Source organism: Bos taurus, unplaced genomic scaffold (assembly GCF_002263795.3).
Source record: "Bos taurus isolate L1 Dominette 01449 registration number 42190680 breed Hereford unplaced genomic scaffold, ARS-UCD2.0 Super-Scaffold_1723_ScbfJmS_2085, whole genome shotgun sequence".
Classification (NCBI taxonomy): domain Eukaryota; kingdom Metazoa; phylum Chordata; class Mammalia; order Artiodactyla; family Bovidae; genus Bos; species Bos taurus.
In genome coordinates, this window is record NW_020192292.1 from 6,566,418 (window position 1) to 6,710,596 (window position 144,179).

Genomic DNA, 144,179 nt, shown 5'->3' on the forward strand with positions numbered 1-144,179 from the left:
TGCACTACTCTCTCAAATCCCTCTTGTGTTATTTAATCACTGGCAGGTAAAGAGCTGTCTGCCCAATGCAGGAGACATAGGAGACTCAGGTTCGATCCCCGAGTGGGAGATCTCCTGGAGGAGGAGATGGCAACACACTCCACTATTTTTTGCCTAAAAAATCCCATGGACAGAGGAGCCTGGTGGGCTAGAGTCCGTGGGGTCACAAAAGAATTGGCCATGACTCAGCAACTGAGCATGCACACATGCCTGGTATACTACTTGTACTTGAATACTACTTGTATATGAATCTTATATCCTAAGTCTGAAAATGTATGAATCCTGAAATACATCTGTTTCCAAGATTCTTGGAGAGGAATTGTAAACTTGATTAGATTTATATACAGTTGTCTTTTTTTATTCTGCCTTATATCTAGACAACCATTCTATTCTGAGAGAACCTGCCATCATGTGAGTCAGTGGGAATTAGGGCTCCATCTCCATCATGAATTTTGAAGTCACCTGGTACTTCAACTCATCTCCCCTGGTATTTGGTCACAGATGTATAACCTAAGCTTCACCATTTGAACGTTCCCTCCTGGGACTTGGAATTCTGAGAGCGATGCAAAGGAACAGAGAGATTTAGAGATTATTCCTTGAGGCGGTAGTTAAGTGACCTGTGGCAGTGATGCCATCACCAGCTGTTCCTGTAAAGTGACTTTGGGCTGTATTTCTTGTTGCCTAGTTACCTTTGGTTATTGATTATTTTTTTTCCCTAGTTTTCTTTTTTTTTAATTTATTTATTTAATTGAAGGACTTATTACTTTACAATATGGTAGTGGTTTTTGCCATACATTGACATGAATCAGCCATGGGTGTACATGTGTTCCCCATCCTGAACTTCCCCTCCCAGCTCCCTGCCCATACCATCCCTCAGGGTCTATCCCAGTGCACCAGCCCTGAGCACCCTGTCTCATGCATCGAACCTGGACTGGCGATCTATTTCACATATGACAATATTCATGTTTCAATGCTATTCTCTCAATCATCCCACCCTTGCCTTTTCCCACAGAGTCCAAAAGTCTGTTGTTTATATCTGTGTCTCTTTTGCTGTCTCACATATAGGATCATTGTTACCATCTTTCTAAATTCCATATATATGCATTAATATACCATATTGGTGTTTTTCTTCTGACTTACTTCACTCTGTATAATAGGCTCCAGTTTCATCCACCTCATTAGAACTGATTCAAATGCATTTTTTAATAACTGATTAACATTCCATTGTGTATATGTGCCACAAATTTCTTATCTATTCGTCTGCCAATGGACATCTAGGTTGCTTCCATGTCCTGGCTATCGTAAACAGTGCTGTGATGAACATTGGGGTACATGTGTCTCTTTCAGTTCTGGTTTCCCTCAATGTGTATGCCCAGCAGTGGGATTGCTGGGTTGTATGCACCCCCACTCCTGTAGTCTTGCCTGGAAAATCCCATGGACAGAGGAGCTGGTAGGCTGCAGTCCATGGGGTCTCTAAGAGTCGGACACGACTGAGCGACTTCACTTTCACTTTTCACTTTCCTGCATTGGAGAAGGAAATGGTAACCCACTCCAGTGTTCTTGCCTGGAGAATCCCAGGGATGGGGGAGCCTGGTGGACTGCCATCTATGGGGTCGCACAGAGTCGGACACGACTGAAGTGACTCAGCAGCAGCAGCAGCATGGGGGTTCTATTTCCAGTTTTTCAAGGAATCTCCACACTGTTCTCCAAAATGGCTGTACTAGTTTGCATTCCCACCAACAGTGTAAGAGGGTTCCCTTTTATCCCCACCCTCTCCAGAATTTATTGTTTGTAGACTTTTTGATAGCAGACATCTGACTGGTGTGAAATGGTACCTCATTGTGGTTTTGATTTGCATTTCTCTGATAATGAGTGATGTTGAGCATTTTTCATGTGTTTGTTAGCATCTATATGTTTCTTTAGAGAATGTCTGTTTAGTTCTTTGGCCCATTTTTTGATTGGGTCATTTATTTTTCTGGAATTGAGCTGCAGGAGTTGCTTGTATATTTTTGAGATTAATTCTTTATCAGTTGCTGTGTTTTGCTATTATTTTCTCCCATTCTGAGGCTGTCTTTTCACCTTGCTTATAGTTCCTTCATTGTGGCAAAAGCTTTTAAGTTTAATTAGGTCCCATTTTTTTATTTTTCCTTTTACTTCCATTACTCAGGGAGGTGGGTCATAGAGGATCCTGCTGTGATTTATGTCAGAGAGAGTGTTTTTGGCCTATGTTTTCCTCTAGGAGTCTTAGAGTTTCTGGTCTTACATTTAGATCGTTAATCCATTTTTGAGTTAATTGTTGTGTATGGTGTTAGAAAGTGTTTCTAGTTTCACTCTTTTACAGGTGGTTGAACCAGTTTTCCCAGCACCACTTGTTAAAGAGATTGTCTTTCTCCATTGTATATTCTTGCCTCCTTTGTCAAAGATAAGGTGTCCATAGGTGCATGTATTTATCTCTGGGCTTCCTATTTTGTTCCACTGATCCTATATATTGGTCTTTGTGCCAGTACCATACTGTCTTACTGACTATAGCCTTGTAGTATAGTCTGAGTCAGCAGGTTGATTCCTCCAGTTCCTGTTCTTCTTTCTCAAGATTGATTTGGCTATTTGAAGTTTTTTGTTAATTCCATACAAATTGTGAAATTATTTTTCTAGTTCTCTGAAAAATACCATTGGTAGCTTGATAGGGATTGCGTTGAATCTATAGATTGCTTGGGGTAGTATACTCATTTTCACTATGTTTGATTCTTCCAATCCATGAACGTGGTATATTTCTCCATCTTTTGTGTCATCTTTTGATTTATTTAATCAGTGTTTTATAGTTTTTTATATATAGGTCTTTTGTGTCTTTAGGTAGATTTATTCCTAAGCTATTTTATTCTTTTTGTTACAATGGGGAATGGAATTGTTTCCTTAATTTCTCTTTCTATTTTCTCATTGTTAGTGTATAGGAATGCAAGGGATTTCTGTGTGTTAATTTTATATCCTGCAACTTTATATTGATTAGCTCTAGTAATTTTCTGGTGGTGTATTTATGGTTTTCTATATAGAAGATCATGTCAGCTGCAAACAGTGAGAGTTTTACTTCTTCTTTTCCAATTTGGATTTCTTTTACTTCTGTTTTTTTTTTCTGATTGCTGTGGCTAAAACTTCCAAAACTGTAGTGGTGAGAGTGGGCACCCTTGTCTTGCTCCTGACTTTAGGGGAAATGCTTTCAGTGTTTCACCATTGAGGATAATGTTTGCTGTGGGTTTATTATATATGGCATTTGTTATGTTGAGGTATGTTCCTTCTATGCCTGCTTTCTGGAGGGTTTTTATCATAAATGAACGTTGAATTTTGTCAAAGACTTTCTCTGTATCTATTAAGATAATTATATGGTTTTTATCTTTCAATTTGTTTATGTGGTGTATAACACTGATTGATTTGCAAATATTAAAGAATTCTTGCATCTCTGGGATAAAGCCCACTTGGTCATAATATATGATCTTTTTATTATGTTGTTGGATTCTGTTTATTATAATTTCGTTAAGGATTTCTGCATCTGTGTTCATCAGTGATATTGGCCTGTAGTTTTCTTTTTTTGTGTGGCATCTTTGTCTGGTTTTGGTATTAGGGTGATGGTGGCCTCATAGAATGAGTTTGGAAGTTTACCTTCCTCTGCAATTTTCTGGAAGAGTTTGAGTAGGATAGGTGTTAGCTCTTCTCTAAATTTTTGGTAGAATTTAGCTGTGAAGCCGTCTGGTCCTGGGCTTTTGTTTGTTGGAAGATTTTTTATTACAGTTTCGATTTCCATGCTTGTGATGGGTCTGTTAAGATTTTCTATTTCTTTGGGTTCAGTTTTGGAAAATTATACTTTTCTAAGAATTCATCCATTTCTTCCAGGTTGTCCATTTTATTGGCATATAGTTGCTGATAGTAGTCTCTTATGATCCTTTGTGTTTCTGTGTTGTCTGTTGTGATTTCTCCATTTTCATTTCTAATTTTGTTGATTTGATTCTTCTCCCTTTTTTTCTTGATGAGTCTGGCTAATGGTTTGTCTATTTTATTTATATTCTCAAAAAAGCAGCTTTTAGTTTTGTTGGATTTTGCTATAGTCTCCTTTGTTTCTTTTTCATTTATTTCTGCCTTGCTGCTGCTGCTGCTAAGTTGCTTCAGTCGTGTCCGACTCTGTGCGACCCTGTAGAAGCCAGCCTATGAGGCTCCTCTGTCCTTGGGATTCTCCAGGCAAGAACACTGGAATGGGTTGCCATTTCCTTCTCCAATGCAGGAAAGTGAAAAGTGAAAGTGAAGTCACTCAGTCGTGTCCGACTCTTAGTGACCCCATGGACTGCAGCCTACCAGGCTCCTCCATCCATGGGAGTTTCCAGGCAAGAGTACTGGGGTGGGGTGCCATCACCTTCTCCATTTCTGCCTTAATTTTTATGATTTTTTTCCTTCTATTAACACTGCGGTTCTTCACTTCTTCTTTTTCTAGTTGCTTTAGGTGTAGAGTTAGGTAATTTATTTTATTTTTCTCTTGTTTCTGGAGGTAAGCTTGTATTGCTATGAACCTTACCCTTAGCACTGCTTTTACTGAATCCCATAGGTTTTGGGTTGTTGTGTTTTCATTTTCATTTGTTTCTATGCATATTTTGATTTCTTTTTTGATTTCTTCTGTGATTTGTTGGTTATTCAGAATCATGTTGTTTAGCCTCCATATATTTGTATTTTTTAAGCCTAATTTGCCAGATATCCTGTTGATTCTGTGAACTATCCAATATCCTTTCAATAAACTTCTCCCCTTAAGTTAGCCAGTTAGTTTTTGTTATTTGTCTCTAAAAATCCTAACTGATTTTAGACTGTCTTTTCTTTCAACCTTTATCTTAGTTATTTCAGGCTCCTATAAACAAAGTACCATAGACTGGGTAGTTTACAAACACAACAGAAGTTTATTTCTCACATTTCTGGAGACTGGCTTTCCTGGTGGCTCATATAGTGTAGAATCTGCAGGCAATGCAGGAGATCCAGCTTCTATCCCTGAGTTGAGATCCCCTGGAGGAGGAAATGGCAACTCAATCCAGTATTCTAGCTTGGAGAATTCCATGGGCAGAGGAGCCTGGTGGGCTATAGTCCATGAGGTCACAGAGTTGGACATGACTGAGCAACTAACACTGTCACTTCACTTTTCTGGATACTGAAAGTTCCATGTCATGGTGTCAGTATGGTCAGGTTCTGAGGAGGACTCTCTTCCAGGCTATAGATTGCTGACTTCTCCTTTTATCTTCACAGTGTTGGAAAGGAAGTTAGCTATATCTCTGGCCTCTTCCTATATGGGCACTAATCCCCTTCATGAGAGCTCCACCCTCATGATTGCATCTAAACCTAGTGCAACCCCAATTACTTTCCAAAGACTCCATCTAATAAACATCACATTGGGATTGGTGTTTCAGCATATGAACTTGGGGGGCACAAGCATTGAATTCATAACACCACTCTCATCTAGATTTTTATCTTTGTGTACTCAAAACACCTAGTAACAACAGATAATTGATAACTTTTACATATGGCACTGGTCATACTGGTAGTTTAGAAAGATCACTCTTTTTGATGATGTATAGAAAATGGGGTAGAAGAGGAAAGATTGGAGTATTCCAGTTGGGAGGTAATACTGTCGTGATTAATGTAGTAGATATGGAGATGGTGGGAAATTTTATGGATTTGAGCAATGTTTTAGGAAATAGGTCAGGATTTGATGATTGATTGATTGTGGTGGGAAGTGAATAGGGAGGAGGACAATGACTACCAAATATCTGTTTTGCATCATCAGTTGGATAATGGTGCCATTCAAAGAGTCAAGGAACATAGGAACAATAGCAGTTTGGGGGTGATAAGGGAGAGAATTGGGTCAGCTGGCAATGTATTGAGTTTCAGGACCAATGGACAGGTCCTGTAGAGAATGACTGGTGGGTCTAAAGGTCAATCAGAGTCAGAGATTAGGCATCACCACAATATTGATGGTACTTAAATCCATGGGAGTAAATGAAACCTCACAAAAGGCTAGTATAGATTGGGAAGCTACCTAGGACAGAGCACTGAGGAATATGAAAGTGATCAACTAAAGCCGAGGGAGCCATCAAAGGGGGAACAAGAGAGGAAGGACCACTCCACTGTAAATTGTGTCTGTAACAACCAATAACACATGATCTTTGTCTTCAAAGGTTGCAGGAAAGGGAAGAACAAACACATCAGTGTTTGCAACACAATGTGACAGGTATTAAATCAGAGGTATATTCGTGCAGAAGAGGTGAGTATAAGGAGAAGCCTAGTAATGAATGGGACACATCCATTATTCTGAAGTGTAGTTGACCAATTATCTGTATGGCATAATGTATTCATGGGTATATTCACGTCGGTCACATGACCGACAGACTACATATTTAATATTAAGCTTCCTTTGATTGAATTTCCTTTCAGCACCTCTTTTGCCTGCTAAGCAAGATTTCTCTAGTATTTCTTTCAATCTGCTTTGTGGTGGTAACTACTTACAGGTCAACAGAGATTCTTTTTTGCCAGTGGAAAAAGTCCGTGGGTCTAGTTAAAAATAGTCAAATATCTGACAATTTCTTTTAAAACTTTCTAGATAATTTTATTTAGTATGATTACAATTGGAAGAGAGATATTTTCATTGAATCTGGATGTGGCTGAAAGTGACTGAGTATGAAGTGAGTCAACCATCTTTATCTTCTTGGCTTGTACTTAGCCATTGATTTTTTTTCTTTCCAGCAGGAAATATTTTAAAGCACAAAGAACTCAGTAGTGAAAAGAGGCCCCCTGGTTTCTAATTCTACCTCTGCCACTAGTTAAATGTGTAACCTAGAAAAGTCACTTTTGCACTCTGGGCCTTGGTTGCTACTTCTTGACAAAGGAGTTGCTATCTGTCCCAGGCACCTCACAGAATTGTTGTGGGAATCAAGTGATAAATCGATGCAAAACTCCTTGGATAACATAATGGTGCTTGTGGAAGACACCAGTCCTTTCCCAGCTTTCCATGTGATCCCATAAACAACCTAGTATCCTTTTAGTTATGTTGGAACAATGTGAAACCTCTGCTAATGAACTGAGTGGGTGTGACATGTAACTGCTAAGTCAAAGCATTAAGAGTTCATAGGCTATCTCCAAGCTCTCTATTCCCCTTCTTTAGTAGCCATGGAGATTATACGTTCTGAGGACAGAAGGAGCCTCAGTCTCCGAGTCACTAAATTGTGGAAAACCCCACTTCCCAAATGCTCCCCAATTGACTTTGCATTAGTGAGATATGTTTGGTTCTTTAGTCTCTGTGATTTGGGGGCTATGTGTGGTTGAAACATATCTAAGCCTCTTCTGGTGAACAGTGTCACAACCTAAGGCATGATGATGTTAGATTTTCTGTGGAAGTCTGTGGGAAACTAGAGATGTGCAACTTTAAACAGCTTTTGATGGTAGTTCCTGCAAGAGAAATGATAGGCTTTATTGTTTCTTTAGCAAAAACCCTTCATTTCCCATTGTCTTTCCAAACCATCTCAAAATTCAGTATTGCAACCAAGATACCAGTGCTGCCATTGGTCCTATTTTGACCCTAAGGCTGAGAGCTCACTCCTGCCACTGTTTCCTCCCTTTTAGATTATTCAGACCAACCAAAAGAATGACAACTAGGTAAAGACAATAGAAGCCTGGTAACTGCTCTACCAGGGTGAGTCCAACAGAGGTAGAGTGGGATAGGATAGGGAGATCTCGCTTTGTAAGGGTATTTTTGTACAGGAAAACCCCCTTTCATTTCCTCTGATTATTTTCTCCTTGTCTGCTTCCTATTATTCTGCCTTCTATTTATTTTTTACTCATGAGCTTCTCTTATTTTAAGAGAGAGGGAGTGGCCACTCTGTGCTCAGGGCTGTAAGACATACAGAGCAGTTTAAGATACACTTGCCTTTAAGGGATTTATAATACATTGGGGAAATGAGCTTTCCACACAGCAATCAAAACCAGTGCAAAATTATGGAATTCAGTGCTAAACTGAGAGACACAAATTGGAAACGCTGTAGCAGATAGCAGAGAGGGAGAACAATGGAGGTCATTTGGGGCGAGAGAGAACTCGGAAAGTGAGGGCTGGGATAGGAGGCTGTTGCCATAATCCAAGAGTGAGCAGATAAATCTTTGGAAATTGGCATAGAGAAGGGGAAGGGGCTTCCCAGGTGGCACTAGTGGTAAAGAGCATGCCTAGCAATGCAGGAGACTTAAGAGACACAGGTTCGATCCCTGGGTCAAGAAGATCCCCTGGAGGAGAGCATGGCAACAGACTCCAGTATTCTTGCCAGGGGAATCCCATGGACAGAGAAGCCTGGTGGGCTATGGTCCATAAGATCGCAAAGAATCGGACACAACTGAAGCAGCTTAGCATGTACGCATGCATAGAGAAGGACATGTTTGGATGAAATGCATGCATTTGGTTTTTTTTGTTGTTTTTTTTTTTAATTTTATTTTATTTTTAAACTTTACAATATTGTATTAGTTTTGCAAATATCGAAATGAATCCGCCACAGGTATACCCGCGTTCCCCATCCTGAACCCTCCACCCTCCTCCCTCCCCTCCCCTCCCTCTGGGTCGTCCCAGTGCACCAGCCCCAAGCCTCCAGTACTGTGCATCGAACCTGGACTGGCGACTCGTTTCATACATGATATTATACATGTTTCAATGCTATTTTCCCAAATCTCCCCACCCTCTCCTTCTCCCACAGAGTCCATAAGACTGATCTATACATCGGTGTCTCTTTTGCTGTCTCGTACACAGGGTTACAGATGGCTAACAAACACATGAAAAGTTGCTCAACATCACTCATTATCAGAGAAATGCAAATCAAAACCACTATGAGGTACCATTTCATGCCAGTCAGAATGGCTGCGATCCAAAAGTCTACAAGCAATAAATGCTGGAGAGGGTGTGGAGAAAAGGGAACTCTCTTACACTGTTGGTGGGAATGCAAACTAGTACAGCCACTATGGAGAACAGTGTGGAGGTTCCTTAAGAAACTGGAAATAGAACTGCCTTATGATCCAGCAATCCCACTGCTGGGCATACACACTGAGGAAACCAGAAGGGAAAGAGACACGTGTACCCCAATGTTCATCGCAGCACTGTTTATAATAGCCAGGACATGGAAGCAACCTAGATGCCCATCAGCAGATGAATGGATAAGAAAGCTGTGGTACATATACACAATGGAGTATTACTCAGCCATTAAAAAGAATACATTTGAATCAGTTCTAATGAGATGGATGAAACTGGAACCTATTATACAGAGTGAAGTAAGCCAGAAAGAAAAACACCAATACAGTATACTAACGCATATATATGGAATTTAGAAAGATGGTAACAATAACCCTGTGTACGAGACAGCAAAAGAGACACTGATATATAGATCATTCTTATGGACTCTGTGGGAGAGGGAGAGGGTCGGGAGATTTGGGATTTCATATCATGTATGAAAAGAGTTGCCAGTCCAGGTTCGATGCACGATACTGGATGCTTGGGGCTGGTGCACTGGGACGACCCAGAGGGAGGGTATGGGGAGGGAGGAGGGAGGAGGGTTCAGGATGGGGAACACAGGTATACCTGTGGCGGATTCATTTTGATATTTGGCAAAACTAATACAATATTGTAAAGTTTAAAAATAAAATACAATAAAAAAAATTTAATGTAATTGAAGGACAAAGGCTCTTCTGTCAACAAAAGCCTTGTTATCCATAAAATGAGGAAGTTGGACTACTTGATCACAAGAGCAATTCTTGTTCTGACTTTCTATAAATATGGATCCAAATCTACAATCATAGAATATTTTGAAGTTACAAAGCATTGCTGCTAGTTTGTATGGATTCCCACATAGCTTTTGGTAATAGCCACTTTTAAAAGACCATTAATATTTGAATTACCACAATCACTAATTGGAGGTAGTTTTTCGCTAAAATTCTGAGGTCATTTTAGAAATCAAAATGATTCTATCGGAGAGATAAGGCTTACTTCCAGCAGAATGGTAACAAGAGTGTGGAGGCCATCAACAGAAATAAAGAGAAAAGCTGGTCATTAATAAGCCACAATAGCCCTAAAGATTATGGGAGGAGAACCCTGGCCTAGCAAATTACCATGTTTAGCTCTAGGTTGAGATATAGTATTTTGTAAAATTTTTCATATGGCCGAATTTGTTTATAGTTATCCTCATAGTCCAACTGCAACATTTCTTAGATCGCAAGTCCTTTTGTAATTCTTTTTCAAAACTCCAGGCAGTATATGTGGAATGAATTTCCTAGGAAATGCCCTTGGAGTTGTTTCTCTAACGGTGGACGTGGAAATACCCTGATTGCTTCACTTCTGCCTGATGCCTGCCTCACAATGCAATGACCTAGGATTAAGTGGCTATTGAATCAGACCAGAAGACTTGGTTTGCTTACTCAGTTTCTAATCAACAAGTTAGCTGGGCATAGGTCAAATAAGGATTGGCTGTCTGAAATATGAAATCTCTTCTAGGAAACCTGCTAGGTGCCAGATGTTTTCTATATATTTATTTAATGACCACTTTATAGACAGGAATGCAGGCAAGACATCTGCCAGATTGAATTCACTGTAGTAGTGAATATGTGATGAGACCAGTAAGATACTTTTGCTATTTACCATTGACTAAAGCTTAGTTCCTTTAGTTAATACTGCTTTATTGATTTTGCGATTATTTTTTGAAACAGTATGTGTTTAATATCAGTATTTAATTTATTTCCACAAAATGCAAAGTTCACCCTGAGAAGAAACTGAATGTTAAAACTAACACAGTTAAAACTAACACAGATCAAGTATCTCCGTACTAAGAAAATACCTCCTGGACGAAGGGGAAGCTTTGCGATTCAGCCAGTAAATCCTGCTTCCTAAGCTATAGTGTGCATAAGGCTTTCCCACACATCTCCTGTTGCTACGGAAACCTCTTTCAGTGTCTGAGCTCTAAACAGCTGACTCATTTCAAAGTCTGGCTCTCAAACCTCTCAGCTCACAGCTTAGAGAGACAAATGGAAACAAAGAAAAACAAAGAAACAATGAAATATCAATATATACTATTTCATTTTAAAAGTAAGTAAATTATGTGTCTTAACATATAGGCAAAAGGCAAAGTAATGCAAATCCCCAGTTGCTACAGACTGCAGAAAAGATATTTCAGAAGCATCCACAATCCATGGCCTGTAAAAGGGGCTTTCTATCCTTTGGACTTAGTGACAAAGAGTAAAACTGAAGCTGAAAGAGAGATCCTCAGTGACTCCCTTATACCAAAACAGTCCAACCAGATACACATGAAAACACAAGCAAACAGAATGATCAGCAAAGCAGTTAGCATGGAGGGGGAGGGCAGAGAGAGAAGGGGGAGGGCAGAGGTAACTTCAGTGCAGTTCAGTTCAGTCGCTCAGTTGTGTCCGACTCTTTGAGACTGAACTGAACTGAACTGAACTGAAGTTACCTCTGCCCTCCCCCTTCTCTTAGAAAACCTCAAAGTAGTCTTAGGAAGTGTCAAAACAAAGCTTAAGAATGTCCTAAAGGAAACTTCCTACTTTGGTCTCCATCTTTGGTTCTATTAAGTCAACTTATTCAAGGAATACACAGATGTACATTTATTAAATGGGCAGATGCCACAAATCTAGGAGTTGGATTTCAGTCCAGAGAACTTCATAACATTCCTTTGGAATTTCAGACTGAGGAAATAAATGTCTGAACACGCTCATTGGTGCCAACTGGCCCAGAGTGTATGCTGGAATTTTGTATACTTTTTACATTTACAGCTAGTAATTGTCACAGATAATAATGGAACTTTCTAAGCAGTCTGAATGCCTTTAAAAGTGATTTAGTTTTTGTGTTTTGTTTTCTAGTTTTTGGCCCCACCTTACAGCATGTGGGATCTTAGCTCCCTGACCAGGGATCGAACCCACATCCCCTGCAGTGGAAGAGCGGAGTCTTAACCACTGGACCTCCAGAGAAGTCCCAAAAGTGGTTTAGTCCCCAAGTGATTTTGTAAAGTGAAAATCAACTTTAGTTTGGTAGTGAGAAACCAACCTTTGAAGACCCAGTATGGTATGGATTAGGGGAAAATGTTACTATCTGAGCATGCCTTCACATTTTAGTGTGGGGAGAATTGCTTAGTTTCTATGATATTATTGATATTGTCTCTATTATCCTGTGTCCCTGAAAGAACTGATCAGAATATAGCTCAAGTGAATATTTAAGCATCTCTTTGTTTTATTTGCCACTACAAATTATTACTGTGATTTTACTGTGGGGAAAAAGCAAATCAATAATACATATTATTAAAATAATATCTTGGTGGAAAGATGTGGAAAGAACCATTACTCAATGCATATTGAGTCTGCAAAATATCTCAAGCATTGCTCCCAAACAGGCAGAGTGTGGAAAGCAGTAAAGCAAGGCTTGTGTTTAATAAAAGTTATGACTCTTGAGGAGTCATTTTGTGTGTGTCCAAGCACATGCAGGATAATTGGCATGTCCAGTTTATTGTGGTACTTTCTACTCAATTCATTCGATGCATTGCAGTTAAATTAATGGATTCAGTTGATGAGCCTTGAAAGCCTAACTAGGCTGGTAAATCAAGGGAATGCTGTTGAACCAATATGTCTGAAATTCAAGGGGGAAAAAAAACTGGTAGGTGGAATCAAATATGTTCACATTCTAAACTCTAGAATCTGGGAAGATGTTAATTTACGTAGCAAAAGGGACTTCTCAGGTGTGATTAAATTAAAGAAATGCAATGGAGAGATTAAGGTGAAATATCCAGATGGGCTCAAGGCAGTCTTTCTTATAAAAGGAAGGTAGTACAATTAGGGTCAGGGAAAGGGAAGCTGTGATGGTGGAGGTATAGGTTGGAATAATGCTCTGAAGGTTGAAGAAGGGACTTTGAGGCAAGGGATGCCAGTCTTCTCTGAAACCTGGAGAAGGCAAGGAGTTTTAGTCTCCCCTGGAATCTCTAAAAAGAACACAGCCCTGCCAATACCTTTTCAGCTGAGTCATGCCCACTTCAGACTTCTGCTTTTCAGAATTTTAAGATAATAAATTCTTGTTGCTTTAAGCCTCTAAGTTCATAGCAATTTGTTACAGCAGCCATAGTAACTAATACTTATACTCATTAAATTAGGCAAAGAGTTTAACTATAACTTTAGAAACAAGAGGGAAAAACATGGACTAGATGATAAGATAGGTAAGAGGCATCATACTTGGTGAAAATGTACACAAATATGAATGGAGCAATGTTTATGTGGCTAGAGAATGCCTTCACATGGTTTGTGCTTGGCCTTGGGTCTTTCATCAGTTTCTCTGAAGCAATAGTTAGAACCGGACATGTAACAATGGACTGGTTCCAAATTGGGAAAGGAGTACGTCAAGGCTGTGTATTGTCACCCTGCTTATTTAACTTATATGCAGAGTACATCATGAGAAACACTGGGCTGGAGGAAGCACAAGCTGGAATCAAGATTGCTCTGAGAAATATCAATAACCTCAAATATGCAGATGACACCACCCTTACAGCAGAAAGTGAAGAGGAACTAAAGACCCTTTTGATGAAAGTGAAAGAGGAGAGTGAAAAAGCTGGCTTAAAATTCCACATTCAAAAAACTAAGATCATGGCATCCGGTCCCATCACTTCATGGCAAATGGATGGGGAAACAATGGAAACAGTGGCAGACTTTATTTTCTTGGGCTCCAAAATCCCTGCAGATGGTGACTGCAGCCATGAAAGTAAAGGACGCTTGCTCCTTGGAGGAAAAGCTATGGCAAACATAGACAGCATATTAAAAAGCAGAGACATTACTTTGCCAACAAAGGTCCATCTAGTCAAAGTTATGGTTTTTCCAGTAGTCATTTATGGATGTAAGAATTGGACCATAAAGAAAGCTGAGCACTCAAGAAGTGATGCTTTTGAACTGTGGTGTTGGAGAAGACTCTTGAGAGTCCCTTGGACAGCAAGGAGATCAAACCAGTCAATCCCAAAGAAAATGAGTCCTGAATATTCATTGGAAGGACAGATGCTGAAGCTGAAACTCCAATACTGTGGCCACCTGATATGAAGAACTGACTCATTGGAAAAGACCCTGATGCTGGGCAAGATCATATCAAGATTGAAACCAGTACAGATAATCATAATGTGTCCCTCTGCTCGATCCCCACTATTAACAGTAAAGCATTCTTCCTAATATATTAGTGATAAACAAACAAACTTCATAAAGGAAATATTTTTTCACTCATATGGTACCCTTTCAAGACATAAGGTCTAAAAAAATAATGTTTAAAATACTTTTAGTTCTGTAAAACAAGAGTGAAGCCAAAAGTGGGAAGAAGTTCTATAAGAAGTACTCTGGAGGAGTTAGAAGAAAAAAATATTTAAAAAAATAATCTGAATAGACACAGATAGCTAATAGGTACATGAAAAACTGCTCAGCACCACTAATTATTAGAGAAATGCAAATCAAAATTACAATGAGGTATCACCTCACACTGGTTAGAATGGATATTATTTTAAAAAAGAAAACAAAAACAAGAAATAACAAGCGTTAGTAAGGATGTGGAGAAAAGAAAATCATGCACTGTTGGTGGGAATGTAAATTAGTGCAACTACTGTGGAAAACAGTATGGCGGGTCCTCAAAAAGCTAAAAGTAGAACTACCATCTGATCCAGCAATCGCACAATACCTAGAAAGTATTAAATCTGAAGAAAATGAAAATACTCATTTGAAAACATATATGCCACCCTATGTTCATTGCAGGTTATTTACAAATGCCAAGATATGTAAATAACCTAAGTGTCTAGCAATGGATGAATGGATAATGAAGTTGTGGTATACATACAATGAAATATTATTAAGCCATAAAAAGAATGAAATCTTGCCATCATTTGTGACAACAAGGATAGACCTATAATCTTTAGAGGACAGATTTAGGACCTACCACAGCTCCCCAATATTAGAATTGGTGACCTTTCCTCATTTCTGCAGTGTAGCGGTTGTCACGTTTGCCTCACATGCAAAAGGTTCCCGGTTTGAAACCAGGTGGAAACAGACTTACTCTTTGGGCTTCCCTGGTGGTTCAGATAGTAAAGAATCTGCCTGCATTATGGGAGACCTGGGTTTGATCCCTGGGTTGGGAAGATCCCCTGGAGAAGAGAATGGCAACCTACCCCAGTATTCTTGCCTGGAAAATCCCATGGACAGAGGAGACTGGTGAAGAGTCGGACATGACTGAGCAACTAACACACTTTTTTTCACTCCTAGTCACTGCAAATATTTGAATGAAAATGAAAAAAACATATGTTAAGAATCTCAAAGAGGGATTCCTACACAGAAAAGAATGTAGGACTTGATAAACTTTAAAACAGTATTCAACACAGATTCTATGGCTTAAATCTAGGAAGGTAAATTGACATAAGGCAAAGCAATATGTTGATTATTTAATTTCATAACTGCTCAGAGAGGGAGGAATTCATGTTACAGTGTTCCCTTTAAAGAAGATTTTAGGATGTGAACTGTGAACCAGGCAGTGAAATTAGAAATGGTTACTTTGACAATGATAAAAAGTAACTATATATTTTCATAAATAAATGTGTTTTAATGTACATATACACAGATATATGTTTGTGTGCATGTGTATGTATGTATGTACATATGTATGTATCTGAATTATATATATTATTGTTGTTGTTTAGTTGTTAAGTTGTGTCTGACTCTTTGTGATCCCATGGACTATAAACTCGCCAGGCTCCTCTGTCCATGGGATTTCCCAGGCAAGAATACTGGAGTGGGTTGCCATTCCCTCCTCCAGGGGATTTTCCCAACCTAGTGACTGAACTTGTCTCCTGTGTCTTGTCCTTGGCAGGTGGATTCATAGATATATATATAAATTCTTAAATATAGACTTTGAAAATTGTCTCTCTGGAAAATGTTAAGCACCTTCTCTGAGTTTCAGTTTCCTCAATGATAAAATGAGAATGACCATATATCTAGTTTATAGGATTTCTGTGAATAGTATATGAAATAACATTTAAATTGTTTAATTCTGTGTCTGATACATTAGGGTCTCAATAATCCACCTATATGCTTATTATTTGTATATATATCTTAGAGCCTTGTTAGGCAACGAAAGACTCTGTTTTATTTAGCATATAAATGTTCTTTCCAAGTTAAAGTGTTCTTCATATGAACTTAATTTTTCACCCTCTCCTTATTCTATACATTGCCATTTAAATGAACAAGCTCCTTTGCTACCTAAAGCTACAACCAATGTTGTTACAGAGTAGAAGTTTTAAACTGGATGAAAGGCCAGAAATTCCCTTTTATAAATGCTGACATTGGCTCAGATAAGTCATCTTGCTGTTCATGTTTGGTTATATCCTGTGATGGGAATGATATATGCATTCCACAAAAATATTGACTGTTATCTTTTCTATAAGTTGGCCTATTTCTAGCTCATGTTACATTGAGGTATATAAATATGAGATAATTCCACAAACAAGATAACAGGAATCCACCACATGGTCTGCAGTAGGTATTAATACAGTGTCCTGCCATGATTGTATATTCATTGTACTGAATCTTTTTATGGCACATGGATGAGCCAGGTTTAGAAAGAACTACATACAGTGGCAATTGTCCTTCAAAGAAGATTTTAAATTCTACCAACTGCAAGAATGAATGCTCTTAAATTGGTTCTCTGTTTTGTTTTTATAGTTTTAGCTCTGTGCTAACAATTCCCAAGTCTACGTTGCCAAATAGAACCACTCCTCTGATACCTGCTGTCCTCATTTCCATTTGGTTGGAATTTAGCCAACCAGCTAAATAGAAAAAGAAAGAAAGAAAGTGAAATCGCTCAGTCGTGTCTGACTCTTTGCGACTCCATGGACTGTAGCCTACCAGGTCTTCTGTCCATGGGATTTTCCAGGCAAGAGTACTTCAGTGGGTTGCCATTTCCTTCTCCAGGATATCTCCTGACCCAGAGATTGAACCTGGGTCTCCCGCATTATAGGGCAGATGCTTTACCATCTGAGCCACCAGAGAAGTCTCCAACCAACTAAATAAACATGCCCAAAATATAACCTGTCATCTTCCTTAAAAGTTCTGCCCTTTCTCCTACATTTTCCATGTCATACATCATGTCACTAAGACAGGATCTGTGAAGATCAGTCCTAGACTCCCCCTCTCTTTCCTCACCCGCTTTGGTCAACTACCCAAACTTCTGGACTTTACTCCCAGAAGTTACTTCCAGCACCTAATCTCCATCTCCCCCAACCAGTACAGCTAGTTTAAGCTCATAATCTCTATGGGATCAACCTTACATTAGTCTATTTAATAATTTCCCTGTCGCTACCCCTTATTTGCTTCAATGGATGCTCCATATGTTGCCAGAAAGAACCCATCTAAAAGAGGAGCTTGGCTGGTAATGATTCTGCTAAAAACTAAAAACTTTTCAATAGCTAAAAACTTTTCAATAGCTCACTACTGTTGTCAAAACTAAGTACAAGTTGTCTGACTTGGCGAACCTGGTTGTTGATGACTGACATCTATCTTTCCAGCCCTATCTTTCACCAACCTCTGACTTCCACTTGACCTTCACCAGTGACACAGAAATGCATTCAATTCATATAGAGTTGCCAAATTTAGAAATAAAAATATAGGACACTTAATTAAATTTGAGTTTCAGATAAACACAATGAGTGCTTTTTTAGTATGAGTGTATCCCAATGTAATGTGCTGTTTCTTACCTTTTCCTTAGTCCATGCTATCACATCTCCCTTTAATGCACTTGCCAATTTTAAGGGTTCAACCTCAATTACTACCTTTTGGAGTCCATCTGTCCTCCACACTCCCTCCCACCAACCCTGAATGAATCAAATATCTCTCTTATCAGCACATACTATAATTGTAATTTTTTGAGTCTTCCTCTATCAGTGAGAATCCTTGAGGACAGGGAGAATATCTCATGTGTCTCTGTATTGTCACTGCCCCAGTTTGATGACAGATACATAGTAGATACTTAGTAAATATTTGGTGAATAAATGATTCTCCTGATACTAATGGTTGGATTTTTCTCTTTACAACCCAATGGAAAGAATATTTTTACCACTGCACAAAAGAAAATAAGAAGAAAACCCAGGGTGGGATGGGATGGGAGGTGGGAGGTTGGAGGGAGGTTAAAGAGGGAGGGGACATATATATACCTATGGCTGATTGATGTTGATATAGGCAGGAAATCAAAAACAGTAATATAAAGCAATTATCCTACAATTAAAAATAAATACATTTAAATTAAAAAAGAAAACCCTTTCTAAATTAGAGCCCCAAATTCAAAGTTGATAGAACAATATATTTTCCCTTAGAGATTGAAAAGTTAAATATAATTAGAAGCAAATTTTCCTTTAAAAAAAAATTTGAAACCTATTATATTTCATGAATTCTTCAGCAGCTTCTTTGACCTCAAAAACTATACGATGTAGTGGCTCATATCATTTGATTTTTTACTTATGTTCCCATATATCTTTTAACATGTATTTTTCCGTATTGCCAAGATCTACGGCCACTGGAAGCTGACGGATATAATCCCAGCTAACAACCTAAGAGGGACTCACACTAACACTTTAATAAGGTATTCAGGACAAGTTCATTTTGCCTGTTGCCTGCATTTTACTTCACTAAGGCATAAGCTTTTACTTAGCACTTGAAAATGAATGTGTTTGAGTATCCATCAAAAAGTGAGTCAGCCTGCAAATTTGATATTCAACTCTATGCTTGTGGAGAAGACAGGTAAACACATTAATCAATGAGTAAGCAAAGGTTAGTCATAGGCGAGAATCTGAACTCTAGGATGAAATTTCTGCTCCCAGTCTACCTTGTTTTCAAAGCAATACTCTTTTGTAGTTCATTAAATTCTTGCAACGATTCTTCAGTGGTATAATATTCTCTAGGTTTAGTCATAGAAATTGCATTCAAAATTTGCTTTGTACTGTACTCAAGACATCTTGCTGCTAGGTCTGGGCTGCTGAACTAATACCTGAAAATGGAAGGATCTTGGGTTTCACAGGTTACTTAAAGACATACGGATGAGACTTTAGGGTGGGAGGGTTGTGTGCTGGGGATGGTGAAACAAAGTACCACAAACTGGGTAAAATGGGTGTTTGAAAACATAGATATTGGTTGTCTCTCAGTTCTGGAGGCTAGAAATCTGAAATCATGGCATCGGCAGGGTTGGTTCCTTAGAAGGGTTCTCAGGGAGTTTCTGTTCCGTGCTCCTTTCCTAGCTTCTGGGTGGCAGCCAGCAATCCTTTGCACACCCTGGCTTGTAGATACCTCATTGCAATGTCTGCCTCCACCTCTATGGGTGTTTGTCCTGTGTCTGTGTCTGCACATCATGTCCTTTTTCTGTAAGGATGCCAGGCATACTGGATTCGAGCCACAATAATAACTTGATTACATCTGCAAAGAACTTATTTCAAAATAAAGTCAGTTTCACATATACTTGAGAATTAGAACTTCGTAACACATTGTGCATGCGTGTGCATGCATGCTCAGTTGTACCCAACTTTTCACTATCCCATGGACTATTGCCCACCAGGCTCCTCTGTTCATGGGATTTCCCCAGGCAAGAATATTCGAGTGGCTTAGCCACTCCCTTTTCTAGGGGATCTTCCTGACCCAGGGATCAAACTCACGTCTCCTACATCTCCTGCATTGGCAGGCAAATTCTTTACCTCTAACGCAACCCTTGGAAGTCCTCAACATGTGGTTTGTTTTTTTTTTTTTTTTTTTGAAGGGGCACACAATTCAACCCACAACAATCTTTCTTTTGCACACCCCCCAGTTCACGTACTTCTCAATGTACAAAATAATTAACACCCCATCCCAACATCCCCTAAAGTCTTAACCCCGTTCCAGCACCAACTTTAAGTCCAAAATAATCATCTAAGTATTATCAACGGAAGTCCTAAATCTTATCCTATACATCATATTAAATAAGTTATAGGTGAGATTCAGAATATGGTCCATCTTGGGGCAAAATTATTCTTCATCTATATACCTGTGAAACCTGGAAAAGAAATTTGCTTCAAATGTATAATTATAGAACAGCCTTAAGATAGACATGCTAGGGACTTCTTGGTGGTCCAGTGGTTGGGACACTACACTTCCATCACAGGGGGTATGAGTTTCTATTCCTGGTTGGGGAACTAGGATCATGCATGCTATAGGGCATGGCCAAATAAATAAATAAAAGTTAGACGTCCTATTCTAAAAGGGAGAAATTTGGAGGGAAAAAAAGGTGTCAGTCTAAAGTAAGTTCACAATAGGGTAGATTCACTAGGTTCCAGGGCCTACGGAATAAATCTCTGTGACTTGATGCTCTTCCCTCTCTTAGCCCTGGGAAGGCAGCCCTTACCTTCTGGAAACAAAGAGGCAAGTCTTCCCCCTCTGCCTGTAGTCTTTCTGGCCTTTGCATCCATGGCTTCTGCCCTTAGAGTCATGCTTCCTTGCAGTTTCTCCCACCTCTGTCCTTCCAATCTAGGCTAACAATGCATGTTGGTATACTTCTCAAAAACCTGCCTTCCATGAATGTCAAGGGAATTCACATCATTTGACATGGGGTTTGCCCCAGAGCCTTCTGAGATCACCATATTCCTGTTGCTGGACTTTTGCTGAGATGGTTGATTGGATCCACAAGGCACACACCTAAGCGATGTAGCCAATAGTTGTTCAGCCACACCTTTGACCTTATTTCCAGTCTATCTACATAGACTGAGAATTTTCCTAATCATTAAGTGTTGGTTGCTTTTTTGCTTAATAATTTATTCCTTAATTTATATCTTTACTCTCATCTTTTAATAAAAGCAGTACAAAGAAAACAAGTTGTATCTTCCACACTTTGAAAAACTTCTCAGTGAATATCTAAGTTTATGGTTTTTAAGTTTTACATTTCACCCAACAGCAAAACACAATCCAAACAAATTTTCTGCCACTCTATATAGTGGATTGCTTTTCCTTCAATGCTCAATAACGCATTTATTTCTTTCTAAGGCCTCACCAGAAGTGCTTTTATTTTTTTAACATATTTTTATTTATATATTCCTGGCTGTGCTAGGTCTTCATTGCTGCACATGGGCTTTCTCTAGTTGTAGTTGATCGGGGACCTGCTCTCTGGTGGTGGTGCAGCAGGCTTCTCTCTGTGATGGCTTCTCCTGTTGCGGAGTACAGGCTCCTAGGCACATGGGCTCAGCAGTTGTCGTACTTGGGTCCAGCTGCTCCACAGCAAGTGGGATCTTCTTTGGACCGGGTCCAACTAGTGTCTCCTTGCATTGCAAGGTGCATTCCTAACTACCGGACCACCAAGGAGCCCCCAATAACATTAAATGCCTGTAATATTCATATTTTTACCATCCTCTCTTAACGGTAATCCAAGCTTTTTTTGATCAACACTTAAGAATTCTAGCCTCTTCCCATTATCCAATTCCAAATCTGCTTCTATACTTTAGATATTTGTTATAGTAGCAACCAAAATCTGTATTAGTTTTCTAGGACTGCAGAAACAAAGCACTACAAACTGCTGCTGCTGCTGCTAGTTGCTTCAGTCGTGTCCGACTCTGTGTGACCCCATAGACAGCAGCCCACAGGCTCCTCTGTCCCTGGGATTCTCCAGGCAAGAATACTGGAGTGGGTTGCCATTTCCTCCTCCAATGCATGCTAAATCGCTTCAGTCATGTTAGACTCTGTGCGACCCCATGGACAGCAACCCACCAGGCTCCTCTGTCCATGGAATTCTCCAGGCAAGAGTACCGGAGTGGGTTGCCAAACTGGATAGCTAAAAGCAACAGAAGTGTATTGTCTCATAATTCTGGAGCTCAGAAGTCTGAAATCAAGATGTCAGCACTGTTGGGTTGCTTCTGAATGTTCTAGGGAGAATCTGTTTCATGCTCTGCTCTAGCTTCCAGGTGATACTTGCAAACTTCAGTGTTCTACGGGTCATAGGCACATCACTTGAATTCTCTTTTGTCTTCACATGGCATTCCTCTTCGTGTGTCTATGTCTTCACATTGTTTTTTCCTCTCTTATGAGGACACCAAGCATATTGGTTTAGGGTCCACCCTAATAGACTTGGTTACATCTGGAAAGACACTTAATCCAAATAAGGTCATTAGTTTCTGGGGGTTAGGACGTCAACTATATCTTTGTGGTACACAACCCCACACAGGGAGGAATCTCTCAACGTCTTGAATTATAGAAAAAAATTATGATTTTGTGCTATAATTTTGGACAAAATTATAGACAAAAATTTATGGCACTTAGGAGGGAATTTTCTTGACAAAATTTCTCATTTCCCTTACTTTCATTCAGATTCTGAAAAGGATCCATACCCCAAAACATTAAGAGCCACAGTGACAATGAAAACAATGTTGAAGGGAAGGACACAAAGGGTCTTGGTCACAAAAGTTCTGTAGTGTTTTTTGAAAGTGACTATGTGACTTCAGGAGAAGGCAATGGCACCCCACTCCAGTACTCTTGCCTGGAAAATCCCATGGATGGAGGAGCCTGGTTGGCTGCAGTCCATGGGGTCGCTAAGAGTCGGACACGACTGAGCGGCTTCACTTTCACTTTTCACTTTCCTGCATTGGAGAAGAAAATGGAAACCCACTCCAGTGTTCTTGCCTAGAGAATCCCAGGGATGGGGGAGCCTGGTGGGCTGCCGTCTATGGGGTCGCACAGAGTCAGACACGACTGAAGCGACTTAGCAGCAGCAGTAGCATGTGACTTCAGGATGAATATTGTGTTTCTGATTCATGACTTAACAGTCTCTCTACCACTGACTCTCTGTGAACAGCCAAGTAGGGCAAAGTGAAAGGCCAACCAGACTCTTTTAACTTCAAGGCATGACTTCAAGTGCTTTGTCCTTCTCCTATTCATGGCAAGCAATTATTCCTATTTCCTTATATATCTTCAAGAAATTATTCCAACTTCCTGACTTCATAATACAGATGTTGTAACATTTAACTATTGAAAAAATAAAAATCTTTAAAATTGCAGCATCTTCACTGAATAGAATTAAATCCTTTCTTTTCCCATGTGTCCAGGGCATGAGCCAAGCATGGGCACAAGCAAAAAGCCAAGTTGGGATAAACAAGGAGTTGTTTTGTTCCTGGTTAATATGAGACAGGCACCACCAACCAGGTGCCACTCTCCCCAGGTCAGGGATACACATGCTGTTTTATGAGCTCAGCCCAACTTCATCTTGTTTACCTTGTAAGTCACACATGCTGGGTGACAATTGTTCCACTTTCACAGAATTGGTAAGTTCCAAGAGATTTGTTAAACTAAATGCTTTGGTTTAAAAGATCATGAGACCTTATAAAAATATATAGCAACCAGACATCTAGATATATGATTCAGATAATTAGGCAGAGATTTATAAGATTCTGATTTAATACTAATTATGTCTCATGATAATTACGTTTTAGGTTCCAAGTAGCAATTACTTATAGTTTGAAATGCATATATTAAATGCAAATATCTACTCCACTAACAACAATTTTAGCCCAAAATGAGCAATTTAACTGACTTGGCCATGGTAATGGTTAAATCAGTCATTCATGTAGATAGTTAAAGTATGTGCTAATTAGATGACTAACTAGTGAATTTGTTAGTACATTTAAATTGGCATTTAAATTCAAAGTGACTTGAATACTTAGAGAAATGATCTTTCAGGAGCAGAGAGAAATTCAATACATGTAACAGCATGATATGGCATAGTTGGTGAGAATGAGTAGCTGACCCTTAGCTACCTCCCTACTTCCTGCCTCCAATCCATTCTATCCTTCAAGATTGTCTTTCCTCAAGCATAGCTCTGATCATATCAGCACACCTTTCAAAAATCATTAATGGTTTCCCATTGGTCAGCACATTATGTAGAAACTCCTCACTGTAGCATTTAAGGCCTCGACATTTATTTTATTTTATATCATCAAGATCCCCAGATATTTGGAAATTAAACAATACAATTAGTAAACCATGGATCAAAAGAAATTATTGAAGGAAACTGGAAAATATTTTGAACTGAATGAAAATGTAAATACACCATATCACAATTTTGGGGACTTAGCTAAAGAAGTACTAAGTGGGAAATTTATGTCATTAAATGCTTATATTAGAAAGGAAGAAAAGACTCAATTTGATAATATCTGCTCCTAATGTAAGAAATTATAAAAGTAAATTAAAACCAAAGCAAGAAGAATGATAATATCACTAATAATATAGATACAAGCAGAAATCAATGAAATTGAAATTAGAAAAATAATAAATAGCATCAATGGAACAAAACAAGGGAGCTGAAATATCTAAGAACTTTTTTTAAAAAGACTGTTATAAAACAATGGCTTTGAACACTGTCTTCATCAGCTTAGGCTCCTATAAGAAGATACCATAAATGGAGTGACTTATCAACAACAGAACTTTATGTCTATTAGTCCTGAAGGCTAGAAGGATGAGATTATGGTGTCAGCATGGTTGGGTTCTGATGAAAGCCCTCTTCCAGGTTGCAGACTGTTAACTTCTCAGTATCCTTATTTGAACTGTGGTGTTAGAGAAGACTCTTGAGAGTCCCTTGGGCTGCAAGGAGATCCAACCAGTCCATCCTAGAGGAAATCAGTTCTGAATATTCATTGGAAGGACGGATGCTGAAGCTGAAACTCCAATACTTTGGTAGCCTGATGCAAAGAACTGACTCACTGGAAAAGACCCTGATGCTGGGAAAGATTGAAAGCAGAAGGAGAAGGGGACAACAGAGGATGAGATGGTTGGATGGCATCACCGATGTGATGGACATGAGTTTGAGTAGGCTCTGGGAATTGGTGATGAACAGGGAGGCCTGGCATGCTGCAGTCCATGGAGTCACAAAGAGTCAGACACGACTGAGTGACTGAACTGAACTGACTGAGCCTTACATGGAAGAAAGAGAACTAGCTAACTCTCTGGCCTCTTCTATAGGCACCCATTTATTAGGGCTCCACCTTCATGACCTAATTACCTCCCAAAGACTTCACCTCCAAACATATAAGCATTTGGAGAAGACATAAATATTCAGTCCATTGCAGACATAGTTTAAATTATATGAAACTGTGCATAGAACACAGGAGTTTGCAGAAAGGGCAAAAATGACAGGTTACTTAAAATCAGATACAGGTTATATAAAATCATACTCTTCTTACTACTGTAAGAAGAATGTCTTACAGTAGTACTTTGTTATGTTTAAAAGTGTACAATAGTGATTAAATGATTTAGATATAGAGCAAATGCATATAAAGGAAACAAGGTGATGACGTGGGAAAATTAGGAACAGTTTTAATTTTCCAAGAGGAAAATGCTAGCTAACTTATTAAATGACATTGGTAAAAAAAAAATGGTATTGGAAAAGTCACTGGTGCTTATTAATTCACTTGCACCTTTATTATTCTTTAAATTGAAGTATATTTTCACATGTATCCTATTTTTGGAGAATGTGAAACCTACATTTTAAAAATAAAAAAATGAAAGTATTAGAAAATATCCAGTTGCAAAGAAATAAATCATATGTATATATTTTACAGCTAAAAACCCATAGAAACACATTTGGATCAAAATGATTTGGTAAAATTCAGGGGCTGATTCATTTCAGAAAGTAGGCTATGGTCCAATACAAAGAAAATGTTCACATAAGGAAAGAGGCTATGTAGTTGTACTTTACAAAAAAAAAGAACAAAAGGAAGGAACAAAGGGAAGAGAGAAAGAAAAGTAAAGAACAAGCAATAAGCAACACAGTGGTTAGAATATCCTAAGGCACACAAATGGGCTTCCCTGGTAGCTCAAATGGTAAAGAATCTGCCTGCAATGCAGGAGATCCCGATTTGATTCCTGGGTCAGGAAGATCCCCGGGAGAAAGATAGGCTACCCACTCCAGTATTCTTGGGCTTCCCAGGTGGTTCAGAAGGTAAAGAACCCACCCACAATGTGGGAGACCCAGGTTCGATCCTTGGATTGGGAAGATGCCCTGGAGGACAGCATGGCAACCCACTCCAATATTCTTAGCTGGAGAATCCCCATGGATGGAGGAACCTGGTGGGCTAGAGTCCATGGGGTTGCAAAGAGTTGGACATGACTGAGCGACTAAGCACAGCACAGCACAAGGCACACAAATAATTTTGAATCATATCAATAATCATTAATGGCTTTGTTAGGTCAGTGTGTGAATGAAACCATGAAAATAGTGAAATAGTTGAGTGCAGAAAATGAGTATGTGAAATATAGCCAACAACAGAACATAAAACCTTCAGTAGAGAAAATTATCAAAATTATCAATTACAACACTTTTTACATGATATTTACTTGGTGAAAGATAATCATGACTGTGTGTTGATAATAGTCTATGAAAGAAAATGATAAGTGTTCTAATGAAAATGTTGCATCAGTCATAAGAAAATAAAAAGTGCATTTTCAGGCACAAGTTGGAATTAATGCAGTAATGACTGAAGAATATCATTTAAAAATAGCATGATTTATTTATTATGAGCTCTGACAAGAGACACATAAACAACATTCATAGTAATGAATGTGATAATTATAATTCCTTCTCCTCAAATTGCCCATATACTCTCCTTTGTATAAATATTGGATCCAATCATATCATGGAGAATATGATTTAGATGTAAATGTAATTTTACTTTTTGAAATACAAGTTAATACTTTTTCTGGAGAGAAGGCTTTAAAAAGGAGATGGATTCTTATCTATGCAGCACTGTCTTTGAAAATGTGAGGGAAGTTGGATGGCTACACATAGCTTACTAATTGGATTGCATTTCTTTTTCTTTCTAGTCAAACAAGCAGTAGGCAAGCCAGAGGCTGGGTAGAATTCAGCAAGAGGTTGATCAATTTTTTTGCAAACAAACCATCTAAAGGATATGTATTTATTTTTGGCAGTCAAAATCAGATTTAAAATATTTATAGTTATAAAGGTAATTCATATATATTTCCAAAATGTTGGAAAATTTTAAAACCATGAATAAGAAAATATAGAAATCATTTATATTTCCACTAGTAGAGAAACTAAAGAGCCTCTTGCTGAGGGTTAAAGAGGAGAGTGAAAAAGCCGGTTTAAAACTCAACATTCAAAACACTAGGATAATGGCATTCGGTCCCATCACTTCATGGCAAATAGAAGGGGAAAAAGTGGAAGCAGTGACAGATTTTATTTTCTTGGGCTCCAAAATCACTGCAGACAGTGACTGAAGCCATGAAATTAAAAGACGCTTGCTCCTGGAAGGAAAGCTATGACAAAACTAGACAGGGTATTAAAAAGCTGAGACATCAACTTTGCTGACAAATGTCCACATAGTCAAAGCTATGGTCTTTCCAGTAGTCATGTGCTGATGTGAGAGTTGGACCACAAAGAAGGCTGAGCACCGAAGAACTGATGCTTTTGAATTGTGGAGTTGGAGAAGACTCGAGAGTCCCTTGGACTGCAAGGAGATCAAACCAGTCAATCCTAAAGGAAATCAACCCTGAATATTCATTGGAAGGACTGATGCTAATACTGAAGCTCCAATACTTTGGCCATTTGATGCAAACAGCCAGCTCATTAGAAAAGTCTCTGATGCTGGGAAAGATTGAGGGCAGGAGGAGAAGGGGATGAAGGAAGTTAAGATGGTTGGATGGCATCACTGACTCAATGGACATGAGTCTGAGGAAACTCCGGGAGATACTGAAGGACAGGGAAGCCTGCCGTGCTGCAGTCCATGGGGTTGCAAAGAGTTGGACACGACTGAGCAACTGAACAACAGTAGAGAAATACATTGCTGACATTTTGCTGTATATTCTCCTAGTCGAATGTATGTCTGTATTAACATAAATGTGCCCCATAGCCTTTCAATACTAGTTATAATGTGAATAAGACTGAAATTCGAGGACATTTGTCATGCCTTGATAATTTAGACTTTAAATTTGGATTATAGAACTTCTGCTTCTGGCCACAGTGGAATGAGAGGAATGGAACTCATACCTGATATACCTAAAAATCCAAATAAGAAAAAACTTTCAATTTATTGGACATCAGGTCATGAAGGACACTGATCTCAAAGAAATGGAAAGCAAGTGAATTAAGTCCTACAGTGCCCCAGTTTACACCTGGGTAGATAATGCAGGCCAATCCTCTGTCCTGGACAACCTGGTGGCAATGAAGACCAGCAGTCATAGCTGCAGGACACCCACCTTCTAGTGTCCCAATAGCTCAGAAAACAAGGGAGGCAGCCTGAGGCAGGGACAACATCTGGATCATTTTTCAATGCGTGCCCATGCCTAGCCCTTTAGCCAAAGAGTCTCTGAGGTGATTAGTCCCAAGGATTGCCTCTCCAGTTGCCCTCTCCTTGTGACTGTGCATCGCCTTCCACTCTTCACAGGTGCCCCTGGCCTGTCTCAACTGGTAGATGTCGGTCCCCACCCCCACTCACTCACATAGCCCTAGCTTCTATGGAGGGCTCCACTCTACACAAGGGCAACACCCCAGCCTCCAGCAGGCATCAAGACAGCTTCCAGCCCAGGGACACTGGCAAGGGTGCCCTGCACCCCTAGAGGTGTCAAGAAACGTAGCTCATCCAAATGATGGAGGGTAGCAGCTGTGCTCTTTCCAACAGGACACAATGGGTGGTGGGGAAGTGAACGGGTGGTGTCTGGTACATGGCTGGTCCACTCCTCCAATTGACTTACCCACTCAGACCACACTGAGACTTCCAGCTGGTCACAAATGCCAATTCCCCAGCCTATTCTTTTTTTTTTTAATTAATTAATTAATTTTAATTGGAGGCTAATTACTTTACAATATTGTAGTGGTTTTTGCCATACATTGACATGAATCAGCCATGAGTGTACATGTGTTCCCCACCCAGAACCCTCCTCCCACCTCCTTCCTGATTCCATTCCTCTGGGTCATCCCAGTGCACCAACCCTGAGCACCCTGTCTCATGCATTGAACCTGGACTGGCGATCTATTTCACATATGATAATATGCATGTTTCAATGCTATTCTCTCAAATCATCCCAGCCTTGCCTTCTCCCACAGAGTCCAAAAGTCTGTTCTTTACATCTGTGTCTCTTTTGCTATCCCGCATATAGGGTCATCGTTACCATCTTTCTAAGTTCCATATATATGCGTTAGTATACTGTATTGGTGTTTTTCTTTCTGACTTACTTCACTCTGTATAATAGGCTCTGGTTTCATCCACCTCATGAGAACTGATTCAAATTCAGTCTTTTTAATAGCTGATTAATATTCCATTGTGTATACGTAGCACAGCTTTCTTATCCATTCATCTGCCGATGGACATCTAGGTTGCTTCCATGCCCTGGCTATTGTAAACAGTGTCCAGCCTATTCTTACAAGGCATTCAGTACCACCCACCCAGGTTCCCCACCATCTCTTCTTCTGGCCCCTGAACTCTGGACTCAGAGAGCCCTACCAGCCTGCCTGGGCCTCTTCTGACTTGGTTTTGTAGGTGGTCTATTTTCTGGACTCTGGCAATTGCTCTTGCCAGGATGCTCTCAACGATGCTCACTGACTGATTGTGTCCTGTCTAATCTTTATCCCTGGCTCCTGGTCATTCTAGCTCATTGCTTGCTTCTTGAAACAAAGGGGAAAGGTCCTGCTGACATTAAATCCTGCCCTGAGGAATCCCTTTACTCAGGACTTCACTGCCTAAATCCGTCTTTATATGGGTGAGAAATTAAATTGATTTTCTGCTTAACCTAATGAGAAAAGGGGAGACACAAATTAAAATAATGTTGATATATTGGGGGCTGTTCCACTGGGAGCAGGGCACAGTCTTCAGAGAAGAGGACGTGATAAGCTGATTAGCAGGCTACATTCCAGAGTTGGACAGAAGTGCACATGAAGGAAGACCACTGGAAGGGTGTGTAATGCAAGAAAGTGCCAGACCCCAGGACAAAGTGTCAGCACCTAGGCACAGTCAGCTTTCAAGGAGCCCTGGGGCTCAGGCACAAGGACCAGAGGTAAATTAAGGCAACACACAATCCAGAAATCCAGTTTAAGTCTCATCATCACCTTTCTTCTTTAGTCCTGCTTTTAGTACCTTGGCCACAGGGCCCTTCTTTCTGTTGCCATGATGCAGTACTGGGAAGAGAAATGAACTAAGAGACAAAAGGTCTGCCTCAGGCTAGGAGGAGTGGAGAGAGCCTGGATCTCAGTGAATTCAGACCAGGAATCCAGTCCCAGCTTTTTCACTTACTGGATATGTGATACTGGGTCCATAGACAAGTGGCCAATATGAGCCTTAGGTTCTTCATTTGTGAAGTGGGTTTAACAAGCCCTGACTTGTGGGACTGTCAAGCACATGGCCTGGCATTTAATGGACCTTTAATAATAACAGTAATTCTAATATGATTTTGACCCTAAACTCTATCATTCTCCTGGGATTGTGTGTGTGTGTGTGTGTGTGTGTGTGTGTGCGCGCGCGCGCGCGCTCACGCGCATGAGTGCGCTCCATGGCATCTCAGAGAATATACAACACTCTAAGACATAAAACAAGTGAGCCTCAAATGTTGCTTTGTAAACAAAACTCAGTAAATTTTCCTTGATAGTAGGTATAATCTTTAATTTGGATATTAGGAGGTCTTCCCCAGCTGAATGCAACTCAAAACCCCCAGAATTTGAGTCAAGGACTAACCCTTTCCTTCCTCCCAACGGCTCTTCCATCCAAAGGACTATTTTCATCCATTTCACCCCTAGCAAAGATCTAGCCCTTGCTTAGGATTGGCCAAATTACACTAATGATAACTTATTAATAATTAAATGTCTTTTCAGTGCCATGGGCTCTGTTTCTCCCAGTATGGAAAAAGTGCCAGCCTATGGGCACTGCTTCAAAGAAATACCAGCCTTTTCTCAGGAAATCCTTTTAGGTGATGTGTACAGAACACCAAGTTTGTACACTGTATTTAGTGGTGTGGCGACAGAGGGCAGGACATCTTCCACACCTTCTCCAGGTGGAGAGTGGGCTCTGTTTCTCCGTGATCCCAGAGGAACTGCCAGGGGCAATTTTCCATTCTAGGCTTTTCTTTCACCTCTAAGACCCACCTATAAGCATAAATAAGCCAGTGAGCCAGGACTCTTATTTATTAGAATTTAACTTCTCATACATTGTTTAATTAGCCAAGCAAATCTAAGTGTATATCTTTAACTTTACAAAACAGCAGACAAAAAGAGATATAGGATTCTTAGGATAACTGCCTTTTACATGTTTTTCTTGTTTCTTGATCCCATCTATTTTACTGTTGGTCTCTTGCAGGTTTCTAAGGAAATTCCTATTCCAATGCCAGGTTTAACAGAATAGAAAAATACTTGTTCTAAAATTGGACAGAGGACAGTAAGTATGTGACCAATGTCATTTATGAACCTAGACGCTGGCCATGGCAGAAGTAGCATCCCCAGCGGCAGCTCTCTCTTTCTCATCTCTCAAAGCTTCCTCATACCAGTATGGGAAGGAAGTGGGGTCAACCCCATTGACCTTGGAAAAAAACTTCAGGATTTTCATCTTGCTGGTTTCAGCATGGGCCCTTGGACCCCACTGGAATTCATAGCATGGAGGATCACTGTTGGGCACCTGATGGTACTCCAGATACTTTTCCTCCACCAAATCTTTGGTGATGAGCTTCTTGGGCTCCCCGTAGATGAAATCCTTCTGCCCAGCACACACCCCAATCATATTTAGCACTTTCCAGATTCTCTCCTCAGTAGCACGGTTGCCCTCCATGAAGATCACACCAAGGATATATATCAGGAGGCCGGTCTTGGGCATGCTCTGGCCGTCATTCAGCATCCCATCATAGGTGAGACCTAGTGTCTTCTGGAGCACATAGGAGTGGCTGGTTGGGTCCACTTCCTTTGCTTCAATGCCGAAGACAATCTCCATGCATTCACAGGCTTTGCTGAAGATCACAGGGAAGTGATCCTCATGCTCTTTCATGACATTCTCCAGTATTTCTGCCTTTGTGACGGGCTCCTTTGTTACATATTTGACCCTCATCAACTGTACCAATTGAGCCAACTTCTTGTTTAGCACATCACTGAGCAAGAACATGGGAGCCTGGAAGCTGCTTGGACTCTCTTCTTGGCTGCTGCCCTCATTTGATTTGCTCAGTGGAATGGCTTCGATGGTAGTGGAGGAGGAGCAGGCCCCCTGAGAACTCTGGGGAACACTCTGTGCCCCAGCAGTAGGCACAACCTCTGGGGTGCCTTGGATCAAAGAAGAGAGCAAGGAGGCAGTGGCCTTCTCCTCAGCTACAGGAACCTGTGAACCCACCAGGCCCTGAGCCTCTTTTTCAGCCTGAAGGCCTACTTGAAGCTTGTGGCTCTGACTCTTCTGACTGTGAGGCATGGTGATGCTGTTGAGGGTGGCAGGCAGAGGCGTAGGCAGGAGGTGGTGATTAGAGCTAATTGATCTGAGGAAGAGAGGAAGAGTGTGAGAAACTCAACCCTGTCAGCTCTGACCAAGGCTATCTTAACAGATCTTCCCTTAGATAGTGCTCGGGGTAGGGGTGTGGTCTCCTGTCTTCCTGACTGATCTGTGCCCTAAGAATCCCAAGAAAGCTCCTCAGGGTGCAACCAGCCGGCTTAGCCTGCAGATTCCAGGCAAGACAGCAGAGTGTGCAAGGTTGGGCACTGTGGTGTCCCCTCTGTTCTGGTGTGGCAGACATTCAGGGACATCACCTTGACTGACTCCTGGCCCTGTCTGGGCTTCTTCTGCTCAGCTTACCTGAGGACACACATTTCAGACCATGGTCCTCACCCCCAGGATGATGTGAATCCCTATAAGAGGAGCTAAGGGACACCTCAGGCTGCAGCTGCAATTACAGTCCTGCCCCCAACTCAGAGTGCTGACAGGACGGGGAAGGCCAGACTTTGTGATGTCCTCACTGTTCCAAGGTGGATGGTCCCATAAATGCCAACTGAGAGGCCTCATCTTTCTCCTGTCCAGGCAGGCCTGCACCCACCCCTCTGCTGCTCTGAGACAAAACTCTCAGAACAAGAGTTCACATTCCTCAGACCAAGAGGAGGAAGTGAGGGAGGTGCCACATTTGGCCACACCTGCCCAGAGCCTCCCTGGGGTGACATAAGAGCTGGATTAACTCTGGGGAGCCAACTCTCCTGTAACAGGGGGTTCATGGGAGTCCTTATGTTGAGACTTGTAACTCCTCCCTCTGCTGACATGAGGTAACCCTCCTGAAACTAAGGTCTCACTTCCCTGAGATAGCAGAGGAGAAAGTGAAGGGGCACCACACTCAATCACACACCCTGGGTCCCTGATGGCTGAGAGCAGGGGCAGGGAGGCGTGGGCCCCATCTGTTCTTCAGTAGCGGGTCCACTCCTCCAGTAAACCCCTGGCAGAGCCTGAGACTCATCCCTCTGCTGCACTGAGCTTTGCAAAACCAGCAGATGGGGGGTGCATTCTTCCCCTTCTCACCTGCAGCTGCACCCTTGAGGCCCAAGCTCTGCCTCCCAGAGACCAGACAAGGGAGCGGAGCCGGGGTAGCGGGGTGGGCAGCACAGGGCACTGAAGCAACCCTATTTGGGAGTCTACTGTGGCTGATGGCAGGAGTGGGACGAGGCCGGAGATCCATCTCTCCACAGTGGAAGGGCTTCCCTCTCCTACCTTTGGAGTCCTTGTCTCCACTCCTGCTAAGGCTGGGGCTCCTCCTTCTGCTGACCGGAGGGTGAACCTCTCAGACCACGGCAGCCACCTCACAGGGACTACGGAAAAGGCCAGAGGCCAAGAATCTCCCAGACAGGCCTGTGGGGTCTCTGGGGCCGGCAGCAGGGACAGGGCAGTGTCTGCACAACTCTCTCTGCGTCGGGGTTCCTGTCGGGTAGAAACACTCCTTTCCTCGGACTAGAGAGGGTTTCTGTGGGGCGAAGGCCACCATGTCTGAGCCGCCGGGGAGTGGGGAGGTGTCCGGAGGATGGAGGTGCCTCCCTGGGCCTCTGACGGTAGAGAAGAGCAGGTCTCTCTGGGTCTCCTCGACCTCTCAGCCCACCTGGAGCCCACCGTTCCTTCATCCTGCAACCACCATTGCCCTGAGGTGCCAGAGACAGAAGTCAGAAGACAAAGAGGGGTGCAGCACTCCCTAGCCCTGGGAGCTAGGGCATCATGGGCCCCTGGGTCCCCATGGAGTTCCTCTCAGCCTCACAGGGCAGGATCCTCTGCATCCTTACCTCCACGTCTCCCACCCTGAGTCCCCCACCGACAATGCCACTGTGCCTCAGTTCCCTGGGGTGGAAGTTGAGACACATCCAGAACCCTTGCCTGAGGTCTCCCAGGGACGAAGGCAGGGGCAGAGCATGCCAGAGCCAGGGGCTGAGCGGGCCTGCTCTCCTCGCTCTGAATACTCACTTTGAATCCAACCAACCTCTGGTGGGGCCTGGACTTCTTCGTCTGCTGCCCCTCAGAGGCACCTTGCCGGGAAAACCCCACAGGTTTCACCTTGACCACGGCACTCTGTGAGCGCCCTGCCTGGGTCCACCTGATGCCTCACCCTTCAGATAAGGAGCCTTCCCTCCCCAAGAAGGGAGGAAAGGGGAGCCTCCACCTGACAGACTTGTGTGGGGGTTCATCAGAGCTGATTGCAGGGTCAGGGGGCTCTGTATGGCTCCCTGTGTGTTCTGGGTTGGGGTCACCCTCATCTTCTCCTAGGCCTGCATCCCCTGCCTTCAGAAGGCCCTTCTTGCCCAAGATGCCTATTGCAGAAATTAAATGGGTAGGGTGGTGGCACCTTTTCCTGACATTCCTGCTTGGGGTCTTGGGTATGTTTCTGTGGGAACCCTCTGTTTGGGATGGGCAGATAATTCAGCCCTCCATAAGGGTACTGGCAGGGTCTGGGAGTCCTTCCTTGGTTGACCTGAGTGCTCCCTCAGATCAAAGCCCTCACCTCCATGTAAATTTATCTCTTTTGCTGGTGGAAGTCAAGAGTCTGCCACATCTGACTATCTCCCAAGGTCTCCCAAGGCTAACAGCTGGGGTAGGATGGGCCTGGGGACCAGTTTTTTTCTGTGGTGGGAGTTTTTAGTCCTCTCTTAGGATCATCACCTTGACTCCTATCACTAAGTTAGCCTTCTCCCTCTGTGGGCCAGAGTCTGTCCATATCAAATCAACTGTGGAAGACAGCCACCCAAGCCTGTCATCCTGGAACAACTTTACTGAATTCGTTCATTATTTCTAACAGTTTTGTTGTTGTTGCTGAGGTTTTACAGTTTTCTGTGTATATGATTATATCATTTCAACTTGAAGAACTGCCTTTACTATTTCTTGTAAGGCAGGTCTAGTGGTGATGAGCTCCCTCACCTTTTTTTGGTCTGAGAAAGTCTATATTGCTTCTTCATTTCTGAAGGAGAGCTTTGCCAGGTGTAGAATGCATGTGAATGTATTTCATTATTTCCCTTTTAATGTCCATGGAATCAGAAGTGATGCTTCCTACTTCATTTCTGATATTTGTAATTCTGTCTTCTTTTCTCTTGGCTAGCCCAACTAGAAGTTTATTAATTTTATTGATCTTTCCAAAAAACCAATTTTGTGTTTCCTTGATGTTCTCTATTGTTTTCCTGTCTTCAATTTCATTGATTTTTTTTTACTCTATTTTTCTCTCTGCTTTCTTTACAGTTTTGTTAAGTTATACTTCCATTTTTATTTAGCTTAAAATATATATTTTAAATCTCTTTGGGCTTTTTTCTTTAACTTACAAATTATTTAGAAGTATGTTATTTCATTTCTAAATATTTCAGAGATACTCTAACTACCTTCTTGTTACTGATTTTCAGTTTAATTCCATTGCGGTTTGTGAACAACTTAGTATAATTTCTATCTTTTAGGTATGTTTAATGGTTCTGAATTTGTTCTATCTTGATAAATGTTTTATGTCACTTGAGAGTAATATGTATTCTGTTGTTGTTGGATGGAGTATTTCATAAATGTCAAGTAGATCGAGTTGATTGATAGTGTGCTTCAAGTCACCTGTTTTTTCTACTGATTTTCTGGCCTTTTTTGATCTATCAATTACTTCCAGAGTGGTAGTGAAGTCTCCAAATAAAAAAGTAGATTTGCCTATTTCTCCTTTAATCTCTATCAAGATTTTGCTTCATATATTCTGATACTTTGTTTTTAGTTGCATATGCATTTAACATTTCTATATTTTCTTAGAGAATTGACTTATTTTTCACTGTTATGCCTCTCTGTATCCCTAATGACTTCCTTGTCCTAGAGTCAAAAACAAAAACCAAACAAAAAAAAATTTTTCCATATCTTTACTTTTAGCCTACCTGAATTTTATCTTTAAAATGAATTTCTTGTAGACAAAATGTGATTGAATATTGTTTTTATATCACTTTGTCTATCTGTGTCTTTTAACTTGTATATATAGATCATTCACATTTAAAGTGATTGTTGATATAGTTGGATTAATGTTTACTATTAATATATTTGTAACTGTTTTCTATTTGTTTCATTTACTCTACATTTCCTCCACTTTTTCTGCCTTCTCTGCTTTTATTTGAGAATTTAATATGATTCCACTTCATCCCCTCTTTTAATTGATCTATATCTTACTTCTGCTTCATTGACTACAGTAAAGCCTTTGACTGTATGGATCACAACAAACTGGAAAATTCTTCAAGAGTTGGGAATATCAGACCACCTTACTTGCCTCCTGTGAAACCTGTATGCAGGTCAAGAAGAAACAGACAGAACTGGGCATGGGGCAACGGACTGGTTTCAAATTGGGAAAGGAATACATCAAGGCTGTATATTGTCACCCTGCTTATTTAGTTTATATGCAGAGTACATCATGTGAAAAGCCAGGCTGGATGAAGCACAAGCTGGAATCAAGACTGCTGGGAGAAATATCAATAACCTCAGATATGCAGATGACACCATCCTTATGGCAGAAAGCGAAGAAGAACTAAAGAGCCTCTTAATGAAGGTGAAATAGGAGAGTGAAAAAGCTGGCTTAAAATTCAACATTCAGGACAGTCCTAAGATGGCTGAGGAATAGGACCAGGAGACCATTTTCTCCCCCACAAATTCATCGAAAAATCATTTGAACACTGAGCAAATTCCACAAAACAACTTCTGAACTGGCAGAGGACACCAGGCACCTAGAAAGGCAGCCCATTCTCATTGAAAGGAGGTAGGATAAAATATAAAAGATAAAAAGAGAGACAAAAGAGTTAGGGATGGAGACCCATTCCGGGAAGGAAGTCATGAAGGAGAAGTTTCCAAGCACCAGGAAACCCTCTCACCGGCGAGTCTGTGGGGGAGTTTTGGAATCCCAGAGGGCAACGTGACTGGGAGGAAAAAAAAAAAATACCCCACAGATTAGGCACCTAACCGCACCTCCCAGAGAAGAAGTAGCCCAGATGCTCGCATCCACCAGCAGCGAGCAGGGGCTGAACAAGGAGGCGTGGCTGCATGCTTAGGGTAAGGATGGGGCCTGATTGCCCTGAGGACAATCTGAGGGAGCTAACATGAGATAGCAACCCAAACTGTGGGATTGCCAGAGAGAGAGATAGAAAGAGAGAGAGAACTTTCCTGCAAAAAGCTCTAAGGCACAGCCTGGCCCGTTCACAGAACAAAGGATTGAGTGAACACCAGAGGAGAGCTAGCCAACTGCAGACCAGTCCCTCCCCCGCTGGAGGCAGGGAGGCAGGTGGGCAACAGCCAGACCCAGAAAGTGAGGGGCAGTCTCGGCCCCAGAGATGGCATCCTCCACTAAACTGTGAGCAGGCTCCCAGTTACTAACCAAGTTTTCCTGGGATCCTGGATGGTTGACATCTGCCAGGAGGTTCACACTCAGAGATCAGTTCCCCATGGCACACCTGAGACAGCGCTCTCACTGTGCACCCAGGAAACCAAGGGGTTGGGACCGCGGAGGTGATAAGACGCACAGCCCACCTGGGAGAGTGTGCTCACCAAGCACCTGGACGCCTGAGCTGCTCAGACCTGGGAAGGGCACAAAACGCAGGCCTAACCAAGTCTGTGCCTTTGTGGAGTACCTGAAAACGTGAACCTGAGCGGCTTAGACCTGGGAAGTGCATGCAACCCAGGGCCCGCTTTAGATGGTTCCCCTGCAGAACAACCTGGAGCCTGAGCAGTGTAGACCGGGAAAGCACACATGCCATGAGCTGGGGCAAACCGAGTGTGGTCCATACACTACGAGCTCTCTCCACACACAGTGTTCCTCCCTCCCCACAGCACACCTGAACAAGTGAGACTAAATAAGTGACCACCTTCACCCCCTTGTGTCAGGGTGGAAATTAGACACTGAAGAGACTTGCAAACAGAGGAAGCTAAAATAAACAAAGAACAGGGAACTGCTTTGGAAGTGACAGGTGCAACAGATTAAAACCCTGTAGTTGACATTGACTACATTGGAAAGGGCCTTGAGAAGTATAAGCTGGAACAAGGAACTATCTGAAACTAAAGTGACCCCACACTGTCCTCAACAGCTCCAGAGAAATTCCTAGATATATTTTACTATTATCATTTCTTAATTTTTAATTTTTTAAATTTTAAAGTTCTTTATTATTCCTTTAATTTTTGTTTTTATAACTATTACCTTGCAAAAAAGACCCCATTTTTAAAGCAAATTTGATACATTTTTTAAAATAATTTTTATGATTTTTTTTAATATTGTATTTTTGAGAGTCTAACCTCTACTCTAGATTTTTAATCTTTGCTTTTTGGTATTTGTTATCAATTCTGTACCTTTAAGAATCCAATCTTTGGTACCCATTTTTACTTAGGAGTGTGATTACTGGCTTGATTGTTCTCTCTTCTCTTGACTCTCTTTTTTCTCCCCCAGGTCACTTCTATCTCCTCCCTCCCCCTTCTCTTCTCTACCAAACTCTATGAATCTCTTTGGGTGTTCCAGGCTGTGAAGAACACTTAGGGAACTGATTACTGGCTGGATCTGTCTCTCTCCTTTTGACTCCCCCTCTTCTGTTCCTGGTCACCTCTATCTCCCTCCTCCCTCTTCTCTTCTCCACATAACTCTGTGAACCTCTCTCTGGGTGTCCCTCACTGTGGAGAATCTTTTCACCATTAATCTAGATGTTTTATCATCAGTGCTGTATAGATGGAGAAGTCTAGAGGCTACTGTAAGAATAAGACTGAAAGCCAGAGGCAGGAGGCTTAAATCCAAAACTTGAGAACACCAGAAAACTCCTGACTCCAGGGAACATTAGTCGACAAGAGCTTATCCAAAAGCCTCCATACCAACACAAAAACCAAGCTCCACCCAAGAGCCAACAAGTTTCAGAGCAAGATATACCAAGCTAATTCTCCAACAACACAGGAACATAACCTTGGGCATTAAAATACATGCGGCCATAAGTCACACCAAACCCATAGATACCTCAAAACTCACTACTAGACACTTCATTGAACTCCAGAAAGAAGAGATCCAGCTCCTCACACCAGAACACAGGCACAAGCTTCCCTAACCAGGAAACCTTGACAAGCCACTCATTCAACCCCACCCACAGGGAGGAATCTCCATAATAAAGAGGAACCACAAACTTCCAGCATAAAGAAAGGCCACCAAAAACACAGCAACCTAAACAAGATGAAAAGGAAGAGAAATATTCAGCAGGTAAGTTCAAGTTCAAGTTTGAGTTCAGTCGCTCAGTCGTGTCTGACTTTTTGTGACCCCATGAATCACAGCACGCCAGGCCTCCCTGTCCATCACCAACTCCTGGAGTTCACTCAAACTCATGTCCATCGAGTCGGTGAACTGAACTGAACTGAACTGAACTGAACCTAGTTATCATACTGTATATTATATTACCAGAACTTGTTCCTCTTATAATTGAAAGTTTGTATTCTTTGACCACCTTCACCCATTTCCACATCCCCCTTCCCCACCCTACCCCAGCAACCATCAATCTGTACTCTGTTTGAGTTCATTTTTTTTTCAGATTCTACATGTAAGTGAGATCACATATTATTTCTTTTTCTCCATGAAACATATCAAATATGTTTTTTTAATTAACAGTTTCCATAGTTTATAATATTAAATATTTTTCATTCATTTACATTTACCTTCAAATAACACAAAGCTGCTTCACATATAATATATGTATTTTATTAAAGAGCATTCCCGATTCCTTCCACCCATTCCTTCTGACATTGCTATTATATTCATATTTTATGTATATGTTATAATCACCCAGTACATTGTTAGTAGGCAGTTATCAGAGCATTTAAGAATAGGAAAAATAAATCATTTTATTTCTTTTCCCTTTTCTCATGCTCTTCCTTTCTTTATGTAGATCTAAGGTTTTGATCTGTATTATTTTCCCTTCTGTTCAAGGAACTTTTAACATTATTTTTTTTGCAAAATGCATGTATGGGCAATGAATTCCCTCAGTTTCTTGTTTGTGTGAGAAAGTTTATCTTCTCTTCACTGTTGAAGAACAATTTTGCTGGATATAGAATTCTAGCTTCGTGAATTTATTTTTTTTCAATACATTAAATATTTCATTTCACATTCTTTTCTGCATAGGTTCTGATGAGATGTCCACTGTAATTCTTGTATCTGTGTATTAGTTTCCTAGAGTTGCCAAATTACCACAAACTGAGTGCCTTAGAACAAATTTATTTTTTCACTGTCCTGGAGGCCAGAAGTCTGAAACCAAGGTATTGGCAGGACTGCTCTGGGGCAGAATGCTTCCTTGCTTTTGTTTGTCGTCTGGTGGCTCTAACCTTTGAATTGGGTCAGGACTCCAATCTCTGCCTCTGTTTTCTCCTGACCTTTTCTTTTAGTTATCTCCTTTGTGTATTCTGTATCTTTTCTTATTTTTACAAAGACATTTGTCATTTGGTTTAGGGCCCATCCAGATAACCCAGGATGATCTCATCTTGAGATTCTTCACTTAATCATATTTGCAAAGAACGTTTTATCCAAATAAAGTCACACTGACAGCTACTGGGGGTTAGGAGTGACACATCTTTTGTGGGACCACAGTTCAATCTACTAAAACCTCTTTCTCTGTAGATAAGTTGTTTTACCCCTCATTATCAGTTATTTAGATCTTCATTAGTTTATACCCACAGTGATATTTAGTTTTTGGTATATAGTTTTTATATACCTTTTGTCAGATTTATCCCTATGTATTTCATATTTCCTGATAACTACTTTAAAATCACTATTTTTCATTTAAGTTGGTAATTATTCATTGCCAGTATGTAAAAATAAAATTTATTTTTGTATATAGACTTTGTATACTGCAACATACTAAATTCAAATACTGGATTTTGAAGCCTTTAAAAAAAAGATTGATAAAGTGTTCTATATACACTATCTTGGAGTCTGAATAATTTTTACATCTCTCTTTCTGATCTGGAGGCCTTTTCCCCCTCCTGTTGCACTGGATTGAATCTTCAGTATGAAGGCGAACAGTGCTTCCCTGCTCTGGGTGAGCACATCAGTTTTAGATAGTAGCTCCTGAATGCAAACACCCAAGAAAAATTTTCAGCATGTGAATATTTGCCACCTCACCACCTGCAGTGAAAAAACCTAAGCCTAGGTAACACTTTTTGAGTTGAACATAACCCCCTAGATTTAAAACAAGAATAGGATACTTAGGCAAATTTAATTCACAAAAGCCTTGAGAGAATGAAGGTAGTGATTTCAGGCTAGAAACAGAGAACTGAGAAAAACTACGTGACATTGTGAAAATGAGGAAGAATGGAAAAGTTGCATATAAGGGAAATTTGTAGGGAGAAAGTGAGACAATTCACATATCTGCTGAGACATATATTAAATATAGTCACATTACATTGGAGGGATTTTAGATAAGACATCCAAAATAATAGGTCATGCATGGTGAAGGGTGGGAGAGAAAGAACAGAATGAGCCACTGAGTAGAGTGGCTGTGATGAAAGGCTCGGAGAAGACACTTTTTCAGGCATGTTGACTGTCAGAACTGATTGTGGGAATGAGGAAAAGTGAAAGTTCATTTTGGGAAGGCTGTTTATAAGTGCTAAAAATAAATGTTCCCATTCTACAATTAGAGTGTTTTGTCTTACAGGGTCCCCTTACAACCCCACACTGAGGTATCAAGAGTGGTGCTTTTTAATGTTGAAACCACCCCAGAGTTACTACTGCTGGGGAAATTCCTTGCTGACTAAAGAAAGCCTAAGAGTATGGTTCTTCATTGTCTTGGGAGGGATATATAGGGAAATAACAAAAAGTGTTCAAGCATTCAGAGAACTGAAACCTTTGCCATTTGGCTCTGGTGAAGTATATAATCAGTTTTAGCGTGCACCTGAAAAGGCAGAACTGAAACATTCACGAATCACCATTCCAAAGTTTTCGTAAGTTTAAAATCTAAGCATTCTATCTTACTGAATTGGGAAAGTCTTTAGTACTTCTTCAAATAAGATAGCCTAACATAGTTATATCAAGCTGAGAAACATGCTTAACAGTGGGAACCACGTTAATTAAATAAAGCTTAGAAGAATGTACTATAAAAATGATGCTCTCACCCTGTAATGTTTTTATGAAATTCAGACATGCTTCAAATAGAAAATAAAACTCTAAACATAAATAAACATACATAACCTGTATGTAAACCTACATAACTTTTCTATTCACACCCTCCAAGTTTACCACTGTGAACAATTTCTGTATATTCGTCCAGAGAATTTAGCTTGAACATTTTTCCATGTTTTAATTTGCACCATCACTTTATTTTCATTGACTGAATAATATGGATCTTTAGGACTTTTTCAGGTTTTTATATTACAGATAATATGACAATAAACACCCTTCCATCTTAGTGTACTTTACATAATGGTTTTCGTAGGATACATTGCCATAAATGAAATTGCTCAATCACAAACTTATGCACCGACTTCCCTTGTGGCCCAGTGGTTAAGAATCCGCCTGCCAGTGCAGGGGACATGGGTTTGAGCCCTGGTCCCAGAAGATTCCACCTGCCGCAGGACAACTAAGCCCCTGTGCCACAGCTACTGAGCCTGCTCGCTGTGGAGCCTGTGCTCTGCAACAAGAGAAGCCACTGCAATAAGAAGCCTGTGCACCACGATGAAGAGTAGCCCCCATTCTCTGCAACTAGAGAAAGCCTGCTTGCAGCCACAAAGACTAACTTTATAAATTAATTAAGTAAAAAACCAAAAAATTATGCACACAATAAACTTTAAAATGTATATACACTTTACAATTTGTTAGTTACTGTCATATTTTCCTATAAAATGGTGTCAATTTATATTCTCACAGTGTTCAAAAACACTTGTTTCCCTTACATTCTTGCCAACACATTTTAATTTTTGCCAATATGACTGGAGAAATTAACTTAGAGTTTTAATTGCCTTTTACAATTATTAGTAAAGATTGTTTTAAATGTACATTGGACAGTTTTATTTCTTATTCCTTGAAGTGTTTGTTTCTTGTCTTTGTGGACCTGTAGTTCTTAATATAACATCAACAATGATAGGTAACATCTTTAGAGCATCTGACAATGTGCCAGGAATACTTCAAGTGCTTTATATATTTATTATTTAATTCTTCAAGAAAACCCAAAAGGGAAGGCCATACATTATCTCTATTCATTTGACAACATAACTGAAGTACAGAATGGTGAAGTAACCTGCCCAAGGTCATATAGTAAGTGGCTGCACTGGAATTTGAGCCCTGGGAGTTTGACCCACAACTTACTCTCATAACTGGAATTACATTGAATTTGTAGGTTAATTTGGCAAGAATTGGTACCCTTACTCTGTTTATGTATTTGTGGCTTTCCTGGGTCCCTGTTGCTGTGCATGGCCTTTCTCTAGCTGTGGTGAGCGGGGACTGCTCTCTAGTTGTGGTGCTCCTCATTGCAGCAGCTTCTCTTGTGCAACACAGGCTCTAGGGTGCACTGGCTTCAGTAGTTGAGGTGCAGCGTCTCAGTTACCCCATGGTATGTGGAATCTTCCCAGACCGGGGATCAAACCTGTGTCCCCTGCATTGGCAGCTGGGTTCTTATCCACTGCACCACCAGGGAACTCCAATATCCTTACTCTTTTCAGTCTTCCCATGACCACTTATTCATGTTCTCCATTTATTTAGATTTTTCAGGTAACTTTCAATTAAAATTTTTATAATTTTATATGTAATGGTCTTGCACAACTCTTATTGGACTATTTCTAGGTATCTAAGATTTTTGTTGCCAGTATAAATGATACTTAAACACTTTGACTGCATTTATAATTGTTGCTAGTGTGTAGAAATATCAATAAATTTTTTTTTACATCAACATCACTTTCAGCAGTGTATCTGAACCCCCTTATTAGTACCAAAATTTTTTGACTCTGTTCTCTTGGTTTTCTATGTAGGTAAACTTGTCTTAATGAATACTAGTCCTATTTTCTTCCTTTCCAAATCTAATAACTTGTTTCTTTGTTGTTGTTGTTGTTTTACAGTGCTAGGAACTCTAGTGCAGTGTTGAATAGGTAGGATGCCAGTCCATTTCTTAATAGTTAGACACGTATAGATTCACAAGGAACATAGCCATGTTAAAAGTATGCTGAGGGCAGACTTCCTGGTGGTTCAGTGCTTAAGACACTGCAGCGGGCAGGAGTTGGAACCCTGATCAGGGAATTCCTGCATGCGGTGTGGTGTGGCCAAAAAAAAAAGGTATGGTGAAGGCTTGCAGTTAATACATCTGCTACCAGTTATATAACATTACTATGTTTAAGTTACTATTCTAAGTTCTTTATATGTGTTAGTTCATTAAATCCACCTAAAATTCTGTGAGGGACTAGTATTACCTTTATTCTGTTGTTGAGGAATTTAAAGCACAGGGAGAACATGTGACTTGTTCCATGTCACGTGGCTAGTAAGGGATAGGGTCCACATGGTGAGGTTCTAGAGTCCATCCTTTTAACTATTATGCCAGGCTGAATTAAAATTCTATTCTAATACATTTACTTTAAATAGCAGATGGAACTGTAATGTCACTTGCCTATAATAAAATAACAGCTAGTGTGGGTTACATTTATTTTGAGGTTGTGAGAGAAATGCAAACCATCTTAAATTATACATATATGGAAATATAAAAATAGGTCTACACTAATGAGTTAATGTCTCCATCTTCTCTGCCTTTATAATCACATGCAGACAAAGTGGGCTGGGTTCTCCAATAAGATGAGCAATGAAATACAAAATGGTCATTTAAAGTATAACAATGATCAAGGAATGATGGCTTAGCCATATGTAATAGTAAATAGTGTGTTTTTCCCCAAAGAGTTTGTAATCAGGACTTTTACATACAAAGTCTGATTAGTTTAAGAAGACTTACACTGATGTTTCCAAAATTGGTGTGAGGTCACTGGCAGGTCTTTTTGTTCATGTATAATTATATTTGAGTAGTATTTCTAAGGTAGAGAGAAACATTTTCCCAGTCAGAGCCAGTCAGAAGTGAAATGCCAGTGCCCCTGGTATGAAATAGGGCCATCTGATACCTCTGTAATGGAATAGTAAGTCAACAACTAACAATGTGAACTGGCTCATAGGAACTCTGAGTCATACCATCCATTTATTTGTAAAACTGATGAGTGAAAATGAGTGGGTAAAAGTCATCCAAGTTTTGTTTTCATATATTTCCTCTGTAAACACAGTTATGATCTCTAAATACATAGGTGACATTTGCTATCACAGTGAAGTGTAGCACTTCCCAAACGAATCTGATACTAGTGTCATGAGCGATGGCAATAGGGTTTTTTTTAAAAAAGGAATTCAATTATCAAATTAATTTAGCCTGTGGCACCCCACTCCAGTACTCTTGCATGGAAAATCCCACGGACGGAGGAGCCTGGTAGGCTGCAGTCCATGGGGTCGCTAGGAGTCGGACACGACTGAGCGACTTTACTTTCACTTTTCACTTTCATGCATTGGAGAAGGAAATGGCAACCCATTCCAGTGTTCTTGCCTGGAGAATCCCAGGGACGGGGGAGCCTGGTGGGCTGCCGTCTATGGGGTCGCACAGAGTTGGACACGACTGACGCGACTTAGCAGCAGCAGCAGCAGCAGCAACCTACCCTACAACTTGATCATACTTCTCTCCCATGTGAGATTATTTGGGATGTGGGTACAGTCATCTTGTATCAGCCCAATTTCAGATATCCATGTCCTTTTTCATAAAACCTACTTACAATAAATATACCGTAAGAAGAATGAGTGTGTTGTTTGTACTCATATTTTATAAAGATATTTTTGCCCTAAGAGAAAAGACAAATGTAAACCAGTAGTAAGAATACTGTGTGATAAGTGATTGACTAAAGCAAATAACAACATATATAACAGACAATGGAAACAGATCTTCTGGGGAATTTGGGAAGGTTTCGTAGAGATGGTAGCCCTCAGACTGAGAATAAAAAGATGAATAGGAGTTTTCTAGGCAGTCACGGGTTCTTGCTCATACATGGTATGCTTAAGCGGGCTGGTGAGGGGCAGAATCAGATTTAGGAGGAGGGAAGACAGGCTGCACAGGGTGTCAGTCTATTCTGGGTGCTAAAACACTAAAGTGTTAAATATTAAATAGCGAATGACACCAGTTCATTCATGCTTCTATCTACAGTTTTTTACATAACTGCAAAATGGAAATCAGATCCCCTTTGACTGAAATATTCAGTACTTCAAGTAGAAATAAAAATATTCCTGGTGGTGCTGACTTGTCATGGTTGAACAGTTTTTGCAACACACACATGCAAGTTGCAGGTTCCAACTACAGGCAGATGACACAACTAAACCCAAGACCAGTCAGAGGACAGTCACCTAAATTCAGCAGCAAAGAATAAGACTATTTATTTGGAATAAGAAATTTTATCCAGTAGCTACATGTTAAATGGTTCACTATGCCTCCCAGGAGGTTGTCAGAATTTGGAAATTGTATGGAATAAATTAATGTCATAAATCCTTTAGCTTAAATGTAAAGAAGCATAAAAATTTTATTATTAGAAAATTCATATCTTTCCATCCTCACTTTAAAATATGGCTGAGGAAGTATGTCTTTAAAGAATATCAACTTGATGGGGTGCCAAATTAGTAGCCATCCAGGGAGTACCACTTGTTATCATTCTGGCTCTGAATATAGGGGAATAATGAGAGATGAGGCTTCAGAGATCAGCAGGGGACAAATAACTAGCAGACCATATAAGCAACATAAAATATAAAATTTATCTTATGTGTCATTGGGATCCACGGAAAGGATTTAGCTAAGAGATTGGTGTAATCCCATTTATGTTTCAGACAAATCACTCTGCTAGTCATGCAGAAGATAGCCTGAGCAGAGAGAGGAGGGAGCATGATTAAAGGCAAGAAAACTACTTAGGACGCTGCTGACATAGTCTAGGCCTGAGATGATGAAGCATTGAACTAGGCACTACCTGCAGAAATGAAGGGAATATTAGAGATTCAGAATTATTTTCTAAGAGGCAGATGCCACAAGACTTGGTGGCCGATTGGGGGTGGGGGATAAAGTGGAGTTATGAGTCCAGAAAGACTTATTCATCCATTCATTTCAAAAATATATTAATGTTCTGTGCTGTGCTCTGCTAGAGTGCTTCAGTTGTGTCTGACTCTCTGTGACCCTATGGACTGTATCCTACCAGACTCCCCTGTCCATGGGATTCTCCAGACAAGAACACTGGAGTGGGTTGCCATGCCCTTCTCCAGGGGATCTTCCCAACCCAGGGATTGAACCCATGTCTTTTCTGTCTTCTGCATTGGTAGGTGGGTTCTTTACTACTAATGCCACCTGGGAAGCCCATTAATGTTCTACTTTGTTCCAGAAATGGCTTAGAACCTAGAAATCTGAAGATAATTAAAACATAATCCTTGTATTAAGGTGAAAAAAGTAGAAGTGCATATGAATAATTATAAAAGAACACGATGGGCTATTGTAAAATTATGTACAATCTACAGTGTGGCAGGAATAGGAGGAAGTGTTTTACTCTACCTGGAAAACTTGAGGAAGGCTTCAGAGAGGTGGTAGCACTTCAACCAAGTGTTCAAGAATATATAGGAGTTGGTTGGATGATCACAGATCATCCTGGTAAAATCATTCCTGGAAGAAGGAACTGTATGTGCAAAGGCTCATAAGTTTAAGACAGCATGACTGTATTTGGGTACTGAAACTTCACATTTTTCAGCCTGACAGTGTGGGTGAATGAGGGGGCGAGAGATGAGAGAGGCCATAAGCAATGAATAAGAGATAAGGGTGAAGAGCTAGAACAACTAGGTCATAAAGTGCACTGGAAAAGCCCACGCTGAGGAGTGTGGCCTTGTCAGATGAAAAACTAGCATCGTCTGCATCTCATTCTATTTTTTAATTTTGAACTGAAGTATAATTAATTTACAATGTTGTGTTAATTTCAAGTGTACAGCAGAGTGATTTGTCACATATATATATATATATATATATATATATATATATACTGGGTTGACCAACAAGATGTTACAGAAAAATGTGAATGAACTTTTTGGCCAACTCAATATAAATATATATAAGACAATGTATATATAAATAATTTATAATATATATAATATAAGTACTTTTTCAGATTCTTTTCCTTCATAGATTATTATAAGATACTGAGTATAGTTCCCTGTGTTATACAGTAAGTTCTTATTGTTTACCTATTTTATATATAGTAGTGTATATATTAATCCCAATTCTGTATCACTTTAGAAATGATTCTTCTCTTTTTACATAAATATAAAATTTCATTTATTTATTTTTGCCTCTGCTGGGTCTGGGTTGCTGTGCACAGACTTTCTCTAGTTGTGGCAATTGGGAGCTACTCTGTAGTTGCGGTGTGTGGGCTTCTGATTGTGGGGGCTTCTCTTGTTGCAGAGCATGGGCTCTAGGCTGCGTAGGTTTGGCAGTCGCAGCTTGCAGGCTCTAGAGCTTGGGCTCAGTAGTTATAGCACATGGGCTTAGTTGCTCTGCGGCAGGTAGGATCTTCCTGGACCAGGGATCGAATTTGTGTCTCCTGCATTGGCAGGCAGATTCTTGGTCACTGGACCACCAAGGAAGCCCTGATTCTACTCTTTGAAACAGAGTTCTGCAGACAAAGTTGATCCTGTTTTTTTGTGTGTGTTTCTACAGTCCCTACTGTTTTCCCACTTATCATACTTGAGTCAAACTGAAAAAGTTTGAATCCTGGGTCCATCGCCACTTATTATTAAACCTTGGGCAAGTCATTTTACCACTGATTCTATTCCCTGTTCTGTTAAATGGGGATATTAATAGTACCACCCACATTGGGTCCTGGTAGGCATTAAAAGCAAAGAAGGCGATGGCACCCCACTCCAGTACTCTTGCCTAGAAAATCCCATGGATGGAGGAGCCTGGTAGGCTGCAGTCCATGGGGTCACGAAGTGTCGGACACAACTGAGGGACTTCACTTTCATGCGTTGGAGAAGGAAATGGCAACCCGCTCCAGTGTTCTTGCCTGGAGAATCCCAGGGACGGGAGAGCCTGGTGGGCTGCCATCTATGGGGTCGCACAGAGTCAGACACGACTGAAGCGACTTAGCAGCAGTAGCAGAAGCAGCAGGCATTAAAAGAGATAATACATATGAAATGCTTGTAACAACGTCTTAAATACCGTAACCACAAAACAAAACATTTTTGTTTGTGTGCTTCCAAGACAATCTATCCTTCAGAATTTGACTTTTCCAAGGGTAAGAGTTGTGCCTATTTTCATGTTTCCAAGCCCTGGTATAGTGCATAGTTATGGTGGACAAGATGATTTGCCACCCAGATCCCTCTTACGTGAAGGATTTATTCCCCTTACTATTGGGAGGCCTTCAGTTGTCAGCTCCTTCAGGAATCACCTCAGCTACATAGAACTGCCTTGCTCAAGGTCACATCCTTTTACAAGGTAGTTGAGACACAAGGATTAATTAATTTAGAAGTATACAGGCATAGTGATGGCATCCTTCAGCATGGCAACTCTGAAGGGGAACTATAGCTTCAGAGATCCCTGTGGGGTTAGACAAGGCTGTCATTGGGCTATATCATAACTTGACCTCTTCCACAGCCCACTTCTACTTCCTTCCTACTCTCTTCAATAGGTGTTTATCTCAAAGGCACTCCTTAGTAAATAGCCTGCACAATGATGTCTATCTCAGAACTGGCTTCCTAGGAAATCCAACCCACCATTGTGGCATTTGTAGTCAAAAGGTTAGTCGAACGAATGAATGGATGAATGCTCATCTTAAATTTTCTGCAAAATGTGAAAATCATGGGCTTTGTGTGTTATTTAACCTTTCTTCTCTTCATCTTTATGGGGATATAGTAAACAATGTGCTCTGACAGGAGAATATATATATATATATATATATATATATATACATACACATACATATACATACACTCTTAAGTATGTGACTCCAGGAATAAATTATACTCTGGCAGAGTGCAAACTTTCTGTGCCAAAAGTATTTCTGTTGGTTTCTCTCCTTGTAATTAAACCATGTTCATCCTTGAGGATGCCTTAAAAAGAAATGCTTGGATTTTAAGAGAGCACTAATACAATATGAGAGAAAGCTATGTTGATAATGTCTTTTTAAAGAGATAGCTAATGCAAAAAACTTTAAAAATATTATAAAGTAAATCAACTCAATACAGCATATGAAAATGTAATCTCTTGTTTCCTCCTATTTTGTTGGTAGGAAAGGGCTTTTAATTTCTTTATTTATCATGTTGCTTATAACAAGACTTATATATATATATTTAAAGCATGCTGCTGCTGCTGCTAAGTCGCTTCAGTCATGCCCGACTCTGTGCGACCCCATAGACGGCAGCCCACCAGGCTCCCCCGTCCCTGGGATTCTCCAGGCAAGAGCACTGGAGTGGGTTGCCATTTCCTTCTCCAATGCATGAAAGTGAAAAGTGAAAGTGAAGTCGCTCAGTCGTGTCTGACTCTAGCAACCCCATGGACTGCAGCCTACCAGGCTTCTCCATCCATGGGATTCTCCAGGCAAAAGTACTAGAGTGGGGTGCAATTGCCTTCTCCATTTAAAGCATATATATATATATATATATATATATATATATATATATATATAAAGAACTCAATTCTAGTCTTCTGTGGTGATTATCAATTCACTATAAATGCGTGGGTTTATTTCTGGGTTCTCTGTTCTGTTCCATTGGTCTATATATCTGTTTTTATGCTGGTACCATACAGTTTTGGTTATGATCACTTTGTAATAAAATTTAAGTCACTTTCAACATACTTTTATTGCAGATGTAGTTACATGGGAAAATAACACAAAAGTTGGAGACCTGTCTTTTTATTCTTGGAGTTCACAGTCATTGGGACATGGAAAAGTAAAGAGAATACTGCAACCCAGTATAAGAGGGACTACAAAAGAAGCTGGAAGTGAGAACAAGAGGCTTTGGTTGCCCACAACATGAACACCTAATTAAGAATGGAGTGGGGAAAATATGCTAGGGTAGCTTCCTGGTGGAGGTGATGACCAACCCAAGTTTTGCATGACCATTAACACTGAATCAAGAAAAGAGAGGGAAAATACTTTTCAGGCAGAGGGATCAGTACATATAAAACGTTGAGCAAGGACTAAGAGGGAGTCGTGATGAGAATTCTGGAAGTAACAAAACAAACAAGAACTTCAACTGGGATTGACATATATACAGTACTATCCTACTGTATAGCACAGGGAACTCTACTCAGTGCTCTGTGGTGACCTAAATGGGGAGGAAATTCAAAAAAGAGGGGATATATGTATATGTATAGCTGATTCACCTTGCTATACAGCAGAAACTAACATAACACTGTAAAGCAACCATACTCCATTAAAATTATTTTTTACAAAAAGAACTTCAGTGGAATTGTTGTTGTTCAGTTGCAAGTTGTGTCTGATTCATCATGACCCAGTGGACTGCAGCATGCCAGGCTTCCCTATCCCTCACCATCTCCCGGAGTTTGCCCAAGTTCATGTCTATTGAATCAGTGATGCCATCCAACCATCACATCCTCTGATCAGTGGAATAGAAAAGTTTATTTTTAGTCCTAATGTGATATCTCATCATCTCATTAAACAATTCATCTTGGAAGTCCCTTCTATATAGATGGTATACGTCTTTCACTTTGTAACTCACGTGTATGTGTGCCCAGTTGTGTCTGACTCTTTGCAACCCCATAGACTACAGTCTACCAGGCTCCTGTGTCCATGGAATGTTCCAAGCAAGAGTAGTGGAGTGGGTTGCCATTTCCTCCTCCAGGGGATCTTCCTGACCTAGGGATTGAACCTATGTCTCCTAAGTCTCCTGAACTGCAGGCAGATTTTTTACCACTGAGCCACCTGGGAAACCAAACATCCGTTGGATCACAGAAAAAGCAAGAGAATTCCAGAAGGACTTCTACTTTTGCCTCACTGACAATGCTAAAGCCTTTTACTGTGTGGATCACAATGAACTGTGGAAAATTCTTAAAGAGATGGGAATACCACTCTACCTTACCTGCCTCCTGTGAAACCTGTAGCAGATCAAGAAGCAACAGTTAGAACCAGGCATGGAACAACAGACTGGTTCCAAATTGGGAAAGGAGTACGTCAAGAGCTGTATATTGTCACCCTTCTTATTTAACTTATATGCAGAGTACATCATGCAAAATGCCGGGCTAGATGAAGCACAAGCTGGAATCAAGATTTCTGGGAGGAATATTAATAACCTCATATATGGAGATGACACCACCCTTATGGCAAAAAGCAAAGATGAACTAAAGAGCCTCTTGAAGAAGGTAAAAGAGAAGACTGAAAAAGGTGGCTTAAAACTCAAATTCAAAAAATGAAGATCATGGCATCTGGTCCCATCACTTCATGTCAAATAGATGGGGAAATGATGGAAACCGTGACTATTTTCTTGGGCTCCAAAAATCACTGCAGATGGTGACTGCAGCCATGAAATTAAAAGACACCTGCTCCTTGGAAGAAACGCTATGACAAAACTAGACAGCATATTAAAAAGCAGAGACATTACTTTACCAATAGAGGTCCATATAGTCAAAGCTATGGTTTTTCCAGTAGTCATGTGTGGATGTGAGAGTTGGACCATAAAGAAGGCTGAGCGCAGAAGGATTGATGCTTTTGAACTGTGGTGTTGGACTGCAAGGATTTCAAAACAGTCCATCCTAAAGGAAATCAATCCTGAATATTCATTGGAAGGACTGATGCTGAAGCTGAAGCTCCAATACTTTGACTACCTGATGCGAAGAGTAGACTCATTAAAAAAGACCCTGATGCTGGGCAAGATTGAAGGCAGGAGGAGAAGGGGATGACAGAGGATGAGACGGTTGCTTGGCATCAATGGACATGAGTTTGAGCAAGCTCTGGGAGTTGCTGAACAAGGGAAGCCTGGTGTGCTGCAGTCCATGGGGTCTCCAAAAGTTGGACACAATTGAGCAACTGAACAACAACACCTGGGAAGCCTAATTCCCAAAGTGAATATTTACTATAAGTTTTATCCATTTGAGAAACAACTTTCAAATGGCCCAGCTTTTATAAATATCTATATATGGAGATTAATATAGCACTGATTCAATAGTTTCACTATATATTAATATTTAGTACTGAAATTGGCCCAAGCCTGGGCTTTTCAAGCTGACTCTCTTCCCCAGCCACCCTGGGGCCAGTATGCCTTAGTAATGGGAACTTGCAGCTTTCTGAATAATAGCACATGGCAGCACCCCTTAGGTAAGTGCAGAGATCTCATAATTTAAAACTCATCACCCTCTTTCTAAATCACTTTCTATGGCAGTCCATTGCTTTTAAAAACAAAGTCCTATTTCCTATGAAAAGCATTCAAAATCTGGGACAAATTCACCCAAAACTTCTATTCCCAGGCTCCTTTCCATGCATTTTTCCTCCCCTTCACACCCTGAAGGTAGCAGCAATGCCAGAATTCCTTGCATTGCGTGAATATCTTCTGTAGACCTTTAGCTTTGCTCATATATCCCTCTGCCTAGAATTCCCTTCCTTACTACACCCCACCCCTTTCTGACCCCTTTCCTTACTATGTAATGCATCACTTTTCTTTGAGGAGCACTTATCACCTATTGGACAATGGTGATTAATACTGAGTCCAAAAGAATTGTGTTCAAATTGAAGCTCTGCCTTTTATCCTGGCTGTGAAACCATGCACCAGTTAATTAACCATTTTAAACCTCTGTTCTCTCATTTGTAAAATGGGAATAATGATAATACCTTTGTCATAGGAGGGTGGTGAGGATTATATGATATAATTATCATAATACGGTGCCTGGCACAAAGTAAGTATTCAATAAATGTTAGTTCTTTCATTAGTATTTTTCTAAATGTCTCTCTCCTTTTTGGACTTGAGTCTTCCAAAGCCATGTCTGGTTGATGAACACAACACTTATAATAGGTGATATACCTAATGAGGACCCAATAACCAGTTGTTAAAATGAATTATTCAAAAGGAGTTCCTTAGTGAATCAACAGATTTGTGAATAGATAAGGATTTGTACTGAGTGAACTGTTTGTTCTTATCCAAACATATATCTGACTATAAGTAAACTTATGAGTCTCTTAGGTTTCACAGCATTCTGTAGACATGGTATTATTTGAGTATCACATGACTTCTTAGAGCATTTCAGATTATGAAATACTGCTAGGTTTTTTTAATAACAGAAGAATATTTGTAAGACATTTCAAATTTACATAAACTGACTCTTGTCTTTCATTTGTTCCTGTATTTAGAGTTCACTGAGTGAAATAATTTCCTAGTCACAGTTGAATAGAAACCCATAGTCAAATGACAAATTAGAGTAAAATACTAGCTTCTTGATATATTTATTCAAAATGCAATTTCCCTTTGCTCCCAATATAATTTACTAAGTGGGTACAATCTAATTACATGTCAAATATTATTTTCTCTTTCTGTGACACACTGAGAAATTTTTCTACCATTTAGTTGATTATTTGAAATCTTGCCAACTAGGAACATCCTACTCAGAGTCTCCTTAACATAAGAGGCTTAGGGAGCATTGAAACATACATCCATTAGAGGCAGATAGTAATCAGAATGCTTCGAGCACAATTTCGAAAACACAAAGCCATTTGATTTTTTAAATCAAATTAAATATATTAGTTGTGATATTTCAAAGCATCATTTAGATAACTATCTTCAGTTTCAGGCATATTGTATAGGTCAGCACACTCGTATAGCCCTATATTAGAAATGTATGTATTTACTTAAATTGCAGAAAGCAGAACAAAGGCAGAAATACTAAGACCTTCAGTAGTATCTGATTCTCATGAGTTGGCATTTTTGAAGGTCATTTTGAGAGGGTCTAAGGGTGAGATTCCCACGTATGAGTTTGCATAATCATGACCAAGTCATATTGATTTTGGAATTTCAATATTCAGTTATTTCTAAAGTTTCATTGTAGATTGTGTTATTTGCTTCAAATTCCTCATCCTTCCATGTCTGTGTTGCGTAGCATCCTCCCAAACTCAAATTTGAGTAGGACTGTATGATTTGCCTTGGACTTTAGAACAAGCTGGAAGTAACAGGGAGCCAGTTCCAAAGCTAGTCCTCAAAAGGATTGCATTTTTTCACTTGCTCGTGTGCCTCTGCTGTTGCTGGAAGAATGTGGCAAGCTAAGGATAGCCCACTGGACCCCAAAGAAGGATAACAGAAAAGTGAAGCAGAGTTTCTACCACAGCAAAGCCTGGCCTGCATCAGCCAACTCCCAGCCAACTTGTGTGAACAAGCATAACTGAGGTTACCAGAGCTGCCTACTGTATCCCAGACTAGATCAAACAACCACTGGATATGTGAGCAAACATATCTGAGATCAAAAGGGCTGCTCAGCTGAGCTCAACACAGATAAACCAATCCCTAGACATATAAGCAAGTGAAACTTGAGATTAGCAGATCTGTCCAGCAGAGTCCAGCCTAGATTAGTTGACCCAGTGTTGTGAGCTAAAAAAGTACAATCTATACCACTGAGATACTGTAGTTGTTTGTGTGTTCCTGTGGCCATCCTTAGCTGATAGGTTGTATACAGACATGTAAAAGGTTTTGTTAACAAAAGGTTTCATAAGAAGAACTCTATTATCATGAGTAAAGATCAAACACATTTATAGGTTATTACATGTGTGTGTATGTTAGTCACTCAGTCATGTCTGACTCTTTTGAGACCCCATGGACTATAGCCTGCCAGGCTCCTCTGTCCCTGGGATTATCCAGGCAAGAATACTGGAGTGGGTTGCCATTTCCTCTTCCAGGGGATCTTCCCAACTCATCGATTGAACCTGCATCTCTTGTCTCTCCTGTATTGGCAGGCGGATTCTCTACCACTGAGTCACCTGGGAAGCCCCAGATGTATCCATTCAGAATGATTTTATTTCCACCTCTCAGCCTATCTACTTATTATAATTTCAACTATAAGTATATTCTCTAATAAAACTTGATGGTCAGAAATAAAATCAACTAAGATTATCTAAATCCAGAAAACATGCATCTAAATGCAGAGAGCAATATTTACTCCCTTTTTAAATCACATTTTAATGTACCTAGTAGCTCATTGTTTTTGTTTAGTTGCTAACTCGTGTTCAACTCTTTTGTGACCCCATGGACTGTAGCCCACCAGGCTCCTCTGTCCATGGGATTTCCCAGGCAAGGTTACTGGAGTGGGTTGCCATTTCCTTCTCCAGGGGATCTTCCCAACCCAGGGATCGAAGCCACGTCTGCTGCATTGGCAAGCAGATTCTTTACCACTGAGCCACCAAGGAAGCCCAAGTTGTTTATATGAAAGTAATTCTTAACTATTGGGCCTTGGATATTGCAGGGAAAGGGTGTATGGAGTTATTGGAAATGTTCCTGGAAACTATATTTATATATATGCTTACACACTAACATGCAATAAATATTTCACATGAAGGGGCTGGGAATGACCATCAAAGAGTGTTTCATGTAAGGCAATGGATAATCCAACGATAGAATTAAGAAAATTTCACTCACAACAGCATCAAAAAGAAAACAAATGCTTAGGAAAAATTTGACAGAAGTGCAGCTCTTTTAAGTGAAAACTATAAAACATTGCTGAGAGAAATTAAAGATTTAAATAAAGGAGAGAACTTCCATGTTCATAGATTGTTAAGTTTTAACATTATGTGGCAAACTGATTTATGGATTCATTGCAATGAAATTCTCAATTGGCATTTTTGCAGAAATTGCAAGGTATCCCCAAACCCACATGGAATTGCAAGGGACCCAGATTAACTCAAAATAATGTTAAAAAAGAACAAAGCTGGGGGACTCACACTTCCCAAATCAAAAGTTACTACATTAGTAAAGATATTATGGGAGTGGTGTACAGATAGGCATATCAATTAATGGCCCAGGACTGAAATTCTCAAATTACTTTTGCATTTATGGTCAACTGATGTTTGACAGAGTTGAGAAGTTAATTTGATAGGGAAAAAATGGCTTTTTCAACAAGTGGCCCTGGGACAATTAGATAGCATGCAAAAAATATTTGCAACTCCTATATCTACTAAAGAACTGGTATCAAGAATAATTACTCTCATAACTCAATAATAAGAAGGCAATCCAATTAAGAAATGGTCCAAAGATTCAGATATTTCAACAAAAATGATACAGAGATGGGTGAATAAATACATGGAAATAAAAACCTCAACATTGTTACTCATTACAAAATGCAAATTAAAATCAAATTGGTACAGCACTAAAATGCAACATCTAGAATGGTCATACCTCACTGGTGAGAATAAAAAATGTTGCAGACACTTTAAAAAACAATTTGACAGTCTCCTAGATAGTTAATCATAAACATACCACACAACCAAACAGTACTGTACCTAGAGATCTATGAGAGATACAAAAACATGTTTCCACAAAGACTTGTGGAGGAATGTTTACTGATGCATTTTTTTGACAGTATCTACAGACTGGAAGCATCCCAAATATCTATCAATTGGTGAAAGGATAAACAAAATGTGGTTTTACTGCAAAATTATTCATCAATAAAAAGAAATAGACTACTGATACATTCTGCAACAAGCATTAATCTCAAAAACATAATGCTTAGTGAGAATAGACAAATGCAAAAGATTATATATTAAATGATTCATTTTAAATGTAATTTCCAGAGAAGATAAATCTTCAGCACCAGAACAGTTCACTGGTTGTCTAGGGATGGGTCTGGGAGTGTGTTTAGACTACACATGAAGGTGAAGGAACTTTTTGGAGTGACAGAAATGTTGTAAAACTAGACTACAGGGCGAGTCGCACAACTTCAATTTTGAACAATTGTTCTGAATGAACAATTTTGTTCAATCAGAGTTGAACAACTCTGATTTTACTAGAATCATTGAAATCTATACTTAGAGTGGGTAAATTTTATGTTATATAAATTATACCACACTAAGGCTATAAAAAGTGGCAAATGAAAACATCTATGCTGTTACCCCCAATTCCATTAAAACAACAATGAAGAAATAAGACACATATAAATCATAGCCACAAAGAACAGGAGAGAAGACTCAGCAGGAGAAATAAGCAAAAATCTGAAAGATCTACAGTAGATAGATTGGTAAAGGGTTTAGAACATAAAGAACTGAAGCCTAAGTAGCTACAGAGGGGAATAACAAGACCTGAACTAATCTTTCTTTGTCAAACTTAAGCATGGGTAAAGTTGAGGTGATACGAAAGGACTGGTTAATTAACCTCCAATTAAAATAAATAAATTTATATTTTATTTTTTTTAAATTTTATTTAACTTTACAATATTGTATTGGTTTTGCCATATATCAAAATGAATCTGTCACAGGTATACATGTGTTCCCCATCCTGAACCCTCCTCCCTCCTCCCTCCCCATACCATCCCTCTGGGTCGTCCCAGTGCACCAGCCCCAAGCATCCAGTATCGTGCATCAAACCTGGACTGGCGACTCGTTTCATATATGATATGATACATATTTCAATGCCATTCTCCCAAATCATCCCACCCTCTCCCTCTCCCACAGAGTCCAAAAGACTGTTCTATACATCAGTGTCTCTTTTGCTATCTCATATACAGGGTTATTGTTACCATATTTCTAAATTCCATATATATGCATTAGTATACTGTATTGGTGTTTTTCTTTCTGGCTTACTTCACTCTGTATAATAGGCTCCAGTTTCATCCACCTCATTAGAACTGATTCAAATGTATTCTTTTTAATGGCTGAGTAATACTCCATTGTGTATATGTACCACAGCTTTCTTATCCATTCATCTGCTGATGGACATCTAGGTTGCTTCCATGTCCTGGCTATTATAAACAGTGCTGCGATGAACATTGGGGTAAACTTGGCTCTTTCAATTCTGGTTTCCTCAGTGTGTATGCCCAGCAGTGGTATGGCTGGATCATAAGGCAGTTCTATTTCCAGTTTTTTAAGGAATCTCCACACTGTTCTCCATAGTGGCTGTACTAGTTTGCATTCCCACAAACAGTGTAATAGGGTTCCCTTTTCTCCACACGCTCTCCAGCATTTATTGCTTGTAGACTTTTGGATAGCAGCCATTCTGACTGGTGTGAAATGGTACCTCATAGTGGTTTTGATTTGCATTTCTCTGATAATGAGTGATGTTGAGCATCTTTTCATGTGTTTGTTAGCCATCTGTATGTCTTCTTTGCAGAAATGTCTGTTTAGTTCTTTGGCCCATTTTTTGATTGGGTCATTTATTTTTCTGGAATTGAGCTGTAGGAGTTGCTTGTATATTCTTGAGATTAGTTGTTTGTCAGTTGCTTCATTTGCTATTATTTTCTCCCATTCTGAAGGCTGTCTTTTCACCTTGCTTAGAGTTTCCTTTGTTGTGCAGAAGCTTTTAAGTTTAACTAGGTCCCATTTGTTTATTTTTGCTTTTATTTCCAATATTCTGGGAGGTGGGTCATAGAGGATCCTGCTGTGATACATGTCGGAGAGTGTTTTGCCTATGTTCTCCTCTAGGAGTTTTATAGTTTCTGGTCTTACGTTTAGATCTTTAATCCATTTTGAGTTTATTTTTGTGTATGGTATTAGAAAGTGCTCTAGTTTCATTCTTTTACAAGTGGTTGACCAGTTTTCCCAGCACCACTTGTTAAAGAGATTGTCTTTAATCCATTGTATATTCTTGCCTTTGTCAAAGATAAGCTGTCCATAGGTGTGTGGATTTATCTCTGGGCTTTCTATTTTGTTCCACTGATCTATATTTCTGTCTTTGTGCCAGTACCATACTGTCTTGATGACTGTGGCTTTGTAGTACAGCCTGAAGTCAGGCAGGTTGATTCCTCCAGTTCCATTCTTCTTTCTCAAGATAGCTTTGGCTATTCGAGGTTTTTTGTATTTCCATACAAACTGTGAAATTATTTGTTCTAGCTCTGTGAAGAATACCGTTGGTAGCTTGATAGGGATTGCACTGAATCTATAAATTGCTTTGGGTAGTATACTCATTTTCACTATACTGATTCTTCCAATCCATGAACATGGTATATTTCTCCATCTATTAGTGTCCTCTTTGATTTCTTTTACAAGTGTTTTATAGTTTTCTATATATAGGTCTTGAGTTTCTTTAGGTAGATATATTCCTAAGTATTTTATTTTTTTCGTTGCAATGGTGAATGGAGTTGTTTCATTAATTTCTCTTTCTATTTTTTCATTATTAGTGTATAGGAACGCAAGGGATTTCTGTGTATTGATTTTATATCCTGCAACTTTACTATATTCATTGATTAGCTCTAGTAATTTTCTGGTGGAGTCTTTAGAGTTTTCTATGTAGAGGATCATGTCATCTGCAAATAGTGAGAGTTTTACTTCTTCTTTTCCAGTTTGGATTCCTTTTATTTCTTTTTCTGCTCTGATTGCTGTGGCCAAAATTTCCAAAACTATGTTGAATAATAATGGTGAAAGTGGGCACCCTTGTCTTGTTCCTGACTTTAGAGGAAATGCTTTCAATTTTTCACCATTGAGGATAATGTTTGCTGTGGGTTTGTCATATATAGCTTTTATTATGTTGAGGTATGTTCCTTCTATTCCTGCTTTCTGGAGAGTTTTTTTTTTTTTTTTTAATCATAAATGGATGTTGAATTTTGTCAAAGGCTTTCTCTGCATCTATTGAGATAATCACATGGTTTTTATTTTTCAATTTGTTAATGTGGTGTATCACATTGATTGATTTGCAGATATTGAAGAATCCTTGCATCCCTAGGATAAAGCCCACTTGGTCATGGTGTATATGTTTTTAATGTGTTGTTGGATTCTGATTGCTAGAATTTTGTTAAGGATTTTTGCATCTATGTTCATCAGTGATATTGGCCTGTAGTTTTCTTTTTTTGTGGCATCTTTGTCAGGTTTTGGTATTAGGGTGATGGTGGCCTCATAGAATGAATTTGGAAGTTTACCTTCCTCTGCAATTTTCTGGAAGAGTTTGAGTAGGATAGGTGTTATCTCTTCTCTAAATTTTTGGTAGAATTCAGCTGTGAAGCTGTCTGGACCTGGGCTTTTGTTTGCTGGAAGATTTCTGATTACAGTTTCAATTTCTGTACTTGTGATGGGTCTGTTAAGATTTTCTATTTCCTCCTGGTCCAGTTTTGGAAAGTTGTACTTTTCTAAGAATTTGTCCGTTTTTTCCAGGTTGTCCATTTTATTGGCATTTAGTTGGGGATAGTAGTCTCTTATGATCCTTTGTATTTCTGTGTTGTCTGTTGTGATCTCTCCATTTTCATTTCTAATTTTATTGATTTGATTTTTCTCCCTTTGTTTCTTGATGAGTCTGGCTAATGGTTTGTCAATTTTATTTATCCTTTCAAAGAACCAGCTTTTGGCTTTGTTGATTTTTGCTGTGGTCTCTTTTGTTTCTTTTGCATTTATTTCTGCCCTAATTTTTAAGATTTCTTTCCTTCTACTAACCCTGGAGTTCTTCATTTCTTTCTTTTCTAGTTGCTTTAGGTGTAGAGTTACATTATTTATTTGACTTTTTTCTTGTTTCTTGAGGTATGCCTGTATTGCTATGAACTTTCCCCTTAGGACTGCTTTTACAGTGTCCCACAGGTTTTGGGTTGTTGTGTTTTCATTTTCATTCATTTCTATGCAAATTTTGATTTCTTTTTTTTTTATTTCTTCTGTGATTTGTTGGTTATTCAGCAGTGTGTTGTTCAGCCTCCATATGTTGGAATTTTTAATAGTTTTTCTTCTGTAATTGAGATCTAATCTTACTGCATTGTGGTCAGAAAAGATGCTTGGAATGATTTCAGTTTTTCTGAATTTACCAAGGCTAGATTTATGGCCCAGGATGTGATCTATCCTGGAGAAGGTTCTGTGTGCACTTGAGAAAAAGGTGAAATTCATTGTTTTGGGATGAAATGTCCTATAGATATCAATTAGGTCTAACTGGTCTATTGTATCGTTTAAAGTTTGTGTTTCCTTGTTAATTTTCTGTTTAGTTGATCTATCCATAGGTGTGAGTGGGGTATTAAAGTATCCCACTATTACTGTGTTATTGTTAATTTCTCCTTTCATACTTGTTAGTATTTGTCTTACATATTACGGTGCTATGTTGGGTGCATATATATTTATAATTGTTATATCTTCTTCTTGGATTGATCCTTTGATCATTATGTAGTGACCTTCTTTGTCTCTTTTCACAGCCTTTGTTTTAAAGTCTATTTTATCTGATATGAGTATTGCTACTCCTGCTTTCTTTTGGTCCCTATTTGCATGGAAAATCTCTTTCCAGCCCTTCACTTTCAGTCTGTATGTGTCTCCTGTTTTGAGGTGGGCCTCTTGTAGACAACATATGTAGGGGTATTGTTTTTGTATTCATTCAGTCATCTTTGTCCTTTGGTTGGGGCATTCAACCCATTTACATTTAAGGTAATTATTGATAAGTATGATCCCGTTGCCATTTACTTTATTGTTTTGGGTTCGAATGTATACACCCTTTTTGTGTTTCCTGTCTAGAGAATATCCTTTAGTATTTGTTGGAGAGCTGGTTTGGTGGTGCTGAATTCTCTCAGCTTTTGCTTGTCTGTAAAGCTTTTGATTTCTCCTTCATATTTGAATGAGATCCTTGCTGGGTATAATAATCTGGGCTGTAGGTTATTTTCTTTCATCACTTTAAGTACGTCTTGCCATTCCCTCCTGGCTTGGAGAGTTTCTATTGAAAGATCAGCTGTTATCCTTATGGGAATTCCCTTGTGTGTTATTTGTTGTTTTTCCCTTGCTGCTTTTAATATTTGTTCTTTGTGTTTAATCTTTGTTAATTTGATTAATATGTGTCTTGGGGTGTTTTGCCTTGGGTTTATCCTGTTTGGGACTCTCTGGGTTTCTTGGACTTGAGTGATTGTTTCCTTCCCCATTTTAGGGAAGTTTTCAACTATTATCTCCTCAAGTATTTTCTCATGGTCTTTCATTTTGTCTTCTTCTTCTGGGACCCCTATGATTCAAATGTTGTAGCGTTTAATATTGTCCTGGAGGTCTCTGAGATTGTCCTCACCTCTTTTAATTCGTTTTTCTTTTTTCCTCTCTGATTCATTTATTTCTACCTTCTATCTTCTAATTCACTAATCCTATCTTCTGCCTCTGTTATTCTACTATTTGTTGCCTCCAGAGTGTTTTTGATCTCATTTATTGCATTATTCATTATATATTGACTCTTGTTTATTTCTTCTAGGTCCTTGTTAAACCTTTCTTGCATCTTCTCAATCCTTGTCTCCAGGCTATTTATCTGTGATTCCATTTTGATTTCAAGATTTTGGATCAATTTCACTATCATTATTCGGAATTCTTTATCAGGTAGATTCCCTATCTCTTCCTCTTTTGTTTGGTTTGGTGGGCATTTATCCTTTTCCTTTACCTGCTGGGTATTCCTCTGTCTCTTCATCTTGTTTAAATTACTGGGTTTGGGGTGTCCTTTCTGTATTCTGGCAGTTTGTGAAGTTCTCTTTATTGTGGCATTTCTTCACTGTGTGTGGGTGGCTTGTCAAGGTTTCTTGGTTAGGGAAGCTTGTGTTGGTGTTCTGGTGGGTGGAGCTGTATTTCTTCTCTCTGGAGTGCAATGAAGTGTCCAGTAATGAGTTATGAGATGTCTATGGTTTTAAGGTGGCTTTGGGCAGCCTCTATATTGGAGCTCAGGGCTGTGTTCCTGTGTTGCTGGAGAATTTGCTTGGTATGTCTTGCCCTGGAACTTGTTCGCCCTTGTGTGGTGCTTGGTTTCAGTGTAGGTATAGAGACATCTGATGAGCTCCTGTCAATTAATGTTCCCTGGAGTCAGGGTTTGGACTTAAGCCTCCTGCTTCCAGTTATCGGTCTTATTTTTACAGTAGTCTCAAAACTTCTTCTTCTATACAGCACCATTGATAAAACATCTAGGTTAAAGATGAAAAGTTTCTCCACCGTGAGGGTCACCCAGAGAGGTTCACAGTGTTACATGGAGAAGATAAGAGGGAGAAGGGAGTTAGAGGTGATGCGAATGAGATGAGGTGGAATCGATAAAGAGAGAGCGGGCTAACCAGTAATCACTTCCTTATGTGCACTCCACAACTGGACCACTCAGAGATGTTCACGGAGTTATACAGAGAAGAGAAGAGGGAGGAAGGGCACAGAGGTGGCCAGGAGGATAAAAGGAGGGAATGAAAAGGAGAGAGACAGATCCAGCCAGTAATCAGTTCCCTAAGTGTTCTCCATCGTCTGGAACATACAGAAATTCACAGAGTTGGGCAGAGTAGAGAAGGGTTAGGGAGGAGACACAGGTGACCTGGTGGAAAAAAAGGAGAGTCCGAAGAGGGAGACAGCAGTCAAGCCAGTAATCTCACTCCCTAGTAAAAAATGGGTACTGAAGATTGGGTTCTAAAAGGTACAAAATTGGTAACAAATACCTAAAAGCAAAAATTAAAAATCTAGAGTAGAGTTTGGAATTTCAAAAATACAATGTTAAAGAAAAGAAGAAGGAAAAGAGAGAAAAAGAAAAAGAAAAAACAAAGTCACAAAAATTATAAAGAAAATATAGGTACAAAATTGATAACAAATACCAAAAAGCAAAAGTTAAAAAATCTAGAGTAGAGTTTGGAATTTCAAAAATACAATGTTAAAGAAAAGAAGAAGAAAAAGAAAGAGAAAAAAAAAAACAAAAACAAAGTCACAAAAATTATAAAGAAGATATAGGTACAAAATTGATAACAAATACCAAAAAGCATAAATTAAAAATCTAGAGTAGAGTTTGGAATTTCAGGAATACAATGTTAAAGAAAAGATGAAGAGAAAGAAAGAAAAAAAAAGTTACAAAAGTTATATAAAAATATATATAGGTACAAAATTGATAACAAATACCAAAAAGCTAAAATTAAAAATCTAGAGCAGAGTTTGGAATTTCAAAAATACAGTGTTAAAGAAAAAAAAAAAAAGGTCACAAAAGTTATAAAAAAATATATATGAAGTTTGCTTTTTTAAAAAAGGGTCTTTTTTTTTTGCAAAGTAATAGTAGGTTATAAAAGTTAAAATTAAAGGAGTAATAGAGGCTTAAAATTTTTTTAAAAATTAAAAAAAAAAAGAAAGAAAGAATGACCATAAAAATAGTAAAAATATATCTAGGACTTTCTTTGATGTTGTTGTAGGTATTGTGGGTTCAGTTCATTTTCAGCTAGTTCCTTGTTCCAGCTTATATTTCTCAAGCTCTGTAGGCCCCTTCCTATGTAGTTGGTACTAACCACGGGGTTTTAATCTATTGCCTGTCGCTTGCAAGGCGGTTCCCTCTGTTATAGCTTCTTCTGTTTGCTGGTCTCTGATTTCCGCCCTGATACAAAGGGGGCGGTGGTGGACACCTTTTTTTTTAAGGCTCACTTGTTCAGTCGTGCTGTGGGGAGGGAGGGACACTGCAAATAAATAAGACTGGCGTGTGCTCACAGTGCCTCAGCCACACTGGGCCTGCCCCCACTCACAGCGTGTGTAGCCTCCCTGCCCACACTGCTCAGGCTCTAGATTGCTCCGCCGGGAACCATCCGCGGCTGGCCCTGGGCTGCTTGCACCTCCCAGGTCCAAGCCGCTCAGGTTCAGGCACTCGGGTAGTCCTCAGAGGCACAGATTCGGTTGGGCCTGCATTTTGTGCCCTTCCCAGGTCCGAGCAGCTCAGACAATAAAGACAAGACATGACTGAGCTACTAACACTTTCACTTCACTTTCAAAGACTGTCTGGTGTGATGTTTAATCATTGATCAGTTTAGATTATTTCCCATTAATCCAGTATCTCAAAAGCTTATGGTGGATTTTTAGGATGTGAATAAAAGTCACAATTCAGTATAAACTGAAAAACAAATTTTTTCTATGACTAAAGAAATAATGAAATTAGATCACCAATTGGAGAAATGTAAATTCATAAACCTTTATGAGATTGAGGAAGTTCCTTTCTACTGTCAGATTTCTGGGGATTTTCTTTTTTATCATGAATAGATATAAAATTTTGCTAAATGCTTTTTGTTTATCTATTGAGATGCTGATATGGCTTTCTTCCTTTGTCAGTTAATATGGTGAATTCTTCTGATTAGGATTTGAATATTGAATTAGCCTTATATTCCTGAGATAAAACCCACTATGTCATAATGCATTATTAGCCTTTTTATATACTGTTAGATTATATTTTTTGTGTTTTGTGTCTAATTTGTGTTTTGTTGAGTATTTTTGTTTTTATGCGAGGGTTACTTTTGTGTAGTTTTCTTCTGTCGGAATGTTTTTGTCTGGTTTCCTTATCAATGTAATTCTGGCCCCATAGACTGAGTTAGAAAGGGTTTCCTTTTGTTACAGATTTTGGAGGACTTTGTGTGGAAATGCTATTCTTTCCTCAAATATGTTTTAAGATTTGCATGAGAAGCCATCTAGACTAGGATTTTTCTTTGTTAAAAAATTTTTAAATTACAAATTCAATTTCTTTGAATAACAGCACTATTCAAGTTATCCCTGTTAACTTCGGTGACCTTTAGAAGCTTGTATCTTTTGAAGAATTCATTTCATCTTAGTTGTAAAATGTATTTATTGCCACATGTTGTTTGTGGTATCCTTTATTATCATCTTAATATTTGCACTGTCTATAGTGATTTCCTCTCTCATTTCTTATATTTGTAATTAGTGTCACTTTTTTGGGTCAGTTCAGCTAGTTTATCAAATTTATTGACTTTTTCAAGGAACCTACTTTTCATTTCATTGAGTCTCTCTACGCTTTTTTGTTTGTTTGTTTCTTATTTTGGCTGCTTTCACATTTATATTTTTCATTCTCCTTGCTTTTTCTTAAATTTGCTTTTCTTTACCTAGGTTTTTTGTTTGTTTGTTTTTTGGTGAAATCTTAGGTCATTGATAAATTTTTCTTCTTTTATAGAATAAACCTTAAATGTTTAAAAATTTCCTCTCAGCACTGCTTTAGCTATCTTGTGAATTCTGGTGTGTTGTGCTTTTGTTATACTTCAGTTCAGAATACTTTGTCATTTATCTTATGATTCCCACTTTGACCTTAGGAGATTTTACAGAATATTTATTTTTCCAGATATCTACTTTAATTCTGTTACAGTCAGAGAATATGTTTTATATAGTATGGTCTATTTTAAATTTGTTAAGCTTTGCTTTCTATCCCAGAATATGTTCTATCTTTGTGACTGGCACTTGTGCACTTTTCTTAACAATGCCTTTTGAAGAGCTAGAGTTTCAAATTTTGATGTAGTCCAGTAAGAGTTGTTGATTGTTACTAAGTGTACTGATGCCCTGAGAGATAATAAGCAACTAAGAGTGGTTAACAAATAAAGGCCAAGTGTGAGAGCCAGAGAGTCACCTTGGTAGCTTACAAGGGAGCCTGTATCTCCTGTGGGAGAACAGGTGAAGCTGAGGAATAAATTCAGGATTTGACAGGATCCTAGAGCGCCATAGACATTTGAATTGTCAGCCAAAGTCAAGTCTATTGTTGGGAGGGTCCCTGAAACATGAGATGGGGACATCTGAGAAAATGCTCTTGAGGATTTTGGCTCTGTAGATTCCCTGAAACCCCAGAGAGCTTGCAAAAGATGGCCCACCATTCTGGAATAAGAGCTAGCACTTGGTCCATGAGGGAAGAAACTGCAGTTTTCTCTGATGCAAAGCAACAGGTACTCCTCAGCCCTCAGAGGTGCCTTACTTCCTCTCCTGGGTGCCAAGACAATAACCAGGGTTCAATCCCAGGGTAATTTAGCTCAAGATGTGGTGGGTCTAATAAGGAGGAAAGAGAGTATACCCAGAAGGCCTGTAAGAACTTGGTAGCATGTCCTATAAAAGCCATAGTACTCCCTGGGATTGGATTATGAAGATGTTTCTACAAAATAGCTGGAATCTAAGATTGAGTTATGAAGAATTAATTGACTTAGGGCACAGGATTTAACACCTTGTAAGGACTCCTATCAGTGGTAAAAATTCATTTAGTATGTCTCAGAAACCTGGAGAAAGATAGATCTCATGTCATAGGAAGTGGAAATGCCAGAGTTGCCCTGGCAGATGGTAGAGGAAAGAATTTTAAAAGCTCAGGAATGTGGGCATACTATAAGAGATATATTATGTGGGGCCATAAAACCCATCAGAGAATTATCCCCAGGGGAACCCAAAGCACTCACCATTTACCAAGGATCTCAAAATGTGATGGCTAGAGGGGCCCTAGCATCACTAAGGAATTGAAAGGTGGCTCTGTTCTGCAGGCCAGGGATAATGGTAGAAGATTTTGTCTCCAAGCTTGGTTTGTTAACAGCCATGGGAATGACGAGTAATCAAGTAATAGAGGCTAGAATCCATAACTGAGACATTCTCCAATAAAGATGATCTTTTTAAGAGCATTTCAGGTGATTCTGAGGCAGATCTAGTTTTGAGATTCATAATCTCTGGTGACTAGCTCAGTGTTCTTTCCATTAAATCATTATGACATCCTTGTTTATTTAGCTCTGCTCATAAATAAGTTATTTTTCTCTATAACAAAAGTAACTGTTCATTACAGAAATGTAGGGAAAGAGGAGATCAGAAAGAAAACAAAAGGAATCATTTCTGGTATAACATGAGTTAACATGATTATTTCCTTCAGACCAATTCCAAGAAGCAGAATTGTTGTGTCCCGGGTGATATATACTTTTAAGGTTCTTTGGGTACATTCTCCAGAGACTCACCAGATTACTCTCCCAATTTCAGCCTATCAATATTCCCATTCTCCATTCCATTGCCAGCATTAGTCATTATAATTTTGCAAAGTTCCACGAGTTTAACTGAAAATTGTGTCTCTATTTACATCACTTCATTATTTGTGAGACTGAACTTTTTCATGTTTTATCGTGTCTTCATGATTTTTTGCCTTCTGTATTTCTTTTCTGAATTCATATAATTACCAATTTGGGGGAAAAGTTTATCCTATTCTTTTTGATTTGTAAAAATGGTTTACAGGGTAGGGCTTTTTTCTTTTTTTGGTTTGTCATTTGACTTCAGTTTTCCTCACAGATTTTCCTTACATAAGGTTTTATTGATTTTTTTAAAGCATCATATATGATACTTTTCCTACTGACATGATGTTTCAATCATATATTTGTATCTGATGTATTCAATAACTCTCAAAAGTAATGTTTCATTCAGCTGACTCTTTCTATGGTAGTATTATGCTTTTAAAATTATTTTGTAATATGAGTACCCTCTTAATGACCTAGATTACTGTGATGGTGTGATCACTCACCTAGAGTCAGACATCCTGGAGTGTGAAATCAAGTGGGCCTTAGGAAGCGTCACTACAAACAAAGCTAGTGGAGGTGATGGAATTCCAGCTGAGCTATTTCAAATCCTACAAAATAATGCTGTGAAAGTCCTACACTCAATATGCCAGCAAATTTGGAAAATTCAGCAGTGGCCACAGGACTGGAAAAGGTCAGTTTTCATTCCAATCCCTAAGAAAGGCAATGCCAAAGAATGTTCAAACTACCACACAATTGCACTTATCTCACATGATAGAAAAGTAATGCAGAAAATTCTCCAAGGTAGGCTTCAACAGTACATGAACCGTGAACTTTCAGATGTTCAAGCTGGATTTAGAAAAGGCAGAGGAACCAGAGATCAAATTGCCAATATCCGTTGGATCATAGAAAAAGCAAGAGAATTCCAGAAAAGCATCTATTTCTGCTTCATTGACTATGCTAAAACCTTTGACTGTGTGGATCACAACACAGTGGAAAATTCTGAAAGAGATGGGAATACCAGACCACCTTACCTGCCTCTTGAGAGACCTGTATGCAGGTCAAGAAGCAACAGTTAGAACCAGACATGGAACAACAGACTGGTTCCAAATTGGGAAAGGAGTACCTCAAGGCTGTATATTATCACCCTGCTTATTTAACTTACATGTAGAGCACATCATGTGAAAAGGTGGGCTGGATGAAGCACAGGTTGGAATCAAGTTTTCAGGGAGAAATATCAATAATCTTAGATATGCAGATGACATCACCCTTATGGCAGAAAGCGAAGGAGGAAATAAAGAGCCTTTTGATGAAAGTGAAAGAGGAGAGTGAAAGCTGGCTTAAAACTCAACATTCAAAAAACAAAGATCATGGCATCTGGTCCCATCCCTTCATGGCCAATAGATTGGGAAACAATGGAAACAGTGACAGATTTTTTTTTTCCCTTTGGCTCCAAAATCACTATGGATAGTGACTTCAGCCATGAAATTAAAAGACACTTGCTCCTTGGAAGAAAAGCTATGACAAACCTAGACAGCATATTAAAAGGCAGAGACATTACTTTGCCAACAATGGTCCATCTAGTCAAAGCTATTGTTTTTCCAGTAGTCACGTGTGGATGCGAGTGTTGGACCATAAAGAAGACTGAGTGCCAAAGAATTGATGTTTTTGAACTGTGGTGTTGGAGAAGACTCTTGAGAGTCCCTTGGACTATAAGGAGATCAAACCAGTAAATTCTAAAGGAAATCAATCCTGAATATTCATTGGAAGGACTGATGCTGAAGCTGAAGCTCCAATACTTTGGCCTCCCGATGTGAAGAGCAGACTTATTAGAAAAGACCTTTATGCTGGGAAAGATTGAAGGCAGGAAGAGAAGGGGACGACAGTGGATGAGATGGTTGGATGGCATCATTGACTCAATGGGCATGAGTTTGAGCAAACTCCAGGAAATAGTGAGGGACAGGGAAGGCTGGCATGCTGTAGTCCATGGGGTTGCAAAGAGTTGGACATGTCTGAGTGATTGAACAGCAACAATGATTATACTCTAATTTTTTTTCACAATTTTGTTGATGGATCACACTTATTTTTCCTGATGAGTTTATTTTTCCTTAAAGATTAATTTTAAGTTCCAGAGTAAGTTGCACTGCTTTTAAAATTGTATTCAATGTATATAGGAATTATGGGGGAAAAATGAACATTTGTGTAATATTGAGTCTTCATATTCAGTAACATAACTTCTTTTGTTTTTGTGCAATTTTGTTTCTTAAACAAGGTTTGTCCTGTTTTAGCATATATTAAATATTTCTTTATTCCAGAATGAGAAAGACTAGAGATCTCTTCAAGAAAATTAGAGATACCAAGGGAACATTTCATGCAAAGATGGGTTCAATAAAGGACAGAAATGGTACAGACCTAACAGAAGCAGAAGATATTAAGAAGAGGTGGCAGCAATACACAGAAGAACTGTACAAAAAAGATCTTCACGACCAAGATAATCATGATGGTGTGATCACTCACCTAGAGCGAGACATCCTGGAATGTGAAGTCAAGTGGGCCTTAGAAAGCATCATTACGAACAAAGCTAGTGGAGGTGATGGAATTCCAGCTGAGCTATTTCAAATCCTAAAAAATAATGCTGTGAAAGTGCTGCACTCAATATGCCAGCAAATTTGGAAAACTCAGCAGTGGCCACAGGACTGGAAAAGCTCTGTTTTCATTCCAATCCCAAAGAAAGGCAATGTCAAAGAATACTCAAACTACCGCACAATTGCACTCATCTCACACGCTAGTAAAGTAATGCTCAAAATTCTCCAAGCCAGACTTCAGCAATACGTGAACCGTGAACTTCCAGATGTTCAAGCTGGTTTTAGAAAAGGCAGAGGAACCAGAGATCAAATTTCCAGCATCCGCTGGATCATCAAAAAAGCAAGAGAGTTCCAGAAAAACATCTATTTCTGCTTTATTGACTATGCCAAAGCCTTTAACTGTGTGGATCACAAAAAACTGTGGAAAATTCTGAAAGAGATAGGAATACCAGACCACCTGACCTACCTCTTAAGAAACCTATATGCAGGTCAGGAAGCAACAGTTAGAACTGGACATGGAACAACAGACTGGTTCCAAATAGAAAAAGGAGTACGTCAAGGCTGTATATTGTCACCCTGCTTATTTAACTTATATGCAGAGTACGTCATGAGAAACGCTGGGCTGGAAGAAGCACAAGCTGGAATCAAGATTGCTGGGAGAAATATCAATAACCTCAGATATGTAGATGACACCACCCTTATGGCAGAAAGTGAAGAAGAACTAAAAAGCCTCTTGATGAAAGTGAAAGAGGAGAGTGAAAAAGTTGGCTTAAAGCTCAACATTCAGAAAACGAAGATCATGGCATCTGGTCCCATCACTTCATGGGAAAGAGATGGGGAAACAGTGGAAACAGTGTCAGACTATTTTTTTGGGCTCCAAAATCACTGTAGATGGTGACTGCAGCCATGAAATTAAAAGACACTTACTCCTTAGAAGAAAAGTTATGACCAACCTAGATAGCATATTCAAAACAGAGACATTACTTTGCCAACAAAGGTCCATCTAATCAAGGCTATGGTTTTTCCAGCCTTGGAATGGATGTGAGAGTTGGACTGTGAAGAAAGCTGAGCACTGAAGAATTGATGCTTTTGAACGATGGTGTTGGAGAAGACTCTTGAGAGTCCCTTGGACTGCAAGGAGATCCAACCAGTACATTTGAAGATCGGTCCTGGGTGTTCTTTGGAAGGAATGATGCTAAAGCTGAAACTCCAGTACTTTGGCCACCTCATGTGAAGAGTTGACTCACTGGAAAAGACTCTGAGGGATTGGGGGCAGGAGGAGAAAGGGACGACAGTGGATGAGATGGCTGGATGGCATCACTGACTCGATGGACATGAGTCTGAGTGAACTCCGGGAGTTGGTGATGGACAGGGAGGCCTGGCGTGCTGCGATTCATGGGGTCGCAAAGAGTCAGACATGACTGAGCAACTGAAGTGAACTGAACTGAAATATTTCTTGATAATTTACTCTTAGAATAATGAAGTCCTTAGGTATTTTATTTCTTCCTCCTCCCAACTTCACCATATGTTCTTTTCATCACTATAAATTTTATTTCATGGTCTTATGCTAACAACCACTTGCCTGGCTTATTAATTAAATATACCAGGAATCTTTTGAAAAATAGGAAATGGACAGCAATATGGGATAATTCAAAAAGAGAGAAAACACGGAGATAAATGGGTACCCAAGGAATGGATGGCTGTGTTTCAGGGACTTAGAGAGAATGCCTGATGAAAATTTGACTCATTGATTCAATAAAGTAGTTTAATTGATTCTCAGAATTTGGTTTAATATATTGTTAGCTCCTGTCTCCAGGCATTGTTTATTATAAGCCAGGAATTTCTCTCCAATGATGAGGAGAAACTCCCATCAGCAATTTGAAAAGCCATTTGGGCTGAAGATAGAGATAGTACCACTCAGTGTGAAAGTCTTAGTGGAAAGCAATCTTGGCTTCCATCAGAGGTATCATTCTCATCAATGAACTTGAGATCTTAATGGAATTGTACAGCATTTTATATGTTTTGAGTGTATGCATGTGCTTTAAGGATGAAAAGAAAAGAGAATAAGGACACTTTACAGGGGTGCTAATTATAATGGTAAGGAATGGGTGGTGAGGTTAGAATTTTAGAAAATCTTATTATAAAAAGACAAAAGTGATTAATATATTGAGTCGTCTAGTGTTTTTCTCCTGTTTGCTAAAGAGACTTCTAGTGTGGTATGTGTCAGTTTCTTCTTTTCCTGCATCTTGGAAAGATGGTTCTGCCTGATCAAATTTACTCTTGGAGTTTTGCAACATAGAATAAATCAAGCATAAAGAGCAGGAGCATAAGACATTAACAAGAATCATGTAGAGTGGAGAGATGGAGGGCTTTTTATGGGTTATGGAGAGAAGAGCTGTGATTTATGAAGCAAATTGATGAAAAAGAAGTGGAACACCTTAAGGACACTTCAAGGATGTGTTGATGTGGTTTATGAATTCCTGTTCACATTTGTGCTGGTTATTTTCTGTTTGCTCTTGCAGGGTCATTCTCTACCTTTCTCTGCTTTGCTTTGTACTCCTGGAGGCTCCAGGTACTACATCTCCTGGGTCTGTGGCTGGGGCTAGAGTCAGATTCAGCCAGAGGGAGGCACTAGCATAAGGTCAAAGGGTGTGAAGAGAAAGAAGTTGGGTAGGGCTTTGATTCCCCACCCTGTATCCAGACTGGCTAGGTTTTTGGCAGTGGCTGCAGTCCTTTACAGGCTTCCCTGTCAATGCAGGAGATGCTGGTTCGATCCCCGAGTTGGGAAGATCCCCTGGAGGATGGCATGGCAAACCTCTCCAGTATTCTTGCCTAGGAAATCCCATGGGTAGAGGAGCCTGGAGGGCTACAGTCCATGGAGTTTCAAAGAGTTGGACACAACTGAGGAACTTAGCACGCATGCACAGTCTTTTACAAGAGCCACAGTTCCCACTGAGGCACCCTTCTCCCGTTGCTACAGCTCTCACTCAGTTCTAGTAACACCACCTCCCTCCCTTGGCTCCTTCAATCCTAAGCAGTAATGAATTTCCTCTGTTCTCAGTATCCAGGCACTTTACCATCTTTGCTGGTTTCTCTTACCCTGCTTACTCCTTTGTAAAACCTTCCTGACTTATATGCTTTGAGTATGCCATCTATATTTTGCTGGGACTCTGACTGATACAGCAATGTTAAGAAATACAAGTAAGGACTAAGCTTATTTTAAAACTACTCTTGACTGTGTAGAGTATTTTGGGCAAGGACACAACTCCAGTAGTAAACATAGAATAAAAACTTGTGTCTTACCATATAGCATAATTTCAGCCTTTTATTTTGTTGTTGTTGTTCAGTTGCTAAGTCATGTCTGGCTCCTTGTGACCCCGTGGACAGCAGCACGCCAGGCTTCCTTTTCCTTCACTATCTCCCAGAGTTTGCTCAAACTCATGTCCATTGAATCAGTGATGCCATCCAACCATCTCATCCTCTGTTGGTGCCTTCTCCTCCTGCCCTCAATCTTTCCCAGCACCAGGGTCTTTTCCAATGAGTCAGCTCTTTGCATCAGCTGGCCAAAATACTGGAGCTTCAACTTCAGCATCAGTTCTTCCAATGAATGTTCAGGGTTGATTTCCTTCAGGATTGACTGGCTTGATCTCCTTGTAGTCCAAGGGACTCTCCAGAGGCCTCCCCAGCATCAAAATTCGAGAGCATCAATCCTTTGGTGCTCAGCCTTATCTATGGTCCAACTTTCACATCCGTATATGACTCTTGGAAAAACCATAGCATTGACTATAAGGACCTTTGTTGGCAAAGTGATGTCTCTGCCTTTTAATACACTGTCTGAGCTATTTCAAATCCTAAAAGATGATGCTGTGAAAGTGTTTCACTCAATATGCCAGCAAATTTGGAAAACTCAGCAGTGGCCACAGGACTCAAAAAGGTCAGTTTTCATTCTAATCCCAAGGAAAGGCAATGCCAAAGAATGTTCAAACTAACACACAATTGCACTCATCTCACATGATAGAAAAGTAATGCTCAAAATTCTCCAAGCAAGGCTTCAATAGTACATGAACTGTGAACTTCCAGATGTTCAAGCTGGATTTAGAAAAGGCAGAGGAACCAGAGATCAAATTGCCAACATCTGCTGGGTCATCAAAAAAGCAAGGGAGTTCCAGAAAAACACCTATTTTTGCTTTATTGACTATGCCAAAGCCTTTGACTGTGTGGATCACAACAAACTGGAAAATTCTTCAAGAGATGGGAATACCAGATCACCTTACCTGCCTCTTGAGAGACATGTATGCAGGTCAGGAAGCAACAGTTAGAACTGGACATGGAACAATGGACTGATTTCAAATTGGGAAAGGGGTATGTCAAGGCTGTATATTATTATCCTGCTTATTTAATTTACATGCAGAATACATCATGGGAAATGCCGGGCTGGATGAAGCACAAGCTGGAATCAAGATAGCCTGGAGAAATATCAATAACCTCAGATATGCAAATGACATCACCCTTATGGCAGAAAGCTAAGAGGAACTAAAGAGCCTCTTGATGAAAATGAAAGAAGAGAGTGAAAAAGCTGGTTTGCAACTCAACATTCAATAAAGGAAGATCATGGCATCTGGTCGCATCACTTCCTGACAAATAGATGGGGAAACGATGCAAACAGTGACGGACTTTATTTTCTTGGGCTCCAAAATCATTGCAGATGGTGACTGCAGCCATGAAATTAAAAGACGCTTACTCCTTGAAAGATAATCTATAACAAATCTAGACAGCATATTAAAAAGCAAAAACAGTACTTTGCCGACAATGGTCCATCGAGTCAAAGCTATTATTTTTCCAGTAGTCACGTATAGATGTGAGAGTTGGACTATAAAGAAGGCTGAATGCTGAAAATGCTTTTGAACTGTGGTATTGGAGAAGACTCTTGGGAGTCCCTTGGACAGCAGGAGATCAAACCAGTCAATCCTAAAGGAAATCAATCCTGAATATTATTGGAAGGACTGATGCTGAAGCTCCAATACTTTGGCCACCCGATGCAAAGAACTGAATCATTGGAAAAGACCCTTAAGCTGAGAAAAATTGAAGGCAGGAGGAGAAGGGGATGACAGAGGATGAGATGGTTGGTTGGCATCACCGACTCAATGGACATGAGTTTAAGCATGCTCTGGGAGTTGGTGTGGACAGGGAAGCCTGGAGTGCTGTAGTCCATGGGATCGCAAAGAGTTGGATGTGACTGAGTGACTGAACAGACTGACTAGGTTTGTTATAGCTTTCTTTCCAAGGAACAAGAGTCTTCATTCCATGGCTGCAGTCACACTATCTGCAGTGATTTTGGAGCCCAAGAAAAGAAAATCTGTCACTGTTTCCGCTTTCCTCTTCTATCTGCCTTTAAGTTTTGGGACCGGATGTCATGATGTTAGTTTTTTTTTAATGTTGAGTTTTAAGTCTTTTAAAGTTTTAAAACTCTAACTAGGAAAGAGGCATGAGGATATGAATTATGTTTCTGGCAGGGTTTTGAGGTAATATTGGATAAATTTAGAAGAGAAATAGATTTCATACTTACTGCTCTATCTGTGGGCTTTGTGATCTTAGAATGCAATTTGATTTCCTAATGACTCTGACTTGTCTTAATGAAGTCAGCTAATGCTTTCCTTTAATTTTAATATAAATTAATTTTATTTCCTTCTTGCCTTTCTAATTTCTCCTCTATCAGCAAAAAGCTAGAGCTGCTATATGTGGACAGCTTGGATCCCTAGAATCATTATTTAGTAGGTTTAATAATAATATATAGCTACAGAACGTAATACTTATTACCAGAGATTCTGGTGCACATAGCAATGTTATGGCAATGTTTGATTCCAAACGGACAGTTCAGGAGACATACTTTTATTTTCAACCCATTGGATAACTCTTTCTCTTTGCGATTGGTTGGTAGCTTAGGAAAACCACCCAGAAGGCACTGGAACAAATGGAAAGAATTGTGTCCAGTTCATGCTTGCTCTCCTTGGCTCTTCATAAAACACCATGTCTTTCTCTCTTTGTACAGGACTTCCTACCTTTGCCCAATAGATATGTTCATGGGGAGTTATACATGGAGAAAAGCCCTTCTAAAACACACTATTGAAAGAAATGCTGATGTGAATATTTTTATAAAGAAATCATTTCTAATTTATCTTCAAGAAAATTCAACATAAATTCCAATTTTACGTCTAAAATATAGCATGGTTGTAACATGTTTGCTTTTTGGGGGCATTCCTTAAAGCACTTGTGGAGTTTGAGCTAGGGAAGCAACTTAACTCTTTGATAAGCATTTGTAACGTTCAGCTACTCTGTGAACTAAATTCTTTGTCATGAGTGGGCTTTACATCACTGTTCCATTAGGTTTTTCTGACAACTTAGTACTGATCCTAAGCAAGGTAAGTAGGGCAGCCTACTTGGCAACATTGCTGCCGGCATCTGTCTTTCTTGGTTTGCTTCTTCTTTATTCCCCAAAATGTCTGCCCATAAAGACTTTTAGTTAAGCTCTTCAATTCTTAGACTTTTCTGATCAGTCTTTATGAGATCATCATGAATGGAGATCTTTATCAGGTATTTGGGGGTGAAGCTGGGGACCACTGAGCTTCCCACAGCATATCTTAACCCTGACAAGGTCATACCCTCTCCAGCCCACCTGGCTGAAGTCTTCAGAGCAAAGATGCACAGAGAAGACCAAGGAAACTTGGGAAGTCATGACACTTTCCCTCCTGCTTCTTGTTCTGGCATATTAAATGTTCTGGTTTAAAAATTATTTATTTTAGCCTCCCTTATATGTGCCCAGATTAATATAGAAGAACCTTTCAGAGCCCACAAGGCGGCAGTGGTTTATCTTTACCTATAGTCTGGAGAAAAGAAGTGTCACACTTAGTCACCCTTCCATTTTCTGGCACTTCTCAGGCTCATGTGGTGTTTCTATGACTTAAGCCCTTGTACTCCAAGAAGCCAAGAAAAAATGAGGGCAAAGTGGAAGGGGGAGTGAATACTACTTACTGAGCACCTATTATGTGCTAGATCCTTGTGTGAGGGGCTTTATATACAGTATTCTAGTTAAGCCCCATTCAGCCTTAGTAAATAGGTGCTATTACTGGTCCTGTCTGACAAACGAGAAAACTGAGACCACGTTTACTGAAGTCACAGAATACACATTCAATGGCACATCTGGGATCTGAACTGGGCTCTAAAATCTGCAATTTTCATCAAAACTGTGAGACAGCCCACTTTGTAAGGCACCCATCTCTCTGAGTTTCAGGAACATTTTGAACCCAGGTCTTTGTGGCTAGACAACAGAATATCAAACTAAAAAGATGTTTGGTTATTACAGCCCAGCTCTCTGCCTCTTGGAAGGGCTTCACCTACACAATGAGGGGACATGCAGGAATCATGAACCTCCAAGGCCCTCCTATACACGCTTTATAGGAATGGATTTAATCTTCTATTTTAGAAGGAGAACACTTGCATTTTCATGCTACTTTTCTAATACTCACCCCTCAGATTGAACAAGTGAATGACTGGGTTGGCTTCATTCTCTGCTGCTACCCTCCTAGCATGACAACCATGAGCTGAACTGCAAAGGCAGCAGCAAACTAGTCATAGCCATGTGGCCAGAGACACGAAATGCTTCCAAATCTCAAGGAATCAAGTAGTATGTGGTCTCATCTGGGGGTCTCCTACTTTGGGTGGAGATGAGCAGCCATGAGAACTCCACTCAGCCAGAGGAGAAGACAGAGGTGATGAGGGAGGCTGCATACATGCCTCCTGATGGTTCCTAAACCTGCTGGGATCTATTAGTCCTTTTCACTTACATGTACACATTCCCCAAGTCTTCTGTGGCTTATTAACTTTGTCAGCCCTTGAGGAGCTGGCAGCATTGAGCTGTCAAATGTGAAATAGGGTAATCTCCTTTATGTGCGTTCCCTAGACCTCTCCAGTGAGTCTCTGGAAAAGGCTGTCCTGTCTATGAGCAGCATATCTCAGGCAAAATCATGAGAAGAAACTCTGTTTCAAAAATCGCTTGTAGATGTAAGACAGCCTAAATGGGCGCTGGACGATTAGAACAGATGCAAATAATAGGTAGGACCGTACAGGAATGTTACAGCTGGATGTCAGCCCTGTTGGAAGCTGTTATTATATTACTCTTAGAATGAGTGACCAAGAGAGATGTATGACCAGGAGAGACTGAAGACAGGGTTTAGCAGACATCTAGTTAACTCTTTGCTTTCCATCATTAGGCAGGAACTTGAATTTTCATTTCTTTCAAGGCTCTGCCAAAAGCTGTCTTGGGGAAACTTTCATGGGCGTGGGCAGAACACTTAATGAAAGAAGATGGAGCTTTTGGCTGATTCTCTATGTGTCTCTTGCCCTTGTCACACTGCATTATTTCCTAGAAATGCTATTCACTAGCCACAACTTCCATGTAAATTCTTGTTCTTTTCTATAAAGTCCTCAGCTGGTGTTTATGATTGTGTTTCTGGGAACAAGTGGCATGTGACTCCAAGTCTCAGTGAGGAAAGTTTACATGTCATTCAATCTGTTCTCCTGCTGCCAAACTTGAAATTACATGTGACAGGGCTTTGTCACTTGCCCTCATATTTTGCCATGTCTTTCAGAGAGAGACCCCCATAGATCCCTGAGAGATAAAAAAGACACTTGATGCTTCCTCTCTTTCACTCTTTTCTTCATCTGACACTGAATCCCTTTTTCTTGATTTCCTATGGCTAGTAACAGGGAACAGCAGGGTAATGCACTTCACAGGCAAAAGCTCTGATTCTCCCAGACTGGTATCGTCTCTCCTCACCCCCAAAGACTTCTTGCTGACTCTGTGTTCTAAGTGGTCAAAGCAAACCAAGAAATAATATGAATCAAAGGAAGAGAAACCAGCTCTAAAGAAGGTGAACACAGGAGCAGTGCAGGGGAAAGGCTGGATGGGTAGGAAAGTGGAGATTTTCTCTCTTATTCTGGGAATATGGATGTGATTAGTGTTTGAAAACTGAGAGATCCCTGTGACAGGGATTTGAGATTCCTATTTCTTTTTTGCCTGTCTCTGGCCCCAACACTTTATCATTGTGAGGCCTTGTCAGAGCTCTGTCCCTTGTATCATTTACAATCTAATCTGTCAACTGTGGGCTTCCCTGATGGCTCAGTGGCAAAAGAACTTGCCTGCCAATGCAGGAGATGTGGGTTCAATCCCTGGGTCAGGAAGATCTCCTGGAGAAGGAAATGGCAATCCACTCCAGTATTCTTGCCTGGGAAATCCCATTAACAGAGGAGCCTGGCATGCTACAGTCCACCGGGTTGTAAAGAGTTGGACACGACTTAGTGACTAAACAACAATAACTGTCAGCTGAGGGGTCTTGAAGAATCAAATAGCTAATGTCATTCTCCAACTTTGAGCCAATAAAATTGAGTCCCCCAAACCAAAAGGTCTCACTGCTGCTGCTAAGTCACTTCAGTCGTGTCTGACTCTGTGCGACCCCATACACGGCAGCCCACCAGGCTCCCCATCCCTGGGATTCTCCAGGCGAGAACACTGGAGTGGGCTGCCATTTCCCTCTCCAATGCATGGAAGTGAAAAGTGAAAGTGAAATCACTCAGTTGTGTCTGACTCCTAGTGACCCCATGGACTGCAGCCCACCAGGCTCCTCCATCCATGGGATTCTCCAGGCAAGAGTACTGGTAAACTTTATTCATGCACATAACAATTGTTCTCCTAGTCCCTTCTGAAAGGAAGTACAGCAGATGTAGTTCAGGAAAGATTAACCATAACTTTAATAATATGAACTGGACACATGATACTATCATTCAAAGCCTTAATATAATGAAACACCCTAATTGAGACTTCCCTTGGTATTTACCATGGGCCTGTATTGATCTATTGCTATGAGATTAGAAAGAATAAAAAACAACCAAAGTAAAAGTAATGCTACGACATGAAGGGGCCAATAGGAGGTCAAGACTCTAACCTCAGCAAATCAGTGACCTGGAGTTATCTGAGTACTATTCACAAATATTTACAGTTGCAAAAGAGACCTTTATGTTATGTTTTTCACTGAAAGGCATTTTTAAAAGGGTTGACACAATTTTTGCTTTTCCCACATTTCCAGTTAATATAATGCTGTAGCTATAACTGCTTCATCATCAACTTTTTGACCTGAATACGCTGTTCAATCATTCAATATACAATATGCAATACATTGAGCATCTGTACTTTCTGTCTAGATCACAATAGGCTTTTGATGAGTTTTCAGATCATTTCAAATATCTTTTCTCTCCTAATACCCAACCCCCTAATTCTATATCTAGGTAAGAAAATGAGGTTAGTGGTGATTTAGTGGCAGAGTCAAAATTAGAACTCAGATCTCCTAATTCCCAGGCAAGCGATGCCTCATGTTCCAATGTTCCTTGCCAAACAGGCTCCAAGAAGACCCGTAATCTTCCCTGCAATGGGCCTACTTGACACCTGTTGGCAACTACTAACATGCTTCCTATTTCATAAGATGTTACTATGGCTTCAGTGAGATCTTTTAAAGAGAGGCTTCATAATAGCTGGCAAAATTGCCAAAACAAACATCAGACCATTATCTTGACAACACATATGCTCTTGGCTTTCCCTGTTAATGTACTAATAAAAATCAACAAAATAATTAAAATTTATAAGAGCAGATGTATGGATAATAATTAGGCAGCATCAGTGACATAAGAAAATGAAATGTGTTTTTGATTGTAGAAAAGATGTCTTTTGCCCATATGCACAATAAGATCCCTATTTATAAAATATATTAAAATTACATAGTTTCACCAAGTGTTAATAGGAGTCATAACTGAGCAGTAGGATTCCAGGTAAATTTCATCTTCCTTTTGTGCTTATATATTTTCCAAATGCTCTACAATGACAATGAGTTAATCTAGTGATTAGAAAAAGATTTGTACTTGCTTTGAGTTTTGACATAAATGCATATCATATACAGGATTGGGAGCCACTGAGCTATGTGTCCATCAATAAGTGGTTCTCCCATAGAAAGACTATTCTTATTTTTTATGTTATACTGCTGCTGCTGCTGCAGCTAAGGCACTTCAGTTGTGTCCGACTCTGTGTGACCCCATAGATGGCAGCCCACCAGGCTCCTCCATCCTCGGGATTCTCCAGGCAAGAATACTGGAGTGGGTTGCCATTTCCTTCTCCAATGCATGCATGCATGCTAAGTCGCTTTAGTTGTGTCCAACTCTGTGCGACCCTATGGACTGCAGCCCATCAGGCTCTGCCATCCACAGGATTCTCCAGGCAAGAATAATGGAGTGGGTTGCCATTTCCTTCCCCATTGTCATACAAATGAGGCATATTTATGTACTAGTATTTCAACTTTAAACTTATATAATTTATTTTTACTCTTCTTGCACATATGTGGCCTGGTTTTAGGTCATCTCTCTTGTCACTTGAGTTTAGGTCCTATGTTTCAAAGAAGTTATGTTAACTACATTGACCTAATAAGTGTATACACATTGACTGTTTTTAGGAACTGCCTAGTTAGATGAGTGTCATTACAAGGAACTACTTAATCATTTTATTTTTCATGCATCTATTAAGTTGGCACCATGGTCCAAATGGAAACCATTTTGCTATGCTTCAGTGTTAATCTAGTTTTAATGAGTCTCTGGAGGTCTCTGGATGGATTTTTGCTGCCAAATACCATTCAGCCTAACACTGCAAGTGAAGCATCGAACTCAGGGTATTTTGTCTGCCAATAGATTTCTGCTTGGAGTAGCATCCTATACATTTGGAAGATTCTCAAATGACAAATTTCTAATACTTTACCACAAGACCACCCAGATGAATTCAATGTGCTGGTCTTGGTTCTAATAAGTTGCCTATAATTATCTTCACATAAATATGGTGCTACAAAAATATTCCATATCTACATTTAATAAGAATAAAATAAGAGAATAAGTGAAATAAGTGAATTGACTCAGTGGTTTTGATCTCTGCTGCTGCTGCTAAGTCATTTCAGTCGTGTCCAACTCTGTGAGACCCCGTAGATGGCAGCCCACCAGGATCCCCCATCCTCGGGATTCTCCAGGCAAGAACACTGGAGTGGGTTGCCATTTCCTTCTCCAATGCATGAAACTGAAAAGTAAAGTGAAGTCGCTCAGTCGTTTCTGACTCTTAGCAACCCCATGGACCGCAGCCTACCAGGCTCCTCCATCAATGGGATTTTCCAGGCAACAATACTGGAGTGGGGTGCCATTGCCTTCTCTGTTTGATCTCTAGTTAACAGCTATTTAAGGGCTTCCCTGGTAGCTCAGCCTGTAAAGAATCCGCCTGCAACTCGGATTCTTCCTGGGTTGGGAAGATCCCCTGGGGAAAGGATAGACTACCCACTCCAGTATTCCTGGGTTTCCCTGGTGGCTCAGATGGTAAAGAATCTTCCTGCAATGTGGGAGACCTAGGTTTGATCCCTGGGTTGGGAAGATCCCCTGGCGAAGGGAATGGCAACCCACTCCAGTGTTCTTGCCTGGAGAATTTCATGGACAGAGGAGCCTGGCGGGCTACAGTCCATGGGATTACAAAGAGTCAGAAACGACTGAGTGACTTACTTTCACTTTTAACAGCTATTTACGTATTTGTATACTATAAAGCAATTAAACGGTATTTGTGTAATATTTGTGTGGACAATGATGGGGAGTTGATACTATAATCTTTGCCTTCAAGTTGCTCACAAAGAGGTTGGAAGAGACAAGAAACACTCCCCTCTGCCCCAACGTCTAATAAATGTGTACACAAGAAATGGGTGAATGCATTTAAATGGGAGTGACAGGAATAAAAGGGAGCCATTCTTCACACTGTCACTACGTAGAAGCATGAGGGAAGTCAGTTCAGCTTTTGCAGTGGTCCGTGTCTGACATGATAAAGGCCTGGATTCGGGTGGGAAAAGCGGGAAATGGAGACATAAGAGTTCCAGAACATTATAATGAAGAACAAACAATTGGTTTAGTGATTAATTGATCCTGAGGAGAAGAAAGTGGAGGTTATTAGAAACGATTCAACTTTCAAGCATGGGTGACCTAAAGAAGAAAGGGCCTCTTCGTCAGAAAGAGGACAAAGAAGAAGTAGATTTGTCATGGAGTAAGGTGATGAGATAGGTTATGTTGAGTTTTGTCAACTGATATATCAAAGGTATTCTATAAAAACGGTGCAAATGGACTTCTATGTGGCATTTGACAAAGCCTTTATTGTAATCCTATGCATGCTGCTGCTGCTGCTGCTAAGTCGCTTCAGTCGTGTCCGACTCTGTGCAACTCGATAGATGGCAGCCCACCAGGCTCCCCGGTCCCTGGGATTCTCCAGGCAAGAACACTGGAGTGGGTTGCCATTTCCTTCTCCAATGCATGAAAGTGAAAAGTGAAAGTGCAGTCACTCAGTCGTGTCCGACTCTTCTCGACCCCATGGACTGCAGCCTACCAGGCTCCTCCGCCCATGGGATTTTCCAGGCAAGAGTACTGGAGTGGGGTGCCATTGCCTTCTCTGATCCTATGCATAAGAGGGATAAATAGGGACCAGACAATTGTATTGATACATGTTAGATTAAGTTGTCTGTGTCCTAATTAATAGATCAATATTAACACATTTCTAATGAGTCTCTATTGTATGCCTTGTCCTAATAATCATTTATATTAATTAATTAAATGAGAACACAGTTGACATGCTTATTCAACTATTAGTAGATACAAACCAGTAGGGATAATGGCTTATGAAAAATAGATCTTGACCATCTCTGTAACCTCTTGGTTTTGGATTTTGATTTTAACAAGATAAAATTTAAAACGGTTGGATGGCATCACCAACTTGATGGACATGAGTTTGAGTAAGCTCCAGGAGTTGGTGATGGACAGGGAAACCTGGCATGCTGCATGCAGTCCATGGGGTTGCAAAGAGTTAGACATGACTGAGCGACTGAACTGAACTGAACTGAAAAGTACAGTAGAGCATTTTGGGGTGAAATCTTAAAAATGTGAGGAACAAGTCAAAGAGACTTACTGTCTTCATCAGGTTCCATGAATCAACAGCATTATGAGGCTGTATTAATAGATGTTCAATATAGACTAGGCAATAGGCTTGCTCCATTTTGCACAGGTCAAAAGGACCTGAATTGACCCTGTTCTTGCTTTGACATTTTAAAGACTCTATGCTGGGATGTGTTCAGAGAGGAAGTACCAGGATGGTGAACCATCAAAACGTCCTCCACCATTTAAAGCATCAAGAGATCTTTAGTTTCAGGAAAGTTCAGAGAGAAAATATGAAAAATATTGCAAATTGGCTCACTCAATACCTCTTCTAATCCCCCTCTACCATAGTTTCCCATACTAAGAGTCTTATATCACAAAATCACATTTCCTATATTCTCCTGAATCAAAGTTTCTGTATGTGATCTTGGCTTCACCAACCAGATGTACTTGCCTCTTAAATTTGAGAGAAAGGTGCTGACTGTGAATAAAGAAGTCGAATCTTCAAGGGAAACTATGGCAGAGGTTCTACTCTTTGTTGTCCAAAATCATAGGTGCTGAGTGATAGGTAGCAGTATTCATAGAATTTTTGTTGGAACAGCCCCACGGTGGGGTTGGGCCTTCAACTTGGCTGTGCAGTATCCAAGGTTGAGTTCCTTGCACTTCTAAGATATTCTGTAAGTTATCTAGCAACGTGTAACAAAAAGCCTTTCTTGTTTGAGCTAGCTAGAGTGGATTCTATTATCTATGAGAGTAAGAACTCTGACTGATATAGGCATATCATACCAATCGATTAGTGCTATGAGAATAATGATTTCATCAAAGCTGACCAATGATGGAATGAATATGCTTCAGAAAGTGAAAAGTGAAAGTGAAGTCGCTCAGTTGTGTCCAACCCTCAGCGACTCCATGGACTACAGCCTTCCAGGCTCCTCCATCCATGGGATTTTCCAGGCAAGAGTACTGGAGTGGGGTGCCATTGCCTTCTCCGAGAAAGATCATTAGTTGTGCTCAATCATGATGGAGCAGTCACTTGGTGGGGACAAAAGCATCAAGATTTGGTTAGATGAGACAACTTGGAAGTCTCCTGCTGATGACCTGAGATTGTATTGGTATACAAAGAAAGTATTCGATTATATGATCAAAAGTATTCTCACTTTGATGTGAATGACACATAGACTTTAACCTCGGCTGAGTCATATAAAAGGGCTATTTAATTCATATTAATCCCATTGTGAAATTAGACAGCAAAGATGTTTGAGGAAAGAGTACTTTTCATTACTTTGTATGAACTCTGGATAGTCCCCTGACCAACTTACTTAATTTCTTCATGGTTTCAAGTAGACGAGTCTAACATTTAGATATTCATAATGTATTGGCTTGGTCAAAAAATTCATTCAGGTTTTTCTGTACTATCTTAGGGAAAAACCTAACAAATTTTTGGCCAATCCAATATTTAATTACTCAATACTTGTGCAAAATGGAAAGGAAATAAAAGCACTTAGGACATAAAATATTACCATATATTGGGACTCATCTGACTTGACTCAATCGTTCACGGCCATATTAATAAATAACTGATGCTCTCCATTGAAATTCATTGTGCATTTCTTTCAGTTCAGTTCAGTTGCTCAGTTGTGTCCGGATTTTTGCGACCCATGAACCGAAGCATGCCAGGTGTCCCTGTCCATCACCAACTCCTGGAGTACACCCAAACTCATGTCCATTGAGTCGGTGATGCCATCCAACCACCTCATCCTCTGTCGTCCCCTTCTACTCCTGCCCTCAATCTTTCCCAGCATCAGGGTCTTTTCAAATGAGTCAGCCCTTTGCATCAGGTGGCCAAAGTATAGGAGTTTCAGCTTCAACATCAATCCTTCTGATGAACACCCAGGACTGATCTCCTTTAGAATGGACTGGTTGGATCTCCTTGCAGTCCAAGGGACGCTCAAGAGTCTTCTCCAACACCACAGTTCAAAAGCATCAATTCTTCTGTGCTCATCCTTCTTCACAGTCCAACTCTCACATCCATACATGACCACTGGAAAATCATAGCCTTGACTAGATGGACCTTTGCTGGCAAAATAATGTCTCTGCTTTTAATATGCTGTGTAGGTTGGTCATAGTTTTTCTTCCAAGGAGTAAGCGTCTTTTAATTTCATGGCTGCAGTCACCATCTGAAAGTGATTTTGGACCCCCAAAATATAAAGTCAGTCACTGTTTCCACTGTTTCCCCATCTATTTCCCATGAAGTGATGGGACCGGATGCCATGATCTTAGTTTTCTGAATATTAAGCTTTAAGCCAACTCTTTCACTCTCTTCTTTCACTTTCATCAGGAGGCTCTTTAGTTCTTCACTTTCTGCCATAAGAGTGGTGTCATCTGCATATCTGAGGTTATTGATATTTCTCCTGGCAATCTTGATTCCAGCTTGTGCTTCTTCCCAGCCCAGCGTTTTTCATGATGTTCTCTGCATATAAGTTAAATAAGCATGGAGACAATACACAGTCTTGACGTACTCCTTTCCCTATTTGGAACCAATCTGTTGTTTCATGTCCAGTTCTAACCATTGCTTCCTGACCTGCATACAGATTTCTCAAGAGGCAGATCAGGTGGTCTGGTATTCCCATCTCCTTTCAGAATTTTCCACAGTTTATTGTGATCCACATAGTCAAAGGTTTGGCATAGTCAATAAAGCAGAAATAGATATTTTTCTGGAACTATCTTGCTTTTTCGATGATCCAGCGGATGTTGGCAATTTGATCTCTGGTTCCTCTGCCTTTTCTAAAACCAGCTTGAACATCTGGAAGTTCATGGTTCATGTATTGTTGAAGCCTAGCTTGGAGAATTTTGAGCATTACTTTACTAGCGTGAGATTAAGTGCAATTATGCAGCAGTTTGAACATTCTTTGGCATTGCCTTTCTTTTGGATTGGAATGAAAACTGACATTTTTGAGTCCTGTGGCCACTGTTGAGTTTTCCAAATTTGCTGGCATACTGAGTGCAGCACTTTCACAGCATCATCTTTCAGGATTTGAAATAGCTCAATTGGAATTCCATCACCTCCACAGCTTTGTTTGTAGTGATGATTCCTAAGGCCCATTTGACTTCATATTCCAGGATGTCTGGCTCTAGGTAAGTGATCACACTATCATGATTATCTGGGTAGTGAAGATCTTTTTTGTACAGTTTTTCTGTGTATTCTTGCCACCTCTTCTTAATATCTTCTGCTTCTGTTAGGGCCATATCATTTCTGTCCTTTATTGAGCCCATCTTTGCATGAAATGTTCCCTTGGTATCTCTAATTTTCTTGAAGAAATCTCTAGTCTTTCCCATTCTATTTCCTCTATTTCTTGGCATTGATCACTGAGGGAGGCTTTCTTATCTCTCCTTGCTCGTCTTTGGAACTCTGCGTTAAGATGATTCTATCTTTCCTTTTCTCCTGTGCTTTTCACTTCTCTTCTTTTCATAGCTATTTGTAAGGCCTCCCCAGACAGCCATTTTGCTTTTTTGCATTTCTTTTTCTTGGGGATTGTCTTGCCTGCCTCCTATATAATGTCATGAACCTCCATCCATAGTTCATCAGGCACTCTGTCTATGAGATCTAGTCCCTTAAATCTATTTCTCACTTCCACTGTATAATCGTAAGGGATTTGATTTAGGTCATACCTGAATGGCCTAGTGGTTTTCCCCACTTTCTTTATTTTAAGTCTGAATTTGGCAATAAGGAGTTCATGATCTGAGCCACAGTCAGCTCCCAGTCTTGTTTTTGCTGACTGTATAGAGCTTCTCCATCTTTGGCCACAAAGATTATAATCAATCTGATTTCTGTGTTGGCCATCTGGTGATGTCCATGTGTAGAGTCTTCTCTTGTGTTGTTGGAAGAGGGTGTTTGCTATGACCAGTGCATTCTCTTGGCCAAACTCTATTAGCCTTTACCCCTGCTTCATTCTGTACATCAAGGCCAAAATTTGCCTGTCACTCCAGGTGTTTCTTGACTTCCTACTTTTGCATTCCAGTCCCCTATAATGAAAAGGGTATCTTTTTAGGTGTTAGTTCTAAAAGGTCTTATAGGTCTTCATAGAACCATTCAACTTCAACTTCTTCAGCATTACTGATTGGGGCATAGACTTGGATTACTGTGATATTGAATGGTTTGCCTTGGAAACGAACAGAGATTATTATGTCGTTTTTGAGATTGCATCCAAGTACTGCATTTCAGATTCTTTTGTTGACCATCATGGCTACTCCCATTTCTTCTATGGGATTTCTGCCCACAGTAGTAGATATAATGGTAATTTGAGTTAAATTCACCCATTCCAGTCCATTTTAGTTTGCTGATTCATAAAATGTCAACATTGACTCTTGCCATCTCTGGTTTGACCACTTCCAATTTGCCTTGATTCATGGACCTAACATTCCAGGTTCCTATGCAATATTACTCTTTAATAGCATCAGACCTTGCTTCTACCACCAGTCACATCCACAACTGGGTGTTGTTTTTGCTTTCGCTCATCTTCCATTCTTTCTGGAGTTATTTCTCCACTGATCTCCAGTAGCATATTGGGCACCTACTGATCTTGGGAGTTTCATCTTTCAGTGTCCTATCTTTTGCCCTTTTCATCACTATTCATGGGGTTCTCAAGGCAAGAATACTGAAGTGGTTTGCAATTCCCTTTTCCAGTGGACCACATTCTGTTAGACCTTTCCACCATGGCCCATCTGTCTTGTGTGGCCCCACACGCATGGCTTAGTTTCACTGAGTTAGTCAAGGCTGTGGTCCTTTGCCTCTTTGCAGTCCTTGTGTTTCTTTACCTCTCTCCAATCTTTATTTGTAAAAACCTCACCTCCTCTCTGGGCTTTCATAAATGCCATATCTCATGATTTTTTTCTTAAACACTGCAAACTCATTTCATCCTCAAAATCTTTGTATTTGCTGCTCCCTCTGACTGGAATCCTTTTCCCTAAGACACAGGCATGAATAACTCCTCTTCATTCAGTGTCAGTACAGGTGCCATTCTGTAGCAAGAAAGGCCTCTCCACTCTAACTTAAATAGCAACCCTACTAGATGAAGAATCCGTCTGCAATGCAGAAGATACAGGCAGATGCAGGTTCTATCTCTGGGTTGGGAAGATCCCCTGGAGGAGGAAATGGAAACCCACTCCAGTATTCTTGCCTGGGAAATCCCATGGACGGAGAAGCCTGGTGCGGCTAAAGTTCATGGAGTCACAAGAGTCGGACACAACTAAGCACGTGTGTGGCAACAGCAGTGGTAGTCTCTCCTGCTACTCCATTAAATTTTTAAATCTTACTTGTTGCTATCTAAAATACTATCAGGACATAAAACCACACTACTTACTTGTTTTCATGTTTGGTGTCTGTCTCCCTCATTATAAAGTAAATTCCAATAGGCTAGGGAATTCATCTATTTTTTACTGCTCTATCTCAGAATGTAAATAGTGGTTGACCTATAAGTAGAGATTCATAAATTTTTGCTGAAAGAAAGAAGGAAAAACTGGATATATTCTCTCATTGGGATGTCATGTTCCCCTTCTCTGAATCCTGCTGCATTGTGCTTATTGTTTTTTAAGATAAGAGCATTAATATTCTGCCTTCCATATGACAATAATAACTATGCCTTACTTACTTTTAATTTCTCCTATGATTTGTACCATCTAATACAGGGTCAGTTCAGTTCAGTTCAGTTCAGTCGCTCAGTCGTGTCTGACCTTTGCGCACCCCCATGAATCGCAGCACCGCCAGGCCTCCCTGCCATCACCAACTTCCCGGAGTTCACTCATGACTCATGTCCATCAAGTCAGTGATGCCATCCAGCCATCTCATCCTGTCGTCCCCTTCTCCTCCTGCCCCCAGTCCCTCCCAGCATCAGAGTCTTTTCCAATTAGTCAACTCTTCGCATAAAGGTGCGCCAAAGTATTTGGAGTTCCCAGCGGTCAAATATATTGCAAATTAGACATGGTCAACAGCTCTTGATAAGGTTTCTTTATCATACCCATATATGAACAAGAGATAAACCAGGCATTTCAAATATGAAGGTATGTATGTGACTATCTGTGGTTTGAACAGAACTGCAAACCAAAGAGTATCAAATATAATGGGGGATATAAATCATATAAGAAGTAAACAAATACAGATCTTCCTTAACTCATGATGGAATTATGTCCTGATAACCATTGTAAATTGAAAATATCATAAATTGAAAATGCATTTAATACACCTGACCTTACTGAACACTATAGCTTAGGCATAGCCCACTTTAACATGCTCAGAACACTTACATTGGCCTGCACTTGGGCAAACCATCTAACACAAAGTCTATTTTATAATAAAGTGTTATATATCTCATGCAATTTATTGAATACTGTACTGAAAGTGAACAACAGAATGGTTGTGTGGGTACAGAATGGCTATAAGTATATGAGTTGAGATCACGTGCCTGACCAGGAGCTGCAGTGGGGGCCTCTGCCCCAGCATCATGAAAGAGTATGGGACCACACAGTGCTAGCCTGGGAAAAGATCAAAATTCAAAGTACAATTTCTACTAAATGTGTTTTACTTTCGCACCATCATAATGTTGAACCATTGTAAACCAGGGACTATCTGTAGACCCATATATTTAACAGTTCTTATTAAAGGTCAATGTGATGGTTAAATTTATGTGTCAACTTGGAGGATGATTTTGGATGAGATTAACATTTAAATCAATGAATATTGGGTCAAGCCAATTGCCCTCCGTAATGTTGGTGGGCCTCATCCAGTCATTTTCAAGGTGTAAGTAGTACAAAAGACCAGCCTTCTTGAGCAGGAGGAAATATTCCCACAGAGTGCCTTTGGACTGGAACTGCAACATCAGCTCTCCTAGGTCTCAAGACTGCTGGTCCACACTGCAGATTTAGACTTGCAAGCCTGCATAAACATGCAAGCAATCCTTTAAAATCAATCTCTTTCTGTGTGTATATACACACATGCAAACATCTTACTGGTTCTCTGGAATACCCTAGTGAATACAGTAGGCATTTAATTTATTTGCCTCCACTCATTTCATTGGTGGCCAAATTCACTCTTTTTGCTCAAGATTCTTGTTTTCCTGTGAAAATGAGAACGTCCCTGAAGGAGCAAATACCTGAAGTCTTACTAGGCATTTATATTTATGCAAATGACTCTCAAATCTATAATTCCTTAGAACAAGTTTTGACAAGAGAAGGGACGCAAAGGAGAAACGAGGTTGACAGAGAGTGATCCTCCAAGTCTTGGCACGTCTTTGTTAAATGAAGTTTGATAAAATATTGGCTGTAACCTGATTTAATCTATGAAAAAGGTTTTAGATATATTGTGCTTTACATCCAAATGCTTAAAAACTACAATTTCATCATTTGGACCTAGTCACAGCTAATACTTATACTAATTGACCAAACCATTACAGTTACTACTTCCCCAGAATAATGTAGTCTTTACACCCCAGAGAAAAGCCTAAGGACATTCCAGGAAGAAGTCTTATGCCATTAGAGTGATGGAACATTTATCAGGCTTTTCACAGAGCACTAGACTGGCTGGGACACTCAGGAGACATACACTTTGCTTATACACAGCCTTATTTGAAAGGAAAATGGCAGAACTCTGCTAAATCACTCTCTAATAAAGAAGCAAATGAAAATTTTAATTCAGCTGATTGAATTCTATGAAGCTTATCAATTTGAGGGGTGTATGTCCCTTGAGAGGAAAAAGTCTATCTGGCCTCATTCTATAATGAGCAGGCTAAATGGGATCTTCTACTATGATATAGTCTGAAATATTTGCTCTCCCAAATCTAGAGACCTTTGACTGCCTAAAGCCCCTAACTGTGGGCAGCCCACCTCATTCACCCTTCACATTTCCCTCATCTTCCCCGGTTCCCACAAAGAACATCTTTGCTTCCTGCTGCTAGAATTGAAATTTGCTTTTTAGGGGCAGATAATATGTGCATAAATTTAGAGTCAGGACAATTTAAATTTTCATAGAGGTTTTCTCCTCACTGTCTGTGAGCTCACAACATGCTCTCCAATCCATTTACCTCTCACCATCTCTCTTGCCACCACTCTGCACCCCACCCTCATCTCTCCTGTGAGCCACTGAAATATTCTAACTGGTCTTTTGGTCTCTGGTTTTAATTCTATGCAATTCTTTCTGTACAACGCAGCCAGCTATCGCCTTTTTAAGTTTAAAATCAGATCTTGATCTGTTCAGTTCAGGCGCTCAGTCACGTCCGATCCTTTGCGACCCCATGGACTGCGGCACGCCAGGCTTCCCTGTCCATCACCAACTCCCGGAGCTTGCTCAAACTCATGTCCATCAAGTCGGTAATGCCATCCAACCATCCTCATCCTCTGTCCCCCTTCTCCCACCTTCAATCTTTTCTAGCATCTTGGTCTTTTCTAATCAGTCAGTCTTCACATTGGGTTGCCAAAGTATTGGAGTTTCAGCTTCAGCATCAGTTCTTCCAAATGAATATTCAGGACTGATTTCCTTTAAGATGGACTGGTTGGATCTCCTTGCTGTCCAAGGGACTCTCAAGAGTCTTACCCAACACCACAGTTCAAAAACATCAATTCTTCGGTGCTCAGCTTTCTTTATAGAACAACTCACACATCCATACATGACTACTGAAAAAAACCATAGCTTTGACTAGACAGACCTTTGTCGGCAAGTAAATGTCTCTGCTTTTTAATATATTTGATGCTTCTCTGCTAAAACCTTCCATGACTTCCCATTTCACTCAGAGCAAAATCCATAGTCCATCCATGTAAACAAGCCCCTTTGGCATCTCCTATTCTGATACTTGCTCTCCCCATTCTCCAATTCTAACTCAAATTCACATTCACTTCCTCTCTTTTCAAAGTCATTCTCCCCTTAGAGCTATTGCTATTCTTACTTCCTGAATAAACTCTGTCATGAAATCTTACACAGGGCAGCTGTTTTCCTCTTGTTTATTCTGAAAGAGATGGGACTACCAGGACCACCTGACCTGCCTCTTGAGAAAACTATATGCAGGTCAAGAAGCAACATTTAGAACTGGACATGGAACAACAGACTGGTTCCAAAGAGGAAAAGGAGTACGTCAAGGCTGTATATTGTCACCCTGCTCATTTAACTTATATGCAGAGTACATCATGAGAAACGCTGGGCTGGAAGAAGCACAAGCTGGAATCAAGATTGCCGGAGAAATACGAATAACCTCAGATATGCAGATGACAGCACCCTTATGGCAGAAAGTGAAGAGGAACTAAAAAGACTCTTGATGAAAGTGAAAGAGGAGAGTGAAAACATTGCTTAAAGCTCAACATTCAGAAAACGAAGATCATGGCATCTGGTCCCATCACTTCATGGCAAATAGATGAGGAAACAGTGGAAAGTGTCAGACTTTATTTTTGGGGGTCCAAATCACTGCAGATGGTGATTGCAGCCATGAAATTAAAAGACGCTTACTCCTTGGAAGGAAATTATGACCAACCTAGATAGCATATTAAAAAGCAGAGATATTACTTTGCCAACAAAGGTCTGTCTAGTCAAGGCTATGGTTTTTCCAGTGGTCATGTATGGATGTGAGAGTTGGACTGTGAAGAAAGCTGAGCACCGAAGAATTGATGCTTTTCAACTGTGGTGTGGAGAAGACTCTTGAGCGTCCCTTGGACTGCAAGGAGATCCAACCAGTCCATTCTAAAGGAGATCAGTCCTGGGTGTTCATTGGAAGGACTGATGTTGAAGCTGAAACGCCAATACTTTGGCCACCTGATGCGAAGAGTTGACTCATTGGAAAAGACCCTGATGCTGGGAGCATTGGGGGCAGGAGGAGAAGGGGACAACAGAGGAATGAGATGGCTGGATGGCAACACTGACTTGATGCACATGAGTTTGGGGTGAACTCTGGGAGTTGGTGATGGACAGGGAGGCCTGGCGTGCTGCGGTTCACGGGGTCGCAAAGAGTCAGACACAACTGAGCAACTGAACTGAACTGAACTGATTCTCAGCCCCAGTGTTTTCTTCTCAAAAGCAGCTAAGTCTCCACCACTGTCTTTCACATAACCTTGTCTATTATATTTTATGTGGCTGCACTGTGTGGCTTGTGGGATCTCAGTTCCTTGACCAGAAATTGAACCAGGGCCCTTGGCAGTGAGAACTTGGGAGTCTTAGCCATTGGACTGCCAGGGATTTCCCTCTGCTGTTCTTGTATAACTTTGTAATGAAGTGAAATTTCTATTTTTTTGTGTCTCTTGCTTCGGGAATGAAAGCTCTTTGTGAGGAGATACAAAATCTGTTTGCTCACTGCTGTATCTCCAAGGCCTTGAAGAGCATCTGGTATACAGTATGTACTCAGTAAATAACCGCTTAGTAAATAAAAAAATAAATTATTTTCCGTAAGTGGTTAAGAGCTTAGGCCCTTAGAAACAGACTGCCAGGATTTGAATCCTGGTTCACTGCTTTCCTTGGTGGCTCAGACGGTAAAGAATCCACCTGCAATGCAAGAGACCTGGGTTTGGACCCCTCAGTTAGGAAGATCCTGTGGAGAGGGAATGGCTACCCACTCCAGATTTCTGGCCCTGGAGAATCCATGGACAGAGGAGCCCTGGAGGGCTACAGTCCGTGGGGTTGCAAAGAGTTGGACACCACTGAGCAGCTTTTCCCCCCCCCCCACTGGTCACCAGTCCAGTGCCCTTGGGCAAGGTGCTTACCTTTTCCATGACCTGGCTTTATCATCTTTAAAAATGGTAATATAAATAGAAGCTACTGTGTAAGGCTGATGGGATAATCAAATGAATTAAATATACATAAAGTACTTAAAACACTGGCTCATAGTATGTGGTATATAAGGGTTTCATCATTAATAATCATTATTATTGCTGCTACTATTACTACTACTGCTACTGGTGCTGCTGCTGCTAAGTCACTTCAGTCGTGTCCGATCTCTGTGCAACCCCATAGATGGCAGCCCACCAGGCTCCCCCGTCCCTGGAATTCTCCAGACAAGAACACTGGATGGGTTGCCATTTCCTTCTCCAATGCATGAAAGTGAAAAAGTGAAAGTGAAGTCGCTCAGTCGTGTCTGACTCTTAGCAACCCCAGGTGGACTGCAGACTACCAGGCTCTTCCTTCCATGGGATCTTCTATAACCAACTAAATCATATGGTTCTGAATGAAAATCAAAATAAGTTAAAGGAGGTGGAAATAATTCCCTAACTGTAATTTCTAAAGTATAGTTATTCTTAACAAAATACAGAGCACTATAGATATCTTAGAAATTGCTACTTCAGTTTATCATTGGATTAATCTGTTGACCCTTAGGTTGTTTACATTTTAAAAGAGATTGCCAATCCAAATGGGCAAATAATAAGTTAGTGAGGATATGTGGCAGAAATAATTCTGGACAGAAGAAAATATCATTCTTCACATTATACCACTGGTGACATCTGAGTTAAATAAGGCCACTTCTTAATATTGGCCCAACCGTTTTCTTTAGAATTGTAAATTCAGAACATTACAGAGATGTAATATATAGAAATATTTTAAATGGAGAAATAGCTATTGCACAGTAAAAGACATGAACATATGTTTTAGGTATCTGAGCATTGTTTCTAAATATGATTCATTATGATGTCTTATATTCATGAGTTTGTTTATTTACAGACACTGACTAACATAGAGACAGAACTTTAAACTATTACACCAGAAAGGACTTCTTTTGTACTGTGGCTTATAAAATATGTCTTGTGCAGTGGGGAAATTCTGATGGACTACAGATAACTTCTCAATATGGCTCAATATGACTAAATTCACTCAGTATGACCTAAAGACAGAATGTTATTTCCCTGGTGCTGTATGACAAAGGAGAATTTTCAAAATATATATGTGTGTATGCCGGTAGCACCATGTGCCATGTGGGACCTTAGTTCCCCTACCAGAGATCAAGCCAGCACCCCCGGGATTGGAAGGCAGATTCTTAAACACTGGACCACTGGGGAAGTCCCAAGAGTGTATTTTTAAGTAGAACAGTAGTATAGGAAGAGCTGCAATTTTGAGTCACAGGTCCACTATAATTTGGCAGTTTCATCATAGCTAAGATCATTTGCTGTGTTTGATGGAAACATAATATACTATTTTGGGTGTTCTCATCCCGTCTAATAACATTTGGGATTCAGCAGCAATAGAATTTGGGGTCGAATGTTCTGTCATGTAATGTTTGTTCACATATTTCTCGACTTAATTTGACTAGAGTCTGAAAGGAAAGTTAAAAATCTTCCAGCTTTAGTCATTTCCAGTTTTACTTAATATTTTGAGTTTCAGTGTTTAAAAAAAATCTGCACTGTCAAATGCTGAAGTGGACAACACTAGATCCATATATAAAGAAAAACTTTCAATACCTTTGGACCATGAATTTGTCCACCTTATTTTATGTCCTTGGATATATTCCAGTGTCTCCTAGCTTATAGTCTATGGGACTTGAATAGAATTTGTATTTTACTGTTGTGTGAAAATTATACAAATCTTAATTATGTTGAATTGGTTCATAGTGCTTTTCAGGTCCACTATATCCTTCCACTTCTCTGTATATTCATCCTATTAATTTTGAGAGCTTGATATTGAAACTCCAATAAAAATATTAATTTATGTACTTGAAAATAATTATAATATATAGAAGAACTATAAGTATCCCGTAAAGTTATTATGCTTTCTAATTTAAACATGAAGAGAAAAAAAAGAAGTTCAAAGATTAGACATACATATAAATATGTATTGAAACTAGAGGAATTGGCCTCCAGAAATTTTCCACCTTCTTTTTTAAAGTACTCTGCTACCAGAATATTAGAAGAAAGATATTAGATTTTAGAGTCAGCTGACCTATACTTGCAAGGAGATCCAACCAGTCCATTCTGAAGGAGATCAGCCTGAGAATTTCTTTGGAAGGAATGATGCTAAAGCTGAAACTCCAGTACTTTGGCCAACCCTCATGTGAAGTTGACTCATTGGAAAAGACTCTGATGCTGGGAGGGATTGGAGGCAGGAGGAGAAGGGGATGAAGGATGAGATGGCTGGATGGCATCACTGACTCGATAGACATGAGTCTGAGTGAACTTCAGGAGTTGGTGATGGACAGGGAGGCCTGGCGTGCTGCGATTTATGGGGTCGCAAAGAGTCAGACACGACTGAGCGACTGAACTGAACTGAACTGAACTTACCTATACTTGAGTCCTGGATTTTCCACTCACTGGCCTCAGTAAACTCTGGGCAAGTAACTTCAACACTGAAACTCAATTTTTTTTACCTATATGATGGGAAGATAATGCCTACTTTTCAGGATAAATAGGAGTTAATAATCCCATATAAAATTCTTGACACCTAGTAGGTCCCTAATAAATAGCAGCTATTAAAGCTGCTTTAGCATTGAAAATCAATAAATATAAATCAGAACATTAACAGAATAAACGAGGGAAGCTATATTGATCATTTCAACAGATATAACAAAGTCATTTGGTTAAACTCAACCCTCTCTCATCATAAAAAATTCCTCAGCCAACTAGGAATCCAAGGGAATTTCCCTGTAATAGAAATGACATCTATCTAAAAATCTACAGGTAATGTGGTAGATTTTTTCTGCAAAGTTGGCCACCTACAATTCTCACATTTATTTAAAATACATATTCTCCTTCCGAAAAGGGTGTGGCCTATTTTCTCTCCTTAAATTTAAGCTGGCACTGTGGCTTTCGTTGAACAATACATTTGGTATTATAAGTGTTCCTGTATGTCTTCTGGGGCTAGACTTTAAGAGGCCTTACAGCTTCTGTTTTTGGCTTGCTTGAAATGCTCTTTAGACCTGTAAGAAAGTCTTGCCGACTTACTGAAAGATGGGAGAAAATGTGCAGAGAAAGGCCCTGAGGTTTAATGAAGAAAGGCCTGGCTGCTCTAGCACCCCAGCTGAGCCAAATCCTGAACTGGATGTTATGGTGAAAGCATCCACGTGAGTTTCCCAGAAAAAACTAGCAAAGGAAGCCCCTAGCTGATACACAGATTTGTGAAGTAACAATAAATCAGTATGGTTTTTAGCCACTAAGTTTGTGTTAGATTGTTAAACAGTAATAGATAACACCAACTAGTGAAATGTATAATTTCACACTAGTGAAATATAGAATTCTTTTCTTCTAAGACCAAGGCAAGCATATTGATTCTCACCAGTTCTAGTGACAGTGATCATAGATCCAAATGTAAAATGTATACATTTTCTAGAAGAACACTTAAGGGAATATATTTGCAACCTTTGGTGTAAGTGAAGGTTTATTAAACCAGACACAAAAAGCACTAACTATACACGGAAAAATAAATGTGATGCATTAAAAATTAAATATTCTGCTCTTTAAAGAAACAGTTAAAAAAATAAACAATGGATAAATAAACTATGGTATGTCTGGACAATAGAATATTACTTAGTGCTAAAAAATAAATGAACTATTATGTCACAAAAAAGACATCAAGGAACCTTGAGGTGGTATATTTGCTAAGTCGTATCTGTCTTGTGGACCCCAGGACTGTAGCCTCTAGGCTCCTCTGTCCATGGATTCTCCAAGAAAGATACTGGAATGATTTGTCATTTCCTCTCCCAGAGAACCTTCCCAACCCAGCATTGACCCAGGTCTCCTGTATTGCAAGCAGAATCTTTACCAACTTAAGCTACGAGGGAAGATGCATATTAGTAAGTGAAAGAAGCCAAACTGGAAAGGTACCTACTGTTTGACTCCAACTATATGACATTCTGGAAAAGGCAAAACTGACACAGCAGTTACCAAGGCTTAGAGGGGGAAGGAGGATGAATAGGCAGAGCATTAAGGATTTTTAAAGGCAGTGAAACTACTCTGTATAATGTTAAAATGGTGTGTGTGTGGTGTGTGTGTGTGTTGTGTGTGTGCTAAGTAGCTTCAGTCATGTGTGACTCTTTGCAACTCCATGGGCTGTAGCTCACTAGGCTCCTCTGTCCACGGGGTTTCCCAGGCAAGAATACTGGAATGGGTTGCCATGTCCTCCTCCAGTGGGTCTTCCAGACCCAGGGATTGAACTCACATCTCTTATGTCTACCTGTACTGGCAGGTGGTTTCTTTACGACTGTGCCACCTGGGAAGCCCAAAATTGTGGATATATGTCATTATAAATTTGTCCAAACTCATATAATGTACACATCAAGAGTGAAAGTAAATGTAAGCTTTAGACTCTGGATGATAATGATGTGTCAAAGCAGGTTCATCAGTTGTAACAAATGTACCACTCTGGTGGGGGATGTTGATAATGTGGGAGTCATACAGTGGAATGCTAGATAGGAATTTTAAAAAATGAACAGTTATATGCAAAATTTAGTTTGATTTCACTAAGCATTGAGTTAAAGAAGCCAGAAAAATAAAAAAGCAAACCATTTATGATTCATCTATATTATGTCAAAAGGAGGAAAATAATCCATGGTAATAAAATCTAAAAAAACTAATACAATTATGTAAAGTTTAAAAATAAAATAAATTAACCCTTAAAAAAAAAATCTAAACATGGTTGTATTGGTGGCTCAGACAGTAAAGAATCCCCCTGCAATGCAGGAGACCTGAGTTTGATCCCTGGGCTGGGAAGATCCCCCTGGAGAGGGGTATCTTCCACTCCAGTATTCTTGCCTGGAGAATCCCCATGGACAGAGGAGCCTGGCGGGTTACAGTCCATGGGGTTGCAAAGAGCCAGACACCACTGAACGACTAAGCACAGCATAGGAATTAACTGGAAAGGGGAACAAGGGTACTTTCTGAGGTGAATGGGTATAGTCTGTGTTCTTCACTATGTAATAATTACACAGGTATTTATAACTATCAAATTTAATCCAATGGTACACTTAAAATATGTGCATTTACTATATGCAAATTTTACAATAACAGAAAAGGACAAAGGTAAATAAGGAAATTATGATTTGTTGGAAGCATGATTATTTTATTTTCACACAGTGCTGAAGTTATAACCTAAGTATCCTTTGTCTTTACGATACTTACTGTGTCATTCCATACAGGCCTATCTCACTCACACACACACACACACACACACACACACAATGAAGAAAGCTATCAACTCTATATTTCATGGGTTTGCTTCCATCCTTCATCTTAACAAAATTCTCATTTCATCAATACTACCATTAAAAATGGTTTTAGTGGAGGAATATAACTGTATTTTCAAAAAGTGATGCATAACAGGCTTTCCAGGTCCTGGATTATGGCATAATTGTATTGTGTTGGGTGTAACCAACTAGTTGGTTATGTCAAGCATGTTACTTTACCTCCCTAAGCTTTGGTTTCCTTACTTGTAAAGTGAAAAGGATTGATTGCTAATATTCTATAGTATTTCTACAAAATACATTAAATATTTGACTAGGGATTTAACAGAAGGGCACAAAGGAACACATACATTTGGGGCACTAGACTGTGGGAAGCCACTAAAGGCAGTTTTTTGCCAACCCTAACTTGGAGGTGACTTGTAGAGAAAGAGGGAACAAAAACATGACATTGTCCTTGGACACCACTTCTTGCTTCACATGGGTTGCTAAAGAGATGAGGAAATTCAAATTAACTACTATAAACTATCTCCTTTATTTTAACATCATCAACACTTGGATATTCAGGAGGAGATTCAAGTTGAACAAAACCAGACCCACCCATTTTCTGCAACTGTTTGAGGGTCACAGTAATAGAGATTCAGTTATTTTAAGCTATAATTGAGTTCTATGTTGTTACTACTATTTACTTCCCACATATATAAATACTTAAAAGGAACAAGGTAAACCAGAAGTGAACAAGAATAATAAGCACATTAAGTGAACAAGGAAGATAAGCACAATATCACCTCCACGTGATCGCCCTTAGTTTAACTCTTCTCCAGATAATGTGAAAGGACAAAGAAGGAGTGGTACATGTGAGGTATGTGTGTGTACAGGGGCAGTGTAAGTCACAATGCTTGATGCTGCTTGAACTTATTTTTCTGAACTGTTTGCATTCATGTTTACCTTCAATTATGGTTTCTATAGTGTTAATCTTTTTTATAGCATTCTAGCATATCCTTTAGATTCAATTAAATTTCTTAGAATGTATAAAATATTATTTAATCAATCCTACAATTTCATTCCTAATTAACAGTCTCTTCACAGCCTGTGATTTTCAGGTAATCAGTCTGTAATTCACCAAGAATCTTCACAGAGCCCACAGCACTGGGCTGGCTCTTGAAGGTCCATAATCAAGGTTAATGAGGTCTCTCCATCCTTAAAGAACTCACAGCTTGAATTAAAAGGTGGCTCTTTGTCTACATATATTTGGAGGAGAATTCTACTATCTAACCAGAACATAAAACATAATTTTGCACATGGACTTGGGAAAACTGGTTACAGACACCAGCATTGGCATCTGCAAATCCTTTTTTTTTTTTTTTTTGACATTTGGCTACTGCTAGGGACTATTGGCAGGAGAAGGCAATGGCACCCCACTCCAGTACTCTTGCCTGGAAAATCCCATGGACAGAGGACCCTGGAAGGCTGCAGTCCATGGGGTCGCTGAGGGTCGGACACAACTGAGCGACTTCACTTTCACTTTCATGCATTGGAGAAGGAAATGGCAACCCACTCCAGTGTTCTTGCCTAGAGAATCCCAGGGACGGGGGAACGTGGTGGGCTGCCGTCTATGGGGTCGCACAGAGTTGGACACGACTGAAGTGACTTAGCAGCAGCAGCAGCAGCAGGGACTATTGGCACTTGGGTTTACAGTGGGATAGGAAAGTGTAAAGCTAGGGGAAGTGGCTTGAAATGTTGATCTTAAATACATCTGTCTATGACATCTAGATAGATTACTGAATGAAAAGTGGATTTATTGGAATGATTTTGATAAATGCTTTCAGTTGATCATGAAGACAAACTCAGATAAAACCAATTTCAGGGAAATAACCCATATCCTACATGGTTAGAAATGGCAACACAACTTAAACCAATATTAAAAGGATCCTCCAAGGAATTATGAGGAGGAAAAGAAACTTGGTCCAGTTTATGGTGTAAAATGACATTTGCATTTCTAGTTTTCAAGATCTCAGGAAAATCAAAGCAGAAAGCTAGCTCCTTAGCTACATCAAGGGAAAGACTGACTGAGGAAAAATACGATCAAGGCAGAGCCATCTGTGGCAATTTAATGATGATTTCAGGCTTGTACTGAAAACACACTTAATAAGAAATTAAGAGCTAAAGGGCAGACAATTTCAAAGGGATTTGCACATTGAAGAAAATATCTGTGTATGTAGATACAATTAACTGTTGATTAGATTTTAATTCTCTTGAAACAGGATGTCTTGGTGGAGTTGGGAAGATCTAAGGAAAACAAACTTCGATAAGGCCTTTATTTGTTCTTATCTGAGGCAAATAAAAAAATCACTTCCCTACCTCTTAATTGACATCTCTGTCATATTAGGCAAAAATAAAGAGACTCAGCTGAAAGAAAACAAGAAGTTGTAGACATTTTAAACTCAGTTATACCATATCATTTGCTGAAAGTGTTTTTAGCACATTAGTGTATGAATGAAAATGCTAGCGTTCTCTCATTCTGAGAAGTTTGGCCCTAACATTTAGTGAGGTGGGACTTGCCCTGAGTCAGGTGCACACAATGCCCTATGGCCTGTGGAGGGTAGTCCGGAACTCCGGGAACTCTGTGGTCAAGGTTATAGTCCTCTCCTACTTTTGGAAGTAGATAACTCCAAGTATGACACAAAATAGGACATGAGTGGCCTGGTAATTTCAGAGAATTCTCTTTTCCGTTGCCAATTGAAGTGAACAAAATAGTAACTTTATGAGTCAGAAATGAGATAGAACCTTTCCTTAGAAAACAGAAAAATTAGTCAAAATAATTTCCCTTGGTAAAAATCTTACTTCTGTGAATAATATCAGTAATACTGAGGTCAAGAAGCCTAACACTGAGCTGCTTATTTAATACACTCAACAAGTGATATATTACAATAAAACAAAAATTAATATTCTGATTCAGTTAGCAGCTATTCATTAGGGAACCTTTCAAACTTGATTGGTGCTGTCACCTTTCATTAATGATTTTACTAAGTACACCAGGGGCATGGTTATAATTTTTTTAAGTCAATGTCTACACTTTAGGTGTTTCCCAGGTGGTTCAGTAGTAAAGAATCTGCCTGTCAATGTAGGAGACTTGAATTTGATCCCTGGGTTGGGGAGATCCCCTGGAGAAGGGAATGGCTAACCAGTATTCTTGCCTGGGAAATCCCATGGACATAGGTGCTTGTTTGGAAATTCTAGTATGAGAGGGTAGCAACTTGCATTCTTATAACTGGAGCAGCCTCTTTGTTATGTCTGTGCCAAGTAGTAAGGGAGAAAGTGAATCCACGTCCAGCCAGGTAGACAAACATCCATCCAGTTATCCGTGGGGTGACAATGGTGTAACAACAGTGCTCTCACATTCCCTTAGAAATGGTTAAGTTAGAGGAGTGAGGGGACGGTTAGTTAGCTCTTAGCTGTAAAAAGTTCTAGGCTAAATCCTTCTGCCTCTGTAGCATTTGTTGCTGCTGCTGCTAAGTCGCTTCAGTTGTGTCCGACTCTGTGCCACCCCATAGACCGCAGCCCACCAGGCTCCCCCATCCCTGGGATTCTCCAGGCAAGAACGCTGGAGTGGGTTGCCATTTCCTTCTCCAATGCATTAAAGTGGAAAGTCAAAGTGAAGTCGCTCAGTTGTGTCCGACTCTCAGCGACTCCATGGACTGCAGCCTATCAGGCTCCTCCATCCATGGGATTTTCCAGGCAAGAGTACTGGAGTGGGGTGCCATTGCCTTCTCTGCTGTAGCATTTGGGTAGCCATAAATAAAGAGTTTCTGATTATCAGGGGATGTTGGAGAAAAGCAGTCATTAAAATAAAAGGCAGACAGCATAAATACATGGGGTCAGTCACTAAATCTACCTCTTCTCAAATATGCACTGGACTGATGCTTAAAATGTCTGCGCTGATGCACAGCAAGGGGTTTGACTGCACCAGACTAATCCTTCAACTGAACGTGTTTTGGCACAGGAATCCCTTAGTAAATAAAATACAGTAAAGGTCCATGAGCACAAGTGAACTGAAGGCCACAACATATGAAGAGTCCAAAAATTTTCAGTGTCCCTGCTTCACCCAAGTCTTGGTCATTTGATAAAATTCTGAAATTTATGAAACTTCTCACTAGCATCAGCATTGCTCAATGATTAAAGCCCCAGAGTGAAATCAGCCAATTGGAATGATACATCACAGAGTACATCACAGAGTTGTGTCACCCATCCTCGTTTTAGGATCAGAGGTATTTCACAGGTTTAATGTAGCAGATTAGCTTGTTTGGGGAAATAGTTGATGAAACTGCTCTTTGTTCAGCTGTTAAAAAAAAAAGGATAACAACAGCACTTACCTCACAAAGTTATGGTATTAAAGAAGGTATTATATACATAAATTCTTAAAACAGTGCCTAGCATGAAGTAAACATTGAAAAGGCATTATCATCACCATTGCCATTAAGGTTATTTAATAAAGCTTCCCAGGTTGCTCAGTGGTAAAGAATCTGCCTGCCAATACAGGAGATGCAGGATACCGAGGTTTGATCCTTGAATCAGGAAGATCCCCTGGAGAAGGGAATAGCAACCCACTCCAGTATTCTTGCCTGGATAATCCCATGGACAGAGGAGCCTGGCAGGCTACAGTCTATGGGGTCACAAAGAGTTGGACACAATTGAGCACATAAACACACACACACACTCACACACACAGCCCATTCACACTTATTTTAATAACTGTTATGTTTGACCAAAATCAAATGACAGAAAATAAATTGTGCAAGTTCTGAACCCACTTCCTTCAAAGAATTTGCAATTTACTTTTATGGTCTTGGGAATCCTGTAACCACCTTCATGAGTGAACACAAGGTTGCTTGCTGGACCATGAGAGGTCACATGGAGGATGTCTTCAGTCCTGTTTCCCAGAAAACAGATTCTGGGATGGAGATTTTCGAACAGAAAGTTTACTGGGGAGTGCTTTTAGCAACAACTGTGAGGCAGGAATACATGTAGGATTGATCATGGGGAAAGTTAGGCTGCAGCGCAGTTGGAACAGAGGTCTCAGCTGATCCCTTAGGGAGCTCTGAAGCCGAGATGGCTCTTCAAAGTTGATTCACATTAAGGCAAAGGGGCTGGGCACTTTGATGTCTGCATCAACCAGTCATTGGATGAGGGCTGCCCTTAAGGAGGGAGTGTGATCTAGGGCTAGGTAGCTGCTTTTGGCATTATGGAGGTAGAGGTTCACCAGCAAGTTGTCAACAGACAACTAGTCACTGTGGGAAAAATGTCTTGGCCTTACAGAGGGGGATCTGGGTTGCATGCCATAGTATTCACTACAGAGGATGCCTAGGATGTCATCCAGGTTCCACTCAACCTACTACCTGACCACAGACACATCAATGAGCCCAGCAGAGAGAAAGCAAACCAGCCAAGATCAGAAAAATATCCTAGAAGACTAACAGAATCTTGAAAGATAAGAAATAGTTATGCATTTAAACTATTAAGTTTTGAAGTAGTTTATTATGTAGTGATTGATAACGATTCAGAATATTACATTATATTACACTATAACAGTAATCATTAAAGGCTGTGAGTATAAGATTAAAAGGGCTTCCCTGGTGGCTCAGAGAGTAAAGAATCTGCCTGCAATGCAGGAGACTCAAGTTCAATCCCTGGGTTGGGAAGATCCCCTGGAGAAGGAAATGGCAACCCACTCCAGTGTTCCTGCCTAGAGAAGCCTGGCAGGCTACAGTCCACGGAGTCACAAAGAGTCAGACATGACTCTGAGTGACTAACAGACACATAAGATTAGAGTGGTTCTAGTTGTAATGTTAATAACAGGTTCTACATAGTTTTTGCCAAGGGCATTAGAATCAACGTACATTTGAGATTAAAGCAGCAACTCAGATGCTACTCAGATGTATAGAAGCTGGGCTGTCACTATGCAGTACAACTGCCATGCCAAGAGGATGCCAACTGCCAGCACATGAGGTCGGCACACAGGCCTCTTGAGAAGGAACGAGCATACACTTCCGGGAATCAGTGTTCAAAGCGTTTCTGTCATCGGGACAATACAACTACAGGGAATTGTCAAAAGTTTTCCCTAAGGTATTATTTGAGGAACTGGGAACTTACAAAGGGGAATCAATGCCATTCTATTTAGAAATTGATATTATATATATAATTGATATATATATATATATTATAAAAATTATTTACTGAACAAACATAACTAGAAATCCCCTGGAGAAGGGAAAGGAAACTCCCTCCAGTATTCTTGCCTGGAGAATACTGGACAGAGGATCCTGGCGGGCTACAGTCCACGGGGTCACAAGAATTGGACACAACTGAAGCAACTTAACATGCATGCATGCCTTGCTCAGTGATAGAAAACTTTCAGTAACTATAAATTTGTGTAAGTTTGGATAAGAATGGCATCCAAACAAAAAACCAAGAAAGTAGATGATAGAAATTCAAGAACAGTGAAGAGGACAAGGAAGGTGGCAAACAAAATGAGAATTCTTAAAATGCTTGATAATAGTGAAAGCAAGACTTCCGTGCTACCCCAGGTGGCACAGTGGGTAAAGAATATCTGCCTGCCAATGCAGGAGACTCGGGTTGGATCCCTGGGTTGTGAAGATCCCCTGGGGGAAGAAACGGCAACCCGCTCCAGTATTCTTGCCTGGTGGGCTACAGTCCTTGGGGGTCGCAAAGAGTCAGACACAACTGAGTGACTAACACATCCTCCACCCCACACACATAACTAGAAATAAAAAGAATCATCTAGCAACCCTACCCTTCTATCAAATCCACTGTTTCTGTTTTCTCATGTTCCATTTCAGTCCTTATCCATATTCATATCATGATTAAATAGTTTTAAATGTAAGGTAGATTGAATTTTGTATTAGAGTAGGAGTTTTCAAAGAAAATTATCGGAACTAGGAATTTTTTTTTACACAAAGCCTAAAATCCTTGAAAGTCAAATTCGATTAAGAGCTCTAGACTGAAGGGCTTCAAAAATTTCTCACTGTCAAAGAGTGGTTACATTTTAGAGACCTAGGAGAGGATTCATTTCAGAAAGAAAGAAATTGAACCTACAAAGAGTGGGATGTGAAAGGTAAAAAAAGGAAGGAGGGACTGGGAAATTAAAATTCAACAAAGCTCGGATTGTATAAATCAGAACTTGGCAAACTATGACCTCGGGCCAAAAGCAGCCCACTGCCTACTTTTGTACCTATAGTTTTATAGACCACAGCTACTCTCATTCTTTTACCTACTGTCTGTGGCCACTTCCATACTATAGCAGAACTGAGTTGTTTTGACAAGGGCTGAAAATACTTACTATCTCATCTTTACAGAACATGCTTGCTAACATCAAATCAATGACCAATTATGTTAATGACTGATTTGGGTACAAACAATTATATTAATGATGAATTTTAGGGTGATGTGATTAAAAAGAGGGTGGGACTGTAATACTAGAAAACAAAAATATGGAAGATAGGAGAGGTGATATTGGAGTTATTCTATCATCTTTGTATTGCTTGGCAAGAGTTAGGAATAATGCCAGGCATGTATGTTAAAAGTATAAGGATAAGACTTTTCATATACAATACAGCATTCATAGATTTCATATTGAAAGTTTAAAATAATTTCAAGTGACCCTTTAGGTTGATGATATAATAATTTGTCTCTCTCCCACCCTGTTAGCAACCATCAGGAGTCACTTAGCTGGCAGGTAGAGCTGGTGGGTTGGCAACCACTTCCTCTGCAAGTGGCATGATTGTTCCCTAGTCAACCTCACATAATTCTAAGTGATAAAAACCTGTGTGGGTAAAAATAGCCCCCACAAGAAAGTCAACTGTTGGTGACACATGTAGAAAATTTCTCCAAAATTTATTATTCTTAGCCATAAAACAGGAGTTTTAGAGGGCAAATTGTCTGCAATCTTAATATTTGTGAATTTTGAAAACTTAAAAAGTATATGCCCTTTATAAATGCAAACAAACTGCTTTATGTAACTGTAAAAAGTTCTGTACCCAATTGATTCAACAGTTTTTGCTTGTACAGAATATACTAAGGCAAAAATTTTGTGAATCAATGTTTGAACATTGTTATATTTATTGAAAATTATTGTTGTTACGTTTAAATCATTTAGCATAAAGTAGATAAAAGCTAGTTAACCAAGTCTTACATTTTTCAACCAGTGATTTTAAGCTTTTATAAACAACCTAGTGTCATAAACTGGAATTTAATCCAAGGGAAATATTTGAGGCAACTTAATGTAATTTAACTTATGGAAATCATAATTGCATTGTGAATCATTCTGGAACTTCAGCTTTATATTTTTTATACACAATAAAACTCAGTAAAATAAACTGTTAACCATCTCATAGATAATTCTGAGTCTTTTAATGTACATTGTTCATTATTTTGTCCACAGGATTTTTCTATTTTTTACGTTGTCAGTTATATATCTTTCAGACAGTTAAAGATTCTATATTTTTTGTTGTTGGTATAATAATCCATCTGATGCAGACATTTTTAGAACTTCACAATATATAGCTCCACTGAATGGTGAGCTCCTCCAGGGAAAGAAATATTCCTTATTCATCTTTTTACCCTCATGATCTGACACATAGTGGGCACTTATTAAATGTTTGTTGAATGTATCAGCTGGCAACATCTCATAACCCTTAATTCTTTGAGAACAAATTGTGGTTCTCTTCACAGGGCCCATGTATCTTCCTAGTCCTACTCTATTGTAAATATTTATCTCTTTTCTCTGTTTTTTCCATGTACATCTCAATTACAAATTTAAAAAAAAATCCTCTATGTGCTCCCAGTTGCTAGCACTGGTACCAGTTTCTGACACAGAGTAGTAGTAGATGCTTAGGAAAACATTTTTGAACTGAATGGATCTCTGGAAGTCTTCAAAATGGTGGGCTTCAAATTGAGAGAAGATGGAAGAATTCATCCTTTGTGATATTATCCCTCTCCTTTAATTCTTCTCAATATACCATGGGCTCCTTGATAGTAGGGTATAAGGCCTTGCCCTCCCTCTCTCCCCTGTACCCACTACCTATATGCTCAGATGTTGAACTGAATTGAACTCCCACCTCTAATCTTAGGTTTGACTTCATTATAAATTAACCTAGCCCAACCATTACAGTCAAATAGCTTCCTGGCTTGATTCAATAAATGCAATCAAATTCAAATCTTGAATGTCTGTAATAAATCTTAGAGTTTAAAGTGCCAGATTAGACTATTTTGCCTTAATTAGTTTAGCTTTATTTGATTTGAACATGGCCCATTAATTTAAATTAAATAAGCAATTCAAAGCCTGTGGACAATAAATTAGATAAATGTAAACGTCAGGAACTGCAATCCCCTGGCTAAACTTTACAAACAGTAAATATGTAAGACATCAGAACCAAATATTCCTTTTGATGATGATAACGAGCTGTTCTTGATTGAGACTAAAACTGAGACTTATTTTTTAAATCCGCAGACACTACAAACATCCGGCAACAAATTTTCTTATTTCTGTGCATGAAAGTTGCCTTATTTCAAGGACAGTTTTAGAAGTTATGACCAAATTGTTTGCATGTTATGCTATTTTTCAAGAGACAGTTTGTGACAATGGTTTAAGAATCTCTTTACCATCCCATACTAGACACTTTGTTTCTGGTGATCGTTTGTGGATGTTCATTACAAAGCTAATGACATTGCTTTCCTCCACCCACTAGAGTCTGCCAGAACTTAACCTCTATTACAGAAAACCTCCACAACTAGTAATTTGGATAAATGGTCAATGTAGTGGACAATAACAGCAAAACCTAAGAGTTATTTGAATCAGTTGAGAGGTTGTTTCACAGAGCTGATGGGTAAATCCAACAAAAAGAACTGATGCAACTAGTAAGAACCTACTGTTTAGCACAAAGAACTCCACTCAATACTCTGTAATGACCTATATGGGGAAAAAACTCTAAAAAAGAGGGGAGATATATCTATCATATATATATGTATATATACATAGATATATATTTGATTCACTTTTCTGTACAGCAGAACCTAATACTACATTGTAAATCAAGCATAGGCCAATAAACAATTAATTTAAAAAAAGAACTGATGTTTTCTAATACTAAACAAGTATGTTTGTTTTTGACATATTTGCTCTAACTTTCTGTATTCTGAGGTAAGATTTCAGAAACACTACTCAGTAAGACATAGAGTTAGCTTGTGACAGTCACTTAGTCATGTCCGACTCTGTGTGACCCCATGGACTGTAGCCCACTAGGCTCCTCTGTACATGGGATTATCCAGGCAAGAATACTAGAATGAGTTGCTATTCCCTTCTCCATAGATGGCCAATAGGCACACAAAAAGATGCTCAACATCGCTAGTTATCAGAGAAATGCAAATCAAAACTACAATGAGGTATCATCTCAGAGCAGTCAGAATGTCCATCACTAAAAAGCTTACAAATCAATACAGTACTGTAGAGTAATTAGCCTCTAATTAAAATAAATAATTTTTTTAAAAAAGCTTACAAATAATGCTGGAGAGGATGTAGAGAAAAGGGAATCCTCCTACACTGTTGGTGGAACACTGTTGGTGTAAGTTGCTGCAGCTACTATGGAAAACAGTATGAAGGTTCCTTTCAAAACTATATACAGAGTTACCATACGATCCAATGATCCCACTTTGGGGCGTATATCCGGATAAAACTCTAGTTCGAAAAAATAAACACACCCCAACATTCGTAGAAGCACTATTTACATTAGCTAAGACATGGTAGCAACTTAAGTGTCCACTGACGGATAAATGGATACACAAGATGTGGTATATATATACTACTTAGCCTTTAAAAAATGAAATAATGCCATTTGCAGCTATGCAGACGGACCTAAAGATTTTCATACTAAATGAAGTAGGTCAGACAAAGACAAATACTGTATGATATCACTTATATGTGGAATCTAAAATATGATACAAGTGAACTTACGTACAAAACAGAAATAGACCCACAGACATAGACAACAAATTTATGGTAACCAGAAGGGATAGGGAGGGGGAAGAATAAATTAGGAATTTGGGATTAACATATACACACTACTATACAGAAAATAGATAAACAACAAGGTCCTACTCTATAGCCCAAGGAACTATATTTATATAATAACCTATAATGGAAGAGAATATGAAAATGAATATATATGTGTAATTGAATCACTTTGAGGTACATCAGAAACTAACACAACATTACAAATCAACTATGAAAGTGCAAGTGAAAGTGAAGTCGCTCACTCAGTAAGATATATAGATTGCCAGTGACAGACACTTAGTTGTGTCCGACTCTTTGCGACCCCATGGACTGTACCCTACCAGGCTCCTCTGTCCATGGGATTTTCCAGGCAATAGTACTGGAATGGACTGCCATTTCCTTCTCCAGGGGATCTTCCCGACCCAGGGATTGAACCCGGGTCTCCTACAAATCAACTATACTTCAATTTAAAAAAATACCATTCATTTCTTATATGATATTGAAATGAATGGTATTTTTTTAATTGAAGCAAAACCAATACAATATTGTAAAGTAAAAAAAATAAATAAATAAACTGAATTCCAGCAGTTGATCCAGAAAAAAAAAAGAAAAAAAAAATACCATTCAGGGTTAAGACAGCAAAATCTCATTTTTCAAAAGTTCATGCTCATTTGAGCTCTTCCATGGGCAAGAACATATACAGGCTTTACTCTACTACATAGATAGTTGTTCCCACTAGCTCTCTGATTGTTGCAGAGATTCTTTTGCCTGAGCAGCAGGTGCTAACTTGCAACACAGTAACCCATATTCAAAAGGTTCTAGTTTTAAGTGTAGGGGGAAAATGTAGCCACAGAGAAGTCAATTTATGCTGCGAGTCCCTGGCAATATTAACACTTAAAATAACAGCTCTCTCCCCATCTGTGAATATTTTTGCCTAAGAATCTACTGTTGGTTTTCTCTTTCTTTCAAGAAAATAACCTGTGTTGAGACAGGCACCGTGTCCAAGTGACAAAATCAGTTTCTAGGATGCATGGTCATCATAATTAAATAGTACAGCTTGGACTTACTAGTGCACTATCACCACTTAAAGCTGAAAATTGTTAACAAACCTATGTCCAGCTGAGATAGATATGTCTATCACAAATATGTCATATTTGTGAAATGTGTCATGAGTCTTGCCACGACTCTAGTGCAATTACATTTTAAGCACCAACAACACCATAGCTCTTTAGGGACTCAGGGCGTACTCCCTTAAACATTAAACACATCTGACAGAAATATTTATATGAATGCTTCCATAACTAACTGCTAGCACTGACTGGAACATGGGGATCTGGGGCGACAGTGAGGAGAAGAATGCCTCAGTGAATATAGGATGGTTATTAGAAAACCAGGAGCTTGTATGAAAAGACGGATACGAAGAAACAAGAAAAGTTAGGGGCTTTATCAGCCAGGGTCCAAGCAGGAAGCAGATGGCACACTCTTCTTGGATAATGTGAGAAAGAATTAGCATAGGGACTATTTACAAAAGTATGGGAGGGTTTAATAAGAGCAACACAGAATTGTGAAATACCCCAGGGATAACAACAGGAGCTGTTACCAACCCTAGGTTTGAAGGGGTAAAGGAGAGAATGATGATTGGTACCAAGAAAGCATACAGAAATAGCTCAGACATATTGTGGGTTTGAATCGAAACCACTGCAATAAAGCAAATATCGCCATAATGTGAGTCGTGAATTTTTTTGGTTTCCCAGTGCATGTAAAAGTTTGGTTTATGCCATATTGTAGCCATAGCATTACGTCTTTATGTCTTAAAAAAAAAAAAAAAAAAGTACATACCTGTGTTAGGTAGGAAGTCAGGCCTGAGCAACTAGAGGCAGCTTAATTGAAAAAGATTCAAGCTGGTCTCTAAAACCCACTTCAGACACGCCCCAGTGGCCATGGGAAAGCTCACAGATATGCTACAAAATAACCACAGAGACTTTCCCACGTTTCCAACTCCAGCGCATGCGCCCTAGGCACACAGTGGATACAAACTAACCGCAGGGGCTTCTCCAACTCCCACACATGTGCTCTTAACACACAGCTGTGTCCTCAAAGGGTTCATAAATACTCTATACATATATACATCTGATTATAACAGACTGAATTCTGAAAAAGACATGTGCAATAGAGCCTGTTGTTATGTAACTTGCAACTGTCAATAAAAACTGTCAGTCTACGCCCACCTAGATGAATACGTAAAAGCCTTGTCTTGAAAACCCCTGTACCTCATCATTCTGGTGCCAGTGCCTCTTTTGGTCTGGCCCACTCTCCCTTTTTGCCACAGGTAAGACCTCAGATTCTTCTTTGTGTCCTTACCAAGAGCTGAGGACCACAAGGGAGTGTCCCCTTCGACCCTCTCTATATCTGCTAACACCTGAATTAAACATATTTTCTTGCTTAAAAAAATGCTAACCATCATCTGAGTCTTCAGAGGGTTGTAATCTTTTACTGGAAGAGGCTCTTGCTTTGATATTGATGGCTGCTGACCAATCAGAGTGGTTGTTGCAGAAGTTTGGGGTGGCTGTGGCAATTTCTTAAAATAGGATAACAGTGAGGTTTGCTGTATTGACTGATTATTCTTTTCACAAAAGATTTCTCTGTAGTGTGCAACACTGTGTGATGCCATTTTACCCACAGGAGAACTTGTTTGAAAATCAGAGTCAATCCTCTCAAAACCTGCTGCTGCTTTATCAACTAAGTTTATGTAATATTTGAAATCCTTTGTTGTCATTTCAAAAAACTCTATGGCATCTTTATCAGGAGTAGTTACGACCTTAAAAAACCCCTTTCTTTGCTCAGTCTTAAGAAGCAACTTCTCATCCTTTAAAGTTTTATCATGAGATTGCAGCAATTCAGTCACATCTTCAGGCTCCACTTCTAATAGTTCTCTTGTTATTTCCACCGCATCTGTGTGACTCCTTCCACTGAAGTCTTGAACCCCACAGAGTCATCCATGTGGGTTGGAGTCAACTTCAAACTCATGTGGGCAGGAGGAGAAGGGGGCGACAGAGGATGAGATTGTTGGATGTCATCATCGAATCAATGGACATGAGTTTGAGCAAACTCCAGGAGATAGCGAAGGACAGGGAAGCCTGGTGTGCTGCAGTCTATGGGATCACAGAGTCGGACATCACTTAGCAACTGAACAACAACAACTCTAGCTATGAAAGTCTTACATGACATCTTCTTCCAATAGAAGACTGTTTCATTTCATTGAAAATGTGTTGTTTAGTGTAGCCACCTTTGTTATCTTGACTAGATCTTCTGGATAACTTGCTGCAGCTTCTACATCAGCACTTGCTGCTTCACCTTGTACTTTTATATTATGGAGAAAGCATCTTTCCTTAAACCTCATAAACCAACCTCAGCTAGATTTAAACTTTTCTTCTATAGCTTCCTCACCTCTCTCAGCCTTCATAGAACAGGAGAGAGTTAAGACCTTGTTTTGAATCAGGCTTTAGCTTAAGGGAATATTGTGGCTGCTTTGATCTTCTATCTAGATCAGTAAAACCTTCTCCACATTAGCAATAAGGCTGCTTCATATTCTTATCCTTTGTGTGTTTACTGGAGTAGCGCTTTTAATTTCCTTCAAGAACTTCTTCTTTGCATTCACAACTTGGCTAACTATTTAGCACAGACACCAAACTTTCGGCCTCCTGGCTTCTGATGTGCCCTTCTCACTAAGCTTAATCATTTCTAGGTTTTTGATCTAAAGTGAGAGACATGTGACTCAAGTTCACCATCTTATATGAGCATAGTTAGTGTACTCAAAACAATGACAAAAGTAACATCAAAGATCCCTGATCACAGATCACCATAACAAATACAATAATAATAGAAAGTTTGATATATTGTGACAATTACCAAAATGTGAACCAGAGACACAAAGTGAGTAAATGCTGTTGGAAAAACGGTGATGATAGACTTGCCGGATGAAGGGTTGCCTCACACCTTCACTTTGTAAAAAACTGTAGTATCTGCAAAGCACAATAAAGTGAAGCATGATAAAATGAGGTGTGCCTGTAGTAATATGGAGAGGGTCATGTGACAGGAGCTGTGGCCTTTCATAGAGGGACATTGTCATCCCACTGTTGGCCAGTAGTGAGGAAAGCAAGGGAATACACTCCAATATCACTTTCATCTTTTCTCCTACCTGTCATTGTCTCCCATTGGCCAAACCCAACAAGAAGTTGAAGGCAAGGGAGTTTATTGATGTAAGTCTACGTAAGTCAGCCCCCCAGGGTAATAAGCAAGGTAGAAAAAGAATACTAAATTTTCCACTATATGGCTTCATGGAAAAAAAGTTACCTCATGCCTGCATGTCTCTCAAGGTGGATGTGATTATAAATAGGTTTACTGTGAAGAAGTGAACTAATTTATTTTAATTAATTGATGTAATTGAAGAACAATATAAGTACAATTACAATTTTATGGCATAATTTGCTCTGTACATTGGTTGCAGATTTTGATAAATAAAGTATGTGGCATAGCAGAGAACTTAGTATCAGAAGATCTGAGCTTTGGTTCTGACTCTGCAAACTGACATGCTCTGACATCTGATAAGGATTTTACTTCTCTGAGCTTAGTTTATATTGGGTTATCCAAAAAAGTTCATTCAGGTTTTTCCATAATATCTTACAGAAGAACCAACTCAATATATGAGTAAAATGGATAAGAATACTTGTTCTATTTGCTAATACCCCAAAGAGTAGTTGTATGGATCAGATGAAAATACACTAAAAAAATGTATGAACCAGAATGTCTCTTCTAACACAAGTGTCTACTCTCCTAGCATTGCAAAATGGAGTTTAAAGATAAATGCTGGGCATGTAGAGAAAGAAGCTGACTTTTCGTTATTATTTTTTTTTAATACTGACAGATTTATCTCCTTCCACTCAGACAGGACTCTGCCAGCTTCCCACCAGATCTAATTAGGTTTTAAATGAGATTCAGGAAGACATAATAGCTTATTCTGATTGTTCTTTTTATATCATACAGTCTCTAAATATTCATTGTGCTCATATGATTAAGCTGTAAATCAGTGGGCTTTTTTTAATTTTTTATTTTGCCCCATATATTTGGCTCTTAACTTCATATCAGTTTTTACTCTTTTCACATTGCCTTTACTCAATTTGCTTTGTTTGAAAAGCTCCTAATCATATTTCAACACCCCAAGTAAATATCCCCTCTTCAGAAAAGCTCTTCTTTACTCCCATGTAAGTAGATTTGTACCTTTTCTGTTTTGTATATATAGTGCTTGGAACATATCTCTGTTCTCAGAGGTATCATTTTCACTGTATTACAATTATTTGCTTTTGTTTCTGTATTTCCCAGTAGACTGAGGGTCTTGAACATAGGGGCCATGCCCTATCTGGGGTTCTATTATATTTCCACCAACCAGCCTGGCACTTCATATGGGCTCAGTTAATTGGAACTCAAGTTCTGGGGATAGGTTTAAATAAATTAATAAAGAAATGCAGAAGCCTAGTTTAAGTGAAGTATCATTTCTACTCCTCAAATTAGTTAATCAGACTCAGACTGCTAATATTTGGGACAAAATACTCACTCTTTTCTTTTAGGCTAGAGCTTTAGCAGAAGATAAGACACTGACTTTGATGAACGTTCTCAAAAGGGTTTCAAGCTAAGAGTAATCATAAATGCGTATGTCGAGGAAAAACTTGCCTGAGAAAGGAACTTGGAAAATTTTACCAAACTCTTCAAAGCTGCAGTCGTTTGAGTTGTTGTGGATAAGGTTTTGTTAGCGTTTTTTCAGTTAGTACCTGTTTTCCACTTTTGCTAATTCATTTTTGTTATCTATGAGTACTCGCTAGCAGACATATTGTAACAAGTGCCAGAGGTTTAAGAAAAAAAAATTATGGGAAGAAATAATTAGAATAGAAAATATTATATCTATTGACTCACTCCTTGCCTCCACCACTACCATACACAAAGACAGACAACTTAAGGGTAAACACACGTATAATCAGCATTCTGTGACACCTAGTTTGTTCTGTTGGCCTTTTTCTTAGCCAGAATTTGTGAGATTTGAAGATAAAAGCAGTGGCTCAAGAGGACGATTGCTCTGCCTCTGCCTTTATGAGATAGATGGACTGATGGACAGTAGTGGACGATTCTGAAAGCTCTATTTGTGATTATCTGATCTTAAGGGTTGGTGTAAAGAATGGGGAAGCATATTTGAGATTCTGTACATGAGTTTCCCTCTTTTGTAACAAATAAAGGGAAAACTGATGCTTAGATTTTATTAGTATGTTTTTTGAAGTGTCCTTTCAAAACACCTGAGGGTTCAAAAGATAACTTTGTACAGGTCAGCATGACCCAGTGAGGAACGTTTTGAGTTTTTAAAAAATTTTCTCCTTAAAGAAGACAATGTAGCTGAACCCTCACTCTCCTTTGTCTGTAATTTAAGAGGCAATACATCAATGAATCATAAGTGCTTCTCTCCACTTCTAGAGAGTTCCAGGCTCAGGGGAGAAAGACTAGTGGAAAGCTGGCTCTACTGCAATAGGCAGAAATTGTAAAAAGTATTACAAACATCAATGCCCTGAGCATCAACTCTACTACACACTAATGCTCCCTGGAAAAGACCAAAAAATGAGGAACAGGGGCTATCAGGGTACTAATGCAGCTGAGCCATGGTTTAATAGGAGCCATTGACATTGTCCACCAGGAGCAAAATTCATCTGTGTGGTGGCATGTGCCCAAACCATAAGAGTGTTCCATACTTCAGCCAAAGGATAATGAATGAGAGATGGAAATATTGAATAGTTTGTCTTATATCTTTCCATTTTCATCAGTCCTTTCAATAAAGCTTCTTTTTAAATGCCCAATTTTGAAGTGTGCTTAATTTCATTGAACTATACAGTTGTGTTAGGGAGAAGTGAAATAGAATGTAAATTATTGAAACTAGCTCACAGAAATCATTCTATGATGTACACATCTCCCTCTTCTGTTTAATCCACATTCTGACTTTTGAAAAGAAAGCAGGCAGATCTGATTTTCAAGGGCACAAATGCTTATAATAGTTTCATTTGCTATAGCATTCTGCCAGCTCATCCTTTATTTCTTCAAATTTAAATTCTTCAAAAAGTCTTAATTTCTTCAAAGGCCATGACTCTTTCATAGCTGGTATAGTGTAACTGTCCTGGGTTAAAGCAGAATAACTGAATCTTAGTCCTAACTCCACCTTCTGACTGTGTGGCTTTGGACAAGTCATTTCATCTAATAATGTCTCAGTTTAGCCATCAAAAAAATGGTTATATTACCATCCTGCTTACCACACAGAGTGAAATGCATCATACATTATGAATGTGAAGAGTATTCCATCTGCAAAGAGATACACAAATGTAAGGAACCATGCCCCTCTTCCTGTGGGATAGCAGGGAGCAGCACAACCATTTCCTGACCAAGAACTGTCTAGGGACAGAAAGCAAAATGAATGACTGAATCATAGAGCCAGTCCTAACCCTCAGAGAACAAGCCTATGTGTTTAAATACTGCATGCACAAGCCTAATATATCTACAGATGTGTCTAAAACAAAACTCGTATAATCAGAAAAATTGAGAGTGAGAAGTCACCTGAAAGATCTAGTTCTCACTCTATTTGATGGATGGAGAAGCTGAGGTTTTCTTCTCAACTAAAACAGGGTTTTCTTTCTCACTTCCCAATATATCTCTTGGTCAGGTTTCATCTTGAATTGCCAAAACCTACCTTCGCAATGGCTAGCTATTTCTTTCCATTCATCCTCTTTCAGCTATCTTCCCTGGTGGCTCAGATGGTAAAGCGTCTGCCTACAATGTGGGAGACCCAGGTTTGATCCCTGGGTTGGGAAGATACTCTGGAGAAGGAAATGGCAACCCACTCTGGTACTTTTGCCTGGAGAATCCCATGGATGGAGGAGCGTTGTAGGCTACAGTCCATGGGATCACAAAGAGTCGGACACGACTGAGCGACTTTACTTTCACTTTTCACTTTCACTTTCATCCTCTTTCAGGAGCTAACAATACTTCGTGCCTGTTCTCGTCTAGTAACCTCCTAGTTTATGGGGTCACAAAGAGTCGAAGATGACTGAGTGACTTTACTTTTCACTTTCACTTTCCTCCCCAGTTTATTTTCATGTTACCAGGGAAATGTTCCTAAATGATTAGTTTTATCATGTTGCTTCACATGATAAAATACTTCACAAAGTATTTTAAATGGGCTCCCTGGGGCTGTGAGATACACATTAAAGTCCTTAGTCTAACTTGTAAGATTCCCCACAATGTCTCTGATACTCCTAGTATTTTCCCTACTGTTCTACACAAATCCCATTGGCCCTGGAAAACTGGAATCCTTTACTATTCCTCCAAATGCCTCCCTACAATACACAGGTCTTTTTTTGCTACTAGGATCCAGTCATCCTCTTCTGGTGTATGTGTGCTACATCGTTTCAGTTTTGTCTGACTCTTTGTCATCCCATGAACTGTAGCCCGTCAGGCTCCTCTGTCCATGGGATTCTCCAGGCAAAAATACTGGAATGGGTTGCCATGTCCTCCTCCAGGGGATCTTCCTGACCCAGGGATTGAGCCAGCGTCTCTTACACCTCCTGCATTGGCAGGCAAGTTCTTTACCACTAATGCTACCTGGGAAGCCCATTCCTCTTCCAGTAGCCAATCAATCTTTTTCTGGGGAACAATCGAACCCCTATTGAATAGAAGATTGGTAGACCATCAGACAAGGTATTCAAAGTGGGAATGTGGCTCTAATTGGCCCAAACCCTTTCTGTCTGGAGTTTTCACTCAGAATAAAGTTATATAAGTACTAAACACAAAGAGTGGGCCTGATTCATCCAAAAAGTGATCCCTGAGATACTGTTAATTAGATCGTACTCCCTAGGATTCTCTGCCCTCTATCCTTTTGGAAGTTTGGTTCCACAGCATTTCCTTAACTTTTCTAAGCTATATCACATCCTTCCAAGAAATGTTCTCTTTTGCACATTTTGTCAGGACAAGTTGCTCTTATTATCAAGAGTTCAGCTGAGCTTGGAGAGACGGCTGAGCTGCTAGATGCTGGAGTAACCCATTAAAGCCATGAGCCCCCAAATGAAAGCATTCAGCCTTTCATCACTCTCTGTGATAGTATAAGCAAGAGGCTATAATCGAAGCAAGTGCTGATGCCCCCATTCCATTTTTCCCCATGGAAACCATGCACCCACAGAGGGTCACATGTGAGGGTCATCTTACTGTGGAGGGAGTCTTGAACAAAAGGGCTCTGACATTTTTTACAGACCCTGAGGTGATGCAGGAGAGAGGTATGGAGAAGAGCTCAGAGTGGAGAAGTCTTGGGTAGTAAGTCAGAGTGGGGAAGTGTCTTTAATATTTTCCCCTCGTCTCCTGATAAGGAGGCATGGGCAAGAGCTCCTGAAGAGGACTTCTGTCCAAGGCCTGAGATAAAGGGACCTAGGAATGAAAGTACAGGGTTAGAAACACAAACACGTGAAGTGGGTGACTGGCCAGAGGGATCTGTCATCGAGCGCTGCTCCCCTCAGAGGCTGTGGTGTTGTGACTGAGCCCTGAGTCTAGCGTGGGGAGGGAAGCTTTACCCCATGAAGCCAGGGAAAGCTTTGTAACTGCCTATGGCTGGGCCTGAAAACTCACACAAACTCTCTTTTACTCAGTGCCTTTCTTTCCTCCCCAGTTACTCTTCCTATCTAAGGCTACCCAACTCCAAGGCAAAGTTCATTTTGTAGATCAGTTCAGTCCATATTCGATCGTTTCTTCCTCTAAAGCCTCATGTCATCTATTTGGGGGTAATTCTCTTGAAAAGATACTAACAGGTATGACCTTCATGACAGCTATAAATTACTTATTTTTTTATTTCTTGCCTCCTCACCTCAGATGGCACTATCTTTAGGTAAAGAGTTATTTTTACCTTTCACATGTCTGTAATTCTTAACTAACTTATGTGTGTAGTAAACGATTCATACAATTAATTGCATGCATGTAGTCTGTAGTGTGTGATTGGAAAGGCACATGTCCTAAAATCTCCCCCAAATGATTCTTGATGTGACTATTAAGAAAATTGTATCTACTATCTCCAAGGGTAACACAGTATCAGCGATTGCTTTTCCCATTATCCATTAGCACTCATCTTAAGGAAAGATTTCTTCTGTACGTCAGCCAGAGGTCTAAAGGAGAGTAGCATTTATTAAATAAGCACCATGTGCCAGAAGGATGCAGACATTTTCCAATACTTATTGATTCCTTACAGGAATCCTGAAACAGGCATTTTGTCCATTTTAAAAAAGATAATATTGGGGCACAGAAAGTGATTTAATTTTCCTATGATTCCCCCAGTTCTTAAGTGACAGAGATTGCATTAAACCCAAGTCCATTTATAATATCAACTCTATTATATTTTCCAAGAAAAATACCTAAAGATACCATTAATGCCATAAAGAGGCATCACAGTGTGATAGGACATGGATGATTGCCAAAGATCACCCCATAAAAAAAGTTCCTTCTACAAAATTATTAGATTGAAATAAATTAAAGAAAAGCTAAGTAAATGGAATGATGTCCCATGTTCATTGGAAGACTTAATATTGTTAAGATGCCAACAATCCTCAAATTGATCTACAGGTTCAATACAATGCCTATCAAAATCCAGCCTGCTTTTTTTTTTTTTTTTTTGGCAAAGATTAACAAGTTGATCTTCAATTTCATATAGAAATGTAAGGGACCCAGAATAGGCAAAACAATCTGTGAAAGACTTACTACACTGCCCCAGCAATAAATATACTGCACTACTGGCCTAAAGGTAGACATATAAATCAATGTAATAGAATTAAGAATCTATAAATAAACCCATACATCTATGAGTAATTGAGTTTTTCTATTTCAGAGCTCTTTATTTTGTTCTGTTGGTCTGCCTGTTTGTTTTGCATCAATATCAGGCTGTCTTAATGACTAAAATTCACCTTATCACATTAATAAATTCAGGAAGCAAAATACATCAATGTGCCAAAGAGGCATCTGACAATATCCAGCAGGCATTGTTAATAAAATAAAAACTAAATAGGGACTGAAGGAAACAAGTGAACCACACAATGTGTGTTTATTTCAAACATGGAGCAAACATTACACTAAGTGATTTCCATTAAGTTGGGGAAAATAACTAGATGCTTGTTATCACCACTAATCCTAAATCTTGTTCTGGAAATTATAGTCTATTAAAATAAGAATAACAAAATAATCATTATAAATATTCAGGACAAATAATATCTCTTTGTAATTGATATAACTGCCTAAACAAATCTAGTAAAAAATAAATTTTAAAGGTTATTGGGTAATAAAGAAAGCCATGATTATGAGCAATTGATTTTTGACAATGGTGCCAAGATCATCTAATGGGAAAATAATAGTCTTTTCGACAGATGGTGCTGGGACAACTGGATACCCACATACAATAGACTGTAATTGGACATCTACCTTGCACCATATTAAAAAATGAACTCAAAATGGATCAATGACCTAAATGTAACAGCTAAAACCATACAACCTTTAAAAGAAAACATAGGAATAAATCATATGATCTTGGATAAGGCAACAACAACAGTTTCTTAGACATAACATAAGCATATCTTAGATACGACATGAGCACAGGCAACTAAAGAAAAAAAACAGATAAGCTGGATTTGACCGAAAAATTTTAAACTTGTGTGCCAATAGATATCTTCAAGAAAGTGAAAAGTAACCCATAGAATGGGATAAAATGTTTGCAAATTATGTCCCATAAAAGACTTATTTTCAGAATATAAGAACTCATAAAATGACAAATTTTAAAAATTGAGTCTTAAACATTTTTCCTTTTAGAAAATATACATATGCCCAATAGTCATACAGAAAGATGCTCAATATCATTATTCAACCAGAAAATGCAAATCAAAGCCATAATGAGATACCTCTTCATACCCATCGGGATATCTATAATCAAAAAGACAAATAACAGTAAGTGTTGGCAAGGCTGTGGAGAAATTGAAAACCTCAAACACTGCTCAGGGGGATGTAAAATGGTATAGCTACTTTGGAAAACAGCCTGGCAATTCTTCAAAAGTTTAAATATATGGGAATCATGTGACCCAGGGATTTTACTCCTAGGCTCAGCAGCTAAGGAATCCACCTGCAATGCAGGAGACACAGAAGATCCCTGGATTTGATCCTTGGATCAGAAAGATCCCCTGGAGGAGGAAATGGCAACCCACTCCAGTATTCTCCCCCTGAAAAATCGCATGGACAGAGAGGATCCTGACAAGCTATAGTTCACAGGGTTGCAAAGGGTCAGACATGACTGAGCAAGTAAGCACGTATATATCCAAGTGTAATGAAAACATACGTCCATGCAAAAACTTGTATATGAGCACTTATAGCAGCACAATTCATAAAAGCCTAAACGTGGGAATAACCTAAATGTTCATAACATTTACATTAAATAAAACTTGATATATCTATACAGTTAAATATTATGAACCAATAAAATGGAATGTTACTGATATATGCTTCAACATAGATAAACTTTAAAAACATTATGATAAATTAAATAAGTAGATACAGAAAGCCACTTTTATGAGATGTTTAGAACAAGCAAATGTATAGAAACAGAAAGTAGGTTAGTGGTTTCCAGGGTCTGAGAGTAGAAGAGGAGAATGAGGATTGACAGCTTTAGGGGTGATGAAAAAGTTCTAAAACTGGATGATGGTGATGGTTGCACAGCACTATGAATATACTAAACCCACTGAATTCTCTATGTTATACTACTGAATCTTATAACATGAATTATACTTCAATCAGACTGTTAAAAATTAAGTTATTTGCATTGGTCTTCTATAAGGGGATAGCAATTTTCTAGATTTTTTGAACCTTTCAGTTTTTTGCCCTCCCCTCAATTTGGCCCAATCTCATTTGTACATTTTATAGCTCCGTATCTGTTCCTGGTTCTTAATGTAGCCTAAAACGAAAAGAGGTCAATTTCTCCAATTTCACTGGTCCTGAGGGAAGATGGGTCACAGATCGACAGACATCTGTGTGCCTATCTAAATAAGCTTAGTCATTCCCACTTCCCTTACACATAGATGGCATAGTTTTGAAAGGCAGGATAAAGTCCTAGCTAACACACTTCTAATCTCAAAAAGAATAGCTAGAATTCTTTAAACCAAGTGACACAGCTAGATTTTTCTACTCACTGAAAGTTACTTGAGTATATTACTTATATTTCAATCAGAAAGAACATTTCATCATTTTGGCAAACATTTTTTTGCAGTTAATGTGTTACTTTTCTCCTGAAATGCAATGACAATGCTCAGTACTTTCTCTACTATTTTGGAAAAGCCCCATGTATGCAGTGGAATGTAATTAATTATACTGACTAGCAACCAACAAAGGAATGTCAAAATTTGCATATCTAAAACTCAGAAATATCTGTAAGCTGCACCTCTCTGTCTCTCAACTTCACATAATAGGTTTAGAATGGATAAAAGAAAGGGTTTGACATAACACAATTTTTAAAGTTTTTACATAATTTTGAAGGTTACACTCCATTTACAGTTTTACAAAGTATTGGCTATTCTCTCCATGCTGTACAATACATCCTTGTAGCCTATCTTACTCCCAGTTGATTGTGCCTCCCACTACCCTACCTCTATATTGCCCCTATCTCCCTCTCAACTGGTAACCACTAGTTTGTTCTCTATATCTGTGAGTCAGCTTTTTCTTTGTGCTATATTCACTACTTGGTTGTATTTTTTAGATTTCACTTATAAATGATATCATATAGCATTTGTCTTTCTCCATCTGACTTATTTCACTTAGCGTAATGCTAATTCTATCCATATTGTGATAAATAGCAAAATTGCATTCTTTTTTATGGCTGAGTAGTATTCCATTGTGAATATCTATTACATTTAAACACTTAGGTTGCTTCCATATCTTGGCTATTGCAAATACGTTGTTATGAACATTGAGGTACATGCATCTTTTGATTTGGTATTTTGTTTTGGATATATACCTAGGAGTGGAATTCCTGGGTCATATGATCTATTTTTGGTTTTTTGAGGAATCTCCATACTGTTTTCCACAGTGGCTGTACCAATTTACATTCCACCAACAGTGTACGTGGACTCCTGTTTCTCTATAACCTTCCAACATTTGTTATTTGTATTCTTTTTGATGATAGTCATTCTGACAGGTGTGAGGTGATATCTCATTATATGAGGCCAGCATCACCCTAATACCAAAACCAGAAAAGATACCACACAAATAAATTATAGGCGAATATCATTGATGAACATTAATGTAAAAATCCTCAAAAAACACTAGCAAACCAAATCCAACAATACATTAAAATAATCATGCACCGTGATCAAGTGGAATTTTTCCCAGGGATGCAAGGATTTTTCAATATTCACAAATCAATGTGTTACAAACTTATTAACAAATTGACGAGTAAAAGTCATATGATCATGTCAATAGATGTAGAAAAAGCTTTTGATAAAATTAATTTATGATTAAAAACTCTCCAGAAATTGGGCATAGAGGAACATACCTCAACATAATAAAGGCCATATATGACAAACCTACATCATACTAACATAGCTAACATCATACTCAACTTAGTGAAAAGTTGAAAGCATTTCCTCTAAGATGAGGAACAGGACAAGGATACTCACTCTCACCACTTTTATTCAACATAGTTTTAGAAGTCCTAGCCACAGCAGTCAGAGAAGAAAAAGAAATAAAAGGAATCCAAATTGGAAAGGAAGAAGTAAAACTGTCACTGTTAGCAGATGATATGACCCTATACATGGAAAATCCTAAAGATAACACTTTAAACTTGTATTATCTGGGTATTATTTCTTCCTATTTTACAGATGAACAAATTGAAGTACAGAAACAGAAAGGGATTTGTTGAAGGTCATATATGACAACTATGGGTTCTGATTCTAGGTCTTCCTGACTCCAACACCTGTCTTCCAATCTGCTGTAGTACATAGCCTCCCAACTAAGTGAAGTTAATTTCATAATCAGAAAACTAACTATGTATTTTTATTAATAAGTTGTAGATATCTCTATTTAATGGAAAGACTAAAACATTTATTTTGTCACTGGATTTGAAAGCATACTGAAAAAGGAAATCGTTTCCTAACTCTAGCAAGAATGGCATGAATTTGAGATAAAATCCAAATGTTATCACTATGGTAATCTTCAAAGGCTCCGAGTTGGCTTACTTTTCTTACTATATAAACCAGAGTTCACTTACCCATATGATATGTACATGTTGGAGGGTTGCTGATTATCTCTGCTTCTGTTTAAATGAGGGCTTTACTATGCATGCATGAATGCTAAGTCGTTTCAGTCGTGTCTGACTCTTTGTGATGCTGTGAACTGTAGCCCGCCAGGCTCCTCTGTCCATGGGATTTTTCTAGGCAAGAACACTGGAGTGGGTTGCCATGCCCTCCTCCAAGGGATCTTCCAGACCCAGGGATTGAACTCAGATCTCTTATGTCTCCTGAATTTGTCTCTTATGTTTCTTGCATTTGCAGGTGGGCTCTTTACCACTAGCATCACCTGGGAAGCCTGGTCTTCACCATTGCTATTGCTAAGTCACTTCAGTCGTGTCTGACTCTGTGTGACCCCATAGACGGCAGCCCACCAGGCTTCCCCATCCCTGGGATTCTCCAGGCAAGAGCACTGGAGTGGGTTGCCATTTCCTTCTCCAATGCATGAAAGTGAAAAGTGAAAGTGAAGTCGCTCAGTCATGTTCGACCCTCAGCGACCCCATGGACTGCAGCCTTCCAGGCTCCTCCATCCATGGGATTTTCCAGGCAAGAGTACTGGAGTGGGGTGCCATTGCCTTCTCCGGGTCTTCACCATAGTCTTGTGCAATTAGGATTTGCACTATCAGCTTATACATTGTCTTTTCTCCTTTCACTTGTTGTTTCTTTGACTATTGATAAGTTATGAAATATTCATTTATGTTGTACTCTTTAAGACAAATTGTTTCAACTAAAAAAAGGATTAGAATGTGCAAGGGCATAGAGTAGTATCAATATATGTATGAGCATATTAATAAAATATATGAGGATATATTAATAAATCAATGATGATCAAATGAACATGCTTAACACTTCAATGAAAGAAAAAGAATAAATTGAATGCCTTTAGTGAATATTTCTGTTATATCCAGTAGTCTTAAATCAACATAGGCTAAATCGTGGTATCCAGGAAGAGCATTTCCAGAAACATACTACCTATTGGAGACATTATTAAGTATCAAAAAAGGTGAAATAATTTAAAGAAGAAATGCCAAAGATTAAGATCCAAACTATATGTCCTTATTTACTCCAACTCTATGTCAGAGAGCCACCTCTCTGCCCTCTGCTGCTGCTGCTGCTGCTGCTAAGTCGCTTCAGTCGTGTCTGACTCTGTGCGACCCCAGAGACGGCAGCCCACCAGGCTCCCCCATCCCTGGGATTCTCCAGGCAAGAACACTGGAGTGGGTTGCCATTTCCTTCTCCAATGCCATGAAAGTGAAAAGTCAAAGTGAAGTTGCTCAGTCGTGTCTGACTCCTAGAGACCCCTTGGACTGCAGCCAACCAGGCTCCTCCATCCATGGGATTTTCCAGGCAAGAGTACTGGAGTGGGGGTGCCATTGCTCTGGCCTCTGGTGGTCCTGTATTTCAATTCAAGCACCTGCACTACATAGGAGCAGAGCGAGAATAACCTTTCCCTACAGGGGACTCTGTTGTTGACTACACCAATTGTGGTCAATGAGAATTCACTAATAGCAGCCAATGCTCTCATTGATGCAACCCAATTTATGTTTGATTTTATGGCACTGGGAGGCTGGGGTTCATTCATTTATTGAAAAATTTACTTATTGTGTTTATTCTGTGCTTGGCACATATAAAAGGCATTGGAGATACAATCATAGATAATGCATAGATTATACCATCATGGAGTTTCAATTTTGGTGAATAACATAACTTCCCCTTATTTATGATCCATTTTTATGCCAAAATTGATCTTAGACACTTTATATACATAACTTCATTAAGTCTTTACAACATTAAAGGGTAGATATTATTCCCTGCCTGCTAAAAGAACAAGTAAACTTAGGCATGGAGAGATTAAATTAATAAATAGGAGAGAAGTGAGGTGAAACCCAAATAGTTTGTCTCCACAGATAAATTTTCACACAATCTTATAAGACCATATAGAAACCTGTATCTAAAAAAGTCTACTTTGACCTTGTGATTAAGCGGTCACTCATGGTATGTCTAAAAATGCTTGTATATTTCTGTCCATAAAAAATATGTACTAGTCTTGTTGTTTGCATTGAAATTTAGCAATCAAAATAGAGAAGACATTCATTTTCTTCTTTCTTCTCCTATCCCGTGCCACAAAAAAACAAGAAGTGATCGGTAATTTTTATTTTCTTTTGATGCTGAATGTTTGCTACTGATCTAATGCAGCTTTTATGTTCAAAATATTAAGAACCTGGACACTCTAATATAAAACTTCAGGGAAATGAGAAACTAGTAGATTATCACTGAAAATATAGTCTTACCATCTTCCTAAACATCTGGATATTTTGCATTCATTTCCTTTTCATTTTTGAAAACCAATGTTTTGCTCTTCTAAAACTTAAATTTCCTGTCTCCTCTAAAATGAAGTTTTTATGGATGAATCTCAGTTATACTAAATATAGCATTATGAAAGGGCCACCATTTGCACTTCATCAATTATCAGTTATTTTTAAGATTGGTTGGCTTATTTGTTATTCAATATGCCTCACATTTTCCTGCACATTAATGAACTGAGATATTACTATGTAGGTTTTTCACTTATTGGCTGATTTTGAACAGTGTTCAGGGGAGAGGGAAAAAAAGAAAAGTCAAAGAAGGAGGTTTTAACAAGCTCTTCTCTCTCTTTATAAACCTGATTAAACTGCTGATGTTGGAATAAAAGGACAGGAAAAGTCTCCAGGAAGCCCAGTTAGCAGTTAAGCAAGATCATTGCTTATTTTTCATAAGAATGTTCTGAGACATCCTATTCTAGCACATGAAAGAACCCCTTTGGCTTTCCTCTCTTTGATCAGGTCTAGGAGTTTTATAACTCTATAGCAACCACACTTCAACTTCTTTCCACCAGGCTTACCTCTTCTTCTCTGGCCTATTTTCTCCACTTTTGTAGGTCAGTACTTAACCCATCAAAAAGAACTATTCCAGCCCTTTGCCTTTTAATAAAGAGGGGATAGGTATTTCATGTGCTTCCTCTCAATTCCTTCTGTGTCACCATACATTTGAAGAAGCCAAGTATAGTATCCTTGATTGTGGGTTAATCATGAAATGTACAATATATTGATTTTGGTTTTATCATTTTTCCAACATAGAAAAAGGAGCAATAAAATTGTATTTCATTTTTCTTACTAATGTAATTTCATATTTATAAGATTTGATCAAAACATCTATTTAAAACTCAATTTAAATTTGTCTCTAAAATAAGATACCTGAAAACATTTCTACCGTGTTACTCAATATAGTAAGAAGCAAGGGGACTGATTTTGTAGATGCTAAATTAAAACCCAGGAATGGTTTCGAATGAGACACAAGTTTGTGCATGGGTTGATGAAAAAAATAAGAGGTCAAGGAATAATGAAATGAATGGATCATTTAAAGCAGAACAGTGAGAAAGATATCAACATTTCCCTATTTGTCTTTTTCCAGATATTACACTAAATATTGCAACAACTTAGGCACTATGGTAATAATCTGTTTACTTGTCTGTTTTCCTCACTAGATAGTAATTTTCTCTAAGGAGTGCACTTTAAGCTCTGTATCCACAGTACACAGTATAGTGTGTGTGTGTGTATCACATAATAAAGGGTCAATAAATATTACTTGTATGAAAAACTAGAAAGCTCATTAATGTGAAGGGAAATGGGAGGCATAATGAAAAACAAGTAACCAATCTTGCAAATAACTGCTAGTTGATGAAGTATTAAACAGCAGCACAAATGATGGCCCTTTCATGATGCTGTATTTAGTATAACAACACTGATTCCTTAACCATCACTCTACTAATTCAGTCCTTGTAATTATATAAAGTGATTATAAGTATATTAGAAGCAGACCCCAGAATTACACCCCATGTCTCTGCCCAAAAGCATGGTGACTGCAAGCAGACACCAGTTAGGAAGTCAGTTCAATATGGCTTCCAAACAGGAGGGAGTAACGGGTACCAGATAAGCCTCCCCACCATAAGCAACAATAAAACAGGATAAAATACAAAAAGCAACAGTTTTCAGACTTTTGCATAGAGAGAAGGCACCAGGAGTCTAAGTCAAGAGTAGTCCATGAGTTCTAGACTGACCTGGGCAAGTACTGGTTGAGTGTACAGAGTGCTTACTAGAGAGCAGCCTGCTTATGAAGTTGAGAAGAGAACAGAGATATTAGAGGTTGGTTGGCATTGGGAACACAGGAAGTCTGATCTAGCCAGAGTAGAGGCAGACCTTGGAGACACTACATATTCAGTTCCAGACCACCACGGTAAAATGGATATCACAGTAAAGCAAGTTAGATGAATATTTGGGTTTCACAGTTCACATAAAAGTTATGCTTATAGTCTATTAAGTGTGCAATAGTATTATGTCTATCAGATAATGTAACATACCTTAAAGATACTTTATTGGTAAAAATGCTAACCATCATTTGACAATGCAGTTACCACAAATCTTCAATTTGTTAAAAAAACAAACAAACTGTATCTGTGAAGTGCAACAAATGAGGCATGCCTGTATAAAGTCCTCATTAAAAATTTCAATAATGTCCTTTTAAAAACAAGAAATTCCCTGGGAGTCCAGTGGTTAAGACTTAGTGCTTTCACTGTCAAGGCCTGGGTTTGATCCCTGGTTGAGGAACCTAAGATCCCACCAAACCACACAGCATGGTTAAAAAAAAAAAATTCAGTAACATCCTGAGGTGAGACACCAGAAAGTCTGTGCCTTAAGACTAAGAACTATGCTAATGGCTGACTCTAGATTTATCTTTGTTGTTGTTGTTCAGTTGCTCAGTCATGTCCGACTCTTTGCGACCCCATGGACAGCAGCACACCAGGCTTCCCTGTCCTTCACTATCTCCTGGAGCTTGCTTTAACTCACGTCCATTGAGTCGGTGATGCCATCCAACCATCCCATCCTCTGTCGTCCCTTTCCCCTCCCACCTTCAATCTTTCCCAGCATCAGGGTTTTTTCCAATGAGTCGGTTCTTTGCATCAGGTGGCTAAAGTATTGGAGCTTCAGTTTTAGCACTGGACATCAGGGAAGTCCCTAACTGTACCCATTTTTAAGATCCACCCATCCTCTGTATCAACCTTTTATATTCCTGACACAAGGACCAGCTTCAGAACCATGTGATCAGTGCAGTGGCAGAGGGGCTCCATGTTCAGAAGTGCTCTGCAGTTGCTCTCTTAAATTTTAAAAGTAATTTTGTCTTTAAAAACGTATTTTGCAGGTCAGTTGGGACATTGGAACCTGCACCCGAGACTTGGAGTCTTGATTTGCATGACATCTCACACCCTGCCACATCCCTAGGACTGGTTCTTGGCAACCTGCTCTCCCACCCTCTGGCACCCTATGCCCTGCTAGGTATGTCTTCTCTGCCTGGGCTCTGCTTCCCTCTTCTCTGAACAGGAACCTGGGTGCAGGTGCGGGGAGAGCGGGAGTTGGCTGTGCACGCCTCAAGACATCTGGGGACGGGGCCATATCACCCCAGGCTGCCAGCACAAGGGCCTGTCTAGTGGGTGGCCAGCCTGGGTCTGCATCTTGCGTGGGGGAAGCCACTCACCTACTCACCTCCAACCCAAGTACCACATACAGCCCAAGGTAGAGGTTTAAAGATCTTTGAAAGTCACTTGTCTGCCATGGATTGGTAAGACGCCTAAGTGGACTTCTCCAGAATGCTTCCCCCTCCAGGGTGTAGTACCTAGGTCCAGTGGCTGGTGGGAGGGTCCATCTGGCAGCAGTCAGGTCTGAGTCAGTGTGTGAGCTATACCATGTCACCCCATGCCCTGGAGCAAGGCCTCTGGACACCTGTGAGCGTACACACTCCCCTTGCTGGTATCCCAGGGCCCAGGAGTACTACTTCAGCTTGCTCCAGGCCTGAGAGTATTCTCTCTCCTTCCATACTTCCTGAAGCTGGCTTGTGTTTTTCTCTTCTGGCCAGCTCTCAGAATCCTCCAGGGATGAGCCCTGAACTGCTAAATATGTAATGTGGCTCAGAAGGTAAAGAATCTGCCTGCAGTGTGGGAGACCCTGGTTCCATCCCTGAGTCGGGAAGATCCCCTGGAGTAGGACATGGCAACCCACTTCAGTATTCTTGTCTGGAAAATTCCATGCACAGAGAGAGCCTGGCAGGCTACAGTCCATGGGGGATATGATTGATCATGCATGCTCTGAATTCTCTGATACCTGCCTTTAAAACTTAGCATCAACAACTAAACCACAAGGTTGAAGATGAGAAGAAATTCATCAACAAATAGTTACCCCATCACCTATATCAGAAAGAACCTGTATTTGGTGCAAAAAATAAGAAATGACAGAATTAATTATTCTGGGATCAATTATCTAAATACTAATTCCCATACTACTGAAACACCTAATCATCTTGGTCATCCATGTGTACTTTTATTCTGATAAAATTTTCATTATGTTTTGCTTTGTCAAACCACCCCCTGGTAGCTCAGCAGGCATAGAATCTGCCTGCAATGCAAGAGACACAGGAGATACGGGTTCGATCCCTGGGTTCGGAAGATCCCCTGGAGAAGGAAATGGCAACTCACTGCAGTACTCTTGTTTGGAGAATTTCATGGAGAGAGGAGGCTGGTGGGCTACAGTCCATGGGATCGCAAAGAGTAGGACACGACTGAGTGACTTTCGCTTCAACCACCTTTGGTATGTATTATATTCTCTCATTCCTGACTCTCATAACCAGAACAAAACGGAACAGTGGAGATAAGATGGATATGCAAAACATGTGATAAAATGTGCCCATGATTCGAGAAATGACACTTTGTCTATCACCTCATTCAGGAACCTCCCCGATCTCCCCAGTCAGAAAACACTCCCTCAATACTTCTATTACATGTACTCTGTCTGTACTTCTGTTATGGTGTTTCACAGGAAGTCCAACTGTTGGACTTCTATGCATGACTTACCTCAACAACTAAACTACCAGCAAGCACAGTGTGTAAATCACCTGAGCATTCCTCCTTCCTTGTCCTCAGTCACCTTAACATATAACCTTTCAGCAGATATAACAGTGCTCTGAAGGTTACTACACATTAGCAGTCAAGATAACACAAATTAAACAACAGGGAGATACTGTTTTTCACTCATTTGATTGTCAAAAATTATAGTGAAAGCATCTTTTCCTGGTGAGGAGGCAGGATAAAGAACACTGATTGCTATTCAACTATAAATTACTATTCTTCCTAGAAACAATTTTGTAATAGCTATTAAAGGTAAAAATTCACATACCCATTGGCTGGATGATTCCATTTCAGGAACTCTATTGCATAGAAATAAAGCCACCATAATTATATAGATATATTTATAGTAGCATATTATTTAGGGTCAAAAAGCTGAGGTGATTTATTGTAAAAGTGATCAATCCTTTTTCCATTAAGAGGTAGATTCTATTTCTGTATTCCTTTAATTTGGATTGACCATACAACTTGTTTGGCCAATAAGACATCAGCCAGCGTGATAAAACAAGCTTCAAAAGTGCCTGTGCATTGAAACTTAATTGCTTTCTTGGAAGCTTAAGATTGCCATGTGAATTAACCTAGCCAGAATGCTGGTGACAAAAGACACGTGCACTTGTCAGTCCTGTCACTGTGGCCAACAACTTGCCAATTGTCGATGATATGACTGAGGCCAGCCTGAACAGCTGTAACCTTCTGTAACTTCATACAAATGAGAGCGAGTCCAGCAGAGTTGAGCTGAGCTGGACTCAGATGAGAAAATTTTCCCAGTCAATCCATGGAACCATAGAAATTAGTAAATGATTGCTCTTTAAGCCACTAAACTAGAGAGAGTGGTTAGTAACACAGCAAGAGCTAATGGATGCTTTTTTTTTTTTAAAAGCTAACATGTAACTGGCAACAGTATGAGCCAATCAGTAGGGGAACACTAAGTTGTGGCATATTATGAGAAATTATGTAGCTATTAAAAAATAAGTTAGAGATGCATCTGTTAGTCATCTTTTGTTTCTGCCTCTCCAATTAGATTGTAAGCTCTTGGAAGACAGGAAACTTGTCTCTACCCTCACTGATTTCCTCCACAGCACAGTGGGAGCTCAAGTATTTGGTGATTGATTTGATTGCTCAATGGCTCCATTTAAAAAAAAAAATGAAATAAGTAACCTTTAGTTGAAAAAGTTATTCTACTGGTACAGTCTTGAGAATGTACCATCTGGTGGAATTAGCTCTGTCAAAACTAAGATCATGGCATCTGGTCCATCACTTCATGGGAAATAGATGGGGAAACAGTGGAAACAGTGTCAGACTTGTATTTTTGGGGGGCTCCAAAATCACTGCAGATGGTGATTGCAGCCATGAAATTAAAAGACGCTTACTCCTTGGAAGGAAAGCTATGACCAACCTAGATAGCATATTAAAAAGCAGACATATTACTTTGCCAACAAAGGTCCATCTAGTCAAGGCTATGGTTTTTCCAGTGGTCATGTATGCATGTGAGAGTTGGACTGTGAAGAAAGCTAAGTGCTGAAGAATTGACGCTTTTGAACTGTGGTGTTGGAGAAGACTCTTGAGCGTCCCTTGGACTGCAAGCAGATCCAACCAGTCCATTCTAAAGGAGATCAGTCCTGGGTGTTCATTGAAAGGACTGATGCTGAGGCTGAAACTCCAATACTTTGGCCACCTGATGCAAAAAGTTGACTCATTGGAAAAGACCCTGATGCTGGGAGGGATTGGGGGCAGGAGGAGAAGGGGACGACAGAGGATGAGATGGCTGGATGGCATCACCGACACGATGGATGTTGAGTTTGAGTAAACTCTGGGAGTTGGTGTTGGACAGGGGAGGCCTGGTGTGCTGCGATTCATGGGTCGCAAAGAGTCAGACACAACTGAGCAACTGAACTGAACTGATTGAATCTTTAAAGCTCTGATCTTTTGCAAATTGAAAGTATAGTTGATTTACAATACAATATATGTAGTTTCAGGTGTACAGTGTATAGTGAGTCAATATTTTGGCAGAATATACTCCATTATAAGTCTTTCTTGGTGACTCAGTGGTAAAGAATCTGCCTGTAATGCAGAGACCACAGTTTGACCCCTGGGTTTGGAAGATCCCCTGGAGAAGGAATTGGCAACCCATTCGAGTATTCTTGCCTGGGAAATCCCACGGACAGAGGAGCCTGGTAGGCTACAGTCCATGGGGTCACAAAGAGTTCGACACAGCCTAGTGACTAAACAACAACAACTCCATTATAAGTTATTATAAATAATGGTTATAATATCCTGAGCTATATAATAGGTCCTTTTGCTTATCTGTTTTATGTAGTTTGTATCTGTTAATCTCATACTCCTACTTTATCCTCCCTCAACTCTTCCCCTTTAGTAACCATAAGTTGTTTCCTGTATCTGTGAGTCTGTTTCTGTTTTTGCATATACATTCATTTGTATTATTTTTTAGGTTCCATGTATAAGTGATATCATACAGTATTTATCTTTCTCTGATTGACTTATTCACTAAGCATAGTATTCTCTAGCTATATCCACATTACTGCAAAATGGCAGAATTTCATTCTTTTTATGGTTAATATTCCATTATACATCCAATATACATATTAGATTATATATAATTAGACTATATATTATATATCATAGTAAAAATTATATAAATTGTATATAATATATTATACAATAGATAAAATTTATTATATACTGTATAATACAGTATATATACTGTATATATATATATAGAACTTCTGCTTATTAAAGCTATAAGAGCTTAATTGCAAAAGTCTCAATGTAATAAACAATCATGTGATCACCAGAGCTGGCTTCGTGAGCATGTTATCAGCCTGTCATACACGGCCCTGTGCTCAAAGGGACCTTGCACTTGAGGATTGAAGTTCTTTGGTTGCAGTCTAGAAATATTTTTAAATTAACTTTATTGGCATATAATTGATTTACAACTATGGTCTTAGTTTCTGCCTGCCCAGCAAGTGAATCAGCCATACGTAAACATATGTCCACTCTTTTTGAAATTCTTAATAATTGTGTCTTGTAAGTGAATTCAGATGGCAACAGTGGAGTCTCAGCTCATGTGTGGTCCCACCATTTCACCTGGCCAAGATGGCTCTCAGCCACAGGCTTGGGGTCCAGAGTAATGATGTAACCCAGTGGCTATATACCTTGCATTAGGAAATTGCAGAGGAAAGAAAACATATATTGTTTCAATACAGAAAAGCCATGGCATTGGTGTGAAATAACAGTGCAGCTACCTTTTGCTTGTGGTGAGAAAAATGAAATTAGTCTAAGATGGTACATTTGACAATGAAGAATATCGAGAAAAGTTCCTGGGCATGATACTGGCTCTTGCTACCTGTTTTTCTATTTTTTTTCCCCTCCAAAGGATCAGCTTTTGCTTTTGTTAATATTCTCTATGATTTTGGTGTTGGTTTATTCATTTTTGCCTCTGGTCCTTCTATTAATTTTTTCTCTGCTATTCTGATTTTCCTCAGATGTTCTCCTTACTATTTGGATCAAATGCTTGATTGGTATACACCTAGGTGCCTTATTAACAAGAACAGTTTCTATAAGTTGCCTGCATCCATGCGTGCTAAGTCGTTTTCAGCATGACTGACTCTGTGTGACCCTATGGACTGTAGCCCACCAGGCTCCTCTGTCCATGGGATTCTCCAGCCAAGAAAACTTGAGTGGGTTTACATTTCCTTAGTTGCCATTTCCTTCTCCAGGGGATCTTCCCAACCCAGGGATTGAACCCAGGTCTATGTCTCTTGCACTAGCAGGCAGGTTCTTTACCACTAGCACCACCTGGGAAGCCCCTAGCTTGACACTATTTTAACCAACTTTCTGGAAAAGGTGGAGAGAGTTTCACAGCTCTACAGCTTTGAAAACAGATTTATGTAGGAAAAAAAAAACAGTTTAACCTCAAATATAGAGGGACTATCTCACAGCAATCAAATGCTATTACAGAGCATCCTACTGCAAATCTTGAGCAATTTTAGGGTTAGGTCTGCTGTCTCTTTGTTACTTGGGACCCACACGATGTGCCCTGCTCACTGTCAGAAGGGAAAGTGGTGCTGGTGGTTAAGTAGGTGGCATGGACAGGACTGTTGCCTGACAACACATGTAACCTGAACAAGCAGCTCAGAGAAACTCAGAGATACCTGCTTCTCAACCTGGTTGCTCAATGTAGGCTAGGAGTTCGGCATGAAAGGTAGTATCAGGCAGATCTGGCTTGAATCCATTTCTTCCAATTATCAGCTGAGTTACCTTATTCACTACAAATCTCTTTTCTTGTTTGTAAAATAGAGGTAATAACACCTTTCACTTATAGTTATTTGACTGTAAATGAAATGCATCACTTTCCTTGTGGCACACAATTATTTCCCTTTAGAGCGCTTATCTCAGTTTGTATGTATACAGTCATTCATGTATTTCTGGATTAATTAGCCTATTTGCCTAGTTAAAATACTTGCCTGTTTTACTAGATTGTTAAATTGGTGACGACAGGGGCCATATCTATTTTGTCCATCACTTTATACCTGCACAGAGCAAAGTATCTGCCACCTAATAGTTCTTCAATAAATATTCATAGAATGGACAAACAAAATGCTCAACACAGTGTTACATGTTTAATGTAATAAAGTTGCCAACTCAAGAACAAAAATAAACACAAAAAAGGAACAGTAATTTCTTTCTAAACTTATTTGATGTAGGTGGTCTTGACCTCCTCCTTCAGCCAATTCTTGGTCAATTTAAGCATGCTTAAGTATTTGTAGCATTCAGTGTCCAGCTTACTTTATTTCATTGCTCACTCTGTTACTCAAAACCTCCTTTTGCTGACTTTCCCCTGACACTTTCCTAACACTGCGAGACCCATGGCTTCTGGCCTCTGGGAGAAGTCTTCCTGAAGGATGAGGACTGGGCCTTGCATAGATCCAATATTAGTCAGTTTTTCCTTGCTCTTCTGCAACTTCTATGTACTGAAGGGCTGTTTGTCATACAGTGCTTCTGACTGACTCACTGGTGAGTGAATTATTCTTTTTTGAAAAAAAAAAAAAAAAAAGGGAGTCCCTATTGAAACATGTTCAACCTAAATTAATCCATATCACAAGTTAAAAAAAGGAACACTCAGATTTTATTTTTTCATACCTGCCCCCTCCAGACACACACACACGATATAAACTTCTGTGTAACAAGACGACACAGCCCAGATTTCTGGTTCACGTATTCTAAGTGATATTAAGTGCATTCCAATTCTTGTACAAAGAAGGAGTGTGGCCAGAGTCCTAGGAGCAGCAGTGACTAGCACCAGCTTGATTTTAACCAAGATCCAGAGACAAAAGCCCCTTTATGTAGGCAGCAATTTCCTAGGGAATGAAGAAATGTCTTATTTATCTTTACTTTGCCCTAACGTCTCAATGTCAGTTCCCCTGCTTTCTGAACCTGGTATCTGAGTTTAGATATGCAGAAAACAAATCAATGAAAATTACTCCTTAAATTTCCCTCCACATATTTGATATTTTTCCATGTGTCATTTCATTGAATCTTATCATTTATCAGAATCACACTTGATTTTGAAAATGCTAAATCCCTGTCTTGTTTATGTCTACTGATATTTGCGATCCCATGGACTGTAGCCCACCAGGTTCCTCTCTGTCCATGGGATTCTCCAGGCAAGGATACTGGAGTGGGTTGCCATTTTCTTCTCCAAGGGATCTTCCTGACCCAGTGATCAAACCTGGGTTTCCTGTACTGCAGACATACTTTTTACTGTCTGAGCCACCAGGGAAGTCCTGATATAGTTCATAAAACTTTCTAAAGAAAAATAAACAGAGTCGATTATTATGGCAACTATGCATAGCAAAGCATAGGCTTGTTAATATGAATTATTATATTTTGTGAACTCATACTATAAATATTTTCATTTTTATTTTTCCCAAATTTCTCACATATAAAATTTCACATATTCATATCCTCTAAAATGGAAGTAAACAAGTAGTTTAGTCTATAAATCTTAACATCTCTTTGTGGGTTTTTTTCCTTCCATGGGCCTGGGAAAGTGCTCAGACAGGATGACTGAAATATTAGTGGACAATGGTACCATTTTCCTGCAGTTATTCTTCAAACTTCTCTGCAAGGACATCTTTGTCTGGTTCATACATTTCAGGTATGTTCTTTTTTTAGTGTTTCAGCTACAGAAAGAATTCTCAGGGTCTGAGGAATGAGTAGCTGTGTGGTTTGTCAGGTAATGCCACTTCAGAAACTAAGATCTGTACATGACAATATGTAGCTCCTACCTGGGTTCTTGACAGTCGTTTCTTTTTGGAATTATTTGGAGGTGAAAAGAAAAGTTTTCCAGAAAAGGGTGAGTGAGAAACCTGATGCAAACATGAAGATGGGCTCGAACAGCAAATGCCCTGAAGCTGTGCTATGCCACTGATCACAGGGTCAACCCCGTCTTGCACCAGGACTGTTATAACAGCTGCCAAACTTGTTCCCTGGACTTTAGCCTCCATACCAATATGTCTTAAATATTTTTGCTCCTTTTCTTTTACCATGGTGCTCGAAACCTTTAAAATGTAACCATAGTTACCATGTTTTAGGGTTTTGGCCTTGTTGTATTCAGTAGTTTATTTCTAATCCTCATGGTAACACTGCAGGGGAACAATTATGAGACCTATTTTATGTTATGCTATTGCTGTGGCATTATTTAACCATGATTCTGTTGAAATATAAGTCAGATCATATTGACTCTTCTGCTCAACACCCTCCAATGGCTTCCTTTCTCATGTAGAGTCAAGGGCAAAGTCCTCACCATCTGGCCTTATCTCATTTGACTCCCCACCACTACTCAGACCTCTTCTATCCCCTCACTCTTTGGTGAGGGTTTCCTTGTCATCCTCCACAACATTTCATAACTCCTTCCCTGATTTATGTTTTATCCTTAGCACCCATCACTCTCTAAAATACAAATGATGTTACTGATTACTGTAATCTTATGTATTGTTTGTCTTTCTCCGATAGACTGTCATTACCATAAGAACAAGGATTTTTGTCCTTTTGTTCACTACCATATTCCTAGCACTTAGCACGTGGCTGGCACTTACTAAATATTTGCCAAAGTAAAAATTTATTCCTTTACATTTTAAAACTATGAACTACATCATCTACACACAGAACTGATATACTGGTAGAAACAGTTGAAACAGTTGAAACTAGACTATTACCAACACTTTAGATGTCAATAGCGTACTCCTTCTCCCTGGTGTCCACCTTTATCTTCTCAGATTTGCCTTTATGAATTAAAAAACAAAAACACTCTCTTGTGTTTCTCAGAGTTTATCACTTATGTATATATCTCTTGGGGCTTCCTTGGTGGCTGAGTGATAAAGAATCTGCCTGCAAAGTAGAAGGCCTGGGTTCCATGCCTGGGTGGAAAAGATCCCCTGGAGAAGGGAATGGCAACCCACTCCAGTATTCTTGCCTGGAGAATTCCATAGACAGAGGAGCCTGGTAGGCTACAGTCCATGGGATTGCAAAGAGTTGAATATCATTGAGCAGCTAACACACAGACACACACACACACACACACACACACACACACACACACACATACATGTATCTCTTAACAACCTATTCAAGTTTGCATATTTTTAAATCAGATTGCTTAGGTTTTTTTGTTTCTGTGTCAGTTTGGGTTCTTTGCTATTAAGCTGTGTGAAGAACACACACTTTTTAATCCCTTTCTCCTCAGGTCCCATTTAATCCAGAACCATAAAGATAAGAAGAGAAGACCACTAGCAAAAAGAGATTTCAACAACTGCCTAGAAGATATTCTAGAGTGACTGGAAAAAGAGTGACTGATGAATGAGACAGAGAAAGTTATATTCCACAGCTGTGGAGGAAATTGCAGAATCATTGAATGACCCTATAGTACTAACAAGTGAGTAAAGAGAAATGTGACCTCAAAAAACTCAAGCTTATGAAATCTCCACCAACAAATGCCAGAAATTTCTTGCCCAGGGGAGCAAACAAGGAAACAAAGTGAGAAGGGTCTTTCTTAAGGAAGTTAAATGCTGTGTTTTGAACTGTGGTGTTGGAGAAGACTCTTGAGAGTCCCTTGGACTGCAAGGAGATCCAACCAGTTCATCCTAAAGGAAATCAGTCCTGAATATTCATTGGAAAGACTGATGCTGAAGCTGAAACTCCAATACTTTAGCCACCTGATGTGAAGAACTGATTCATTTGAAAAGTGATGCTGGGAAAGATTGAAGGCGGGAGGAGAAGGGGACGACAGAAGATGAGATGGTTAGATAGCATCACCAACTCAGTGCACATGAATCTGAGCAAGCTCCAGGAGTTGGTGATGGACAGGGAAGCCTGGCATGTTGCAGTCCATGGGGTCGCAAAGAGTTGGACATGACTGAGCAACTGAACTGAACTGAGGGCACTAGAGCAGTTAGTGTAGTAGTGAGCACCTCCAAAATGCTGTGGCTTCAGTGAGTCACTTTGTGCAATAGTCTTCTCTCCTTAAAGCAAAATGTGTGAGTCAACAAGCT

General features: G+C 39.5%; 1 protein-coding gene and 1 non-coding gene across 2 annotated transcripts; both read right to left on the bottom strand.

Moving 5' to 3' along the window:
* Positions 1 to 23,177: 23,177 nt before the first annotated feature.
* LOC112445838 (small nucleolar RNA SNORA48) lies at positions 23,178 to 23,312 on the bottom strand. Its single transcript, XR_003033829.1, has one exon. It is a non-coding gene; the product is annotated as a small nucleolar RNA SNORA48 (small nucleolar RNA).
* Positions 23,313 to 31,246: 7,934 nt separating this feature from the next.
* MAGEA11 (melanoma antigen family A, 11) lies at positions 31,247 to 115,210 on the bottom strand. The gene is made up of 2 exons (NM_001080732.2): positions 115,087 to 115,210; positions 31,247 to 32,589 (listed from the first exon to the last, which is right to left on the bottom strand). The coding sequence occupies exon 2, from the start codon at positions 32,523 to 32,525 to the stop codon at positions 31,545 to 31,547; it is 981 nt and encodes a 326-aa protein (NP_001074201.1). The 5' UTR covers positions 32,526 to 32,589; positions 115,087 to 115,210; the 3' UTR covers positions 31,247 to 31,544.
* Between the last annotated feature and the right edge of the window lie 28,969 nt (positions 115,211 to 144,179).

Excerpts from the sequence above, each read along its gene's own strand:
- MAGEA11 (NM_001080732.2), bottom strand. The coding sequence starts at position 32,525 with ATGCCTCACAGTCAGAAGAGTCAGAGCCACAAGCTTCAAGTAGGCCTT.